Source organism: Lygodium microphyllum, chromosome 5, assembly GCF_053477565.2.
Source record: "Lygodium microphyllum isolate KBCC chromosome 5, Lygodium_microphyllum_v1.1.10, whole genome shotgun sequence".
In the NCBI taxonomy this organism is placed as follows: Eukaryota; Viridiplantae; Streptophyta; class Polypodiopsida; order Schizaeales; family Lygodiaceae; genus Lygodium; species Lygodium microphyllum.
In genome coordinates this window covers 134842421-134986599 of record NC_141139.1, presented here as the reverse complement: position 1 = coordinate 134986599, position 144179 = coordinate 134842421, and the positions used below count along the sequence as shown (strand labels likewise).

General features: G+C 42.4%; 1 protein-coding gene across 1 annotated transcript; it reads left to right on the top strand.

The window, feature by feature from the left end:
- Positions 1-79808: 79808 nt before the first annotated feature.
- Positions 79809-138224, top strand: LOC148036438 (ubiquitin-associated (UBA)/TS-N domain-containing protein). The gene is made up of 13 exons (XM_087678427.1): positions 79809-80017; positions 80183-80233; positions 80344-80482; positions 80595-80690; positions 125677-125753; positions 135157-135233; positions 135871-135931; positions 136094-136161; positions 136253-136334; positions 137127-137213; positions 137312-137389; positions 137473-137592; positions 137676-138224. The coding sequence occupies exons 1-13, from the start codon at positions 79901-79903 to the stop codon at positions 137847-137849; spliced, it is 1227 nt and encodes a 408-aa protein (XP_087534553.1). The 5' UTR covers positions 79809-79900; the 3' UTR covers positions 137850-138224.
- The last annotated feature ends 5955 nt before the right edge of the window (positions 138225-144179 follow it).

The following is a 144179-nucleotide window of genomic DNA, read 5'->3' as shown; positions in this document are numbered from 1 at the left end:
GATCCCTCACTCCCATACACTCACTCTCTCACACTCTCACACTCCCTCTCTCAAGAGCACACACAACCAAGGAGAAGAGAAGAAGAGAAGAAAAAAAGAGCTCTTGTTAGCCACACACCAAAGAATGAGCTTCCATTCACTTTTTGAACTTTATATACAAAACCCTAAATTCCCATGGGCACCCATCCCTTCCTTTTGCGTAATCGGCCATTGTGGCAAGGTCCTTTCTAGCCTTATTCCTCTAGCCTACACATGTCTAATACTTTACAATTGGCATAGGAGGGAGCTTGGCGCTCTTTTACACGAGCTTTTGGAGTTTTTTAAGGTGCCTTTCATTTAAAATTACGCCTTTGGCCCCAGCTTAGCTTTAGAGGCCGCCTACGTGTCTGCTCTTTTTCCATCCTCTTTCCCCTTTTTCATTCATTCTTCGGCCTTCTTGACTTGGGGTTAACATTATCCCCCTCCGAGATGGGTGCCAGTCCCATGGCACTCTTGGCTATTGTTGGGGTTTAAGAGGCTATTGGCAAAGTAATCGTGTGAGGGTAGGGCCATGTGTAAACTCGAGTTCTCATGGAAGCTTGGTAATAAGGTTTGTTGGAGAAGCCAAATGGATAGCAAGTGGATGAAGGGGGCCTCCGAAGTCGGTGGTTTGTCGCCATTGTGATGCTGCCTGGAGGGAAAAGGTGCAGTGCTCCACCTAAGGGGGTGTCAATCTTATTGTGTCGTGTATTGTGCTCATGCTAGTGGAATGGGGAGTTGGGTCTAACCACAAGCTAGCCTGGGTGATGTCCCACACTTGAGGACCCCATTCGTACAAAGGGCGGTGCAATGCAAGTAGCTTAGGGTGACAGGTCTAACCATAGGCGAGTGGTACCCCCTAGGTATGTCCTGTCCTTGATGGGCCCTAAGCGTGAAGTAGGGGAGCAAAAAGGGCTAGGGGTTAGGAGCGGGGCCAATCGACCAAAGCCACCGGGCATGCCTAACTTGAGGACCCCTAGGTGCAGTGATTGTGCTTTATGTGGTGCTAAGTGCTTTTGTAAGTGAGTTGTTTTGTCCATTCCGTGCATAATGTTCCTCTTGCTTTTCCTTGTATGCTTGTTCTTTTTCGTTTTCTTTTTCTTTTTCCTTTTTTTTTTTGAAATAGTATTACACTAGTAGAACTACAGCATGTGCCTAATTCTCCTCATCTAATTTAGGAGGAGAAGGGGGTCGGATGGATTTGCTCAAAAATTGATGGCTTTGCATGTATCCTTTGATATTCATGCGGACATGGAGGGAGGTGGTGGAGAGGAAAGGATGATTGCATCTAGTGAACTAGCTGTTGTTCATATCCTCTAGGAGAGCTAGGCAAAAAGAGGGGAGAAGGCTAGCCCTCATCATCAAACACGCCATGGCACAGCTATCAATGGCATTAGGGTCAAAAAAGAGGGAAGGCAGGCAACGTTCTTGTGGGGTCGGGTCTTGCTTGAGTAGTAACTTAAGTAACCTAAGATAATTACAGGCAGTTACAAAGGCTGGATCAGGGCATGAAGAGAAATCCGCAAGGAAATGTGTCATGGAATCATTTAGGCTTCCTGAGTCGAAGAGAAGGGCATGTTCAAAGAAAGCAGCATTGGAGTTGTAGATGATAGGAAAATCATAATGCCCATGGAGAGTGGCAACAAAATCGACACCTACCGTACGAGGGTACGCCATGAACGTGGGGTCATTCCCCTCGTAGGGCAAGGTGTTGCAAAAAGCCATCCCGGCAAGCATGCTGATGTCGCACACTCACCTAATAAAAGTGGTTTGCAGTCATATCCCTGTACAATATGTGGTACTTCAAACACCTTGTTTTGCCAAAACTCAGCTTCTTCATTTCCCCACGGAGTGGGGGTCCTCTCCCTTTCCTCTACCCACTTCTATCCCAGTCGGCTACCAGTCACGATCACCTCCTCCATCACCTTGAGCGGTAGGATCCTCCACAAGCTATTGAGCATGAGGAAGCTAAAGGTGAATGGGTCTTTTTCTCTTTCCCGCCACTCCCAAATCACCAGCTCTGCATGGAATCCAGCAGGGAAGTCATCGGGGCATGGTGGGAGGGGTGCGGATGGCTGCACGACCGGTTTGGCTCTTAGTTACTTCCTGGTTTCTTCAACTAACTTTCTCCATCTCTCCCTGAGTGCGGCTTGTCTCTCCACGGATGGATCAACCTATTTTTGTTCTTGGACATGCTGCAAGGGGGGTTGTGGGATCACCTCTTCTCTGAATCTCCCCATATCAAATTCAAGCTCAACCTCCTCCCCCTGCCGGTCTTCTTGCTATGCTTCTTCTTCAAAGCCCATTGCATCAATTTCCTGGGGGGTTAGGCCTGCCAGTAGCATGTATTTTCATTGCTCTTCTAGGCTTAGCGTAACCTTTGCAGGTTGGGGTGGCATCTGCAACCCTGCATGCAGAGCTCTGCGTGCAATGCTCAGTTTTTTCTGTACCACCTCCAATGACTCCTTTTCCTCTGGGCGGGTCGTGTCCAATAGTGTGTTAATGAAGGTCTTTTGCTAGACACTGAAGGCTATCTGGGTGGCTTCTGCTTGACTTTCTGTGAGGATTTTTTCTTTCTCCACCAAAGAGAGGCGCCTTGCAAGTGTCTTCACCCTTTTTTTGTTCTCCGTTGCCCATTCCTCTTCTCTCTTGTTCATTTCTTCTCCATGCTTTCTCCCTGCTTCTGTACCAGGGTTACAAGCTTCTGCTCTTGGGCTTTCAGTTCCCTGCTCATGTTCTCTTGCTCTTTCCTTCCCAAGTGTTATCATAGACTCGATCTCCTTTTGCTGTTGCTCCCTCTCTTGCTTTCTCTCCTCTTCTTTGGCATTCAATTCCTCCATCATTTGCTCAATGTTGGCAATTTTCGCCTCCAATTCCCCATGTTGCATCAGGAGGAGCTTATACTCTCTTTGCATTTGCACCAATTCCTGATTCTCATCCTTCATCCCCGCTGCTTGTAGCTCTCCTCCATGTCCTCCTTGGCCTTTAATTCATGTTTGAGATCAAAGATCTATTGTTGTTGCATGGCTATTGTGCAGGACTTTTTGAGCTGGAAAGCGACTACCAACTACTTTTTCGCCACCAACTCAGCCAGCCATCTTATTTTTCTCCTTAGCCTTCTCCAATTGGGAGAGCAACTCAGTGACGTACTATCGTAGTTGGTTAGTGGCGTCACTGTTGTGTGGATTGGAGTGGTCGAGGCTTCCACTTTCTGATGTTTCTGGTCCTATCTCGACTCAGCATCTACGAGTGACTGGTCTCTTTTGCCCCATGGCCATTGTCTCTGTGCTCTTTCCCTAGGCCATTTCTTTATTAATAAAAAATTTCATCCATGCCACGAAGTTGGAGACCTCTACGCTGGTGGGGATGCTAGGGGTAAGGGTGGTTGGTTCGGTGGGAGGCACCATGAGGGTGGGGATAGGATGGATAAGGGCCTTGCCTTTGCCTTCAAGGACAGCGGGCGGCGTGATTTCTAGTACCTGCGTGTTGGAACTAGGCCCTTCTTCCCTCAGCGGGCTCTAGGATCCCAAATCATCGGCCCTACTCTACTGCTCGATGCACTGGCGTGTGGCTTCGGCCAAGTCCTCCTCCTTCTTCCTTCTTAGTTCCTCTTCTTCCTCAGCAGCTCTTCTTTTCCTTTCTTCTTCAGTTTTCCTGTACTCTTCCTCCAGTTTCACTTATTCTTCCTGTTCTTTCCTTTTCCTCTTCTCGGCCTGCTGTTTTGACACCTTTTTAGCCTTGTTGACTTCTTCCTTTGCTTTTTCTTCTTCCTGTTTCTTCTTCTTCTCCCTCTCCTCGGCTTCCTTCAGGGATTCTCTTTTTGCCTTTTCCAAATCCTCTTTCTCCTTCTTGCAGCCTTCATCCGGCTTCTTTTTCTTTTGTGCCGTCTTCTTCTTAGGTTTCTTGGCCTGCTTTTTGCCCGATTGTTCTTCTTGTTCCTACCCTTTCTTATCACTCTCAGTCCTGTCGCTGGACCTCTCTTGGTCCTAGTGAGGGGGTGACCTATCAGGCATTTCTCCTTCTCCTTCTTCTGCATCTTGTGTCTCCTTCACTGCCTCCTAGATAAGCGCAGTCAAAATGCTTCCATAGGAAATAAACGAGGCCTTGGACGAGGCCTTCTTTCTTTCCGTGGCCTTGGAAGTTGGAGACTCCCTCCTGCTGGTGTACTTCCTAAAGCTAGTGCTTTAGCCGCCTGGTTGATGGTTTTGCGTACATATCCGTTCCAGTTAACTTCATGCAAGGTGTGAGCTGCTACATTCTCCAGCACAGGCATGTTGATTCGATGCTTTAAGGCATTGTAGCGTTGGGTGGAGAAGAGCACATGTACTAGCTTCGCTTGCAATCTGGCTTCCGCATCAAGAATGTCTTGGATGCTGATGCTGTCATTAGTTAGCACATCCTCCTTTTTCATTTTCAGCATGGCATACACATCCCTCTTCTGCTTCTTCTCCATCTTCCGCATCAAGAATGTCTTGGATGCTGATGCCGTCATTCGTTAGCACATCAGGAATGTCTTGGATGCTGATGCCGTCATTAGTTAGCACATCCTCCTTTTTCAATTTCAGCATGGCATACACATCCCTCTTCTGCTTCTTCTCTATCTTCGGCTCCAGTCCCAACGCCTTCTCCACCAAGGCTGGGTTTAAGTGAACCTATACCTATTTAGCATTTTCTCCCCTTCCTACTGTGACGGTGCCACACTCATTGTCAGGGTCGTATGTCCTAAGAAACGCCACACACTTCGTGTGGTCATGTTCTTGCGTAAATTTCTCGAGGTACTTGGTGAGGTTGCATTGCTCGATGACTCTCTTGGCCGCTTCCTCCTTGGCCACCACACCCTCTACGTTATGAATGGTTCGAAACTTGAGCTGGTTGTAGGCGCGGCTTTCAAGAGCGATGCAGTATTGCGCTCTTTCCTCCTCCGTGAACAGAAATCGGTGGGCGCGGTCTTGCTGCGACATCTTTTGTTCCTGTCATAATCCCAAGTTTCCATTAGTGCTTTCAAATTAACAATTCGCTGGAAAAGTCATAACTAAAAAGAAAGACTCTATATGTTTATTAAATGAAAGCATTAAAATCCCATCCAATGTAGAATCTTCCCTTCTCACTTTAACTTTTTGCCCTTTATTTCAAAGTTCTCTTGTCATTTTCCTACCCCGCTCGTTGTTTACGTGTTTATGCATTTTGCTTGATTTGCCTTGGTTTTAATTTGATTCACCTCACCTTCCTCCCCTCCCAGCTCGAGAAGAATCCTTCCTAGGATTGAAGGTTTTGGAGGTTGAGGACATTCTACAATGGATCTAGGAGTTACTGGCATAGGAACCAAGTGTAGAAATCAGGGTTGTACTCTAACTGAGCTTCGCGAGCTAGATCAAAAGATCGAGTGCCCATATGTGTGATGTAAGTGAGAACATCTATTAGAAAGTCACCGAAAGCGACATGGCTAGCAATATGTAGCTCCTCCTCAGTCAGTAGGTGATCGAGGTAAGGGTGTCCTTTGATGTGCTCTTCTAGGGGTCGGTCACGAAGAGTGGTTAACACTATATGAGGTTGGCACGACATAAGTGGGGTCGTACTCTGCTATTTTGATTGCGCGACGCTGCTCAACGTTTGTCATGACTTGGCACCCTTCTACTTTCCATTGCAACCTAAGAGTGTACCAGTGCCTCAAGAATGGGGATTCAGTCTCAGCAAGTTTGGATAATTCTGCAATTTCTTGGTCGGTGATGGCAGAAGTGGTTCACTGATCATATGACGTGATGAGGTGCTGTTTGAGGGCTTGCTCTTTAGAGATCTCACTGTTGAGCAATTCAGTAGAGCGGAGTTAGCTGCTTTTGCAAAGGCAAGTTCAAACGTCTCCCAAGAACAAGGCATCGTATGAACTTCGATTGCAAAAGGCTCGAGCAACAAGCCTAAGTCCAAGCGGTCTTAGCTCAGAGCTAGCTCTCTGAAAGTAGCATCTAGTCATCTAATGCAATCAACCACTTCATCCCCCGTATCTTTGGCTAGATCTGAGGCTAGTTTCAAAAATGATTTTCACTCATAGGAGGGTTTAAGACGTGCTGGTGGTTGGGGTTTGATAGCACTAGAGCCTTTGACAATGAATAGTTGTGGTTGCGGGTGTTCTTGAGGTTGCAGTTAGACCTCCTAGCTTAGGGCTAGGGAAGCAGTAGCCACTTCTGATGGACTGCTACCTTCAGAATGGATCATTGTAGTCAGATTGGCTCTAGCGGATGATGGCTCATGTGACGATATCTGTCGTTTGGGCCGATAGGCTTGTTCGACTCTCTTGGGCATGTGCATGGATGAGCTTGATGGATGTGGGTCTGGGAAGCACTGCAGCTTATGGTTTTGAGGTTCTCTGGGGCTTGGGGTGATCAAGCTTGAGGGTAGCGTACGAGTGGTTCCCTTGGCCGTGTGGGCTTTAGGGATCCATATCCAGGTATTCCCCTCATAGTAGCCTTGCACATGCAAGAGGGCTTTAGGAACCCACTTTTGCTTGATCGTGTGCTTTTGATCATGTGTCGATTTCTGTAACTGCGCCTTGGTTTCCTAGGTTTAGAGCTTCGAGTCTTATGAGGATGTGTGCATCGACTCCTAGGCGGCGATTGCGGTTGTTGAGGCCTCCATTGAAACCTAGGCTATTGGGCCTTAGCTTTTGCTGCCATGAGCAACGATTCTTGAGAGGTGGTGGGTGGTGGCCGAGCACTACCCTTCTCCTTAGATTTGGCTGCTAATATTTCTACCAATGGGCTGTGCGGACTGTGGTGAGGTCACACAGCCCTTGCTGAAAGCTGTAACAATGTGGGCTATGGCGAGGTGGATGCGCTGCGACTCATAATCAATGTTGCAACGAGTTTGCTTTTTGAAGGTTCGCCCTAGCAGCGACTACGTGCCTGCGTCTTTAGCGTCCAGCAACACATAGAAGATCATTGGTACAGTCTCAAACTTGATAGAAACGGCGGCCCTGCACTTGTCGAGAAGTGCATATGAGCAGCCCCCATATGGGCTTAATTTGGCATTAGTGGGTTGTAGTGGTGGTTTGCCAAGTTGGGTCCAATGATCGTGAGTCAAGACATTGAAGTCTGCTCCCTCGTCGATCAAGGCATTGAAGACGTATGTTCGCTTGGCAGTGACCGTGATGTGCAGGTATGTGGGCTCTACGGTTTCCTCGTCCTCATCATCGATTTCAGTGATGGTGGCTACTCGTACTTTGACAGGCGGTTCCAACATTGGTGGCTCATGCAAAGGATGCGTGGGAGGATAGTACTTCTTGACATGACTGCCATTGAAAAAGCCTATTCCCTCACCGTCTAGAGTTTCGAGCTCGATGTTGCCCATTCAACTAATTGCACAGAGTTTGAAAGGTCCAAGACCCCTAAACTTCATTTTTTGCTTATGCCCCTTAACTGAGTATAGGAGCACTAAGTCGCCCTGTTCGAAGTCACGTTGCTTGACGTGCTTGTCAAACCAGCTCTTGTGTCATGCCTTCTCACAGATGAGTGCATGAGTAGCTAGAAGGCGAGTCTCCGAGAGGCATTTGAGTTCAACTAGGCGTTGCGTCCATGCCTCCTTTCCTTCCCATCGCTCTTGAAGTGCGATTTGCAGGCTAGGCACGAAGAATTCTATAGGAGAATTGCTTTTCGTAAGTCAACCTAAAGGGGGTCTGGCTGACATCCGTTTTATAAGCTGTGCAGTAATCCCATAAGGCTGCCATCAGCTTGTTATCCCAGTCGTTGTGCGAGGCAGAGACTACCTTGGTTAGGACATTGACAAGAATCTTATTCGTGGATTCTGCCTAGCCATTTGATTGAGGGTAGTATGGAGAGGATTTCTGATGGATAATTAGGAAGGTGGATAGGAGATGCGCTATCACTTCATTGATGAAGTGTGTGACCTGGTCACTAACTAGTTCAATGGGGCAGCCGAATCGTGAGATCATCTGCTCCCACAAGAACTTGGCAGTCATTCAAGCATTGTTCTTTCGTGTTGCTCTCACCTCTGCCCACTTCATTAGGTAGTCTGTGGCCACAATGATGTATTTGGCCTGCGAATACTGTGCAGTGGGCCTAATGGGTCCTATGAAGTTGATTTCCCATTATTCAAAGGGTTGTCGTGCAATGATTGGGGTCAACTCCATTTGATCCTTGTGAATTGGGACCTTCATTTGCTGTGGCACTCGTCACAATGCTTAACAAGTCGTGTTGCATCACGAAACAGCGTTGGCCACCATAGTTGAGACTGCAGCACCTTGCGGGCTGTCATGTCTCCACTAAAGTGTCCACCAGAAATTCTGTTGTGTGCCTCTGAGAGCACGTCATGCATCTTATGCTCACACATGCATCTGCGCAGCAATCCATCTTGCCCTAGATGATACAACTGGCCTGCTATCAACTGGTAGGGCTGGATCTTGAGAATGATTCGCCTCAGTCTTGCCTTCTCTATCAATCGCTCAGACAGTCCATGCTCAAGCACTTGGACTATATCATCTGCCCAATATGGTGTTAGATTGGCCTTGAATAAATCTCTCTCATTGGAGAGGTTAAAGAGGCGGGCATCTAGCAATTCATCGATAATGCATTCTCCAGCAGTTTATCCTGTGGGGATGCGTGACATATGATCAGCCATGTAGTGTTGTTTTCCCTTCCGTACAATAACAGAGAAGTCAAACTCCAAAAGCAGAAGGAGCCACCGAGCTTTGCGTCCTGTAGCGCAAGGTTTATTCACTAGATATAGCAAGGCTTGATGGTCCACAAAAAAGGTAAAGGGTGTAGCCAATAGATAATGTGAGAACTTCTTCACAGCAAACACCATGGCCAAGCCCTCTCTTTTTTTTCATCGAGTAGTTCATTTTCATCTCAGTGAGTTGTCTGCTAGCAAAGGTCACTGGATAGTCTAGGTTGTGCTCACCAGGTTGGCACAATACTGCCCCCACAGCAAATTTAGAAGCATCGATATGCACGTGGAAGGTAATGGTCCAATCTGGGGCTTATAAAATTGGTGCTATGGTTAGAGCCTTCTTCAACTCTTCATATGCTCATTGGCATGCTTCAATTCATTCAAAGACAATCTGCAGCTTGTATAAAGGTCTGGCTATCAATGCGTAATTTAGCACAAATCACCGATAGTATCCTATATGGCCTAAGAAGCATTGGACTCCCTTGTAGTTGATTGGGGGTGGAAGGTCGACAATAACCCTGACTTTTGAGAAGTTAGTAGCAATGCCATTCTTCCACACCATGTGGCCTAGGATGCATCCATGCTTCACCCAAAACTGGCATTTCAAGGGGTTCAAGGAGAGACAATATAGGCGACACTGCTCAAAGACTGCTTGGAGTTTGTCTAAGTGTTCCATCCAGGTTGAGTGAACGCAGAGGTCATCAATAGAGGCTTCCAACTCTTTGCAAAGCATGTCTTTAAATATGGTACACATGAGGCGTTGGAAAGTGGCAGGGGCATTAGTCAACCCAAAAGGCATGACTATGTAAGCAAAGACGCCCCACTCAGTGGCGAAGGCAGTCTTATGCCTGTCGACAGGATGCACTTGCACCTAATTGTATCCTGAGAAACCATCTAGAAAATTGTTGGCCTCTTTGCCCGCCACTCTTTCAAGCATGTGCTCAATGTATAGCAATGGATAATTGTCCCTTTTAGTAGCAGTGTTCACCTTCTTGTTATTGATGCACACTCTAATTTTTCCATTTTTCTTCATCATGATGACTATGGGTGATACCCAGTCCTTGTGCTCAATTTTGTAAATGAATCCCGCTCTCATCAGCTTATCAATCTCTTCCTTGACAAGATGAGCATGCTTTGGATTCATTTGGTACGGTCGCTACTTCACCAGCATTGCGTCTAGTGTCATGGGTATATTATGAGTCACTACACTCGGATCTATCCCTTTAAGCTCTTCCAAGGACCAAGCAAATACATCTACGCACTCTCGCAAGAGAGCAATAAGACTCGTTTCTTCTTCCTCAATCAAGTCATCGGCAATGAAGGCTGGTCGGGGTGTCTCCCCTTCCTGGGCTAGGTTCACCTCCTTGACCTTGGTTGGTCCCTCGATTGGTTCGCTCGTTTGCCCTTGCCATTTGCACCCAACAAGATCACTACCCTATCTCCTTTCTTGAATTTCGTAAATCTTTTAGGGAGATCCTACAGTTTTCGTTGTTCGTATGTTCGTGTGTCCCTGGGTTGTTTCGCCCTTTCCTGCTTCAATCGTCTACGCCTCAGGTGGATGGGTAGGTCCCCGTTGGTGCGTCGGGTCTTGCACGGCCTAGGTATTTTTGGGTCGCTATCCGAACTTGCCTCTGAGTCAGAGTCGAACTTGCCGTCTTCACTAGAAGAGGTGGTCTCCCCTGGTGGTCGTAGTTCAGATGGTGATTTTGTCCTAAACATTGGTGTCACTCCCGGTTGGGCTCGGCCTGCTTGCTCAAGGTCTATGGCTCCTACGTGTTCTAGCCAAGCGCAATCACAATCCATGTGCATGACCCCTCACTCTATCCTAAATACACTTCTTTTCTGTGGCTTGGAGTCTGCCCGTATTTGTTCTATTTCATGTCCCTTAATGTCATATTCTACTGTGTCTATCTCACCCTCACTTTCATCAGTGAAGGATTGGCAGTCTTCGTACTTGTTATCAGAGTCCTCTACATCAGACTGCTCGTCATCTCCTAGGGCTTGGTATATCTCTTGTCGTTGATCAAGAGCTAGGGCCCAATTGTACGTAAAGTTTAAGTCATGCACCCTGGTCCATTGCCACTTGGATTCGCCTAAGAGATCCTAGAGTGATTTGAAGTTTGCTACTGGGTTATCAGCTAGTTTGTCCGTTAAGTATTCCAGAATCTCCTGGAGTTCCCTTTTGTTGTTTGGCACTTGGAAAGTGACAGGCATAGGACTCCCATGAAGGGTTCCTGCCATCATGCAAACTAGTATGGAGGGTGTGCCATCAGGCCTACCCCTCATCTTGATGGCTTGGTCATATGCCTCATGATCTAAGAACGGCAAGTTAACTGTACAAGGACATGCATCTAATCCCGCTCATCCTCTGGGCATGGGATATACTTGGTTAAGGGCCCATAAGACTTCTTGACTTGAACATCACCCTTGAGCATCGCGGAGATGGCACTCAAATTGACTGGTGAGGTCTTCCAAGTGTCCATCTCTACCCTCATAGCTTCCGTTTTGTTGCCTAGGAAGATCAAGCCATTACCTCAATCTTCGATAACTCTGGCATTGCGCATCCAAGGTCAGCCTAACAGAATATCGTAGTCCACCCCCTTCATGACTATAAAGTCGACAAAGAACTGGACACCTGCAATTTTCACTGGCCAGTTTTTAAGTACCCCGAGCGGTCTCGATAGGTGGGTTTCCCTAAGTCTGAAGTAATGCGTGGCTCAGCACACTAACCCCGGCTCCCATATCCACGATCCCCTTTCTCGTTGCGTCGTCTAAGGCTAGGACCGGTAATACTGCATGCATCTCGGTGCCTTCTTAGAAGGCATTAACATGCAAGGATTTTGGCACAGAGTGCAACGTTAGACTCGATATTTGTGTTTCTACATCATGATCATGCAGATCCGCAGCTTGTTCTCGTGACCCCTCAACCCACTGCTTGAGGTCTTGCCATAGGGTGGGATGCTGCTTAAGCATGTCTCCCAAGCTTAATGTCACAGGGGCGGTCACTAGCGTGGTAAGGAGGTTGTTGGCTACTCGTCTCCTCCTAAACTGGATTGTCCTGGCCAATGGCTGTGTGACTGATTTGCGGGCCTGGAGCATCAAGGCTTGGCTAAGCGATGCTGCTTGTAGTGCGGTTGCATCTCCTGACTTTGGTCGAGGGGGTGAGACTGGCGTGCTTATGCTGGGGAGATCATCGATCTCGTCCTCTAGGATGGGCTCAACGTCCTTAAGTGCTCTTGGGCCTCTTTCACCCAATCCTTTACTTTCTCTATGGCCTTGAGTTGGCGCTTCTCGTGTTAGAATATCAAGCTCATATTATTCTCCTGTTAGTATGTATGACCGACATTAGCCTTGTCCACCTGTATGAGCAAGTGTGGGACATTAAATAAGTCGGTGGTCTTAGACCCAGTGTGAATAGTCCTATGGACCTTAGTACTATTGTATACACTTAGGTTATGTGTGTGGTCATGAGATAATGAATGGAAGAAGAAGAGAGCATGCTTGCTCCTCACTCTGTCTCTACCTCTCTCAATCTCAACATGGTATCAGAGCACCCATGACTGGGCTCTATGGAAAGCATTTGTGAAGAAAGCTGGAAAATTGAAGCTTTAAAGCTCTTGAGAAGAAGGGCTAACTGCTCCTGCTCCTGTAGAGATATGCATCTACTCATTGTGAGATCTATGGTTGATATAAGTACTTGAGGCCTGTATGGAGCCTATGGGGAGCTCTATTGAGCATAAATAAAGTGCTCATTACCATCATTGTCACCAGTATAGGCTGCTGAGTACATCAGCAGATCTGTGTGAACTGCGCATGTCCAGAATGTGGACTCAGATGCTTGCAAATCATGATTGTGATCAGTCCACTGATTGGTAAAGAGATTGTGTGAACCCTCTGAAGGGTGATTGAAGGCCTGGAACCATTCTTGTTTGATATGAGCTCATCTGGGAGCTGAAATCACTGATTGCAAGTTTGGGATTTTTCACTCTTTGCTGTATACAAGGTACATACACCATGAATGCATGGTTAACATGAGTTTGGCGCTCTCAAACATGTCCAAAACAACCACTGGAGCATGTGTACATGCAAAGAAGACATATAAACTAGATGTTATGCATTGAAGCTGAAATTTCTTACTGAAAATACACAGATCTGGAAGTCTAAAGCAGGCTGAAAAACTGTCAAAATGTGTGGACAGCAAGCACTACTTGGTCCACTACTTGGCCTTGAAGGGTTATGTACTTCATGACATGGTATATTTCTTACAAATGCTTTGAGCACTGAGAAGGGAGCTGAATGCAAATGGTTGCATCTAGAATTAGATGTACTACAGTTGTCTTGGCTGTTTATAAACAGTGAATACTTTGTATGCCCTTACTTTTGAAGACATGATACTCTTGGGTATTGTCAGGGTTATGCATTTGGCTTCCATTTGTTGTGGCATATGGATATGATACCTTGAGGGTATTGTGGACTAAAATACATTGTCTTTGGCATGTTCTTGGCTGGCTGAAATTTGCAGGTAGAATACTTTGCACTTGTACTTGGAGTACATGATGTATTCAATGTTAGATTGACATGCTTGGAACCCCATATGCAAGGATAGATCTCTGAACTGCTGTAAGTGTTTTTGGGGCATGTACCCTCTATGTTGAGCTCAAAAAGGAGCTGTTGTTTACTGTCATTTTCAACCTACAGACTACTTTTCTATACATGAACAGGCTGATCAAATACATGCTGGTTTTGCATTGAATGCAATCCGTATATGCAAGCTACAATACTTAAGTGATTGCCAACTGTCAGGAGGTGATTGTACTACTATTTTCAGGCTAAAGAACCGATTTTCTGAGCACACAGAGTGTTGGAAACTGTCATAAAAAGTTGCAGGCTGAAACTGAACTGTTTGGAAGAATTTGGCTTGCAAGTAGTCATGCAAAGTCTAGAACATGGCAAATGCAGAAAGGACAGACAACATAACCCAGATAGTGGGGGAAAAGCTTGACAGTAACAATTATGCCATATGGAAGTTCCACATGGAGAACTTCTTAATAGGGAAAGGCTATTGGGAGTTGGCGACTGGAGTGGAAGCTGAACCTGAGCTCCCAGATCAACCTACGGCTGATCAGAGATGATTACACTGAGCTTGGATAGAAAGAGCTCGTAGAGTCTTGCACTAGCTCTCTTTATGTATCTCAGATGCCATGGTAATGCAGATAATGAATTGCAGCTCTCCTAAGGATGCATGGGACATTTTGGTCAATTATTATGGCACAACTACAAGTGCCAGGAAGATACAGTTGAAGCAGAAGTTCAACAACATGGAGAGGAAGAGCAAATCTATACAGGATTATGTCACGGAGGTTAAGACCATTGTGGATCAGTTGGCATCTGTTGGTTCACAGGTTGAAGATAAAGACATGGTTGCTATGACTTTGAATGGCTTGGGGCCTGAGTATAAGTCTTTTGACACTTCTGTGTCTGTGTGGGCTGAAATGCCTGATTTCAATGAGTTGGTTGCATTGCTTATCCATGAAGAGGTCAAGTTTGGCTTGGCTACAAGATCTAGCAGTTCTAAAAACAAGGATGCAATTTTCTATTCCAATCAACGCAGCCATGGAAACAGTGGTAGAGGCTATGGATCTAGCAGAGGAGGCCAGCAAAATGCATCCTATGGCAATAACAACCAACAGGTATCGAATGCAAGAGGTGGTGGAAACTTTAGAGGCATGGGGAGATCTAGCCCTAGAGGTAGAGACTCCTGGCAACAGCAGCGTCCATCTGACAATTCGAACAAGGATAAGGATTGTCATTACTACGGGAAGTATGGGCATATTCCCAAGGATTGCTGGAAGAAGCAGGGCAATCAGAAAGGCAAACAACATGGACATTTTGCTACATCTAGTCAGGCAGATGATACTTCAGGAGATAGATTGTTTGCCATGCAGTATGTAAAAGATAGAGTTGCTAAAAAATGCACTGATGATGTAGTTTGGTACATTGATTCAGGGGCATCGAACCACATGACTCCTCACGGTGATTGGTTCACTGATATGGTGGCTGAAAAACATGGCTATGTCTATACAGGTGATGACACACAGCATAGCATTGAGCATAAAGGCAAAGTGCCTCTTGTGGTTCATGATGGCAGAAAGAAAAATTTGCATGATGTATTGCATGTTCCTTCGATTACGAAGAACTTACTGTCTGTTGGAGCAAAACTTGCAGGTTAGATTCAATAAGCATGGTTGCTTTATTAAAGAGTTTGGCAATGGATGCAAGTTGATAGCTCGTGGCCACAGGAATGGCAGAATGTTTACTCTTGATGCTACCTTGCCAGAGCTGAATTCAACTATGTTTGCCCATGGTTTTGGCACTATCAGAGATTTGGAAATTTGGCACAAGAGAGTGGGGCATGTAAATTTGCAAAGGCTGCAAATTATGCAAAAAAAACAGCTTGTTACAGGTTTACCCAATTCCAATATTCAGATATTGGTCATGTATGCGATGCTTGCCAGTTTGATAAGCAGTCAAGGTTGCCATTTGTCAGGCATGTAAGGTAGAGTACACATCTGTTGCAGTTAGTGCACTCTTATGTTTGGGGGCTAGCCCATAGTGCATCCATGGGAGGCTCGAAGTATTATGTGACATTCATTGATGATTACAGTCGCTATACTTGGGTTTACATTCTCAGGACAAAGGATAAGGTGTTTGCTATTTTTCAGCAATTTAAAAAGCAGGTTGAAAAGGAATTTGACTGCTATATCTTTTGCTTGAGATCAGATAGCGCGGTGGGGAGTATGTGTCAAATGAGTTTGACAACTTTTTGGCTGAAAATGGCATACGTAGGCAGCTTATCTGCAGCTACACTCCTCAGCAAAATGGGATAGCTGAAAGAAAGAACAGGGCCTTGATGGAAGCTACTTGTGCCATGATGAATGAGAAGAAGATGCCACTCTATTATTGGGCTGAGGCTGTTATGACAGCCATGTATATCTTGAATCAGACTCCCACTGCAGGTATTCATGAGATGACACCGTTTGAGAAGCTGTATGGCTATAAGCCAGATGTAAGTCACATGAAAGTCTTTGGCTATCTTGCTTATGTGCATATTCCAGATGAAAAAAGGAAGAAGCTGGATACCAAAAGCACATAAGTGTGTTTTCATTGGATATTCGCAGGAGAAGAAGGCATACAAATGTTATGATTCCTCTACCAGGGAGACCTTGGTGAGTAGGGATGTTATTTTTTATGAGATGGGTTCTTGGTATGTATCACTGGCTACAGTGCCATCAGCATATATGCCTTCTACTCATGTATCTACAGTTGATATGCACAGCAGAGTACTGCTATGAAGGGACCTAGTAGTCAGACAGTATCCCCATGGACAGGGAGATTGAGGAGCTCACCGTCCACTAACACCAGTATGTCAGTGAGGGGGAGATATGATGTCCTGGACAGCAAAGGAAAAGAGAAAGTTACTGAGGATGTATCTGGGATGATGACACCTAGTAGAATGACTTCTAGATATGAGTCTGCTAACACTTTAGACAGTGAACTTGGTATTTCGACTGTTTATACACTTGGCACAAGGCAGAGCAGGTACATTCTGCCTCATGAGAGAGGGGAATTGAGCAGTGCACCATAGCCTAGACGCTCACAGAGGGTCAAATACCCTGTTGACAGGTTGACATATAGTGGCTACACTGCAAAGCATTATGCTTACATGACAAAAGTGATGGAGATCAAAGAACCAGGTACATATGCTGAAGCAGTGGAAGATGAGAACTGAAGCAGTGGAAGATGAGAACTAGTGTGCAGCCATGGATGAAGAAGTGAATGCCTTGGTTGAAATAAGACATGGGATCTTGTGCCACTGCCTGAAGAAAAAAAGACCATTGGCTGCAAATGGGTCTACAAAATCAAATGCAAGTCAGATGGCAGTGTGGAAAGGTACAAAGCCAGGCTGGTTGCTAAGGGGTATGCCCAACAATATGGACTTGATTATGAGGAAACATTCAGCCCTATTGCCAAGATGGCAACCATATGCACTGTGATTGCTTTGGCTGCTGCTAGAGGCTGGAAATTACAGTAGATGGATGTAAAGAATGCATTTCTTAATGGTGACTTAGCAGAGGATGTCTATATGGTTCAGCCAGAAGGGTATGTTCACCCTGATTTTCAGCATTATGTATGCAAGCTGAAAAAGGCACTGTATGGGCTGAAGTAGGCTCCGAGAGCTTGGCATACTAAGATCAGTAACTACTTGCAAAGGTTGGGATTTACTGTTGGCAGGGCTGATCACAGCCTATTTACAAAGAAGACTGGTGACAGTGGCTTGGTAGTGCTGGTCATATATGTTGATGATTTGATAATCACTAGTAATGATGACTTGGGCATACAGCATGTAATGAAGATGCTGAAATCTAAATTTGACATGAAAGATCTAGGTGAATTGAAGTACTTTTTGGGTATTGAGGTAATCAAGGCTGAAAATGGTTTATGGCTGATGCAGAAATATTATGCCATGGAAATGCTGAAAAAGTATGGCATAACTGAATGCAAACCATTGGATACACCCTTTGATCAAAATGTCAAGTTGGACATTAGCACTGGAGCTGAAATTCAGGATGTGACTATGTACAGGCAGATGGTTGGAACTCTAATCTACTTGACCATCACTAGGCCATATTTGAGTTATGCAGTTGGGCTCATAAGTCAGTTTATGCAGAAGCCCAGGAAGCCACATATGGATGATGTTAGGCGGATTATGAGATATGTTAAGTCCACTGTAGATTATGGGTTGTTCTATATGAGAGATAAGCCCTTGAAACTGGTTGGATACACAGATGCGGATTGGTCAGGATGCTCATATGATCGCAGATCTACGAGTGGTTATGCTTTTGGCTTTGGAAGTGGCATGATCAGTTGGAGCAGCACAAGAAGCAACCAACGGTTGCATTGTCTAGTACTGAGGCAGAGTATAGGGGTGCTGCATTGGCAGCATGTGAGATTTCATGGCTGCTCAAGCTTATGGCTGATTTAGATATTCAGGTGGATGCTCCAGTGACCTTATTATGTGACAATCTCAGTAGTGTACTCCTGGCAACGAATCTAGTATACCATGCCAGGACAAAACACATAGAGGTACACTACCATTTTATCAGAGAGATGGTTCTTGCAGGGAGATTAGATCTTATGCATGTGAAGACTGATGAACAAGTTGCAGATATCTTTACCAAGTCTTTGGGTAAAGATAAGTTTAGTAGTTTTAGACTGATACTTGGAGTTCATCAGATGATTTGAGCTTGAGGGGGAGTGTTAAAATATCAAGCTCATATTATTCTCTTTTAGTATGTATGACCGACATTAGCCTTGTCCAGCTGTATCAGCAAGTATGGGACATTAAATAAGTCGGTGGTCTTAGACCCAGTGTGAATGGTCCTACGGACCTTAGTACTATTGTATACACTTATGCTATGTGTGTGGTCATGAGATAATGAATGGAAGAAGAAGAGAGCATGCTTGCTCCTCACTCTATCTTTGCCTCTCTCAATCTCAACACTTCGGATGCAGGTATTCCCCTATCTTTGCACTTCCCTTTTCGGTCGTCTTGGGGGCTAAAGTTTATGTCTCTATGTCCGTGACGTTCTTTCCAATAGGCAGAGTCGTAGCACTCTCCGTTTTCAGTGCGATCTTAGCTTCCAACCTCTTCTTCCTCCGCCTGCAGCTCTTCTTCCCTATTAAGGCTGCATCAAGGTTGCTGGGTCCTGGTAGTGATATGCTAGCTTGCTTCATCTGGGCACGGGTCATGACCCGCAATGGGATAGGTGTGGCCTCCCCATCGAGGTTCTCGACACCAAATAGCCCCAATGGGACATAGGGTACATTGGCTAAACTTGAAGAAGGTTTCCGCTTTGGGCAATCAATGAAGAGATGGGTGATTTCGCACTCAACGCACCTTAGGTCAGCTTTGTCTCTGTTCTGCTGCTCCCTCTCGGGGAAACGTGATGAGACATGACCTGGGTGACCACAAGTCCAACAGATGATTGGATCCTGTGTCTACCCTCCTAGGCCTCTACCTCGTCCTCTCCCCAACGCCACCAATGGTACTAGTCGATAATCCATAAGGATTGTGTTTCCCTCGTCGTCGTGAGAGACATAAGGGTATAAGTAAGTCTCTTCCTCATTTGGCTCTTCCACGTAGTGGACTGGAGAGTCACTCGGTGGATGGGTCACATAGGGACTAGGTGGTCTAGGTATGCCTGTAGGGTTTATGTCCACCCTAGGGACAGGCAGTTTAATGTCGTTAGGGGTAGGAAGGGCCAATGGGGCTCCCCTTCTGAAGAGTGGCTACGGCTTGTTCGCTAGGTAAGGCTGGCCGTATGGTTGTGGGAGTACGGAAGTCTTCTCAGCAATCTGCAATGCACGATGTCGTGACCGAACCTGCAGCAGTTAGCGCAAGGTCTCAACCGAGGGTCTTGACACTCGGCTGGCAAATGGTTTCCACCACAGTACACACATTGGACGTGTGGGCGCATTGATCATCTCCACATGTCTTGCAGCTTGACTATCTCCATCTTGACATCAGCTAAGTCTTGGTTCTCGGTGGCTTTCCCCTTATCCTGGGATGATGGGGCTGGTCGTTCTCTAGAGGCTGATGCTCTCACTAAACTTCGCGAGTTGGTTTCTTCTGAGTTGGAACGCCTGGAGCTCTGCTCTTTCAGCGGATCATCAACTTTGATGGCTTCCTCAAAAACCCTAGCTAACACATCTCATTGCAAGCTCGAGTTGCCTGCCAAAGTGTTATACAGTTCCTCCTTTCAAATTCTGCTGATGAATACAGTTGAAACTGCTCTTTCAGTCGGTCATTCACCTATAGAGATTCTCTTGAAGAGACTCTGCATGTGGGTTATGTAATCGTGAATGTCCTTCTACTCTTTCTGCTTGACATTCATCAGTTGTACTAGCAGATTGTCGGAGTATCCAGGCTCGGAAAATCTCTTGATGAAGAGATTCTTGAGGTCATTGAATTTTGCTTGCTCTGCGGCATCTAAGCTTGTACACCAAGTCCTGCCCTTGTCATCTAAGCAGAGCCCAAACGCTTGAGAGCGTTGAGTCACATAACTGAGGCCATTGGCTTCACAGACTTGCTCGAACTGCTCTACAAAGCTATATGGATCGTCGTGGGGTTGGTACTTGTCGAGTTGCTTTGCGACTATTGGGATTTTAGACTGGCTCTTAGAGCCTTGGGTTGCTCTTAATCCTACCAGCAGTGATGTTGCCAATGCTGTAGCACTTTGCTCTACTGCGGTATTGTCTAGCAGTCGCTTCATGAGAAGCTCACTCAGCGTTAGGTCTCCTTCTAGGGCTCTCTCGTAATCCATTCAGTTTCTACCAGCTAAGTTCAGGACTCGCTGCACCTCCTCACACAACTCCGTGCTTTGCCTTTGGCTCCTGACCTACTGGTCTCTATTATATTCAGCTATGCTTTACAATGCTTTGTGGGGTAGCTTTCTCTCTTCTTCTAAATCTGCGATGATAGCATCTGCTGTCCGGCCACGGTGCTCATACCAGGCATGCGCATTGTAGCTACTGACCAGCTGGCTGAATAGCCTCTGGGAAGATGCCTAAGTCGAGTTCCTTGTTAGACCTGTGGTCTGAGCTTTCTTCTGCCATAGTCGAGTTCTCGTGCTCCACCAAGCTATTGATCAGGTTAAGTAGGTTTGTCAGATCCACTTCATTGGTGCCGCTTGCTTGGTCCTACTTCACGTGTTGATGGTTTGTCTCCGTCTATGGGTTCTCTCCTATTGGTGGGTTCCTTGAACGATTCATCTAAGTGAGTTCCTTGACTTATTAAATACAGTCCTCAATTTATCTCCACTCAGTACGTGTGTTCTTTCCAGTGCACTTGTGCTCAATCAGGCTTTTAGTTTTCCTTAAGTACACTTCAAGTGCGGAAATTCAAGGTGAGTGCGGCAAACAGTCTCTAAGCGTACGCACCCTCGCTTCATTTTGGGCCTGATAGGCTTTGTCGATCAATTCTTTGGCCGTCTTGACGGGATTTAGGGCTTTTCGGTTACGTTGCCTTGCCCGTTTTTGGGTCCAATCAGGGTTTTATGGCTCAACAGGTTGCCTCTAGGTCTCTAGGTCTCGCACAGCCCACTCAAGCTACTAAGTGGCTGCGCCTTACGATTTTGTATATTCCATGTGCCAGAATCAAGTTTTGAGCATTAGGAGGGCTTGCGACAATTTGTGTTGCTGAGCTCCAACCGGGTCAGTCAAATTTCTAAAAAGTTGAGGTAAATTCACACTTAGCCCAACTGGTCCCAATTGCAGGGGCCGATTGGGTGATTCGGATGGGCCGAACCACACTCGTTCGAGGACAGAACTTTTCGCAGGCCAAGGGTCGAGTCGGGTCTTGGGCCGAGGGCCGAACTAGTAAATGGGGCCGAGTGCGAGTGCCGAGTTGTCAAGGGGCCGAGTGCCGTCACTCGAACAGCCGAGTAGACTATGGGCCAAGGGCCGATTAGGGTTTCTGAGTCGAGCCAGTCGAATGACAGGGGGGCCGAGGATTGAGTCTGGGACTCGGCCCAAAAACGACCGCTCGGATGGGCCGAACACAGCGCAACGAATGCCGCATGATGACGGATTTGATCAAATCTCACGATTTAGGCAATCACTCCAAGCACAAACTTCCAGATCCTAACTAAGGTACCAAGGGAAGTGATTGGTATACCTAAGCTGAGCGGCAGGCTCTCCGATGACGAGATCGAATCGAATCTTTGCGGGCTCTCTCTCTCTCTCTCTCTCTCTCTCTCTCTCTCTCTCTCTCTCTCTCTCTCTCTCTCTCTCTCTCTCTCTCTCTCTCTCTCTCTCTCTCTCTCTCTCTCTCTCTCTCTCTCTCTCTCTCTCTCTCTCTCTCTCTCTCTCTCTCTCTCTCTCTCTAACCAATAGGAAATACATACTTCATTTCATCAAGAGGCGAGTACACCCTCTGAATAGCACTACTGTAGCCCCATATTATAGCAGTGCTTGATGAAAATCCAGGTCTTTGAATTCCCTTGCATTTGGAGCCAAAGGAGACTCTCAAAGTGTATCCCGATTTCTAGGATGATTAACACAAACAGTAAGAAATTGACTGCTTTCCTCCCATCCTTGCTTTTGACTCTTGCATAAGTAGAACCATCATCAAGCACCTTTGTTTCCATACGCACTTGTGTGTGGAAGAAGAAGAAGAAATCAGCAAGAAAACTTTTTGGCCTCCATCTCTCTTCTTGTGTTCTTGAGTAAGCTTCCTCTTGTGTATACAGTGTGTGTTTGACGTAGCAGCTCAAGCAAGTCCCCCCACCACACACGATTCTTGACATCTTCCACACTTTGTGAATTACCTTATAAATAATTGAAAGTTTTTTGGGCTGAATTTCACGTTTTTCACTATCTATGAACCTCCCATACTCATCTACCCATTGTGAGTTGAATGGCATCTAGAAGTGGGTAACTAGACATAGTCTAGTGATAAGCTTGTGTTTTCAAGTCTAGAAGGGATGACTTGAATTTGGTCTAGTGATCTACTTCTTCATGTTGAAGACCACTAAGTCATTTGTAAAACTTTCATTCCAAAGGTGAAGGGGGTAGCTTGTGACCTTCTCTCTCTCTCTCTCTCTCTCTCTCTCTCTCTCTCTCTCTCTCTCTCTCTCTCTCTCTCTCTCTCTCTCTCTCTCTCTCTCTCTCTCTCTCTCTCTCTCTCTCTCTCTCTCTCTCTCTCTCTCTCTGTGTGTGTGTGTGTGTGCAATGGTTGCAAATGAGCTCTCCCTTGGCCTCTTGGCTCTTAAACCCCCTCCCGGGTAAGGTTTTAATGCTCCCAATCACTCACTTACCGACATTAAGCATCCCAAGCAAGCTTTTTGCCATTTTTTGCATGATTTATGCCCTGTTTTGCAATAGTAAACCCTACCCTTTCCCGATTCAATTTCCTAATCCTATCCTACGCTAAATGCAACAAGAATCGAAAGCAACAAACTGAAATGATTTATCCATGTTTTCCGATCATCAAACTAACTAACTAACCCAAAATACTTACTTATTTCGAAGATCAAAACACCCAAACTTCCTACCTATCTCAAGCTTCATTTCGAGGATGAATCCCTTACTTCAATGCTCGATATGAGGCGTGCAAGCGCTCAAGCTTGAATCCGTTGGTCCCGGTAATGGAACCAAAATGTGGGAGCTTTCGCTCAACCACCAAGACCCATGGACCACTTATTATTTCAAGTGTTCCAAGCGAGCTCTAATGGCTATCTCTCACCTAGCCGACGCGCCATCGATCCTACGAGTGTAGTGAGCTTACCTTGATACCGATATGAGTTGTCTTCTCTCTCTCACACGCCGGTAGCTCCACGATCCTAAATGCTAGCTCAAGCATCCTCAAGCCTCCTCCATCTCCAAGCTCCATCCACCATAGTCGTGCGTGCAAGAGAAGAGAAGATGGTGAAGAGTTTCACCCTCTTGATCCCTCACTCCCACACACTCACTCTCTCACACTCTCACACTCCCTCTCTCAAGAGCACACACAAGTAAGGAGAAGAGAAGAAGAGAAGAGCACACACCCTCTTGATCCCTCACTCCCACACACTCACTCTCTCACACTCTCACACTCCCTCTCTCAAGAGCACACACAAGCAAGGAGAACAAAAGAAGAGAAGAAAAGAAGAGCTCTTGTTAGCCACACACCAAAGAATGAGCTTCCATTCACTTTTTGAACTTTATATACAAAACCCTAAATTCCCATGGGCACCCATCCCTTTCTTTTACATGACCGGCCATTGTGGCAAGGTCATTTCTCTATTTCCCCCTTCTAACCTTATGCCTCTAGCCTACATCTGTCTAATACTTTACAATTGGCACAAGAGGGAGTCTGGCGCTCTTTTACACTAGCTTTTGGAGTTTTTTGAGGCGCCTTTTATTTAAAATTACGTCTTTGGCCCCAGTTTAGCTTTAGAGGCCATCTGCGTGTCTTTGCTCTTTTTCCATCCTCTTTCTGCTTTTTCATTCATTCTTCGGCCTTCTTGACTTGGGGTTAACATACAATAATAGTGCATAATACATCAAAACAGTCCACAAGAAGCCCTATTTTGGATAGCAAAGATCAACTTTCAAACGTAGATTAGAGAGAGAACTCCATGAATGGTAGTAGCCTACATAAAACATTTTTCAGAACAATTCATAATAGTTCCCTATTTAAACCTAGATTATATCTACTTGCTCAATTGCATGTATGCCATATATGCTTTGTAGAAGCCTTGAAAAAGGCTTATGTATCCTATCGTCACAAAGAGTGGCACCCATTCAAGAGATTTCACTTTGGTTCAACCTCCTTTGTTGTGTGGAAACCAATGTAAAAAAAATGCAAAGTGGCTATCATGTTCTCATCTCCCATACGACTTTTACTTCCCCTCAAAAAGCATGCCCTATGGTCAAGTAAAATGACCCTTTTCTTCTCTAATTGGAGTCTCAATATTAATGTCTACCCATAAGGCTCGACATGTGAAAGACTTCATGATTATTTAGCATGCTAAACACTTGTCAAAGACTCCGAGTCATGTCTCAGCATTGGGCTTATCACCTTGTGAAGTTGGTGTTTCATAGGCATATAGTTAAAATATTTATGTAGATGATTTTTCCTAACGTTTTTCTTTACTAAACCTATGATTGCATAACAAAGGATGTGACAAATCCCTTGAGTCTTGATAAGCAACAACCCACAAAAGTTGTTGGTCCATCCAAATAGTTGAAGTCTCCCAAAAGTGAAGAACCTTTATCACCTAAGCTAAAATAGAAAATACAGCATTCACAATCTAGTGCAATTGCTCAATCCAAGAAAAAGGATCCACGAGGGACAAATAAGAAAACAACAAAAGATCAACAATCTCCTTTTGAGAGTATTGTCAAGAATCGACGTTCAAATTCCAAGGCCAAGATTACTTCCAATCAGCCCAAGGAGGATCCGAGTGCATAGTCATCTTTGACTGACAAAATTGGCCAATCCACTAATTAGAAGTTACTACTTCCAATTCTGAGATGGCACCACACAGTGTCATAGCCCTTAGTTACAACCAACATGTCACTGCTAATGAGGAACATGCCTATCATCCTTCTTCCTCACAAAATGATGTGAACTCTAGCACTAAGAGTACAATTAATCCATTGATTCATAAGTCCTATTCTTCTTGGCCAGAAGCTCCAAAGCATTTGAAGCCTAAGTTGATCAAGGGATCTATCAAGGAGGACTTAGATAAGATGGGATAACAAGAAGATCAATTGGTGGGGCTAAGAGCCCCAATGACTTGGATGACACACTAACATCACTTGCTCATGCATATGTTCATGCACTAACATTGGAGTGCCTACTGAAGACTGTAAGTAGCTCTAGGAAATACCATTCACATGGGTAGAGTAAGAATCCATATGCTTGTGTTATCCAACAATCATAGTAGACATCGTGAAGCCCATGTTCAAAGGTAAGCAAAAGGAGCTTCACTTGATTCTCTCATTCTACATTGGCCATTGTGAAACCAACAAGGAGAAACTAGAAGCATTAACATGGGAGGGAGAAGGACAAAGTCTGTTTAAATGATTGTTATTCTAGCCATTATTTACTAGTTGGAATTAGTTGTCGATTAATGATGATAATCGAGCAAGGATGGTCGCTTTGGACTTCGACCCATGATCCTACATGTGTAGCTTCTACTTCTCTAAGAGTTCTTGAAATTGTACAAGATTTTAAGCTATCTAGATCATCAACCTTTATTAGATAAACTCCTCATAAAGAAAGAACTACATGTTGCAAGTAGAATAGACCAAGAGAAAGTTGTAGTTAGTGTTATTGTATATGTCTTTTTACTACTCACAATGCCACCACTCCTTGAGGACTATCCTTCACTTTAGTACATTCCCAAATTCTTTCACTAGTTTGCTCCAACTCACATATTTTCTTTTCTTCTACTACTGTTGTGAAAGAATGATCATCAAATGACATGTAGTAGAGTGATGTACATAAAACTCCAACTAACAAAGACACAATAGCAAAAAATAAGTGTGCTTGAGATCCTACATCCTAAGTCCCAAGCTATTGATGTTTCTACTAAATCCACCTATCAATTAGTTGAAATTGAGTCAACTAAATCCCAAAATAGTTTAGAGGAGATTTCCTATACTCATATGTAGATCAGTGCCATAAACCCTGATCCAACTGCTTATATGAAATCTTTGCTAGTTTGTTAACCTTCGAGTAGTATGGTTGTTGATTTGGTAAAAGTAAACAATTTCTCTGAAGCAGAATGTCTACTTTGATTTGACACCATGTTCACAAAGACAATGAGGTGATTCAAGTCACTTTTAATTGGCATCCCACTTAGGAAGAGAGTGAACACCTCTTTCACAAAATCCTCTTGGTTCATGCCAAGAATGTTGAGACCCTCCCTCAAAAGCAATTATAGTCATGCCGACTTATCCCTTCTTATGCTTCTATGACCAAAACCAAAGACCAGTCTTAGTACTTGATCAATTTGAGTAGAATTGCCATTTCTCAAGCCCATTCTTATATAAGTTATTTTCTCATCAACTTGAGCTTACTCACAATGGTTGTTGCCTTATGACAATGGATGAGCATCGACATATAGTTAGTAAACTTCAATCTGATCTAACTTACTATAGGACCACTTCATTGCGCTCTATTATCCTTACTTGGAATTTTGACATGCCATCGCAACTACAATATCACTCACCACTGATTGATAAGATTATGATTGAAGGGCAATTACACATTGCCAGTCACTTTGCATGACCTTCCTTGCTTTGCAATCTAACTACTTATCTTTGTGAACCAATCACCAAACCAATTGACTTGAATGCTTTTGCTAAATTGGAATATAATCTGAACTTCTATAATTTTTGGATTCCTAGAACAATAAAACATTGAGTCTTGTATATAACTAACCCTAGTGAATTTGTACATAGTTATTCTTTTGCTCAAAAATTTGCACTAAAAGTCTCTCCAACTTTTACAACAATGCTAAATCTTATGTGAGGATAAGATTAGAGGTATGAGCCCTAAACTTTTGTTCTAGGTATGATGGCAAAACATAATAAAGTTGTCATCACTTCATCCTATCTTTTTCACTACATGGTACTCTCAAAGTTTCACTAAGTGAATGCAGGCACGTGAAAAATCCCATCTATTTGACGAAGCTAAGTCATCAAATCAATCTACCAAGTTCATCTAAAAGACCCCAACAAGAGAAAGACATCATAGAACATCAACAACAATGTTCCTGTTAAGATAAAGTTGTGGATAAGGATAAAAGTTTGGATAAGATAAGGACAAGTCAGTATGTGGACAAAAGGATCTCATAGATATCCACTTTGTAAATATATCAAATATTTAGAGATTAAGCTCACCTACCTCATTTAATGTACCATGTATATATACAACTACTAGCAATGAAATGTTCAACTGCAGCTCACTCCATTTTTATATTGCCTCTATCTCTTTCCCTTATTGTGCACAATATTCTCTTATCACAACAATTTCCTGGTTTTCACTACATGGTATCAAAACACCAGGTCCTATCTTTCTAGCTTATCATAATCTCCTCAAAATCACAAACCACTAGTCCTCCTTTACTCTCATTCTTCCAATGGCTCTCGTCAATGCTACTACCTCCTACAACTGACACATCAAGATCGACAAACTCAATGGAAGCAACTATCAAGTATGGAAGTTAAGGATGGAACTTTACCTATCTCAAGCAAACCTATGGAATATTATCAATGGCAAGGAAGACTACCCGAAACAAGAAGAAGCAAACAAGGAAGATTGGATGTAAAGAGATGCAGCTATAAGAATGGAAATACTTGTCCATTGTGGAGATCGACAAGTACAACTAGTAAGAACAATATCCACTGCAAAAGGTATTTGCAACAATACATATGATCACAGAGATATTGTTTATCAAACGACCATGTTTAGAAAACTATCTACTACCACTATGCATGAAGATTAGTTTGCCACTAAGTTCTTAGAACAGTGGCAATCTTTGCTAGATGAAACCATAATATCTGGTTTAGTCATCTCAGAAGAATTACAAGCTCGTTTCTCCTCTCTTCCTTGCCTCTGTCTTGAAGAGCCTTTATTACCACTCAAACCATAATATCTAGTTTAGTCATCTCAGAATAATTACAAGCCATGTTTTTCCTCTCTTCCTTGCCTCTATCTTGGAGAGCCTTTAGTCATATGGTTTAGTCATCTCAGAAGAATTACAAGCCATGTTTCTCCTCTCTTCCTTGCCTCTATCTTGGAGAGCCTTTATTACTACTCAAACCTCCACTGATAAACTCAAGCTTCAGCCACTGATTAATAGAATCAAGCAAGAGAAAGTCATGAGAGATACTCTTTCTACTTCTTCAAATCAAGAATCCAAGGCTGTAGCTATAACTGCTTACAACCCAAAACATCTTCACAAAAGAGCTCAACACTTTCAACAAAAGCCCAAGTTCTCTTCTCGGTCTAACTTCAAAGGGATTCTTGGTAATCCTCAACATAAGCCCAACTCTTACTAGTCTTCTCAATCCCTATCCTTAATAAGAAACCCTCATTATCATCTCATGTATAATGCTTGCAAAAGACAAGGTCATATTAAAAAGGATTGTCGTCAAAAAAATAGATTCAACAAATATCAATCAAAAGGTCAAGCTCACTTTGTTAGCATCGGCAATTATGACATAGAAGAGCAACTAGAAACAATCATCAGCCTAGCCACAAGTGTTTGGGCACCTTCATCAAAATCCAGAGAAGAATATACATGGTTTCTAGATTCTGGAGCTACTCATCATATGACTTTTCACAAGGAATGGTTAGTCGACTTCAAAGAGATCTCCACTCCACTCAATGTTGCCATGGGGGATAACAACATTCAACGAGCTCAAGGCTACAGCACAATTCAAGTGGAGCATTCCTCCAATCACATAATCAAGGTACATAAAGTCTATTATGTTTCCAATCTCAATAAAAATCTATTGAGTATCAATGAGCTCACTTCTCAATCCTCTCACTGCTCACTTCTACAAAGACCACTGCATCTTACAGCTACTCTCACCTTCTCTCAAACTTACCTGCCCCAAACTAGGTCGGCTTTATACACTTAGGTATTCACTTCTACAACCTTCTTCAAATGCTTCAACTAACTCCACTTCACTCACAAGTACACCATAGAATACTCCTATGGCACTCTAGGCTTGGTCATGCCTCTCAAAATGTTCTCCAACAACTTATTCACAAGAAACTTGTCCATGGAATTCCACCTTCCCTATCTCAACTTCCATTTTGTCAAGCTTGTGCTCTCAGTAAATCCACAAATCTTCCTTATCCCAAATCTTTGTAATGAAGCATTCAAACAGGAAAATAAATCTAACTAAAACTAAAATTGACATAAAATAACAAAAGAACTATTGCACCAAGACATTTTGCCATATATTAATGATGAGAGTTCCAGAAATACATGACAGCCATGGCTGATGCTTCATCTAGCAAGAAGAAAGCTAACAAGAAAAATAAACAGCCAATTTAGTGAATGAACCAAAAGATGTCTTCCCTTAGCATCTTGCCTTCTTTATCCTAACTCCTCATCTCCAAAGTTAAGGGTACATTTACATAGGCAAGGGCTGAATTTATAGGGGCTGGAAATTACAAGATATAGAATTAGCATGATTCCAAAGTACAAAAGTATCAATGTATTTTTTTAATTTAATGACAAACCATCCCATCCTAAGATGGTTTTGTCCTCAAAACCAAGGATAAATGGAACAAATCCAAACCAAAAATGATAGTAATCATGTCCATGTAGCTCTGATATGATAGGAAAACACTTTCCATATAAGAGAGACCTTGATGTATACCCAACTGTGAGTAAACTGGCTGCTGTCCAAACAAGGCTGATTTACAAAAACTGTCATAACTTTTGATAGAATGGTTTAAATGGCACATTTGAGGTAAAGAAATTAAGTATACAATCCCTAGGATCAATCCGTAACGTGAAAATCAATTTTTGATAAAGTCAATATAATTTTGTTGCCAACAGTAATATCTCACAACAAGCTATCCCTGCACAAACTATCATGTATCATCCTGCAATAACCAAGGAAAATCATTCACATAAGTGGATGATTGCCAAGAAGATTCCTCTATAGGTAAGCTCTTCCACTTAATGAGGTACTCAGTAAGAGTACGATTTTTTAGTACTTTTTCTCTCTTTCCAATAATACTTTCAGGTTCATATATGACAAGTCCTGCTTCATCCATTGGTGGCAACTCTTCCAATACCTGCACTTCAGGTCCAACATACTTCTTAAGTTGTAAAACATGAAATACATCATGTATTCTAGTGGAAGAAGCTTATAAGCAAGCTCTCCAACTTTGTCCACTACCAAATATAGTCCATAAAATCTGTGAGCAAACTTATTGTTCCCACCCTTCAATGAAGCGTAGTGTGTCTTGGGCACTTTAAGAAACACCCAATCTCCAACTTTGAAGTCCAAATGTCTTCTCTTCTCATTGGCATAGGCTTTCATTACTTCTTGTGCTTTCCTTATGCTGTCCTTGCATTGTCTCATGAGCGTCTCCATCCTTTCTAACTCTTCCTTTGCTTGGGGACTGACATCTTCATGAAACAAAACTGATGGGATTTGGACTTTGTACCCATAAAATGCTTCAAATGGGGACATACCTATGCTCATGTGATACGTGTTGTTATAGCAAAATTCAGCAAGGTGGATCCAACGATCCCATAAAGCTTGTGTGTCATGACAATAATGTCTAAGGTACACTTCCACCCAATGATTGATTCTCTCCGTTTTCCCATCGGTTTGGGAATGATAGGCCGTACTAGGAGTGAGAAAAGTACCCATAGAAGAGAATAGACTTCTCCAAAAGTTTCCGATGAATTTTGTATCTCTATCCGATACTATTCTCATTGACATACCATGCAGCTTGAACACACTTTCCATAAATTGCTCAGCCACTTGCCTTGTTGAATATTGTATTTTGGTTGGAATAAAGTGGGTTGATTTAGTCAATCTATCAACAACCACATAGATACTATTCCATCCATGACTAGTAGTAGGTAATCCCATTATAAAGTCCATGGAAATGTTGGTCCATTTTCCCGTAGGAATAGGTAAAGGCTGAAGGAGTCTGGCTGGTAATAGAGTGGAGTCCTTATTTTGTTGGCACTCTAAACACTTGGATACATGCTCCTTGACGTCCTTCCATAAACCCTTCCAATAAAAACTTTTATGGACCTTGTCAAAGGTCTTGAAAACACCCAAATGTCCAGCCATTGGTGATGAGTGCATCTCATGGAGCACTTTCAGCTTGAATTTACTGTTAGGAACCAAGTACACTTTACCTTTAAACCATAAGAATCCATTATGCACTTTGAAATTTGGAAATTCTTCATCATGTCCTTCTTGTAATTTCTGTAAAATCTGGACAATATGCTCATCTAGCACATATTCTTCTTGGATATCGTTTATCCAATCCTTATAAATTGTAGACACCATAGATAAACTGCATGCCCACATTCTAGATAACACATCAGCCACAACGTTATTCTTTCGAGCCATGTATGCTATTTCAAAATCATATGACTGCAAGGTAGACATCCATCTCTTTTGCTTGGGAGAAAGGTTGGGCTGTGAGAGAAAATACCTCAACACCCTATGATCGCTTTTGACTTTAAAATGTGTTTCATAGAGATAATGATGCCATTTCTTTATTGCATGTAGAATAGCAAGCATCTCTTGCTCGTACACATGCATCTCCCTCTCTTTATCATCAAATTTTCTGCTCTCAAATGCAATGACACCATGCTCTTGAACCAAAACAACCCCCAAACCTCTACCACTAGCATCCACGTAGATAGTAAAAGTCTTGGAAAAATTAGGGCAAACTAGTATTGGTGCTAAAACAAGTAATTGCTTCAGCTCATTAAAGCTCTTGTCAGCAATTTCGTCCCAAAAGAAGGCCTCTTTTTTAAGCCGATCAGTAAGAGGAGCTGCAACATGACCATAATTCTTCATAAACCTACGGTAAAAAGATGATAACCCAAGAAAACCTCTTAAAGAAGTAGCATTAGTTGGGGTAGGCCATTCTTTGACGCATTGCACCTTCTTAGGATCCACTTTGATTCCATCTTCTCCTACTACATGACCCAAGTATTCAACTTCCTTTGTCATGAATGAACACTTAGTTGCCTTGGCAAATAGTTTGTGCTTCCTCAATATATCGAAGATTTCTTTTACATGCTGTAAATGGTCCTCTTTGCTCTTGCTATAGATCAAAATGTCATCAAAGAACACCAAAACTATCCGAAATAGCAAGGGCTAAAGTATCTTATTCATAAGAGATTGGAATGTGGCTAGAGTATTGGATAAACCAAAAGGCATAACCATGAATTGATAGAGGCCTCTTTCAGTCCTAAAGACTGTTTTAAACTCACCCCCTTCCTTCATGCGTATTTGATGATACCCCGATCACAAGTCAATCTTGAAGAACACCTTAGCATCCTTCAATTCATCTAGGAGGTCATCTATTCTAGGTATTGGATACCTATTCTTGATAGTGTCCTTGTTAAGATCGTGGTAGTCGATACACATGCGAAAAGAGCCATCTTTCTTCTTTACAAGAAGGACCGGAGAGGCAAAAGGCGATTGGCTTGCCTTGATGAGACCCATTTCTAATAGCTCTTTCACTTGGCACTCTACCTCTTTCCTTTCCACCTTGGAGAGATGATATGGTGGTTTGTTAATAGGCTTGGTATTGGGCAGCAAGTCTATAGGATGATCCACTTCTCTTTTGGGAGGAAGAGAAGTAGGTGACTAAAAAATGTCATCATAATCCTTCGGCAACTTGCAAAGACATGGATCTATGTCATTGGTAGGAGGAGAGGGTTGATCCTCATCAATCTTCGAAAGAAGAATAGTGAACATACATGCCTTTGCATTTATCTCTTTTTTAATCTTCTTGGGGCTGATCACCTCTATTTTCTTCTTCTCAACACCATGTAGAATTACTTGATGTTCACACCATTGAAATTCCATTTCCAGCTTGTTAAGATCCATAGTAAATCTACCCAAATATTTCAGCCAATTGCAACCAAGTATAATGTCAATGGGACCCATTTCTAATGTGATCAAACTCACTGATGTAGTGCACAATGGAGATAGAGTAATAGGAACATTTGGGCAGCATTGATTACTGTTTTCAAAATCTCCATTTGCCACTTGGATTTTGAGGGAAGAAGGCATATCATGTGTGCTCAATTTCAACCCATTGAGTGATTTGGAATTAATAAAGCTATGTGTGCTGCCCGTATCAATGAGTATGTGAGTGGTCCTTCCATTGATTTGACCTTTGAGGCATAGGGTATTGTCCCCTCTTGAACCACTCCATGCGTCATTTGATATAGAACATAGCGAGGAATGTAAATCAGTCCAAGAATCATCCATGTAATGGCCGCCCGGATCAAAAGGAAAGCCATCCATTGGGTCATAAAACTCGTCATGGATACTCTCTTCATTTTCATGCATCTCTTCTTGTGTAGTAGAGCCTTCAAGCTATGCTAGACTTTTCTCAATAGGTTCAGCATCAGAATCATCTTCAAAAATTATACTAACCTTCAAATTCTTAGCCTTACACTTGGACTTATAGTCGGGTGACCATTTCTCCCCGCACTTGAAGCATAGTCCTTTGGCGTACATTTCTTTGAGCTTATCATTAGACACATGCTTGCCTTGTGTAGGGGCTAAAGTTTTGGCACTAATATTAGTCCTTTTTCCATCAAACTTATTTTCAGCATTAGATCTGAAATTACTGCCCTGATTTGTTCCATAAACAGTGGGAAAAGTTGGTATCTTGCTATAGGTATTGCTGTGAATATTTGTTGGCTTCCCACCATGTTGAAAATCAGCCCTTACATGCCCATAATGGCCTAATATCTTTGGGGACTGTGTAGGCTGAAAAAAATGCCCGTTTTTGGCTAGAAACTCTTGTATTTCTGCCCATAACGCTCAGCCAATTGAATGGCAACTTGCAAAGATGTAGGCTTCATGGCTCCAACTTCGAATGATAAAATAGACTGCAAACCAAATATATACTTGTTCAATCTGGCACTATCGGAGACTCCATGAACATACATTGAGAGGTTTAAAAACTAATTTGAATACTCTCTAACCAAGAGACCATGTTGCTCAAGGGCGTACCATTTCTTTTCCAAATGCTCTTTTTCAATGGGAGAGACGAAGACTTCAATCATAGCATTCTTTAGTGCTTCCAAGATAAGAAGTCATGCCCAATTCTTGTCATATATCTCCACCAAATATGTGCATATCCTTCTAAATGAAGGGCTGCAAACTTCACTTTGGCATTTTTGGGCCTTGGATAAAGGGAAAAGCACATCTCCAATTTGTCAAACCACTCCTCCAATTTCGTGGGTGAAGGATTCTCTCCTTTGAAATTCGAGATGACAATTTTCTCTTTATATTCTCTCTCATATTGAGGTGGCTGCCCATTGTGGTGCTGCTGCCCATTATGGTGTTGCTGTCCAAAAGAGTTACCAAATGAGCCTTGCCTAGGGAATTCATTATTCCAAGTTCCTTGTCCAAATGGGATTTGCTGTCCATACTGCATACCATAACCTTGTGGCTGGAAATAGTGTCCTTGAGGCTGAAAATGAGTGTTACCCATATTGGAAGGTTGTCCATGGTACCCTTGATGTTGTCCATGTATAGGAGTATTAAATGGTGGTTGCTGCCCATTGTTTTGTTGAGGCCAACCATGATTGGATAAAGGGTTTGGCTTATTGGGCTCAACTTGAGTATGAGGATTGTGTTGTTGCTATCCATAAGAGTTTGGGGCTGAATTCACATGCCCTTGTTCATGCCCACCAATATTTAGTTGAGGATAGAATTGTTTATAAAATGGATTGCAACCATGGATGTCCTCCTCATGCCTAGAGCTTGTTTGAACTCTATCGTGTGGATCTTGCCCATATGGCTGAGAATAGGCCTTTGATTGATGGGGCTGAGGCTGAAATGAATTGGGCTGTAAAATCTTTAGCCTTTGACGATTCCCCAATCTCAAATTGTCCTACCACCTTTGGAGTAGAGGGTTTGGGTTGCTCTTCAGCCAAAGGAGGGTTTGGAACATTGGGACCAGCTGTATGCAACATCTTTTCACTAAAGATAGCCAGTAAATTGTCAATACCCATCCTTATACCATCAAAGCCTGATTTCATCTCTTTAATATCATTCGAGAGTTGTTGTAGGCTATTAGAGTTCGTGGAAGCGTGGGACATCTCAACTCCATTCATTGGTTGATTGATAGGAGAATGAGTGGAACTTACATCAACCTCTTCATTCTCATAATGCCTATGGCATATAGCTACTTGAGGGGTTTCATGTTCATGTTCATGTTGGTATTCTCTCAACTCTTCATTGATGGTCTCCAAAATAGGATCCTTTTTCTTATTCCTTGCCATGAGTAACTTCCTGTTTTGTATATACAGCAGAAGAAAAACTCAAATATCTTGAGTACTGATGCTTCGAATAACAAGGTCTTTAGCTCTACTTGAAGCTTGAGAAGCCTCCTTTCTAACGAACTATCAAAAGTTGAAAGTAGTTGAGTGCCTAAAATTATGTAAACAGTTTACTGTAGCTGTCTGGAAATTCTTGCAACCTGTGAATGCTATCTGCCAAAGCTGAAAATACCCTCTGCAATAACCAAAATGGTTGAATAATCCATTGTAGACTGTAAGATCAATGGGACCCTGTTTGTATACTCTACCCCAAAATCTCAGTGTTGATCCAATGTCAAGAATACCAAGCTGAAAACTGAATTCTTGTTCCCGTGAGTGGCACCTGCACCTGAACTTTAAATGCGTGGGATCTGAGACTTGAGGGGTGTGCAAATTTCCCTCTCGAGCCGGTTTGTGCTCCCCTTCAGGGTCCTTGTCGGTAGGGGAGGGTCACCTCTCTTTCGTCCTACCAACTCGCACAGCATCCACTTTTCCTCGTTGATATATACATGGCAGTTCAATGCTAAGCTCTAAAGATCAACATGAAATGCATGGAATGAAAAGAATTTGATTGACCTTTTGATGATATGTAAGAACTTGAATGGAATAGGCAGAAATTGAAATGGGAATAGGTAAGGGATAACCTCAGCAGTGACTCATTGCTTAACAATTCTTATTCCACTTACCATTGGGTAAATTTTTGCTCATATCAATGAAACAAAAGAGCAAACAATTCAATATCAAGGTTAGGTAAATGAAATGAGAATTTGAGGCACTTGGAAGTGATTATTTCAATGAATGAGAGTGATTATGCAATGATCAATCACTGAAATAGCTCTATGGATTTCCTATGAAATACATTTGATAAAATGGATGGGATTCTTTATCATTTTAATCCCTCTTTCATCAATTGGACTTAGCTTAGCAATAGGATTTAAAGAGAGATTAAAAATGATTAGAGTACCTCTTAAGCTTGTAGGAGAAGAGTGTTGTTGTTGATGAAGGAACCTCTCACTAATAGAACTTGACTTCAACAAATAGAGCTTGACTTCAGCTTCTATTAATCGAAGAAATCCCCATTTTAGCTTTCCAATGCTAATATCTAGCTTCTTGATCAAGAATCTTCATGAAGAGTGATCCCATGATCCATTGGTCCCAAAATTTGAGCTGATTACTCTTCATTGTATGAAGTAGGCTTCAAAGAAACTTCAAAATTTAAAAGAGAATACAATAATTCCCTTCCTTCAATTGACATTGGCTGCCCCTTCCATGAATCCTTTAAGAATCCACTCCATTCTTCCACAATGGTGGAAAATCCAAGCAATGTTGGTACTATCCTTTGAGTAGAGGCTTCAGGAAATGGAATTGATCAAAAAAACCCATGATCTTGATAAGAAATCTGAGAAAATAAGCTTGCTATCCAAAACTGTCAATAACAGGGCCATGGGAGAGAGGAGAGTCCACAATAGGGAGAAATCATTCCATAGAGGCTTCAAGAAATGAAATTGACCAAAAGCCCCATGATCTTGATAAGAAATCTGAGAAAATAAGCTTGATGTCCAAAACTGTCAATGTCCACAATAGAGAGAAATCATACCGTAGCTTGAAGGAGATCACTTGCCATTGATACTTGAGCATTATTCATGAATGATTTGAGCTCCATAGCTCATCATTTGGACAAAATAGGCAAGAGGCTGCTGCTGGCGCAATTCACGCTGCTACTGTCCACGTGTTGGAGAGAGGAAGAAGAAGGCTAATGAAGCCAACTAACCATTCTGCTTGAAGCTCATGAGGTGGGGAAGAAGTCTATGAAGTCCCTTTGCATGATAGAAGTCACGGGCAAGAGATCTTGCTCAGCCATTGGCCATGGATTCTTGAGGGAAGCTTGAAGGAAAAGGGAAGAAACCCCTGTTCTTGAAAAGCAACTCAAGTTTGAACCAAACTAAGTCTTGTAACCTTCGCTTTGTCCAACTTACCCCAATTTTTGATCCAAAACTTGGTCACGAGTTACCAAATTGGTTGGAGCCCCGCCATTTTCCACTGGTTCATGCCAAGAACCTCCATCTTAGTCACGGTTTGTAAGAGTTCTCCTATGACTGAATTTTAACTGTGATTTTCACTTCCTAGTCACTGTAACTAAATCTATTGCATGAAAATGACTTCTAACAAGATCTAAGCTAATGCTTTGATACCAATATAATGAAGCATTCAACTAGGAAAAGAAATCTAACTTAAATTGAAATTGACATAAAATAACAAAGAACTATTGCACCAAGACATCTTGCCATGTATTAATGATGAGAGTTCTAGAAATACATGACAGCCATGGCTGATGCTTCATCTAGTAAGAAGGAAGCTAACAAGAAAATTGAATAGCCAATTTAGTGAATGAACCAAAAGATGTCTTCCCTTAGCCTCTTGCCTTCTTTATCCTAACTCCTCATCTCCAAAGTTAAGGGTACATTTACATAGGCAAGGGCTGAATTTACAAGGGCTAGAAATTACAAGATATGGAATTAGCATGATTCCAAATTACAAAAGTATCAAGGTTTTTTTTTTCTTTTATGACAATCTTACTCCATTATGACTCAACCACTTCAATTAGTACACTCCGACATTTGTGGTCCAATAAATCTTGTATCTCTCACTGGAGAAAAATACTTTATGGTGCTTATTGATTATTTTTCAAGATATACTTTTGTATATTTTCTCACGAGGAAGTCACGAGTCTTCTCCAAGTTCCAAGAATATAAGGCAACAGTTGAAAATAAGCATGAGTTACGACTCAAAGCTCTTCGTGCAGACAATGGAGGAGAATATACTTCAAATGAGTTCGAAGATTATTGCAAGGCTTTGGGCATTCAACATGAACCTACCATACCACAACATCCACAGCAAAATGGAGTTGCCGAACACAAGAATCGTACACTACTCAATGCTGCAAGAGCCATGCTATCACTAGCTCATCTGGGAAAATAATATTGGGAGGAAGCAATTACTACAACAACATATCTTCAAAAGAGGTCGTACTCAAACTCTCTACACAATAATACTCCTTACAGATTGTGGTTTGGTCACCCTCCTGACTTATCACATCTAAAAGTCTTTGGATGCACTACCTTTCTTGTCAACCAAGATCACAAATCCAAATTTTCTCCCAAAGCCACACAACTAATTTTTACAGGATATGGTGAGCCACATGGTCACAAGGCCTATTGATTCTATGATCCAACTGACAAGGTCTTTATTTATGGCTAAAGTGCCATCTTTCATGAAGTTAATCTTCTTTCATCCAACACAACACAATCTCAATCTCTCACACTTTATCCCATCACCCCCTATGTTAATGAATCTTCGACATTAGGCATGCCTCAAGTAGGGCCCACCATATCTTCTACAAAATCCCCTCCTTCTAGTTCTCTCCACTCTATCTCTTCACCATTATCATTATCCTTATCTCATTCTATAGGTCCAACATTAGTTGGTTCATATAAATAACCCTCACCTCCAAAATCCTCTATCCTTAATGCATCAAATCGTACCTTACCACGAATTTCAAAAGGTATAAATGAGCCACCCCATCAAGAAGCGCAAATCACACCATCTCACTTGGCCAGATCTATCTGAATCCTCATGCCACACAATAGCAACTTGTGCCTCCACCTCATGCCACGCAAGAGCAGATGGCACCTCCATTTAATGACAACAGCACACGTCTTCACTAAGTCACAATCTGCCAGCTGCTCCACTTAACGACACACAAACGCAGGCATCTTCACTGAGTCATAGGCCGCAGCAATTGGTGCAACATGGCAGCTCATTTAATCCCTCTCCAAGCCAACAACTTGCCAACATTGACAAAAACCATTTTCACACTTCACCTCAGACCCATCCCCTACCTTCTCCACAACTTGGAAGCTCCCTACATGGTACAAAAACACTATATAAATAGCAAGCCTCTTATCCTTCAATCATACAAAATCCATATCATCAAGAGAATTCTAATCATCTCAATGCCTCCACTCTACAATTACATCCATCCTCTTCCATTGTAGAACACAAACTTTGAAGGTCTACTCACATAGTAGCAATGTCTTCAACATCAAGCAATACTTCCCCTACGGCTCTCATTGTTACCACTCTACGGCCTCCATCTCCAACTTCTCCATCAATGCCCATTACTCTATTAAGTACTTCCGACTCCGACATTGAAGAGGTACAATCACAATCAACTCCTTGCTTCAAAAACTTACATGACCTTCATATTCAAGCTAACATTGCCCTTGGACAAGCTCAAGATTCACCTCCAATCACTATTCCCGAGCCCCCAATCTACCCTTCTATCACTCAAGCACTTCAAAGTCCTAAAGACTCTCAATGGCAAGCCGCAATGCTTGATGAATACAAAGCTCTTCTTCACAATAAAACTTGGAAATTGGTTCCTCTTTCTCTTGGAGAATCCGCAATAAGCTGCAAATGGGTACTTCGCAAAAAGCTCAAACTAGATGGCTCCATCGACAAGTACAAAGCTCGACTTGTAGCTCATGGTTTCAAAGAAATTGAAGGCCTCCATTACAGAAGTACATTCTCTCCCGTGATTTCTTTATCCTCCTTATGGGTATTACTCTCCGTAGCAGCTCATTTCAAATTAATTCTTCACCATATTGATGTCAAAATTGCATTCTTACATGGTCACTTAGAAGAAAAAATCTATATGTCTCAACCACCAAAATTTATTGATCCAAAATTTCCTACACATGTTTGTTTACTGCATAAAGCTATTTATGGTCTAAAACAGGCACCAAGGTAGTGGTACACTCATATTCATTCTCACTTACTACACCATGGCTTTCAGTGGCTAGAAATAGATCACAACATTTATACTCTTCTTCAGGGCAACACCATCATTATCTTAGGTCTCTATGTTAATGACATTCCTATTCTTACCAACTCTCCTCACGCAATGTCCAAAGCCAAATCTATCATATCTTCACAATTTGCTATAACATACTATGGTCCTATGCATTACTATCTTGGCATTGAAATTGAATAGTCACCCACATCCATCAAAATGCATCAACATACCTACATTATGTATATTCTCTCCCGTTATTCCATGCTAAAATGTAATCCCATGGTTACTCAACTTGCCCAAAATCTCCAATTGAATCCATCCTGATCCCATTCTCTTTCAATTGACCAAGCTCATGAAATGGAGACTATTCCTTATATGGAAGCACTTGGATATCCATCCAAATTTATCTTATGCAGGACACATTCTCTCCAAAGCCATGCATCAACCCACTTATGAACATTGGAAGCAGCTCAAACGGGTCTTACGATATCTAAAGGCAACATCAAATGTGGGGATTTTTTTACAAAAGACAGCAATGATTTTCTTTTACGAGCATATTCCGATGCAAATTGGGGTGGTGACCTCTTACTACCCGAAGATCTCTCACTGGTTTTATCATTACTTTAGCAGGAGGTCCCATCTCTTGGAGCACCAAACAGCAACACTTCGTAGCACTCTCTACTACTGAAGCTGAATATGCGGCATGCAGCATGGCTGCTCAGGAAATAATTTATTTGAAGAAAATCTTGGAAGACATCAGTTTTGGGTATCAGCCTCAACAAATTCCAATCTTCACAAACAATAAAGCATCAATCTCTGACATTCAAGGCCCAAAATTAAGTATTAAACTCCGCCATATTAATATGAGATATCATTTTGTACGTGAATTAGTTGAAAATTCCCATATCATCCTTCAATATGTACCATCATGTGATAATGCTATTGATTTCCTCACCAAATCAGTTCCTCACTTGAAGCACAAAATTGCCATGCAAATCCTTTGCATGATGTGACCGGGAGGGAAAAACATTCTAGCTGAATTGATGAATTGAATGTAATCTTTTATTTCTCTACAGATACCTGTGGAATCCTTTTGAGGGTGGATGTTAAGATAAATTTGTTGATAAGGATAAAAGTTTGGATAAGATAAGGACAAGTCAGTATGTGGACAAAAGGATCTCATAGATATCCACTTTATAAATATCTTAGATATTTAGAGATTAAGCTCACCTACCTCATTTAATGTACCATGTATATATACAACTACTAGCAATGAAATGTTCAACTACAGTTCACTCCATTTCTATATTGCTTCTATCTCTTTCCTTTAGTGTGCATAGTATCCTCTTATCAACAATTTCCCGATTTTCACTACAGTTCCAAATCCATTCAACCATTACATATCTCAATGACAATATTCAATGGTTATCCACTTCACACGAGTTGCAAATTTCTTTATCAACAAGTGCCCAAATCTTTATTGACAAATGCAGGTTCTTCTTTAACAACCAACGGTTGTAACAATGACAAGGCACTATGCTTCAAATACTTGGGCTTAGTATTCGATATTCACCATATGCACCTCAAGGCACCAATCATATGTGAGTCGAGTTTACTATCTACCTTTAAATCTCTCATGCTTTCATTTGAAATTTGTAAGGCTATAAGATAATTGTATGTTGTTCTTACTCTAAGAATGAGAAAATAAGGAAACAAAGAAAATGAAAAGAGAGTAGAAAGAAAGGGGGAAAAAAAAAAGAACAAAAAAGAAAGAGAGACATAAAGCAAAACAAAACAAGAAAAATAACTTCACCCACAGGTCCTCAAGTTGGATGTGTCCAGTGGCCTTGGTTGGCAAGATTTGTCTCTAGCCCCTTAGCCCTTTTCCCCCACATCCCCCATAGTTATCTAGGGCATATCAAGGTCAGGACATACCTAGGGAGTCTCAACTCACATAGGTTAGACTTGTCTCCCCAAGTCACTTATGCTTTTCATCCCTTCATTTGAGTCATCTATTGTTATCAATCCCTAGCAAGGTGGAAAAGGTTCTTTAGCATAAAGGTATTAGTTACATTAACCACTACACATGGGTGATCCAAAGAAGAGCCATGCACTTCAAGAGTTGCTTAGGTTGGACTCCATATTTTGTCTGTCCTACCTTTTGGATTTTTCTAAAATCTTCTTCAACAACCCATTTTCCTTCAGCAATAATACTTTTTCCAATCTTTATGAGTTCAAGGTTCCTTGCTTGATCAAGCATCATCAACAAAACAAACTTTAGTATGCACTAATGGTATATTTGCACCATAATCTAAGCATGGTTTTGGGTCCTTAAGTGTGGGACAACACTTTAGGTTTACATGGAGTTCAAGCCATCTCCCAAACCAACAACATCAAATATCATGTGCACAAATAAAAATACTAGCACAGTGAATGCACATGAGATTTTACTTTGCAAGTACAAAAGTTCATGGAGAATCAAGTCCATTACTTTTGCATCAATATCAACTCTTTCAAATTCATGCTCTAATAGGAATGACTAATTTTCAAGAGTACCAATTGCAACAACATCTACTTCTATTGGTTTTGTTATCAATAAGACTATCATCCTTGCCATCTACCACTATATCAAGCCATCATAATTAGTACCATCATCACCTTCGTTAAGAGTTTTTAATCAAAAGCATGCACTACTCCTCCATTGAGACAACCTTTCTTTAAAGCTACTTCATCAATCACCCCGACGTTTTGTATCTTTACTGTAACCTATATCATGCTACCTTCAACATGAGTGCCATGTGATTGGTACTCATTTAGGGGGGGGGGGGGGGGGGGGGGGGGGGGAGGGGTAATGTTAACACTAAATATTATTTGGGGGTAAAGGTGCCTCTGCCTAGCTGCCCTGTATTACTACACTGATAGTACCTGCCATTGCACACTATAGGTGGCGAGCACCCATCATCGTCACTTTCTTCATTATACTTTTAGTGATAGTTTGAATAAAGGAAGGCTCGGTCACACATCGTCACTGTTGGAGTTCCCATTTGTGTCTCTCTCTCTTCTTGCTCTTGCTCTCCGCCCCATAGCTCACTTCCAAGCAAGCTTCGATCCTTCTCACCTTTCAACCGGTATCAGAGCGAGGCTTCCCGACTTCCCAAGCTTGGTTCGTGACATTCTTAGCTCCCATTCAAATACCTACAGCATTGGGTCTCCTTCTCGGTAGCCATAGCCAACCTTCCCGAGCTCCCATCACTCCCCAGCTTCCCGAGCACCTTCCCGGCCTATTGAGGCACCCTCAGAGCATTGCTACAGAGGTATTGAAGTGTTCTTTTTAGTGTTTTTCTTCAGTTCTCAGGTTGCAATCAAACAAGGCAGCCATAGCTCAAACCCTTGGAGCTTGCTTTGGGCACTTGAGACTTGTTGTGGGCTTCCCTAGGCACCCCCTAGAGCCTCCAACCACTACCATTGAGGTCATATGGATGCACAGGAGCAGAAGAAGGGATCAGAAAAATTGTGCCATTTTTTGGGTGTTATAAACAGCACACTACATCAACTCACCTACTCCTCATTGATGGCTATGTCATGGTTCTTCAGGCTTGGCAATGCACTTGGCAATGGTCTCTAACTTCGGTTGAAGCCTCCTTGATCATTGGCATTGGTTTTGGGTCTAATCTGTACATTCCCAGGACTGTTTATAGCAATCCCACAGTCATGTTATGCAAAAGTAACATTGGCATCTAATGCTATGCTTGTTTGGGCACTTCTACTTAATCGGTTTGGTACCTATAATGAACGATTGTTTGGGGGATGCAAGACACATGTTATGCCATCATTTTGGACTGATTTTCTTGCTAAAAATACTCAGTTTTGAATAGTAAATCACTGCTGCACCACAGTGGGCTGAAGCCTATTATCTCATGTTTGGTTATGCCTATTGGTTTCGAGCTATATCTTTGGGATATGCAATGCAGTATTGACCTTCGAGGTACGACATCAAGCTTGTCTTTGGTTCCGGATCTTTATTTTCACTTGAACTCAGCTTTGGAATGCATTTGATACTCCGTCTTGGATGTACATATGGCATGTATGTTACCTATGTCTGACTGGTCTTGACATGCTTGGCCTATGCCACTACTACATGCTAATTACATTCTTTGGAGCCGATTGCTACTAGTGCCTTGTCTTGGCTTGCATCTGGCTTCTCAGAACTTACTTGATATATTTCTTGGCTTTGCCAAAGTTGTATTTGGGATACAGTTGATGTTTATGGATGCTCTACTTGGAAGCTACAAAGCCTATATGGTCATGATGTCTTGTCTTGGATCTTTCATCACTCTGCCTTTCTTGAGCTTCTTAGCTTGATCCATACGGCTTTTGTGCCAGTGGGAGCATCGTTGGATGTTTGACAAACATTGAGAAGGTGGTTTATGCTATTGAGCTTTAAGTCTTCTGAGACTAGGATCTTCTTCACTTGGATGTTGCATGGTTGATATGTCGTGGTCCGCATACATGTACTTGGGCTGATTTGGGCTTCACACTCCTTGAGCATACATCTCTTTGTGTCAAGTCTTGCCAGTGTTGTGTACACTTTGCCCTACTACACAGCGGGTGTTCCGGCTTACTAGCAGATTTTTTTGACATGCTTGGGTGTTTGTTCGATGTCCGTATGACTGTCATATGCTGATTTATGCCCGCTTGATGTTGGTTATGCTTTGACAGCCAGCGGTTGACTTGGTGCATTGATTTTGCCTACAGTTTTCTCTCATTGTACCTGACTGTAATTTATTATAGCAAGCAGTTATGTATAGACTGATGTGAAATTTTCATGCTTGATCATCCAAATTTTATGTACTTTTGATGATACTTGTGGGCAGCATCATTAGCTATCAGGTTTTGTGGTCATTTTGCCTTGGTTTTGGTGGTATTTTTGGCTGTTTACAGTAGAAAACAGCAAGCAATTTTCAACTGTCTGCATTGTTTTGGACTGCATTATGGATTCTTCTTCCAGTAACAGTGGTATCTTCAACATCTTAAGCTTGATGATACAAATTATGCCTATTGGAAGAGCCAAGTTTGGCAGGTATTGATGCAGAAATCGCAGATAAGGCCATTAAGGATGCATGGTGAGCAACCTGAAACTATGACTGATGACGAATGGGATGAGCTTGATGAGTTATGCAAGTCCACCCTCATATTGTCTCTCACTGAACAAGTGCATTACAATGTGGTTGAGGAAGCACAGAGTGCTTGGCAGCTTTGGGATAAAATTAAGAACCTCTATTGACAAGAAAAGTCCAACAAGTCAGATGTATTGGCTGAAGCAGCTTATGGACCTGCGCATGAAGGAGAATGTGACAATGTCTACTCATTTGAGCCAGTTTCATGCTATTCTCAAGAACTTGACTTTGCAGGGTATTACCTTTGATGATGAGGTTACTCCATTGTTTTTGCTTGGGACTCTAAGTGAGTCATGGAATGTATTCCGCATTGCCTTATGTGCTCCTACTACTATTTTGAACTTGCCTGATGTAGAGAGTGCTCTTCTGCAGGAAGAGATCAACCGTAAGAACTTGGATACCTCTCGTGTGTCGCATGCTTTGACTGTTAGAGGCAAAGATGGTAATGGAAAGAATGGCTTTGGGAATGGCCGTGGCAGAGACTCGCAGAAGTCTAGGTCTAAGTCGCGTGGTAAGTCATGCATCAAGTCTCGTGGGGAAATGGCTAATGTGGAATGTCATCATTGCGGCAAAAAGGGTCCATATATGCCCACAGTGTCATGAGTTGCGCAATGAGAAGCACAAAGAGAAGGGGAAAGACAAAGTACAGGAAAAGTCCTCTGATCACAGCATTATGCCTGCGAAATCCTGTGTGAAAATTGAGGAGATAAATGTCATGTAGACTGATGACTCCGATGAGGAGTTGCAGCTAGTTCTTGTGATACTACGTCGTTGACCGATGTTTACTCTATGTATGTACAGTGCTAGCTTTTGGATTTTGGTGGTTCACTTCATGTTACACCATGCCGTAAGTGGTTCCACTCCTACCGCACTGTCTCTGGTTCAATTCGCTTGGGTGATGACAAGTCACTTGCTATTATTGGCATTGGGGATGTACGGCTTCAGTTCTCTACTAGCAGTACTTTTCTGTTACAGGATGTACGTTATGTACATGCGGTTACACACAGTCTTATGTCTGCAAGGCAGCTTGATGATGCTAGGTTTCATGTTTCATTTGGGGATTCTGCCTGGAAGATCACTCGTAGCAGACTTGTGCTTGCTAGAGGTGCCAAAGCTGGCAGCCTCTATCCTCTTGTAGTTTATGGATCCTTTGTTGACCATATTTTGTCAGTGGGTTCCATCCGACATGTATCTCTTTGGCATGCCTATTTGAGCCATATTGTTAACCCTCACTCAAACGGACGAAGGTGGAAAATCTGGAAAAGCTAAAGCAGAAGACAAAGACAAAGGCCAAGGAAAAGAGAAACGGAAGACAAAGACGCACAAGGAGAAGAGTCTTAAATAAGGGAGAAAGGCGCACAAGGAAAAGCAAGTCAAAACTTTTGTAAAAGAGTGCAAGTGCATCATGGTTTAATTCAAGGAGCGCCGGGCTCTCACCCGTGCAATTTGTAAATGTAGATGGCCGGTGGAAAGGAAGCTAGGAAGATAGAAGGACAATGGGAAAAAGGGCCTAGGCTACGGTCGGCCATGTAAAAAGGGGAAAAGGGGATGACCGCCCAAAAGGGATTTAGGGTTTTGTATATAAAGTTGAAAAGTGAATGAGAAGCTCATTCTTGTGTGTGGCCAAAAGTAGCTCTCCTCTTCTTCTTGTTCTTGCTTGCTTGAGCTTGTGCTTGAGAGAGGGAGTGTGAGAGTGTGAGGGAGTGAGTGTGTGAGGGTGAGGGACCGTGGGGTGGAGAAGCTCTCCATCTTCTCGTCTCTTCTTCTCTTCTCTTCTCTTCTCTTGTCTTGCTCACGGCAATGGAGCTTGGAGCTTGGAGCGGGAGGATCAAGCTTGCTTGAAGCTTGCACTTGGATCATGGAGCTACCGAAGTGCGCGGGAGAGGAGGTAACTCGAACGGCACGGAGGTAAGCTCACTACACCCGTAGATATGGATGGCGCATCGGTTATGTGAGAGGTAGCCATTAGTGCTCGGCTTGAAACGCTTGAAACAATAAGCGGTCCGTGGGTCTTGGCAGTTGAGTGAAAGCTCCCACATTTTGGTTCCGTTGCCGGGACAACAGATTCAAGCCTTGAGTGCTTACGCGCTTCAAATCGAGCATCAAAGTAAGGGGTTTCCCCCAAACTAGTGCTTGAGATAGGTAGGAAGTGAGGGGGTTGAAGATGGTATTCAATCTCCTTGGCAAGTAGGTTTTTTGATTTTTTGAGATTTATGTTATGAGATGGAATAGTGTAGGTATTTACTTTGTGATTTGGATGCATTTAGGATAGGAAAAAACAAAGAACAAGAAACAAACAGTAGGGTTCTCTGTTGCTGTATAACAGGCTAAAACAGGGAAATAGGGGCACAGATCCTTGGAGTGCCGTTCGATTCGAGCACCACAGTGGTTCCAAGCATGTCTGGCATTCCCTTGTAGTGTCTTGCACCTATCTGGAAGGCGCTGGACGATTTGGTATAGTAGACGTCAGTCTAGAGGCATTGCGTGCAACTCGCGGGCCGTCGGCCGCGTAGTCGGACCAAGCCGTCCAAGTCCCAGAATCGAACCAGTCTATACTCAGACACTCAAAATCGGACCACTTGGACCAACCTATCCGATTTTGGAAATCGGACCACTCAGACCACTCGAACTCGGACACTCGGACCAACCCTGTCCGACTCGGACACTCGGACCACCCAGAATTGGACCAGTCCGAAATCGAACCAGTCAGAATCGGAACCAGTCCAAAATCAGACCACCCTGTCCAATCCGACTCCCAGAATCGGACGTGACTAAAATCGGACCACTGGGCCGATCGGACCAACCCAAAATCGGACGTCCGATTCTGATAATCGGACTCCTGAAAATCGGACATCTGAGAATCTGACAAAAAAAAAAACTGTCAAAATCGGACAGGTATCTAGAACACAAATTTTGACACATCTAAACCCCGAGATTGACCCCAAAGGCTACGTAGAGCTAAAGGCACATCACAGATCTATCACTGGGCTAAAATTTAGAGCACGTAGTTCAAAATTTGGCTATAAACGGTCCTCCAAATTGCATATGGCATTTACCGTAACGATCCTGCGGGCCGGGGGGGACTGCCCCCCCGAACCCCCGCAGAGGGGGCTCTGCCCCCTCCGCACCTCCCCCAAGTAAGTTGGAGGGAAAACGCGCACCGTGACAGGTCCTCCAAATTGGACCCTAGTGAAGTAATGGCTCTACACGAGCATGGGTTCTCACTTGCAAAAGAGCAGCCAAAAGCCCATACTCGAACAGAGAGAAACAAAGACCCTAGAACATCAATGGGCCAATCTAGCCATCAAGGGCAAAAAGGCCACACCATGAGAACACAAAGACATTGTGTTCAGACCATGTCTAGTCAGAGTGAAATGCAACATCAGCAAGCTACAAATGCCAAGATGACGAGACATGACACTCTTGACGAGAGATGTACCTTGAGCAACACTGCACAGACGACCCAAGACATTGGTGGAGAATCCACGTCTGGTCGTGTAGTTGGGGACTCAAGGGCATCTGTCAAAAGGCTTAAATTTACAAGCCAGAACCCAGAAGATGAAGACATAGTACCACTTGCTTATCTTAGGGTCAAACTCACCGCGAAAAGAGAGCATACTATCGATGCTCTGATTGATGAAGGAGCAGATTTTAACATCTTGACCTATGAATCATGGACCCTACTAGGCCAATCAGAGCTCACACCGACTAGTGCAACTCTTAGCCCTTATGGGGGACACCCACAAGCACTCATAGGGAAGTGCAAAATCCTTGCGACAATTGAAACAGAAAGCTTGCCTATCCTATTTCATGTACCTCCAAATAGTGCTAGCTGCAGGAAAGAAACCCTCCTAGGAAGATCCTTCAAAAGGGTGACCAAGTGTGAGGCCGACTATGTAGCACAGAGGGTACACCTAACACTACCGGGTGTGAGGATAGTCACAACCTTTAGCAAGGGTGACCTCATCAAACCTCAAGGGAAAGGCAAGGAAGGTGCTGACATAATAGTCAAGCCTACTAACGAGAGCAAGGACTTGTTAGAAAAACTGATGCAAGCACAGGTCGAACAGCGAGAACCAGTGAGTGAGGCCAGACTTGAAAAAAGAAGGTCAAGAGACAATGCCAAGGACGGGCTTTGGACTTACAAATATCGTAGAAGACCCCAAAAGAAGCCCAAGCCTTATAGACGCAGGTATCAATGGAGGGTCAGCACAAGGCCGCGATGGATATCCAAAGCGTTGCTACGTGCTCAAGGGTACTATGCAAGTAACCGATGGATTTGGGTATCAAAATCCCCTGCTAAACCGCCTCTATCAGTTGAAGACCAAAGTGCATCAAAAGCAATGAAGCACAGGAGGAAATCTAAGATAAACTCTAGGTCTCGAGGCAAGAAACCAGACATGATTGTTCGAAAGAAAGAGCCTCAGCCTAACATGCTAAATAGACAGATGTCATATGTGGCCATTGAGCATGCACAAAAATCATTAGTGCCCAAAGAGCCTTTGATTTCCCAAGGAGAGAACAAGCATCATAGGCACAACATTGCTCAAGGCAAGGCTGATCGCTCAACAAAGCAAATGGCACAATCGTCTAATAGCCTCGAGCAAATCATTTAGCCAGTGCCAAGCCCACCTAAGAGTCCTAGATCTCCTACATCCTCTTTTTCCAAACGGACACAGGAAGCACAACGGTCGTCAATGGCGGCTGCTCACTCCTAGTCTCTATCTCCATTGAGGCTTCCAAACATCCAAGAGGGGAAACATGACACTGGCCACAGCCCTCGGCCCAAGGATATGCCTGTGCAACCCAATGTGACCAAATCAACTCATGCTCGATCTATACAGATGAATGCTCAAAGGCCAACAAAAGACACAACCACTTCTGATCGCCCTAGGGACTTGACACCGCAATCCACCAAGGGTAGCCAGCCCACTAAACTAGTTGCTACTACTTCCAATCAGGGATCCCAACAGTCACAGCCCTTGGCCGTGACAATGCCCCTTGTGGAACATGTCCTTAGAAGTTTACCTGTGGAGGAGGTGTCACAACCAACTTCCTCGACAACTCCAGCGCTTCCAAAGTGCCTAAAGCCTAGGCTGGAGGAGTTACACACAAGGGAGTTGGCCGAAGAGCTAGGCTCTCCGAAAAGGAAGGCAGTTGTGCTCTCACAACCTAGTGAGGCTATTCAGCAGGCCATAGTCATGTCCCATAAGGACACGCTAGAGAAGGGAAATGCTGAGGCCCGACCAAGCACATCAACGGTCGATATAGCCCAAGGTCCTGAGATGTTAGATGCACCTGCGTTGACCAAGAAAAAGAGGAGAAAGCAGAGAAAACAACAACAGTTGCAGGTGGTTGTGGACCCCAAGAGCATTGAGACGAAGAGCGCCGGAGAGCCGATGAATAAAGCATCGAGTCCATCCACCAATGAACCCATTAATGCCTCTCCTAATAGTGGTGAACCCTCAGACACATCCGTGTGCTCTGAAAAACCAAAGCAACAGTTGCCATCAACAGTTGCTTGCAATACTCTATCCACTGACAATAGAACTCACATTGATCAATCAAGAGTGGATACAATGCTATCACAACAAGGTGACAAGGTCCTACCAGTCACACCCGAGGAGAACCATAACGCAATAACGAAGCCTCAAGAGAAAAAAGGAAATCCCAAGAGCATGAGCAATCCTAGCGTTGACCAATCTTGCTCATACAGACCTGAACCCCCAGCTATGCTAAAGCCTAGGCAAACTCCTAGAACCTTGCATGAAATAGTAACCGAGCAAGCCCTCGTTGAACATAGAAGTGTCGCAGAATGCTTAACTGAGTTAGATGCTAAGCTCAAAGTGGTCGCACGTGTCTACGTCCTTGCGGACATGGGCACAATCCCCAAGGAGCAGCTTGGAGATTACTTGCCCCTCCCTTTATCTTGGGAAGAGCAGGAACATCTTAACGAGCACTATGACAGGCTCCTACATGAATGCATGCGACTCATCTCTAACAAGGAAGTCGACGAACTGCGCTTAACTGTCACGTTCAATGAAGTGCTCTCCCGACCGAATCTCGTAGACATAGAGCAACTAAAGCGACTAACAAAGGGCCGAAGTCAATTTGAATAGCGTTGGTGTGAGAACCGCATTGCAATGGCCGAACTAGGGGCTCAGATCATGACAGCCTCTGAGGAGCAATTGGCCAAATGGCGGTCTCAAAGAGACCCAACCTATGTGGCACCAACTTCCCTTCGAGTGCTAACTGGCATTCAGGGTACGGACTTAGTTGGAACTAGCCTAGAGAGCCCTTTGATTGATAAGGTTCTCACTGAGGAGGAGTTACACATTGCTAGTAAACTCGGACAAGGTTCCATGGTGCTCGATGTGGCAAAATATCTATCGGTATTGAGTAAGCTGCCACGAGTGCTGGATGCGTGTGCCACGCTCCAGTACAACCCTGAGTTCTACAATTAGTTCTTATCCTCATGAAGTGACATGGATTCATAAATATGTATATAAATAAACACTGATTTTTGTGTCATCGTGTATAAATAATATCAACACACACAAGCAATGATAGTCAAGCGCAGGGAGAAGAGTTGGGTCTGACAAGCTAAGCTTCTCAAGTCCTCCTCTCATCACGCATTTAAAAGACGTGTGACCATCCCCACCTCCAAGTAAAGGGCATGCAACCCACATTACCGCCATAGGAAGCCTTGATCAACAACTCTGATGGTGTAGACAGGGTGTAGTCCCTTTCCATACACCTTCTTCCCTTTCCGATCTATCCTTCCGAGGAGGAGCCCTTCCTAAATCCATGACCGCCAGCCAACGTAACTCGGTGTGAACCAAGATCTGCTAATGGCAGGAGGCTAAATATACATCACGGGGGCCATCCCTCTACAACAACACTGCATGTCCCACCCCTCCCCTTCTCGTCCTATGCGCTTGATAATCTTCACTATAACCCCTTACATATGAATGGTCTTATCATGTAAAAAATCTCAATCCTTGATTCGCATCTTACAGGCCCCCCGCGAGGAAAACATGGAGAACCCAGGACAGCTAGCTTGCAAGGACACTCTCTGCAGCCGACAGGAATATGCAGCACACGCCCCTCCGCCGGTGCGCTATGTGCCCACTCTTAAAAGGTACGCCAAGAAACACAGCCCCAAGTGACATCGCCCCGGACGAAGGCCGAAGAATCCACGGGCCAGAGGAGCGGACGCTCAGGGAGGCACACAAAATGTGGCAACGCCAGTTGCACAGACCCCCAATGCACGCTCGGGCACCAGGTGCTCACGAAGTGACAAGGCGGCCAGGGATAGGGCAAAATTTAATGAATTGTTTAAAGACATTCTGGAAATGGTAGCGGCCCGGGACTACACCATTCATGTCCCAGCCGACATGTTCCTTGCCCAGCCTCACGGGAGCCCCGCACTAGCACCGCCCCGGTTGCCTAGTCAACCGGACTCACCTTGCCTCGTACCTATCGACTAAATCCCTATGATGTACAAGTAGCTCGACAAGTTAGCATGCCAAAACATTTTGTTTTTTGATGAGTAAAGGGGCAAGATCCCCACTTGTACACCTTCACGTTACTTCTCGTTAATACATGCGACCTTAACAGGCAATGAAATAGACATCCCAATAGACATCATAGAATTCTAAAAAATTATGTCTTATCATGATTGCATTTGTTTGATGCACTTAACACAAGCGAGCATATACTCTCACGAAGTGACAAGTGGATGCAGGATAATACAGGTCCTTGTGCGAGAATGTTCAATGCCCGATCACCGCAAGACCATTGACCCCACAAAGAGCCGCGACAAAGCCACGCTGCCGAAAGCAAAAATCACCCTTGCTGACCACCCACATCGCATGGCCCAACACACATTCATCGGCCACGCTCCCTTTCTGGGTCAAGCTCTATAGTTGGCTCACGGCAGTCGTTACCTCAATTGTGCCAACATCGCGTGTGTCGCAAGGAGGTTTGCAATATCTCAAGTGTATCTCCCTATCTCAACAACTGCTTCTCTAACAACGAGACTAGGGCACAATCATCACTGTAATATCCATTTCTTGAGCCTTCGAGCTTGACATTTTCCAAACCACTGAAAAGCTGATAGCCTCAACATATTGCAATGGTTGTACTCATGCAAGTCAAAAAAAAAAAGAGAAAAAAAAGAGGAGAATGAATGAATGAATGAATGAAAAAAGCACAAGAAAAAGTAACAAAAATAAAAACAAAAAAATAAAGAAAAAAAGAGAGAAAAAAAAGAAAAGAAAAGAAACAAACCAAAAGAACCACCCACAATCACAGTACAGCACCTAGGGTTCCTCAAATTAGGTACGTCCAGTGACCTTGATCGACTGGCTCCGTCCCTAGTTCCCTAGCCCTTTAGCATCACCCACAATTGTTCAGGGCACATCAAGGGCAGGACATACCTAGGGAGCTTGTCTCGCCTATGGTTAGACCTGTCACCCTGACCCACTTGCACAATTCTCTCTGGCACTCTGCCTTAATACCATTGCAATCAATTGTGGTAAGCACCGCACGATCGGCCATGAAATGTACACCGTCCTCATCAAGCAAGTCCCAAAGCTTCCAGCTACCGAAAGTGCGGTGTCCCTGTATTCAATTATGCTCCATCGTGCAGTCACAATGCAAAGGATGTCTCATGTACCTTCACGTGAACTTCTTCTCAACATGGACAACTTTGCTACATCAACACATTGTTATGAGAAACTAACCCGCGGTCTTCTAACTATGTAATATCTAAAAATGCACGAGCACTCACATAACTGCACCAAAGTATATACACAGTTTAGGTCCTCAAGTGCAGGATAATACTCTCGGCTTGCTTAGAGTTCGACCTGTCTCCCAAACTAATCAAAATATGTCTTGTGCACAATAGAGAAGACTAGCACTACCCTTAGGGAGAGACCACATGAGAGGTTTTCAATTGCAGGTGTTGAAGACTCCAACGAAAGTGTCGTTCGCTCTTCATCAACACCCAACTCTGAATGCTTATCCCTTACCATCCAATAAGCCCGCAAAGAATCGTCATGTGTGGAATCCCCAACAAACTAACACTTGTGCTAGCCATCAATGCAATCCCCTGTCAAGATTGTGGGAGAGAAGGAAGGAGTCTCACTTGTAGCTTTCTTGCTTGCACAATGGGGGAATACACACAGAGGTGGAGGCTGAAAACTGTTTTTCTCTTCTTAGTTGTGTAAGCCAAAAGAACTCTCATACAAAGAAATAGAAGAACCCTATATATGGGTCTCAAACCAAACTCAACTAACTAAGGTGGCATACTAACTGAGCCACGAACTAGAGTAGATAAGGATAGCTATCATGTAGCTATTATTCATGGGCGGTGTACCAACCGCGTCTGCAACTGACAAGTCGGTGACATAAATACACAACTGTCACCCTGGCGTATCACGAGTGGAGCTCGATATCTCAACACTCCCCCTCGAGCTCAATCCCAATTCCTACACACCAAGCAGGTCTCTGAACTTGCGCAGCTTCTCTGCACCCAATGCCTTCGTGAATATGTCAGCTACCTGATCCTCTGTGCTGACATAAACTAGATCAATAAGACCTAGTAAAACCCTCTCTCGCACATAGTGATAATGCACCTCAATGTGCTTTGTTCTAGCATGATAGACTGGGTTATTTGCCAAGTGTATACTACTCATGTTGTCACAATAAATGACAACTGGCCCATCTGTAGACTGATGCATATCATAAAGTAGCTTATGCAACCAAGCTACCTCACATGCAGCCATTGATGCATCCCTGTACTCAGCCTCTGTGCTCGACAAGGCAACTGTAGGTTGTTTCTTGCTGCTCCAAGTGACTACATCACTACCAAAAGAGAACACATATCCACTGGTAGATCGTCTATCAGAAATGCTACCAGCCCAATCAGCATCAGTGTATCCATGCAACTGTATCTGAACCCCAGTGTCATAAAATAGTCCATACTGCAATGTGGACTTCACATACCTGAGTATGCATCTAGCCGCATCCAAATGCGGTTTCCTTGGAGCCTGCATAAACTGACTTACCAATCCAACAGCATAGCTCAAATCTGGCCTGGTAATAGTCATATAAATCAAACTTCCTACTATGCATCTGTACATAGTAGGGTCTTCCAGAAGCTCACCTACATCTGTACTCAGCTTCACATTCTGCTCCAAAGGAACTGAAATAGGCTTACAGCCTGTCATCCCATATTTGGACAGCATGTCCAATCCATACTGCCTCTGCAAGAGTTGTATCCCACTTGGTGATCTAATCACCTCAATGCCCAAGAAATAACGCAGCTCTCCCAAATCCTTCATCTCAAACTTCTGCTTCAATAGCATTTTCGCATGAAGGATATCTTCATCACTGTCACCTGTCATAATCAAATCATCAACATAAATGACAAGTAGCATAATACCTTTCTCTGTTTTTCTCACATAAAGTGAGAAATCTGCCTTGGAAATCTGAAAGCCAATAGTGACAAGATACTGTCCTATCTTGTCAGACCATGCTCTAGGTGCTTGCTTCAAGCCATACAATGCTTTCTTCAACCTGCAAACAAACTCAGGATGAACAACATGCACATAACCTGGTGGCTGCTCCATATAGACCTCTTCTTGCAAATCACCATACAAGAAGGCATTCTTTACATCCATCTGATGTAAAGACCATCCCCGATGCAGCCATAGCAATGACTGCTCTTACGGTTGCCATCCTTGCAACCGGACTAAATGTTTCTTCATAGTCAATGCCATATGTTTGTGCATATCCCTTGACTACTAATCTTGCCTTGTATCTGTTCACAGAGCCATCTGCATTGTGCTTCACCTTATAAACCCACTTACAGCCAATTGCATTCTTACCTTTAGGCAAAGGTACCAATTCCCATGTAGCATTTGCTTCCAAGGCATCCATTTCTTCATCCATGGCTTTCTCCCATTTTTCTTTTCCCATGGCTTGCTCAAAAGAAGTGGGTTCTGGTTCCTGTATCACTTTGACCATATATGCATAGTGAATGGCTGTAAATCCGTCATATTTCAGCCTATCCACAGGATACCTAGCTCTCGTAGACCTGCGCAAAGTAGGTTCACTCCCAGGTGCTCTCAAAACATCCTTGGTCTTCCTTACTCCAGGTGTAACAATAGAAGGAATACCCAACTCATCATCAATGCTCTGTTCTGAGCCACTGGATTCACCATCCACATAAGAGTGACCTGCATTCACATCAAACATGGGCTGATCAACCTTCTCTTTTCCTTTTCGTGATACCTGCATACCACTATCTGCATTGCTTTGAGAAGATTCTCTTGATCTCAATCTGCCTGTCCATGGCGAAGAATGTGAACCACTGCTAGAGGACGCTCCAGGTCCACTAATATTTTGTGACTGCTGCTGTGAATTCTGTGCAGCATTACCATTTTGTGCGTCTACATCATCAATCACATTTACTGGTTTATACCAGCTACTCATCTCATCAAAAACAACATCTCTCCTCACTGTAAACTTACGAGTAGAAGGGTTATAGCATCTATACCCTTTTTGCTGCAGAGAGTAACCAATAAAGATGCACTTCTCAGCTTTTGGATCCAACTTGGATCTCAACTCATCTGGCACATGTACATAGGCAATGCAACCAAAAAATTTTAAATGAGAAATATCTGGTTTCCTACCAGTATACCTCTCCTCTGGAGTCATTCCATGTATTGCTGCAGTGGGAGTCCTGTTCATTATGTAGACTGCTGTAGCAACTGCCTCAGCCCAATAAAAATCTGGCAGGTCTTTTTCATTGAGCATGGCACGAGATACCTCTCCAATATGCCTGTTTTTTCTTTCTGCAATTCCATTTTGCTGTGGTGTATGACTGCATGAATATTGCTGCTTTGTGCCATGCTCCTGCAGGAACCTTGCAAACTCGTTTGAGAGGTACTCTCCCCCTCCATCTAACCTTAGGCATTTTATTTGCAAACCTGTTTCTTTTTCAACCATAGCTTTAAGAGTTTTGAAATGCCCAAAAACTTCACTTTTCTTTTTCATAAAATACACCCAAACTTTTCTGCTATAGTCATCAATAAAATTGACAAAATAATGATAGCCTCCAAGAGATGCAGCTTTAGTAGTCCACACATCAGAGTGGATTAATTCCAATGGCTTCTTACTCTCTTGAACATGTCTAGGAAATGGTTTCCTTGCCTGTTTTCCAAACTGACAGGCTTCACATACCTTATGCATTTCTGCAACCTTGAATTTAGGCAAACCTGCAACAATATTTTGGGCCTGCATTGATTTAAGTCGCTGTACATTAACATGACCAATGCGTTTATGCCAGATATCAATATCTGCAACTACACCGGTCCCATATGCAAACATTGCTGCACTCAATTCAGACATGTCTGCATCCAATGTAAACATTCTGCCCTTCTTCTTTCCTTTTGCTATCAAGCGACCTTTATTTTTCATATCCTCAACAAAGCATCCATGAGGATTAAATCTGACCTGCAAGCCCTGCTCAACCATTTGTCCAACAGAAACCAGATTCTTGGTGATATTCGGGACATGAAATACATCGGACAGGTATTTCTTTTTCCCATCCTGCATAGACAAAGGAATTTTTCCAATCTGCACAATAGGATGTGCAGTATCATCACCAATCTCCACAAATCCTGGTTTTTCCATTTTCCTTGCATCCTCCATCCATTCTGCATGACCTGTCATGTGGTTTGATGCACTTGAGTCAACATACCATACATCATTGCTTTCTTCTGCACTTGTCACAGAATGGTTCATGTGTTGCACCATGAACAAATGCTCATTTCTGTCATCACCCTGTCTACTAGAAGATGCATAATTCCCTTGTTGTAGTTTTCCATTCATGATGTCATTCTGCTTTTTATAGTAGTCTTTAGCCATATGACCCATTTTACCACAGTAGTAGCATTCAACATTACTGTTTGCATTTTGACCTCTTTGCCATCCACCACGACCTCTTTGGCTCCCCCTGCCTCTAGAGTTACCACGTCCTCCTCCATAGGACTGGTTTTCTTGAGTTTGCTGCATATTCTGATTTCTACCACGGCCTCCATATCGGCCTCCTCTACCTCTGCCTCTACCTCTTCCAGCATTTGAGTAGAAGACAGCTTCTTTTGAAGTTCCTCCTGAAGAAGATGCACCACCATTTCTCTGCTCCTCAGAAATTAGAAGAGCAATCAACTCCTCAAAATCAGAAAATCTTTCACGAACTGAAATGGATGTCCGAAACTGTGCATAATCCTTTCCTAGACCATTCAAGGTCACAGAAACTAAATCATCATCTTCCACTGGCGACCCAATGGAAGCAAGTGCATCTGCAATCTTCTTCACCTTCATGTGGTAGTCATTGATACTCATACTTTCTCTTTGCACATTATGCAACTCTTGCTTGAGCTGCATTTTCCTGGCTTGCGTATTTGTGCTATACATTTTTGACAAAGTATCCCATGCCTCCTTTGGCGTACTTGCATCCTGAATATGCACAATCATAGAGTCTGAAATACTGATAGACAGCCAGTACATAACTTTCCTAGCTCTCTCATGCCATGCTTTGAATGCCTGCATTTGCTGTTGATTGGGAACATCAGGAAGAACTGGTTCTTCTTCATTTCCTGCAACAAATTCCCAATATCCTTTTCCCATAAGGAAATTCGTCATTCTAAACTTCCATGCTTGGAAGTTGTTCTGGTCAAGCTTTTCAGTGATAATTTGTGAGAGAGAATCAGCCGCCATTACAGAACACTGCAAAAAATTCTGTCACTGCAAAGAACACAGCTTCAGCCTCACAAAGGCAAATCTGCAAAACTGACGAAAGTGGTATTTGACCACACAGTCACTTCCTAGTGACGATTTTGCATCAACATGCAACAGGGATGATTCTGTAACTCCCAATGTCTCTGCGCACAAGCATACGATGCAATTTCTACAGTAACTTTTCACCGACCTGTAGAACAGTGGCTGCACAGCATAAAACTGGGCCTTTTCCTGAGTGCGTGCAGAAAACTTCCGCCTCCAAAACAGGCCCCGAAATGGCCTCAAATCAAAAAAACAAGGTCGTCTCAACCTGAGACAATGCACTCTTGCTTCACCGCGAAGGGCATCTCAACCTGAGACAATGCATTCCTGCACTTTCCGGCTGTGCTACCTGCAGAGATCTGCTCCCAAAATAGAAAATGAAAGCAACACTGCTCCTCTTACCAAAACACCGCGAGCTTGGCTTGCTTTCTTGAGCTCCTTACCACGAACAAGGCTCTAATACCATGTCAAGATTGTGGGAGAGAAGGAAGGAGTCTCACTTGTAGCTTTCTTGCTTGCACAATGGGGGAATACACACAGAGGTGGAGGCTGAAAATAGTTTTTCTCTTCTTAGTTGTGTAAGCCAAAAGAACTCTCATACAAAGAAATAGAAGAACCCTATATATGGGTCTCAAACCAAACTCAACTAACTAAGGTGGCATACTAACTGAGCCACAAACTAGAGTAGATAAGGATAGCTATTATGTAGCTATTATTCATGGGCGGTGTACCAACCGCGTCTGCAACTGACAAGTCGGTGACATAAATACACAACAGTCACCCTGGCGTATCACGAGTGGAGCTCGATATCTCAACATCCCCAACACAAAATAGCCCTACCACCAACTCCAACAACCTTCCACCAGCCACCTTGGCTACCAACAGGCCCCCAGGACCTTCTGCCACACTACCACCAACACTCCTCCACAGAAACCACAGGTGTCCTTGTCACCTACGTCTTCGGTGCACGCTACAGCATGCTATCTACGACAGTGAGCCATGGGGCTGGCACTCGTCTAGGAGGGGGGTAATGTTAATCCTCACTCAAACGGACGAAGGTGGAAAATCTGGAAAAGCTAAAGCGGAAGACAAAGACAAAGGCCAAGGAAAAGAGAAACGGAAGACAAAGACGCACAAGGAAAAGAGTCTTAAATAAGGGAGAAAAGTGTACAAGGAAAAGCGCAAGTCAAAACTTTTGTAAAAGAGCGCAAGTGCATCATGGTTTAATTCAAGGAGCGCTAGGCTCTCACCCGTGCAATTTGTAAATGTAGATGGGCGGTGAAAAGGAAGCTAGGAAGATAGAAGGACAATGGGAAAAAGGGCCTAGGCTACGGCCGACCATGTAAAAAGGGGAAAAGGGGATGACCGCCCAAAAGGGATTTAGGGTTTTGTATACAAAGTTGAAAAGTGAATGAGAAGCTCATTCTTGTGTGTGGCCAAAAGTAGCTCTCCTCTTCTTCTTCTTCTTCTTCTTCTTCTTGCTTGCTTGAGCTTGTGCTTGAGAGAGGGAGTGTGAGAGTGTGAGGGAGTGAGTGTGTGAGGGTGAGGGACCGTGGGGTGGAGAAGCTCTCCATCTTCTCCTCTCTTCTTCTCTTCTCTTCTCTTCTCTTCTCTTGCTCGCGGCAATGGAGCTTGGAGCTTGGAGCGGGAGGATCAAGCTTGCTTGAAGCTTGCACTTGAATCGTGGAGCTACCGGAGTGCGCGGGAGAGGAGGTAACTCAAACGGCACGGAGGTAATCTCACTACACCCGTAGATATGGATGGCGCGTCGGTTATGTGAGAGGTAGCCATTAGTGCTCGGCTTGGAACGCTTGAAACAATAAGCAGTCCGTGGGTCTTGGCGGTTGAGTGAAAGCTCCCACACATATGTCCTTGAAGGGAATGAAAATGCTTTCTAGTTTGTAGTACTTACCGCCCCTTGACTATGCATGTTTTGATTCATGTGAGCATTGTCTTTATGGCAGACAGACTAGAAATACACATAAGAAGTCTGGTAGGACACGCATGAGTGAGCCCCTAGCATTGATACATTCGAATGTCTGTGAGCCCATGCCTTGTCAGTCTATGGGTGGTGCAAAGTATTCTCTAACATTCATTGATGATTTTTCACGTAAAGTCTGGCCTTACCCCATTAAGCTTAAGTCCAATGTCTTGGCTGTATTTCAAAGATAGCTTGCATTTGTTGAAAACCAAATTGGGTATAGGCTGGAATGCCTTAGGACTGACAATGGGGGAGAATATGTGTCACATTCTTTTGAGTAATTATGTGACGAGAGGGATATTAAGCACCAATTGACTGCCCCCTATACCCCACCCTAGAATGGTTTGGCTGAGTAGATGAATAGAGCCATCCAGGAGCATGTACGTAGTATGCTTAGCCATGTAGTCTTACCACAGAGCTTTTGGGCTGAGGTAATCAATACAGTTGTGCATGTCATAAATAGATCACCTTCTAGTGGTTTGAATTTCTAGGTTGCAGACTAGGAAACCTTTGTCTTATACGCATTTACGTGTCTTTGGATGTGAGGCATTCTGCCATGTGTCCAAAGACAAGCATACTAAGTTGGATCTTAAGAGTGTCAAATGCATTTTCCTTGGCTATGGGGATGCATGCGAGATGGGTTACCGCCTCTAGGATCCGCAAGCGCGGAAAGTCATCCGCAGCCATGATGTAGTCTTCCACAAAGACAGGATGCATAGGTAGCCTAAGAAGGTGGTAGAGATACACAGGGTTATATTCCAAGAGGAGCCCCATGCTCCAATATAGCCTGCACAACCAGATGGTTAGCCTATCACAGTAGTTGGTACACATGGCCAAGATGTTGGACAAGCAGCAGAGCCTACTGCAGTGAGACGGTCTACTAGAGATAGACATCCCCCTGATAGATTTGAGCCCTCGATACATTATGTCTTGCTTATAGATGCAAGAGAGCCTCTCACCTATGATGAGGATATGCGTAGGGGTGGCAGTCACTCCTGGGAGAGGGATAGACTCCTTGCACAAGAATATGACTTGGGATTTGGTTGCCTTGCGTCAGGGCAATAAGACTTTGCCATGCAAATGGATGTACAAGCTGAAAAGTACCCCTAGAAAAACCAAGCTGGCTTATAAGGCAAGACTTGTCGCTAAGGGTTTTAAACAGGATGGAGTTGACTTTGATGAAGTCTTTTCTCGTATGGTCAAGATGACCACCCTATGCTTGGTTTTGGCTTTAGTCGCGCAGCTTGACTTGGACATGTATCAAATGGATGTCCAGACTGCATTCTTGCATGGGGATTTGCATGATGAGATATACATGGAGTAGCCTAAGGGCTTTGCAGAACCTGGTAGGAAGCACCTAGTGTACACATTGAAAAAAAGTCTTTATGGCTTGAATTAGGCACCTAGGGAGTGGTATCATAAGTTTTATGCCTTTATGCAGTCATAAGGCTACAACAGGAGTGCTATGGATCCGTGTCTTTAAACGAAGAAAGCCCGTGATGGCTCCTTGCCTATTTTGGTACTTTATGTGGATGATATGCTGATAGCAGGGAAAGCTCATGATGAGCTAGATGCTCTTAAATCTCAATTGAAGAAGAGCTTTGAGATGAAGGATTTGGAACATGCCTCTCACATTCTTGGTATGTGCATTAAGCATGACAGGCATCAGGGACACCTCTACCTCTCACAGAGGGAGTACATTCATAAAGTCCTTGAGCATTTCCACATGTAGGACATAAAGCCTATTGGCTGTCCATTACCTTCTTATGTGAAGCTTTCACAAGCCGATTCTCCGTAAACAGATGAGCAGAGGGCCGAGATGGCCAAGATCCCTTATGCATCAGTCATGGGGAGTTTGATGTATGCCATGATAGCCACTCGTCCAGATATTGCCTTTACAGTTGGTGTTGTGGCACGCTATATGGCTACACCTAGCAAAAAGCATTGGGATGCCGTAAAGGGTATCATGAGATACCTGAAGGGCATAACAAATATGTGTATTTGCTATGGCAGCTAGGATACAGGAGTTGTGGGCTACACAGACTTCGATTATGCAGGACATGCAAATAGTAGGAAGTCCACTTCCGACTATGTATTTACCTATGCTGGAGGTGTTGTTTCTTGGATGTCCAAGGTTCAGAAGTGTATGCCTCTCTCTACCACTGAGGCAGAGTATGTTGTGGCCATTGAGGCTTGCAAGGAGGCCATATGGTTGGGCCGTTTGGTTCATGACCTTGGGATTGATACTATACCTATGTTGCATTCAGATTCTATGAGTGCTATTCAACTAGCCAAGAATCCGGACTTCCATGCGAAGACGAAACACATTGAGGTGAGGTATCACTTCATATATGGGGTCATGGAGGACAAGTCTGTTGACCTTGTCAAGATCTCCACTGACGAAAATCCTACAAATTTGCTTACGAAAAGCCTCACTACTGAGAGCTTTGCCTTCCTTGGGAGATTGATGGGCATTGGATGAGATGACTTTTTTCCTCATCTTGTTGTACATGTGTACATTGTACTGTCTTTTCTTTTTCTTTTCACTCCTCATTGGGGCAGATTCACCTTTAAGTGGAAGGTTGTTGGGGGTAAAGGCGCCTCTGCCTAGCCGCCCATGTATTACTACACTAATAGTACCCACCACTACACACTGCAGGTGGCGGGCGCCCATCATCGTCACTTTATTATTTATTCTTTTAGTGACAGTTTGAATAAAGGAAGGCCCAATCACACATTGTGACTGTTGGAGTTCCCATTTCTCTCTCTCTCTCTCTCTCTCTCTCTCTCTCTCTCTCTCTCTCTCTCTCTCTCTCTCTCTCTCTCTCTCTCTCTGCTCTTGCTCTCTGCCATAGCTCACTTCCAAGCAAGCTTTGATCCTTCTCACCTTTCAAATATGGAAGGCCATAGTTAAAGGCAAAGTCAAAGATAGTCAAATTGTAAGTACTAATAATTATTTTTGGAAGGATGTAAATTTTGAAAGCTTCAACATATTATTTTTGGACACTTATGTTATCTATTGTATTTCATGGACATCTCATCATTATGGATGTACTACTTTGTGAGAGAGCCAAGATCACTCCCATGCACATTGTATTTATTACTCAGAGTTATATTAGTCGCAGCCAAAGTGGTTGTGCAAGTTGAACACGTGTATCTATAATCACAATAGAATAGGATAGATCTAATTAGGCTTAGGACAAAGCATGTTATACGCAAGATCGACCTAGATCCCACAAAGTGTGTAGGCAACCCAAAAGAGGGTGCAAACCCTAATTCATAAGGATGTAGTTTCCAAAATACAAAAGGGATGCAAACCCTAAAACACAAGTGGGGTGCAAACCCTAAAACACAAACAGGGTGCCACCTTAGAGAACTAACCTAATTCTAACCCTAATCTTGGTCTACATAAGGGTGTGAGGTCTCAATTGTTTTCACCCTTTTGGTGGATTCATACTACGAAAGCTTCGTCAGTGCAACTATTGAAGCTTTCCATTCATTTCTTCTACTCTATCATCTTTCTCCAATGTTGAGAGTGAGGGAGAGAGAGTGAGTGAGATGTTTGTTGAATGAGAGACTAAGGAAAAGTAAAACTCTACATCATATTCTTGCTTTTATTCTTATTCTTCCCATCCATCATAAGAGGTTTGAGATTAGAGTTGTGTGTGAGGTTGTGAGAGAGTGAGGGATTTGATGTGATGAAGCCCTTGTCCATATTATCTCTCCTTATTCTTCTCCATCTTATTCTCTCATTATTGGTATACTTGGTGGTGAATATGAAGGAGCAATGACATTAAGTTGTGTTGTTTGGTTTGTATAACTATCATTGAGAGTTTAAGCTTTTGTCCTACAATGCAGGAAGGTAAGTTGGTATTTTACTACACCTTGAAGCCAGTCTTGTTATGGAATCATGTTTATCATGGTATTTTATCAAATTTATTAAATGATCATGGTATTTTACTAGAATTTATTGTGGATTTTGTTGATTTGCTACATAATCTGTGACTTATCATGTGAATGTATGCTCACGATACTGGTCACATCATGCCTAGTACATAGATGAAAGGATATCAATGTGTGCAATGTTACAGTGAGTAGATAATTAGATGGAGTAAGCATAATTACTATTTTTTGAGTGCACAATTTTGTACGTGGAATTTATGCACTGCATGGAAAAATATTACCGAGGACATTATATTTTGTATATGCCTATTAGCACAAGGACTTTATGTGCACATGTGCAATATACATATTATTTTTCATGTATTTATAAAAGAAAACAATATACTATTTTTGTAAAGCTATTAAAATAGAGTGTGGTTTGATTTATTTGCACCAAATGCAAGTCGTGCAATATGAGGTAAAGCAAGGAATACAAAAATGATACTTTTGATGTATTTTAGGTACAAAAGCTTACTTTAATATTATAAACACATGCATGGGGGAGGTGCTCACCCATACATAGGGGGAGATTGTACCCAATCTTGTGTTGTGCAAGTTCTTGGTATTTTCTTCTCTTATGCTATTTATTCACTTTCTATTTTATTCTCAATTATGCTCTATTCTACGATGAATGCAAACAATAGTGATATTAGAGCAAGCTGATTGGTTAGCACATCAATATCAAGAGAGTAGCCATCCATCCATACTTTGGAATCATCTCATTAAGACATGCCTCAGTAACCACTGGTCGAAATCTTTATACAATGATTGTACTCCTAAAAACTCATGGACTTCAAGGGTGGTTGTTAATCGCTAATGCTTAAGCTTAAAAAAGACTTGTAAAAGTCTTCTTAAAGGTTACTATCTCTCTCTTGTTTCTCCAAAAACCATGTCAGGCTACAAAAACCACCCATACTAATGGTTTATTATTCTAGAAGTTGTTTTCATCAAGAGTGAAAGAGAGGAAAATAAGATACTATTGATCTGACCACACAACTGAGTTGGTCCTTAAACCACCGTCCTTAAACCACACGGTTGAGTTGGTCCTTAAACCACCGTCTGCCACTTCCAAAAACGTCACCAACTTTGCCATGATAGCCAACAGATGGTCTTTTGTCAATGGCCATTTCCAAACTTTCCCATTGCATCATTTTATCAGTCAAAAGCTTTTTAAAGCTTAAGCTTAAGCTTAAAGCTTTATAAATATTTCCTTTTGGGCAATGCCAAACAATTTTTCAATAAGGATTTTTTTTGGGAGGGGGGGCTATTTACAAAGACCCCTTTCACACACATTACCTATTTCAAAGGGCCAAGACCCTATTCCTCTATGGGGGAAATCTTAATTGTACTCTATCAACATTGTAAGCTCATGTTTCTGTATGGAAGTTTACTTGGTTATTTCACTGAACATACATGGTTTTTATTTTGCGGATTCTACAAGAGTCTATTCACACACAAAGTATCTCATCTATCATGTGGGATCTTTTAAGACATGTTAATACACAACCGATTTTTCTTTGAAGTTATTTCTTGCACCATAAATTATTTTCATCATGTCAGGTCCTTTTAACATCGACAAAGTAAACATGGAAAATATGGAATCCCCATTATTGGAAATCACCTTGCAACAACAAATCAATCTTCTTCAACATAGCTAAAATATGGTTGCAGTTTAAGCATGGATACTTCAAGAGTATGAACATCAACCAAATCCTATGGCTCAAGACAAAGATGATTGAATTGCTCGAATCCTAAAGGATGTATTTGATGCTCAACAAACCAAAAACAACCAGAAAATAAGCTATGAGTCTTTTGAATTTTCTAAATTTGACAAGAAAAATGATGGAAACATGATTTTGTCTTAGTTGGAGCCAGTTTGATGATTATTTCAATGAAGCAGCTTTTCCCAAGAAGGATAAAATAGAGTGTGCAACCAATTGTTTGACAGGTAAAGCTTTGCTTTGGTGGAATGCCCTATGCTATAACACCGATTGTCCAAGAACATGGATTACTTTTCAAGAAAAAGTTAAAGAATATCTCCTTCCACCTTAGATTTATCCTAAAGCAAGGTGTATTTGGTCCAATTTATATTGGCAAGAAGGCGATAATGTTTCTATTTATACTGAAATATTTTGGCACAGGTTTTTGCTATTGCACATGCTTGAGAAATTTTTCGAAAGTGCACTACAATACAAACATGAAGATAGACTTTAATCCAACATTCAAGCTAAATTGAGCTCTCTTAAAACCTAATTCTCCTTACGAAGCTATTTCTTATGCACATGATGTCGAGAAAGAATTTTAATCTATTGCCTAGATGCTTCTACCCAATAATCTCATCTACCTTGTTCCTTCAAAAGCAACTATAACTTGAAAATACATTTTGTTCCTTACCATCCTAATTCTTTTTCTTCTAACATGTCTTTCAATTTCTAACTATGAAGCAGTAATGTGCAAAGGTATCCATACAACAATTTGAGCAATAAGGTAAAGCCTCAAACTCCAAATCTTACTATTCAAAATAAAAAACCCAAATTTATTTGTCATCATTGTGGCAATTTTAGACATTTTCGAGTGGATTAATGGGTTCCACTACCCTCCAACAACAAGCAAAATACCATTCAATTGCACAACAACGAAGGAGAACCTGATGACGATCCTGATTGAACTATCGACACATTATAGCAATAAGTAACTATTAATGAAAAATTAGGTACACCTATTTCTTTACATGATTTATTGAAGACAAAAGGTTTTATACATAAATTGGATGTGACTATTTTGCATGATGATGGTAGTTATCATGCCTTTGTTTTAGAAAAGTTGGTTAGGATGTTGCAACTAGAAAGTGGTTTTTCATTGTACAAGGTTAAATCGGCATTTTAAGGAATTAGGTACAATGGTATGAAGGAAATTAAGGAGTCATAAATTTCTATGGACAAATATAAAGAGAAACATGATTTTTTAGTTGCGCCTCTTCAATCATCAGATATTATTCTTGGTACACCTTTTAAACATCAATTTAATCCTGATATTGATTACCATACTTACACAACATTTGAATTTCAAGGACAATTGATTTGTTTGACAAGTGATCTTGAGATTTAATTGTTTCCATTGATTAGTCATACAAAGCTAAATGAGCATTTAGGAAATAACACCAAGCATGTAAGATTTTTTTGACTAAAGTTGAAAAGTTTAACTCTTCATCGTTATCACCCACACAAAAAATATATTTGAATTCATACAAACATTATTTTACAAATGATTATCCACTTGAATTGCCACCATCATGAGGAGAATTAGAACACAAAATTGAATTGTTTCTTAATGTTCCTCCACTGCACAAAGCTCCATATAGACACAATCTTTTATATTAAAAAGAAATTCAATTACAATTTACTAAGTTACTAGAAAAATGTTTAATTTACTTAGTTCTTCTCCTTTTAGTACATTTGTTTTACTGGTTGAAAATAATAATAAAACATATAGAATGTGCATTGATTATTGAGCTTTAAATAAAGTCATTATAAAAAATCGCTATCCAATTCCTAGAGTTGATGATTTCCTTGATAAACTTAAAGGCACTAAATTTTTTAACAAAATAGATCTCAAATTAGGATATTATCAAATTCACATGGATTCCATTGATATATTTTAGCTGCATTTAGAACACAGATTGATGCCTTTTGGTCTTACTAATGCATGAGCTACGTTTGTCCTAATGATGAATACTTATTTTTTGGATTATCAAGGTTTTGTCATTGTTTTCTTTGATGATATACTTATCTTCAATAAATCTGAAGAGAGAGGGAGAGTAACAAAAAAAACATCTTCATATTGTATTTGATTTATTACACAAAAATCATTTGTATGCTAAACTTGATGGAAGTTTTTTTTTCCAACATCAAATTGAATATTTGGGTCTTATAGTTTCTGCCGAGGGTATTACTCTTGATCCTAAGAAATGTTAAACCATTAAAGATTGGCCTAATCCCTAGAGTGTGTATGAAGATCGATCTTTCTTAAGTTTAATTGGATTTTATAGATTTTTTTTTTTTTTTTTTGTGATTGCTTTACCTTTGACCGTGTTGCTACGCATTTTTTATTTTTTATTTTTTGGGCCCTAGTTAACAAAAATCTTTTGATACATTGAAATACTTTTTGACCCAGACACCTATTTTTTAATTGCCTTTCTTTTTAGTTGTCAATCAACTTATACTAGTTGTTGAGGCATATGTGTTATTTTAATGCAAAATGACCATTTTACTACCTATGAAAGTCATAAATTTAAACCTTCAAAACATAACTATAGTATGTATGATAAAGAATTATTAGCTATAGTTTATGTTTTAGATATTTAGAAACATTATCTCATGGGGTTTGAAGTACTTATAAGACAAATCAACATGCTACAAAACATTTACTAAATCAATCTTTAATTTCAAATCCACACATTAAATAGGCCTCCTTCATTCAAAAATGTCACCCTATGATTCAATATCGGGTAGGCCGTGTCAATATTGTTGCAGATACATTAAGTCATAGGCCACATGAACATATTACATCACATCATTTGCTTGGATTTGATAAAATCAAAAGTGTGTATCTAAATCATATTTCTACTATTGAGATTCAAACTTTTGATATAATGATTCCAACTTATGTTACTAATCCTGATTTTTCTTTTATTTGGTAAAAATTTCAAAACATTAATATCACTATATTAAATAATTATTTTTTTGTAAATATATTTTTATATTATTAATGGAAGCTACGCATTATTGTGCGTTTTAGACATATTGCTATGCTTGAGATACATCAACGTGCATATATGGGACATAAAGGTATCTACCATAGTTGCATACAAAGAGTATTTCCAGTAGCATGTTATGAAGCATGACCTCACAAAGTTTATATCTAAATACATTGTATGTCAACGAGTTAAGCATCACCATGGAAAAATGTATGGTTTGCTCACTACAAGATATAGACCTTATACCGACGTTTAAAGCGACGAAAATACAAACAACAAAATTTGGTCACGTCATCGCAAAAAGCGTCGTTATTGACGATGCCATAGAAACATCGCTATTGGCGTCGCTATTAGCGTCGCAAATACGACGCAAATAGACGCTAATAGCGACGCCAATAGCGATGCAACCAGTAAATTTGCGACGCTAATAGCGATGCGAGCAGTAAATTTGCGACGCCAATAGCGACGGTAATAGGGATTAAAAAAATTTGTGGCAGGGCAGCACATATAGCACTGTGTGCTGTATGAGAGCCATACAAAATAGTTTCACTACTGTATACAAAGCACTTGCAAACAAAAAGAATGTATACTGAAATCATAAAACTGATACATGAAATAAATACATGATCGCATAAAAAGCGATTGGTACAATCGTGACAGGATATCACTAATACATAGAAAATGTCTATATAGATCAGGCGACTAAAAAATAAAGGTGTGTGAGCTCCAAGGATCCAAGGGCGAGCTACAAATCCTCGTCCCTCGAAAGCTCGTCTTGCCGCAAAGGAGCATCGAACGGATTCTGCAGAAAAAGAAACAACACATCAATCCACCATACAATAATGCATTCAAATATCTCATGGTAACTACGGACAAGAAAGATGAGTGACTTACAGGGCCGCCGCATCTGTACAATCGGTCGATCAATGCATTGAGACCGTGCCTCTCTGCATATCGAGTCTCAAGGCCTTGCGGATCACGATTTGTAATGGAGTGCTGCAAAGAAAACAAAATGCTAGCTGTTAGAAACATGATTTTCATTACAAAGAATATTTCAAAAAAACAAACAAGCAAAACAAAAGAGAAACTTACAAAGTCCTCCAAATATGTCCTGTGGCCGCCACTCCCAATATGATGGACCACTCCGGCCTCGAGTCGTGCCCTCGCCGCCTCGCACTGCTGACTCCAACGTCCCGGAGAATCTGTAGCCTCCTCCCTCAGTCGGCGCCAGTCGTCTGCATCTAACCACTCGGGCTTTGCAGCCCCACTCTTGATTGCCTTGCGTGCGTCGGATCGTCTATGTGACATGTATAAACGCATGCAATCCATCATCCAGCCTGTAGAGAATCTATCTACTGCGGCTGGCATCGGAAACTCCTCGTGCAAGGATGCTACTATGTAGTCCTTGCTCCCCTTCGGTATATTCTTCCAATGATCCATGATGTTGTGCCAAAAAACTTGTTGGCACAACTCTCTCATGCGAGCCATCACCCTCCTCCCCTCATCATTCATGATGATGGCTCCTGACCTACTATCAACCAGATATCCATAACCCCTAGGAGTCTGCCTAAGATGGGTCCTCTCCCATCTCCGTCCACGCTCCTAGGCATATCCAAGAGACCCCTCTACATCCGGTGTACCGACGGGGGTAACCTCTCTTAAAATGGCACCCAAAGGGGTGGCACCAAAAGGGGTGCCACCTGCTGACGGCTACGCAAAAGCCGGAGTAATTGGAGTAGACGTCCCCACAGGTGTGACAAATCCTGGAGGTGACGCAGCTCCAGCTGAACGACGAGACGGAGACACCACATCCATGTCTCCACAACAGCATCCCCCTGATCCCGATGTAGTCCCTCCCTCTGGCCCAAGTCGTGAGCATCGAGATCGTCTGCTCGAAGCTGAAGCATCCGATCGCGCTGAAGCAGATCTAGCAGAGCGCCCTGACGAAGAACGAGACAGCTCCTGGTCTACCATCTCTCTGAATCTCGCGAGCTGGTCTGGAGACATGTGTGCGAAGATGTCCTGTAACTCCTCATCGCTCATCCCTCGACTCATCCTGAAAATGTCACCTGCACAGATAAAAAATAGTGTTAGAAACATCAATTTAAATTATACAAAGCACAGTAATATAAATCATTTTTAAAAAATACCTCTTAAAATGCATATCTTATGTACCTTTATAAGAGATCTAAACAACGAATTGAGTAAGTGGATGCTCCAAGTATGAAGTATCCTATGGTCCCATGTTAATCTCCTGACACAACTTCGCATACACTGGAAGGTCTATAGACATGTCACCACAAAAGAATAAGTCTGCCTCGTTTTCAAAAAATTCTTGGACTCCTGTATTTCCATCATTGTTAGCCGATGCGGGCTCCAAGCTTTCGACGGCCTCCACCCCTTGTAATATCGACCCCTCTATTTGCATATTATCTTCATCTATGCTCGGAACATCGCTTTGATCATATACTCTCGCACTTCGGGGAGTTGAAGGTATAACATACCACCATCGAGGTTGTCGGGGGTTTGGATAGAAGATTACCTGTTCACAAACACGTACAAAGCGAGTTCAAACCATTGTGACATAAACCATGTTGTATTACAATTAGCAAGCAAATGACTCCATACACCTGTTCACAATGGGCCGGCAACACAAAGGTATTGCGCAAATCCGTCCATTTTTTTCGGAATCTATTTCGAGAAATCCCGATGAACCTCGTCGAACTATTGCTCCAACTCCTCCAAGTACCACTTTGAACCACTACACATCGAATAGTATCATGGAGAAGCTACGGTAATCCACCGTAATAATACTTTGCAAGTTCCCAAAATACTCCATCTCATCCACAACCGTGTTCGGATTCGTTGCTCGTCGTCGGCTCTCTTGCTCAAACCTTGCCATGACACCACAGTCCATTGTGGAGCACATTTTGTCAATACGCTCCACGCGAAAATATCGTCCGCGCGACCACGCTGCACTATAAATTTTGTATTGTACATTGAAACACTCAAATTAGATGTCGCATATAAAATTTAGATACGACAGATTCTAAACCCCTCATCACCTTTGGACTACATCCCCTCGAGAATTCCCACTCCTCCATTGAGACCTCTGTCCCTTCGCTGGATGCTGCGGTCAAGGCTCCATGCAACCATCGTGTTGACATAAACCGTGGCATCTCCTCCATGCCTTCGGGATATCGAATCGGTCGATGACGCGTACTACGTCGGAATTCAGCTCGTGCTTCCTCTCGATCTTGCCTTGCAATCTGGTACTTCGCGAGCCACGTCTCCATGGAGGCATGGTGCAACATACAAAAGTGATTCACCTTCTCTTCCATTGAGGCATCCATTATTTTTTCTACCCCATTTCCAACCACCACATCTCCAGTCAGTCTATTATCGTCCTTCAGCGTCCATAGCATTTCATTGTCTGGTTCCACCGTTGGTAGCCATTATGAGATATGCACTAATGCCTTTGACACCAACCAACCTTCGGCCATGCTACCTTCTGGCCGAGCTCGTTGTCGCACAAAGCCTTTTAGGGTTTTCATGAAGCACTCCAGGAAGAACATCCATCACGTATGGATAGGTCCAGCAATCTCCACTTCGTCCACAAGATGCACAAGAAGGTGGACTTGTATCGTGAGCATGCTAGTGGGCAGGTATTTCTCAAAGAGACAGACCGTCTCCACTGCTCCCCGTCTCACGGATTCAATAGAGGACGTCTTAATCTGTTTCTGTGAGATCCATTGCACCAAAGTCGACAACTTGTAAATGGCCCCGCGAATTTCTGGAGTAAGGCATCCTGCGATCGGGATCGGTAGGACAAACTGCCACAAATAAGAAAGCATTATGAATAATGGCCACTTTTCAAATTGCAAAATGTCCACGCTAATTACAATCCATTCGTAGCACAAACCTGATATATCTTATGCAATCATGGGATTTTAGCCCCGACAATTGGTCATCCTTAGAAAATGCGGACCTGAGAGAACGCATCATACCCATCGGAGTGCGGATAGACTTGATTACTTGCTTCACAATGCACTCTTCTTTAGTGGACAAAACCCAAGGAGCGTGAGGAAGTTGCACGTGACCATCAGCACTTGACTGTGGCCAAAGCGCCTCCATCTTACCTACCTCACACAAAGCTTGGGAAGGTAGAGTCAATGTGGCTCCATGCGTGAGAATCTGCTGATATTCGTTGAACTCCATCCGTGGACCTATTCTGCACATGCCACGTTGTCAAGCTTGCCATGCCGGACGTACGAAACATGTGGTTTATGCGGGGGATGAGCGGAAAGTGTCTGAGAACTTTTTGAGGGATGGTTTGCCCTTGCAAGTCCTGTCAATACTTGTGAGCACCACACTTTGGACATGTCTCCATAGTCTCGTATTCATCTCGAAACAGTATGCAATCGTTGATACATGCATGGATGTTATTGTAGTCCATGCCAAGCTTCCGTAAAACATGTCGTGCATCATCACGAGACTCAGGCATGGTATTTGCAGGTGGTAATATATGATATTTCAATAACCTAAAAAAAATCATAAAACACCTTGAAAAAGCACAAATGTTTGCAATAATAGTGTCAAAAAAAAATAAATCAATGAAGCCTATGTGCAAGGTACCTGAATAACTCGGTCACACTTGTATCGCTCCACCCGTATTTTGCTTGCACACTTAAGAGTGCAAGCAATGTCTTCAACCGAGATACTCGACACCCATCATATAATGGTATGGATGCTTCCTCTCTAACCGGATCAGATGTCTCGACATCCATGGGAATCAATGCATCGATCATTGCCTCCATCTCAGGCTTCAAGATTGTAGGTAGGTCTTGAAGGTTGTCTGTCTCCTCTGGCATTGACGGTATAGATTGGCCTTGCGAGTGGTGGATTGGCTCCTGCAATCCATTCATCGCACGTCCACGAACTCTTCTAATTGGCCGCAAAGGGTGCACTCCCCCTTGGGACGAGACATCACCCCCCTGGATAGAAAATTTGCCAACAAGACCCAATCTTATTGTGTATGGTTTTCAATTAGCTTGCGAGTACAATGCATGATTAATATTAACTTCAAATTACCGTTTGCTGAAAATCCGCAATCGCCTGATCAATGATCTCAGATTGAAACTCGCCAAATCGTCGTACGTGTTCTATAGACAATCGACATTTTCGTCTAATTGCCAACTTGTATTGAGAGCAAGGACATGGGACACGCTGATTAAGATACGCCTCACGATCTTGAACAATAAGACCTTCTTCGTTTTCCATCTTATCTACATTACAGCAAACGAGGCTCAAATGGATAGCTTTATGGAGATGTATGTCAAGTTGCAAGTTGACCATAAGCTCTTGCTTGAGAGGTTTTAGCCTCTGCAAGAGCTTGAGAAGCAAATTTTATAAAACATTGAGGTTGATATTGATGCATCCATGGTGTTGAAATCTAAACTTCAAGATATAAGAAATGCTTTACTGATTAATGAAGTTCTTCATGAGGTGAATATAGAGTTGAAGGGGATGGAACACGATTCTTCTTTGGGATTTAATGGTGATAAGTCAATTATTGAGGTGTCTTCTTGTACAACCATTATACCTTACATACCTAGCTACGGTCTCTAGGTTATGTACTTTGAGTATCTTAGAGGGGCTCTACTAGGATTACTTATACAACTGCACTAGAGGGCTTTGAGTATAAGTAATCCATTTATGAGCATCATTGAGAATCTCTTAGTCTAATAATAAACCAGTCTCAACAAAAAGCATCTTAGAAATGTGGTTTTTTTATCCTAGGATCGCGTATTAAAATTAATGCCATCTATGAAATTTATCAACTATAGTAATAAAATTTGTTTCAATCAATTCTACTCATAGTCATAACATTTGAAGAAAATATCCTATGCTCAATTTAAGGGATTCTTCTTCTATAACAATACTTTTGGGTTCATTTTGATGAAGTACCGTAATGACCATTAGCTAGGGTATCATTTTCTTTTAGTCCTTCCGTTGACTAGTTGGCATGATTTCTAATTTGTTATGCCTATAAAGTTAATAAAAAGCAATGAATTATGCAGATCACAATTAGATCCCCTACTTGGACATTATGAAGGATATGACCAATTTTAAGCCATCTTAAAGAGTCACCAATGTACGTGGCCCATGGCAAAGCACATTGCATACCATTATCGATAAGTCTATTATCGTGCATCTTAAATCTCCTAATTAAACTTTATAAAGTGTATGACTAATTTTTAGCCCTCTCAAGGAGTCGATGTAATGGTACCCATAAAAAAAGCAAAGTGGATACCATTACCATAATCATGGATATGCTATCGTTCCAATATATGTTATCTTTCTCTTTCTCTCCCTCTCTCTCCCTCTCCCTCTCTTTCTCTCGCATTTCCTCTCCCTCTCACAATATATCTTAACACTCTCCAAAAGCAAAAGGGAGAGGGAGAGAGAGAATGCACTCTCCCTCCCTCTCCCTCTTCCTCTCTTTCTCTTTCTCTCCCTCTCTCATTTCCTCCCTCTCCCTCTCCCTCTCCCTCTCTTTCTCTTTCTCTCCCTCTCCCTCTCCCTCTCTTTCTCTCTTTCTCTCTCATTTCCTCTCCTAAACAAGCAAAAAAGAAAGTGATTTAAACCTTTAATAAGAAAAAGGGAGAGGGAGAGAGAGAATGCACTCTCCCTCCCTCTCCCTCTCCCTCTCTTTCTCTTTCTCTCCCTCTCCCTCTCTCGTTTCCTCTCCTAAACAAGCAAAAAAGAAAGTGATTTAAACATTAAACAAGTAAAAGGGAGAAGGAGAGAGAGAATGCACTCTCCCTCCCTCTCCCTCTCCCTCTCTTTCTCTTTCTCTCCCCCTCCCCCTCCCTTTCCCTCTCCCTCTCCCTCTCCCTCTCTTTCTCTTTATCTCCCTCTCCCTCTCTTTCTCTCTTTCTCTCTCATTTCCTCTTCTAAACAAGCAAAAAAGAAAGTGATTTAAACCTTAAACAAGCAAAAGGGAGAGGGAGAGAGAGAATGCACTCTCCCTCCCTCTCCCTCTCCCTCTCTTTCTCTTTCTCTCCCTCTCTCTCCCTCTCCCTCTCTTTCTCTCTCATTTCCTCTCCTAAACAAGCAAAAGAGAAAGTGATTTAAACCTTAAACAAGCAAGAGAAAGAGAGAGGGGGACTCACCGATGAGATATGGCGAGTGTGGGCCGGCTCCTCTTTGCGATGAAGGCTCCTCCTCTCCTTCGCAAACAACGACAGCGGCGGCGGCGGCAAGTCTTCTTTCTCTCCTTCTCTCACGACGGTCGCTCTCTCCCTTGCTCTTGTTCTCAAAATACAAAACGTGCAAATGCGAAATAAAGCCGCGCTCGATTTCGGCCCGCTTTTTTCCCTGTGGAGCGTCGCTATTTGCGTCGCAGATAGCGACGCCGCTACCCGCCGTCGCTAATCGCTGTCGTTACCAGCTCAAATCCTTGTAGTGGCTCATGCCTTTGTCCATTCCTAATGGCCTATGGAAGCAAATCTCTATGGACTTTATCATTGGTCTTCCTACTATATCTTCTTATCATGATATGAGCTGGACCATGGTTGATAGATTTAGTAAATATGCCTACTTTCTTCCATGTAAAAAGGCCCTATCGGCCTCACAAGATGCTAAGTTATTCATTAATACCATATTTTCTCAACATGGATTTCCTAAGGTTATCCTATCTGATTGAGATGGCCAAATTTGCAATCATTTTTTATTTGCTCTCTTTAAAAATTTAGGTACTAATATGGATTTTACTTCAGCTTTTCATTTTGAGAAACAAATTGGAGTGACTAATAGTGCAATTTTTTATATTCCTAGATATTACGCAATTGATTGACCTAGTAATTGGGACTAACATTTGCATATTCTTCAATTTGCTTACAACAATACCCAACTTTTTGCAACTGGTAGAGTTCTATTCGAAGTCGTTTGCAAAAAGAAATTAAATGTTTTCATGACTACTATTATCGGTGATATCCTAACTATTGACTCTTTAGCTACTACTGACCGTAGAAAAATCTTAGAAGAAGTCACCACAAAAAATTAAAGAAGCTAAATTGAGTTATATAGCCTAAGCCAACAAAAGACACAACGCTATTAAATTTCAAGAAAATGATCTAGTTTGGTTAAGAATTGAAAAGAGGATACTTCAATCCATTGAAAACCATCCAAAAATTATGTTAGTACCCAAATATTATGGCCCATATAGAATTGTCCCTAAGATTAATGAGAATGTATTTAAACAGGGCATTCCTCCTCATTGGCAAATACATAATTCTTTTTTATATCAATTTGTTGAAACCATTCAAGGGAACACCTCTAGTTACTCATGTAGTTAAAGATCCACCTTCGTTGAAAGCTGATACTAAAATCTTAGTTCTTGAAGTAATACTTGACCATGACCACACTACTACTAGAATAGAAAGTCAATATCATAGATATTTATTCAAGTATAGAAATCATTATGTAAAAGAATCACAATGGATATAAAAAACAACACTAACTCCACAATATCGCAATCTAATTAATGTCTACCGCTCATAATCACATTAAAGATCCCCGGGCACAAATCGCCATAAGAGGTAGCGTTCCATGTAAAATCTATGAAATTATTATAGTGCAGATTTGTGATTGATAGGAGGCATACGTGAATTTACTTGGCTCTCCTTGCAAATTTTCCTTTGAGTTATCAACTGGGGATAGTTACTTTTTAACACCCAAGAACTATTATGGATTCATGTTTATCATCACGATATTTTTACCAGGATTATGGATTCATGCTTATCATGGTATTTTATTAGAATTTATTATAGATTTTATTTATTTATTACATGATCCGTGACTTATCGTACAAACATATGCCCACAATATTGGTCATTCGCAGATAGATGAAACAATACTAATGTGCATTGTGTTGTGGTGAGTAGATAATTAGATGGAGTAAGATAAATTATTATTTTAGAGTACTAATTTTGTGTGCGAAATTTATGCGCTCTTTAGTGTGAAAATATGTTTATAGAAGTATTATATTTTGTATGTGTTTATTACTGCAAGGACCTTATGTGCATACATGTGCAATATATTTATTAATTTTGATGTATTTATTAGAGAAAACAAAATATTATTTTTGTAAAGCTACTAGAATAGAGCGTGTTTTGATTTATTTGCACCAAAAGCAATTAGTGTAAAGCGAGGAAAACTAAGGAACACAAAAAGGATGCTTTAAATGTATTTTGGGCACAAAAGCTTACTTCAGTATTATAAATACATGCATGGGGGAGGTGCTCACCCATACATGGGGAGAGATTGTATCCAATCTCGTATTGCGCAAGTTCTTAGTGTTTTCTTCTCTCATGCTATTTGTTCACTTTTTATTTTATTCTCAATTATGCTCTATTCTATGGTAAAAAGAAGTAACAAGTCTTATGTTTTTGCTTTCTTGGGACGGCGAGAAGGATGTATGGTTTTACTTTCTTGGGACGGCGAGAAGGATGTATGGTTGATTAGAGCGGAGTGTCAAGAAGATAAAATGAGAGATTATTACCAAAGTGAGTTGTGGCTTTTGAAAGAACAGAAGTTCGTCTAATGTATCGATTACCATGCGTTTAGCCCAACACTTTGCCAATATCTATTCTGATATATGAGAAAGTAGCTACGAAGACAGACAAATGCTTCGCCTTTGGACACTTGCAAGGCACGACTATCCATCCACATGTTTATTGGAGCAAAAGAGTCCAATGATCATTAGGATGCAAGGTGCTTTAGGCGATCGAGATAGCTACAAGCTTGGTTGCAAGTTTTGTAAGGTCTGGGACTCGTGGTCTTTGGAGACCATGGAGGTCTTAAAGTTTTGCTCTTTTTTTAACATTTACCTTTACTTTTTCTTGGGTTGGGGACTTTTTGTGTTCCTCCAACGTCTTCCTTAATAAAAGTACTCGTCTCGTGTAGGCACTCTTGTAAGGGGTTGCTCTCCTCTTAGCTTGCCTTGCCATGGCTGCTCTGTCGATGACCTGCGGCATATGCCAAGCTCAGTTACGGAGCGTCCAGGAAGTTCAAGAGCACGCGGAGATCACAGGCCATACTGACTTTGCAGAGTCCACCGAAGCAGTAAGACATCTCTTGATTCCCGCTCACCTAAGTGTTTACCCTTTGCTCAGTCGGATCGCGCAGATTGATTGCTTGCATTGCAACTTATGTACCAAATCTCTGATTTGTTTCATTTGCTGCCTTTTATTCTACTTCTAATTTTTGTGAATGGTCGATCTGGAACAGGTTGTGAACCTTGTCTGCAGAACATGTGGAAAGCCCTGCCGGACTAAGACAGTTACGTCGTTGCCATTGAGCTGAACTTGAAAAATGCAACGCTTGTTGTACTTAGACCATAGTGTTTGCCATCTTTATCAATAAAGGAATCTCCTTTGTTTCCATGGCAGGAATGTGATCTTCACACAAAGAGGACAGGGCATGGGGAGTACGATGACAAAACTGCTGAAGCAGCGAAGCCGATTTCACTGGAAATGAAGCCAGATGATGGTGCCAGTAATAGCTCAACGAATTCTGCAGAAGCCACAGGTATGCACGCATGTTATGTCAATTAGTCCAGGTTTCTACTGCACAAGCATGCCTCTTCATTTTTAGGAATGCAGTGGTTGCAGTTCCATATCCTTGTTCCTTGGATATGCAGATTTAAAAGTTGCTGAGGTTAACAAGGAAATGCTTCAGGAGATGGAGGTCATGGGATTTCCTCAGACACGTGCAATTCGGGCTCTTCACTTTTCAGGTTTACTTATGTTGCAAGGATTCAATTCTTACTCTTCCATACAAGCCAAAAACAAACATTATGTGCAGTTTTGAAATTTGCTACCTTAAATAGTTGTGTTTTATTTATCATAGTGATAATTGTTGGATATTAGAGGCTGGTGATTTCAAATATGTGCTCAAGTTGCTTCTTGTGATCATCTCAACAATTTTGACTTTCACAAGGTTTGCACTCAACTGAAATGTTTCAAGCCGTAGAATCATTGAACCCAATTAATCTTCCCTCCATATTCTTCAAATTCAATTGAAACACTGCAAAGATTGGGTTTCCTAGGAAACATCTAAACCAATGAAACATCACTGGACATTCACAACACTTGAACTGAGCAAGTCATAGAGAGAATACACAGTAGCTATGGACATGCAATGGAGTGGTTGAACTGAGCGAGTCACAGAGAATAGAAAGTGGCTAGCTGCTATGGACATGCAATGGAGTGGTCCTCATTGTGGATGTCTAGAGCAACACGTGCAGTAGATCTGTAAACGAGCTTCGGTGAGGCTTCAAGCATTGATGTATGAGGTATGGTTGGGATGATTGAGCAGCTTGAAGAGCTAGTAATGAACATGGGTCAACATGAGGAGATTCCTATCCTCTTTGTGACATGATAGAATGAAATATGCTTCTCATTTCCATCATGCATGCAATTGCATGGTGCACTTGGAGTTTCAAGGTTGGTTGTAAGAGAACGATACAGTGGTTAGTGAACAATGGTTGTGTATCTTGAAGTAGACCTGATACTGCCACAAGACCTACAATAATGGATTGGTTGTTTTGGCCTCAAGTAATTGACAATCTATGACTACGCATTGCCTTGTTAAACTCTAAACCTAGTGTATCAGGGTATAACCTGATATGTAATAGTGGTGGGCAAAGAGATGGAAGGTGTATAGGATTGTATGATGCACAATGCACTACCAAATTATTACTGGATCAGGAATCAGGGATTCTATTGAAGATGTAACTTATTCATTAAAACAATGTAATTGGAAAGAGGATTCCAAGATGACACATTTGACTATAAATATGAGCATACTCACTATGGTGACATGGCATCTGATTTATTTAATCAAGGAAGTAACTTCCTAGATTTTACATATAGAAAAAAAATGCTTTTGTACTTTTAAAATTAAAGAGTCAAAGTTTCCAAAGAGTTTTCAAAACTGATTTATTGTTTTAGCTTTTGTTGGCAAGGACAAGACACACATAGGTTTGGCATGGCAATGGCTATTTGAAGCAATTGTGGTGATTGATTTTCTAGTGATGTTGGCTGGCTGCTGAGTTGGGAAGTTGGATTCGTAGTCATGTGACTGATCTTGTGATGATTTGGCTGTCATATGGAATGTGGCAGTGGCTAGTTACATGCTCATTATTGCAAGTCACGTGGCAAGAGAATCGGATTGCACTCTCTTGGCTGATCTGACACACACTGCTGGTTTTACATGTTTGTGCTTGCATTTCAGGGCTGATGTAGAGGGATCAAGGATAGCTTGTGTAGAATGCTAATATATGCTGTTGGTATCAAAAGTTTCCAAGTTATGTGATGTATTTAATGATTTTTGAAAAAGATCAAAGAAATGCTGCAAGGGCTGCAAAGATTTTGGGCCAATATGTTGTTGGTGTTTAGGTGATGAATTGATCAATCTTATGAGATTTTTGATTTCGTGTTTGTAAAGAAATGCTTGAATAGAGATAGAGAACTCAATATGTGACAAACATAGTGAAAGCAATAGAATTTAAGAAGAAGGGGACACAGAGTGATGAATGAATGAATGACTAATCAGATTTATGCTGGTATGATACGATGGGTCTCAATCTCTGTGTCTCGGGTGGATTGAGGATGAGGTGAGCTAGGTGGCAACTGAGTCTCAGTCCAGACTGCTAAAAATGCAGGTCCAGTTGAGTGGAAGATGTTAGCAGTGTGTGTCAGCTCATGTATGAGTCTGAGCATGTATTATGGGTGGGCACATTATGTAGATATTTTAGGCATTTTTATTGTGTAGCATTTTATGCTTTATGGTATTTATTGCTGCGACTTGACATATTTTATGGCATTATTCATGCCTATATATTCTGGGCTTCTCCTCATCAGGCAATTACTTCACCACCTGGAGGTCCCGTGGAGAGAGGAGCCAGTGTCGGTGCCGGTGCCTACGCAACCAGTGACTCACTGTTTTATGTGACAGTCTCGTGTCTGATATATGGATTCCATTTCCCGAGCATACATCTGAGTCCTCATTTGTACTTTTCTTTTCTCTTTTGTCTTGTGTTTCAGCAGTTTATTTCAGCACATGTTTATACTTCCATTGCTGCACCACTTTTGACATGGTATCAAATTTCAGGATTTGTGCTCCTACTGTGTTTTCTTGCTGATTTGAAGACTGTTTTCACCCTTGTTGATCAGGTGATTGCTGCTTCATATAGGTGACCTGTTTTACTTGTGTTTTGGAGGTCCCGTGGAGAGAGGAGGAGGAGCCGGTGCCGGTGCCGGTGCTGGTGCCCACGCAACCAGTGACTCACTGTTACATGTGACAGTCTCGTGTCTGATATATGGATTCCATTTCCCGAGCATACATCTGAGTTCTCATTTGTACTTTTCTTTTCTCTTTTGTCTTGTGATTCGGCAGTTTATTTCAGCACATGTTTATACTTCCATTGCTGCACCACTTTTGACATGGTATCAGATTTCAGGATTTGTGCTCCTGTTGTGTTTTCTTGTTGATTTGAAGACTGTTTTCACCCTTGTTAATCAGGTGACTGCTGCTCTATACAGGCGACTTGTTTTACTTGTGGACTGATTTCTTGATTTTTTGCAACAAATTTTGTCTTCTTTTGGTCAGATTTTGGGTTATACTGTATGTGAACTCTTGTTTTTTGTAGTCTGTGCTCGTGTTTTGGCTGTGTTTCCTCTCCAAATACCTTTTTTTCTCTACTTCTATTCTAAATCCTCTGCAGATGGCTCCTCCATGTACATTCAGTGATAACAAGCTCCACGGACCTGATTATCACACGTGGAGTGCGGTGATGAAGGCCTGGTTCATCCAGAAGTGGTTATGGTACGTGGTTTGCGGAGCTATTGCATGTCCTCAACGGCCTTCTTCTGTTCTAGTTGATTTTGATGAAGACAACTATGAGGAAGCATTGCTTACATGGGATTCGGATGATGCCCATGCTTACTCGACCTTCCTTCGGTGTATTTCCAAAGTCGTCCTCTCGGCGGTCACCTCCTGCAGGACAGCTTCAAAAGTATGGTCGAAGTTGCAGTTGATGTACGAGGCTCCTTCCACCATGAGGGTTGTTACTCTCTATGGCCAACTCTAGCAATTGAAGTTTGAAACCAAAGATACGATTCAATCATTTCTCCTCCTAGTTACCGAGATCCAGGACCAGCTTCAGACTATACAATCCGCCCTATGAGAGGCACATCTTGTTGGTATGATACTTTACAAGCTTCCTGAAGAGTTTGATGGAGTGGTGAATGCTTTACGAGTGCGGACATCTACGACTCTTGTCAGTTTTCTTCATATGTTCTCTATGTTGCTTGACCATGTGGCAACTTTGTGGCTAGCGGGGCAGCTTCCGTCACATTATGGAGGTTCAGATGAGGCTCTTGTAGCTTCAGAGAGGGGTTTGAAGACGAAGAAGTTGAAGGCTTGGTAAGAAGGGCCATTTGCAGAAGGATTGCAAAGAGTTAGTGACTTCCAGGAAGAAAAAAAAGCAACAGAGAAAGTGGGATGCAGACTGCTCCAATGAGTCATCATCTGCCTTGGATTCCGACTCCGATCCCCCGGCCAAGGCGAAGTCCAAGGCGCGGAAGGGATCCTCTTATTCGGATTGTGGGAAGGGCTTGGTGGCCCCTTATAAAGAAATTGTAAAGAAATACTCTGGCACATAAACACAAATAACAATCGTACGACAAAGCACAGATTGATAAAAGAATACAGTTAGGGTTAGGGTAACTCAGAGACAATGAACACATAAAATAATTGAAGTGATATAACTGCTGAATATACAATGCTCATGCAGCAAACACACTATGCAGTGAATGAATATTGAACCTCGAACTCCTGTATCTCAAGGATCAGGGCAGGGGTAATGAGCTGGAGAGAGTGTTGTACTCTAAATGGATCCTGAATGTAGGAAGGCAGCCTTCGGATGTCGAATACCAGCAAACGCAGCAGTGAGAAGCTGGATCTGATGCAGACGACAGTGAGGAGAGAGAGACTAAAAACGTAAGTAGCAAGAGAGAGAGTCTAATAAACGTAGGCAGGATAGTCTGCAGGAGAGAGAAATGCTAAAAACTGCCAACAAACATAGGCTGGACAACTTGGCGACAGCCTATAGAAGTTGGGCGTTAGTTGGAGGAGAGAGAAAACTGCCAAATGTAGGCTGCAGATGATGTGGCAGGCGGTATGGTAGCAGGTCTGTGCAGGAACAACAATCGCCTGTGGTTAGGATCAGCTCCAAACTGTGAGGAGAGGGTTGGAAACCAAGCGCCAACTGATGTAGATAGCTATGGACAGCTTTGGCTGAGATGACCTCTATGAACGGGGTGTGGGCAGCAAGCTGAAACACTTGGAATCTACAAAAACGAGATTGTTGATTGAATGGAGGGAAGCATACATATTTATAGAAAGTTTGGGCCCTCCCAAGTGGGTTTGTGCTTATGGGACACAAAAACTCTCTAGGATCGCGTTTCTTTTAGATAAACAATGTTTCTTCATTAATTAAGCAAGTTTGAGGCTGTTTAAGTAAAGCTAATTCATTTTTAGCTCAACACCCCTTCCTCTGCTGCTTTCTAGTGGTGGTGACGAGGTCATCCCTCAGGACTCTCCAGTGTCAGAGAGGAAGTGTGAGAGGGTGGTGAGATGGGGCAGCTGCACCTCAGGACTCTCCAGTGTCAGAGAGGAAGTGTGAGAGGGTGGTGAGATGGGGCAGATGCACAGGATCCAGAGAGGGACATCCTTGATGCATCGACCGAAGTTTGGCAGGTTCAAATCTTGGAGCTAGGGTTGACATCTAGGCTCATGATGGGCTGGTTACTCGAGACAGAACGGGTGGCTTTCGTCTGGAGCTCACATGAGGGGACACTTTGGTGGTATGGCCAAAGGAGAGGGATTCATGGTCATTTATGCGTTGTGGCATTGGTGATAGGATGGTCATGTGTGCTACATCAGTGGCATTGTTGACAGGCATTGAGAGCTGCTACGATCTTCTCTATCTTCAGGAGCTAGTACGATCGATATCGACATCACGTTCTCTCCGAGGCACCTTGGTGGTGATGGCTTGATTACCCACTACCTAGGTATCCATGGTTCTACTCGGTGGTTCTCTATTGTATGGACTATGATGAGTCCTTTATCATTATATTAGATCACCCATGATTTGAGAGAGGGTGTTAGTAGAGTATGTCAGCTCATGTGTGAGTCTAAGCATGTATTATGGGTGGGCACATTATGTAGATATTTTAGGCATTTTTATTGTGTAGCATTTTATGCTTTATGGCATTTATTATTGCCAGTCGGCCAACATTAAATGCTGGCCGACCTAACATATTTTATGGCATTATTCATGCCTATATATTTTGGGCTCCTCCTCAGTCAGTCAGTTCACCACCTGGAGGTCTTGTGGAGAGAGGAGCCGATGCTGGTGCTGGTGCCCACGTAGCTAGTGACTCATTGTTGTATGCGACAGTCTCGTGTATGATATATGGATTCCTTTTCCTAAGCATACATTTGAGTTCTCATCTGTACTTTTCTTTTCTCTTTTGTCTTGTGTTTCAGCAGTTTATTTCAGCACATGTTTATGCTTCCATTGCTGCACCACTTCTGACAGAAGACAACATCAGTTTTCAGATGATCAAATCAGCAGTTGGAGATTGGCAGCCTCGCTGCCATGAAAATGCAGATGGCAGCAAGGTGTAGATGGCCTTTTGGCAGTAAACGCGGGGCTGGAAACAGTGGGTGACAGTGGGAGGACTGTTATGGGCAGCTAAGCAGCCTTGAATAGCAGCAAACACAGCTGCAAACAATGGTGACAGCTGCTGGATCGTAAATGTGTAGTAGGCTAGTCAAAATCTGGCTGATTGGTGTTTCTATAGGTGCCATTTTATAGATCTCCAAACCAAGGAAGAAGTGAAGGATCTCAAAGTCTGCCATGCCAAACTCTTGTTACAAGATCTCACAAGTCCGATCAACCTCTTGTGTGTCACTCCCTATGATAATCAAGTCGTCCGCATACAAGATGACTAAAATACACCTATCACCCTCAACCTTGTAATAAAGGTTGGGATCATAATTAGATCGATGGAAGCCACTTTGAAAGAAGAATCGATCAATCCTCTAGTACCAAGCTCTCGAAGCTTGATTCAGGCCATAGGAAGTCCTCCATAATCTATGGACATGATCCTCCTTCCCCTACATAGGAAAACTAGGAGGATGTGAAACATAAATCTCCTCCTTAATAATGTCATTCAACAAGGTAGACTTTACGTCTGTTTGAAATGGTGAAGGGTTGTGAGAGGTGAAATAGCCAAAATAGTATATATATGGGCAGTAGGTGCGAAAGTATTTATATAATCCAAACTTGCATGCTTTGCAAAACCCTTGGCAACAAGCCTAGCTTTATGCTTGTTCAAGGAGCCATTAGCTAAATACTTGATCTTAAAGGCCCACTTCACACCAATCACTTGTGAGAGTGTGCAATGGAAAGAGGAAAGTGAATACGGAGAAGAGACAAAGAGAGAACGTAGGAGAGAGAAGGAACAATGTGACTATAATGACTGAAGGTATAAGGTTGCAACAGTCAATCCCACACGTAGCTCTATGCATTAGTGTGGGCATCAGACGGTAGGAGGGGGGATGAGAAAATGAGGAGGGCTAGTTGATCATGAAGGATCAATGATGGACAATGGATAATAAAAGTGGGAGGATAGGCCACCTATGTATAGGCGAAAAAGAGGGAAAATCCTAAATGTGGTTAAACCCTTTAAAAATTAGCCAAAAGTGCACAAAAATAAATGCACTAATATGCCCTCTATCTAAAGTGTCTAAAATACATAAAATGATAGACAAACATGTCAGAGCTCCTAATGCCCTCATTTGACTCAGACTAAGGCTCATAGGCTGGAGATGACCTCGTAAGGCACACACGATTGCCAACACCCCCTCTCAGATCTTGGATGTGGCGGAAGGCCAAAAGAGATGCAGATCCGAGGGTGGCAAGAAGAGTGCTAGTGTCGATGTAGTTCGTCAATGAACAAAGCTAGCCAAGAAACAAGATTCTCTCTCCATAGAAATGTTCGATCAGACAGAAGGCCACCAAAGGGCAATGGAAATTGAGAGGCCTTAAATGGATCACTCCAAAAAACTCAAGTTGTGGATGGCTAAGCCAAGCCTCTAACCCAACTATGAGACAATTGTTAGGAACTTGCATAATGGAAGGGAAATGGAGTATACATAGCCCCCTCTCTTGCCAACTTGTCATAAAAGTGGCTTGTAGAAGAATCCCCAACAAAGACGTCTGCTGGCTTGGTGAAGACAAGAGTCATAAATCTAGGAAGGCCATGTGGCATGAACTGAGAGGAGAGAGAAGCCCAAGTCAGGAACATATAGAGGGCCTTAGAAACAAAGCTCGATGAATGGTCAGACAATAGAGGCAAGGTTTGTATTGTAGGTTTGTACCGTACGTACCCGTACAACACCTTACAAAGCTCGATGAATGGTCAGACAATAGAGGCAATTGTAGGTTTGTACCGTATGTACCCGTACAACACCTGACAAATTCATACGATATTTTTGGTGCATTTTTGCCACCCATCATGCGGATAAAAACCGGTTATGTGGTGATGATATCTTTTGATGGCCAGAGAACTTGTAACAAATCGCCTTGAGGAGTCATAGGACTCGATGCACCACCGGCAATGAGCTAAGGCTGCTCAGAGGAAGAGAGTCAAAGAAGGCTTCTCCACTTGATAAATGTGTAGAAACATTGTTTCAGTTGAAATAGCAGGTGACAAAGTAGAGGTAGAGTCATAGTTGCCTTTGTACAATGTACGGATGGGCTTGTATTGTACGGTTCGTACTGTACGTGACCATATGGCACCATACAAATTCGTACGATATTTTTGGGGCATTTTTATCAGCCATCATGCAGACAAAAATTGGTTATGCAGCACGATTTCGATGCATTTTCACGGGGGCCGGTGCAGCATTTGACCAAAAGAGATGGGTTGTGGACTTGGGGCTCATTTGCACACTCTAGTCTCTCTCAAGTCTCGCTCTCTCCTCAAGGCTCATCTCTACCACCCTCTTGTCTTCAAGAATGATCTCCTCTTCCCCCCATCCCCTCCCTCTTGAAGCATCATCTTCCCACCCCATCCCTCTTGGGTCTTCAAGCCTCTAAAGCTCTCTCTCTCTCTCTCCTCTTTCTCCCATCCCCGTCCTCTTCAAGCATCATCATGGTTGCCGATTAGAGTGATGAGTCTTGACTCTCTTCTCTCTATCGAGCCTTGCCTTCACACCTTGGAAGTTGGCATCATGACACGAGAGAAGTATGAGGCCTTCAACTTGCATGCCATCCATGTGGAGGACACAAAGAAGTCCGCAAGTATTGCGGGAAGCACTACACAAGTGGTGCCACCCGACTTCTTCAACATTTTTCCAAGACGAGGGGCAAGTTGCCGCATGCAAGGTGATCCCTTGACACATTGTGGAGAAGATTCTCTCCAAGATGAGAGAGGGATCCACTAGAGGAGGAATGTGGCGCATCGATGACAACACCCACACCTATGTCTACTTGTGAGGAAACCTAAAATGTGCTGACTCCACATTTGCTTACGGTTGTGGCATTGGCAAAAGTGGCAATCCTCAACATACTCGTTTCATGTCCACTCGGCACCTTTTTTTTGTGGGCCGTAGACATTGGTAAGAGGGGAAGCAAAATGACATGATAATTTTTACTTCACGTTCCCCTGAAGCTTTCCTTATCATCATTTTGAATTTGTGCCATGTATGATGTGGTTATAGGTGGGCCCGTCAAACGTGGTGCAAGTCGTTACCGACTACATCCAATTTTGTCGGTGCATGGGCCATTTGCTTGAGGCCGAGTATCCTTCAATAGTGTGGACTGCATGTGCAAGTCATTGTTTGGAATTGCTTATGGAGGACATTGGGAAGCTCAAATGGGTGAAGAGGGTGGTGCATAAGGCTATATTAGCTGTCATCTTCTTTGCGGTGAAGGTGAAGGTGCTTGCGATATATTGTGAGCATAGTATGCTTGAGTTGAAGAAGCCTTCTTCAACTCGCTTTGCTTATATATGGTTGCTATTGGAGTGCCATTATGAGGCGCGTGATGTTCACTCTATGGAATGAGTGGGATGAGCATGAGACAGAGGAGGCAAAAGCCATGCAGCGCTTGTGGCTCGATGAGCAATTCTGGCAAAGAGTTTGTGGGATCGCAATTGTCGTGACTCTCTTTTATAGGGTGTTATGTATGAGTGATTGCGAGGGCTCCACCATGGGCCTTCTCAAAACGGGCTGGAAACAAGCTGCCCTGCCTTGTTTGACTCCAAGCGCAATGTTTGTAGCACGTGGGAATGACTCCTGGCAAGCTTTGTCACGGATAACACACTTCTCTTCAAGATCTTTAGTTCCCACATGTGGCTCTAATACCCTACCATGTGAGAGTGCGCAATGGAAAGAGGAAAGTGAACATGGAGAGGAGACAAAGAGAGAATGTAGGAGAGAGAGGGGGACAATGTGACTGCAATGGCTGAAGGTACAAGGTTGCAATGGTCAACCCCAACACGTAGCTCTACGCATCAGTGTGGGCGCCAAATGGTAGTTGGGGGAATGAGAAAATGAGGAGGGCTGGGTGATCATGGGCAATGGAAAGAGGAAAGTGAATATTGAGAGGAGACAAAGAGAGAATGTAGGAGAGAGAAGGAACAATGTGACTGCAATGGCTGAAGGTACAAGGTTGCAATGGTCAACCCCGACACGTAGCTCTACGCGTTAGTATGGGCGCCAAATGGTAGTTGGGGGAATGAGAAAATGAGGAGGGCCGGTTGATCATGAAGGATCAATGATGGATAATGGATAATGAAAGTGAGAGGATAGGCCACCTATATATAGGCAAAAAAGAGGGAAAATCTTAAATGTGGTCAAACCCCCAAAAAAATATCCAAAAGTGCACAAAATGAAATGCACAAATGTGCCCTCCATCTAAAGTGTCTGAAACACATAAAATGACAGACAAAGACAATGTCAGAGCCCCTAATGTCCTCATCTAACTTGGATTGAAGCTCACAAGCAGGAGATGACCACACAAGACACACACCATTGCTAACATCACCTTTTCGCTTCCGTGGATGCGGAAAGCTCCCAAGTTTGATTATGTGCGATGGTATCAAGCTCCTCTTCCATAGCATGATGCCATATATCTTGTGCAAGAACCTCATCAACTGTAGCAGGCTCGTGATCATGCTTTACACAAAGTGAACTATCTCATTGGGCCTATAGCTTGGCTGATCTATGTGGGTCGGAAGGGATCGCAAGAAAGTGAGTAACATTTGCATTCTCTATGAGCCATTCATACCACTAATGAATGATGATGTTAGAAGTGGATGCAACAATGGAACTATAGAATAATGCTGAATAAACTGTTGAACACAAGACAGAAGAGAGAAAAGAGAAAACATAAAAACACTGCAAAGTAGAACTTAGAGATATGCTTGAGAAATGGAATCCATATACTAAACATGAGACAGTCGTGTATAATAGTGAGTCACTAGCTGCATTTGCATTGGCATTGGCTCCCTCTCTCCAACAGGGCATGCACTGGAATTTACAAGCGATGAATGATAGACTGCAGAGGAGAGAGGCACAATATAAAGGCAAGAAATATGTCAATAATGTGATAAGGTCGGCCAATATTTAATGTCGGTCAGTCCAACAATAAATGTTTAAATCACCATCATAATGATAAACTAAAAACTACCTAAATAACACTAAAATGCCCAACCCACTTCAACACATGCCTTGACTCACTCACAAGTTGACTAGATTGCTAACGTTCTCTCTCAGATCTTGGGTGATTTGATACAATACAATGATGCAATGATAATGACTCATCATAGTTCATACAACAAAGACCACCAAAATACAACCATGGATACCCAGGCAATGGGTGATCAAGCTACCACCAAGGTGCCTCAAAGAGAATTTGATGTCAATGTCAATCATGCGAGCTCTCGAAAATAGAGAAGAATCATTATAGGGCTCTGTGTCTGTTAACAATGCCTTGCAATAGCATACATGATCATCTTGTCAAAAAGGCCTCGGAATATATGTGACTATGGATTCCTTGCCTTTAATCAAGACCATCAAAGTGTCCCCTCATGCAAGCTTGGACAAGGAGCCAATCTTGCTCTTTGTCAAGTAATAGCCCATCACAATTTAATCCTGGTGCCTTTTCAAAATCTACTAGACTTCAGTTGATGCATTAGGGAAGTCCCTCTCTGGAACTTGTGCACTTGTATACCTATGTAGATGAGGCTCACCTATCCCACCTCACCACTCTCTCACTCCCTTTGGCATTGGAGAGTGGTGAGGAATGACCGTATCACTTGCACTAGAAAGCACTAGAAGGAGGGGCTGCCAAGCCCTTCCCTTGGTTTGAAGAAGATGATCCCTTTCATGCCTTGGTGTGGGCCTTGGTTGGAGGATTTGAGTCGGAGTTGGAGAGGAGGAGGGTGACTTGGCAGAGGAGTCCATACCTTACTTCTTCTTCTTCTTGGAAGCCACTAACTCTTTGCAATCCTTGTGCAAATGTTCCTTCTTACCACAATGATAACACTGGGCCTTCAACTTCTTCTTGTCACCTCTCTTTGAAGCTGCAAATGCCTCATTGGAGCCACCATACTGGGATGGAAACCTTCCTTGTAATTGAAAAGATGCCTCATACTCAAGCAACATCAAAGATATATGTGTAAAGCTTATTGGTGTTGATGACATCTGGGCTTGCAAAGCCCTGGCTACTCCATCAAGCTCTAGAGGGAGCTTGTAGAGACAATCCCCACAAGATGAGCCTCGAGAAGGGTGGATTGCATGTAACGAAGTTGATCTTGTACCTATGCAACACGAAGCAAGAAGGACTGGATAGTATCCTTCAACTCAAACTTCATGTGCTGGAGCTGTCCATAAAGGGCAACTGGCCGCATGGTCAAGGCAGCCTTGTACAATATCTGAAGCTTCACCCATATCACTAAAGCCGTCTTGTAGGAGGTGACCTGCCAGAAGAACCTTTTTAGAGATGCAACAATGAAGAAGAGCAGAATATACACAGGCATCATCAGAATCCCATGTAAGCATAGCTTCCTCGTGGTTGTCCTCATTGAAATCAGCTAGAAGAGAAGTGGGGTGCCGAGGATGCTCAATAGCTCTAGAAACAATGTACCATATTGCTTTTGCTCAAACCATGCTTTCATAACAGCACTCCATGTTAAGTAATCAGGGCTGTGAAGTTTATCAGGAGAATGGTAGGGAGTCGTCATTTGGAGAGGATAGGAAGAGAAGATGAGGGATAGAGAGAGAGAGTACAGCCAAACACAGCACAAATTGCACACTTCTGAGTTCACATGTAGTGTTGAGGATAATTGATCACGAAAGCTGCAAAAATCGGAAATAATCAGCCAATCAAAGATGGATAGAGGCTGAAAACCCTGTTGCCCAGCCTACAGGAGCCCAAGAGGTTGAAATTGCAAATGCTGCAGGTTAAAATGCAGACAAAGAAGTTTTCAATACTGTTGCCAGCATTAAAATAATGCAGAAAATCAGTGAACGCAGCTGGTAACAGCATTACATGCAGGCAACACACCGTGGAAGGTGATCGCAGTAGCAAAACACAGAGATTTGAAGGCTGAAAAGTCCCAGAAAATGGTTGCCCAGTTGCTGCAGTAGACACAGATGATCAGTAATTAGTAGAAGATAGGAACGCAAATGTAGATCTTGAAATCTGGTACCATTTCAGAAGTGGATGGAGCATAGAAGAATGTTGAAATAAATTGCTAAACACAAGGCATAAGAGAGAATAAAGAGAAAACCCAATAACATTGCAAAGGAGAACTTAAAGACATGCTTGGGAAATGGAATCCATATACCAAAGGCGAGACAATTACGTACAACTGAAACCATCATTTCTTCTTGGAAAGGGTGGCAATTCCTTGATTAAGCACTCAATTACATCATTCAGCAAAATAAACATAAATTGTGAAACCGACCTTCCTTCCATGGATGGGTGGTAATTCCTTGATTACAACCTAGTTACAACAACAACATTTATTACAAAACTGAGAAAAGTAAATCAACTTACAACCTTGGACAATGGACACTCTGTTGGCCCCAAACTTGGTGCCACTTTCAGTATTTCTTTAACTTAATCGAAGAAGTTGATGTACAATGGGATTTTTCTAATCCCTTTTGATATTCCAACTCCCCTTGCTGTCCTAAATGACAAGCAAGTCTTCAATTTTATTTGCCCATTGATTCGGGCAGTCAATTGGCTTTCACCTGCTTTGATGGAGATGGAAAATGCTCCAAATTCATTGATTTGCTAGTCCCTCCACTTGAATTTGATTGAAAACAGCTTCAGCCCTATTGAATCCAAGTCATGGAGTTTCCAATTTTTGGCACGCTTCCCAAAGCTGTTGCTAAGCCTTAAATTTTGTTGCAGATAGGGTTTATAGTAGGGAAATCTGAAATTTCTCAGCCTTTGGTGATCTCAATGCTGTAATCTTCGAAGCAAGGCTGTAGAAAGACTGAGAAATGAGAGAGAAGGTTGAGGAGAGAATTCACACGTTCTTTATGAAGAACTGAAGAAAATCAATCATTTACTGCTGTTGCCTTGTCTCAACAGCCTAAGGTGCTGTCACCTACTGTCGATTTGTCTTCTCCTACCCTTGGCTACCTCAAATGGTCTTCAATTGTTGTAGATCAGACCAACAACATATCCTCCCTCTCTCTTGCAGGTTGAATGTATTAAAAATATCCCTCTCTAATCTCTAAAGACGTTTTGCAAGCTTTTATGGGTATTTTTGAAAGTGGCAATCTTGCCAAATGGTTTTTTCAGCATTATCCATAACTAAATATTAATTTTCAGTCTTTAAATATTGAAAATTAATCTGATAATTATTTCAGTGCATAGAAAAATAATATGAGTGGCCAATAATTAAATTGGCTAGAAAACTTTCATTCCTAAGTGTCTTCGTGCCATCTTTAACTATCAGATTGACGTTAGATACCATTAAATGACATTTCTCTAGTGTCATAATTGACACTTATGGCCAAATGAATGAACTAGGCCAACAATTGGCACCAGATACCACCAAGTATCTTAGCGGCATAACTTATAGCAACTTTTGCCTTTGATATCTTGTGATTTTCTGGAGTTCGAGGCTCGTAAATTTACTCTAATCCTAGTTACATCTCACATGGGTAACATTTACTTAATCATGTGATTAAAAATTAATCCACATGTTAAGTGAGGTTTTAAAAATACATGTCCTCATGACAAATTGACATGTACACATTACCTTAACAATCTTGGATATTGGCCCCAAAAGTGGTGCTCCTTTCAGTACTTTTTAAACTTTAATTGCTCATGGGTTGAGTACAAGTTGAGATTTTGCAATCTCCCTTGTTGCTCCAAAAGAGCCTTGCTGTGCATACAAATGGAACCACCAATTGGCCTAATGTTGTCCCAATTCACAATTTATGGCCTGGTATTTGAAATCCTTGTCAATTGCACGAAGTGGAGGTATTGACTTCAGTATACAATACCTTCTCCTATTGGCACGGGTCCCAGGGTGGCTGCTAGACCCTAATTTCTACAGAAATTTAGAGTTTACATCAGAGATCTCTCTGCTGTCCACCAAATTTGATTGAGATTTGCTCAAAATGGATGAGAAATGCTGAGATATTCTGAGAACCGATTAGAGAAGGTGAAAGAAAGCCAAGATGAGAGAGAGAACTGATTTTCTTCGCGAGCAACCCTAAATTCTACTTGTTGCCTACTCTAGTCTGCATTTAATGTGGTTAGTTATTACCAAGCATCTCCAAAATGTTGTCACTTGATCAGCAATGCTGTTGCCAGCCCTTGGAAGGTGACTCCTTGCTGTCCCTTGCCTACTGAGACCTCTAGATGGCTGTCTCTTGCAGCAAATTGTTGTTCTCTGATCAGAAAATGAACCAACATCTCTCTCTCTTCCTCTCCCAAGCTGTAAATCGGCTGAATGACTGAGACCCAGTCCCCAAAGACGATTTCTCAGTTTGCATGGGCATTTTTGCCATACCAAGTGGTAGCCTTCTAAACCCATTTTTTAGCATTATCGAGCCATTTAATTAATTTTCAAAATTAAATAATCCTAAAAATTAATATTAGCTCTTTTGACCTTGCCCAAAATTAAATGTGTCCATCCATAATAAAATTGGCCAGGCCATTTGCAACCTAGAGTATTCTTCAACCTTTGTTGATCCTTACATTGGCATTAATCAATTAATGTTAATTCCTAGTTTCACCATTGATACTTATTTACCAAATAACTGTCCTAGGGTCAAAATTGACACCAATTGACCCTCAAAGGCCAGCTGGCATAACTTATCACAACTTTTGCCTTTGACATCCATTGCATCCTTGGGGTCCTTGGCCTGTTACCATGAAATAACTGCCATGTGCATCATGTGTTGAACAATCTTGCCCCAAAGGCTAGCTGGCATAACTTATCACAACTTTTGCCTTTGACATCCATTGCATCCTTGGGGTCCTTGGCCTGTTACCATGAAATAACTGCCATGTGTATCACGTGTTGAACAACCTTGCACATTTTGATTAATAACTTAATTGAATGTTATTAGCAAGATTAAAGTATCTCAAAATTTTATGTTCTCGTGACAACAACAGTGAGTTGCTGGCTTCGTGGACATTGGTACCAGTTCCCTCTCTCCAAGAGGGCATGCACTGGAATATGTAAGTGATGAATAATAGAAGGTGGAGGAGGGAGCCATAAATATAAAGGCAAAAAATAAGTTTATGATGTGATTAGGTTGGCCAACAATAAATATCCAAATCACCATGATAATGACAAAGAAAAAATACCTAAATAACACTAAAATACTGGGCCCATTGGAAATATGCTCAGACTCACTCATGAGCCGGCTAGATTGCTAAATAGATGATAGATTTATCTTGTTGCAAGGGAGATTGAAAGGTCTCCCATACATGTAATGCATCTATTTGGGAAAGGGACTTCTTCTCATTGGGTAAAGGTATAGCTCTCATAAGAAGAAAATAACTCCCTTTCAGATGGCTCAAGTTCTCTAGAAGACACTTGAGAGACTGGGAAGGAGTAGAAACTCTTAACGAGAAGAAATAGAAGGATCCATCAAGAGGGGAAGAGGAGCAGAAGGGGATGGAGGGGGGGATGGAGTCGAAGACGAAGAAGGGGTGCCAATAGGTAACCCAGAAGGAAGGGGTGGAGCTGATGGTTAGGGGGGTTTAGTCGATGGAACAAAGAACGGGCATGGCACCTATCTCTTGGGCTAGCCATAAGCAAGAGAGTGTGGTGGCTTTCATGGCCGAGGCAGACTATCGGACTCTCTTCGATGGCTCTACGGAGGCCGTCTATTTAAGGAACTTGTTAGTCGCATTACAGTTTCCTTGCGAGTCGCCTACAATTATCTACTCTGCGACAACTAAAGTGACGTTGCCCTTGGCAATCCTATCATCACCCCTTGGACATGGCACATGGCGGTTCATTATTATTTCACTAGAGAGTAGTTTGAGCTAGGCACCATTCACCTAGAGTTTGTACCGTCAAGTGATAATGTTGCAAATATTTTGACCAGGTGGTCAATTGGCTGATTTTATAGTATTTTTGGTACACCCTTCTCTACTTCTTCCAATCGACTGGGAGAGGGTGCTTCCCTCTTACTTCTCCTTTCAGTTTGAGAGGGGACAGTTTCTTTCTTTGGATAGTGTCAGTGATGATGTTTACAGCTTTTTACTTTGAGAAATTTATTTATTGTGTATTGTATATTATGGACATTTGTAACTTTATCCACACTATCAGGATGACATGATTATAAAAGGATGCTTGGGCAAGTGAACTATTCCCTTGCGAGGACACTATCCAAGTGACACCGTTGCATTGTATTCTGTATGAGCATGAATTTTTGCATCCTCTACATTTCCTCATGCATTGGCATTTTGTTCGTGCGAATATGTATTTGTGTGCATTTATTCCTTTTCCGTTACCCTTGGAGTAGTTGACTCTAAATCCACCGTAATCGTGACATTGCACATGGTAGTTTTTGTAGGTCCTAATTTTTCTATGCTTGCGTGGTAGCTTTGCTTGTCTTGCTTGCTTACTCGTCTTGCCTTTCTCGCCACATATTTTCCACATGATTGGCAGACATGTGTACGCTTAGGAATCCCTAGGTACTTATCTTAGTAGTGTGTGGGATTTTATTGCTTGTTGTACTTTGGGGCTATCCATTCTTATTTTCTTGTACTTTGGGGCATAATGATTCAATGGTACGAAAACATATTTGAAATCATTACTTAATGCTAAATCTTTTGAAGTAATCATACCAAAAGTCCTTTTTAAAAAAAGTCCATTTCTGATTCCATTCATCTTTCTAAGACTTAGTAGATCCCTGGGCAGTTAACACACACCCTTGGTCCGATGCCCTAGCCTCTCTGGGGTGATCAGTTGGGCTCCCTTGGTAAGATAAGCATTGTCTTTGTAGTCTTGGCAGGTCATTGGGCAGCTGACGTGCACTATGAGCTCGGTCCTGGCTGTCTTGGGATGGAACGCCTTGGGGTAAAAGAAAGTATTATTAAGGGCTTATTTCTCATGGCTCAGTTTTGGGTCTAAGAGGGGATGTTGAACTAAAAATACATTAGCTTGACTTAAAGAGCCCTAAAAGATACTTAATTAATGAAGAAAACCTCTTATTATAAAAAGAAACACGATCTTAGAGAGTTACTGTGTCCTGCTTGTAAAACTCTAATTTGGGTGTCCCAAACTTTTTGCAAATAGTCACACAATCCACCACTCTCCCTTAATTTCAATTTTGTAGATTTCAGGCGGTATCTTTAAAGTCTACATCTCGTTTGCGGAGGACATTGTGGTTAGAGCTTCCACTAGCCACCTGCTACCATCTGGTGACTGATTTCAGTCTTTCATGTTTGAAGAAAATTGCTAGGGTTTGCACTAAGAACACAGAGTGTACGACCACGACAGAAACACAAAGAGATAGACGCAGACACAGAGAGCAAAACTCAAACCCTAAATGCAAATCTCAAAACTCAAACACAAAAACTTAAACACAAACAAAAGACGGGAGAGAAAGAACACAACTTTGAAGTGAATGAATGCTGTAAATGAATGTAAGAGTGTACAGTGTGCTCAAAGGTAGAGCAATGTCGGAGAGTGACGTCCACCGGAGATGGATCCTGAGTCTGTGACCACCAGTTGGAGTGAGAAAGTGGATGAACTGCAAAACGATGGTACCAGAGGCTACTGGAGAACCAAATGCAGCAGTAGAGGATGTAGAGGGAAGAGGGCAGCCCCAGAAAGCTGCAAACGCAGCAGACAGAGTGTTGCTTGATGGAGGAGAGCATCAACCACAGTAGTCGCGTGGCAGTGGAGGACCAAAATGCAGGGTACTGAAGGTCGCCTGATGGAGGAGGAAGACTGTCTATTGTCGCCAACAGCCAGAAGCTACAAATGCAGAGAGTAGATGAGGGTGGAGGTGCTGGCAATGAGGAACAGAGCCAAATGCAGCAGGAGAGATGGCGCCAGACAGTGGGCGACGGCTGTGTTAGATATGCTCAATGCCCCATCCTCATAAGGTGCCACCAATGATCCATGGTGCTCAAAGTTGTAAGGCCCCCATTATGAGGAGAAGCCAGGGAGAAGATCTCAGCAAGTTTATTTCACATATGAAGGGACTTATGACACAACTGGCCTCCGTTCAAGCACCCATTCATGATGAAGATGCCATTGCCATCCTTCTAAAGTCTATGAAGAAGGTATTTCCAACCCTTGTGACTATCCTAACTAATATCCCAAACCCAACTTTGGCAAGTACCATCCAGTCATGCTTGGCTCTCTTCTTTTCCTCTCTCTCTCCCTCTCTTCCTTTTTCTTTTCTTCTTTCTTTGTAATTCTCTCTTGGTTACTTCCTTAGTGAAATTTCCTCCTTCCTTGATCCTACCTTTATTACAACATATGAGCATCAATGACTACCACATGAAGGTGAAGAAGATTGCAGATGCACTTGCTTCCATTGGTCGGTCACGCCGACCTAACCGCCTTCGCGGGCTATAAAAGCTAAACCCCTTCACAGCCATCGATTATCTATCTTTCACCCAGTCAGAGTTGTTCCAGCTAGCCTTAAGCTCTTCACCTATCTTCTGTCTAGATCGCCATCTAAGCTTTATTGTGGAAGCGCACGGGTGGACAGAGCCATCTCTGTATCAGTTGTTTGGAGCTAAAGAAATTTTCTAATTTTCCTCTTATCTGTTGTGTACTCTCTATCTCTATCTCTTTCTCAGATTCTGTTTGTTGCGTCGTGTAATTTTTACATGGTATCAGAGCCTAGGGGGCTCTAGGGATCGAAGAGTGCGCAAGAGGCAAAGGCTTCAACATCAAAGAGGAATAACGTCGTCTTCCGGAAGCGGTTCTGGCGCATCAGTAAGTGGTGGAGGAGGTGGTGTTGCTGTATTAGCTATTCAAACACTGAGGATTCATCCACCAACCTTCAGCGAAGGAAAGTTATATGGTACAAACTATACATTGTGGAAGTTCAAAATTACAACTATCCTTGACTCTTATGAGCTTTTGAAAACTGTGTTGGGGACTGATGTAGAATCACAGCCTAACCCCGACCCATCAAATCCTAGTGTGATGATTCCTCTGAATGCAGATCTTCTACGAGCTTGGAAACGAAGAAATGCAGATGCATTGTGTGCCTTAGTTACAAGTTGTTCTGATAGTGTCTTGACTTTGATTCAGCATACAACCAAAGCATCAGAATCTTGGAATGTACTGAGGAGTCAGTATGAAACGGAAACCAAACAAGGATTCAAAACTTGGAGAATTAACTAGCACAGCATACAACCAAAGCATCAGAATCTTGGAATGTACTGAGGAGTCAGTATGAAACGGAAACCAAACAAGGATTCAAAACTTGGAGAATCAACTAGCAGCGGAGAAGTTTGTTGAAGGAGAGACAGCTGAAGCATTCATAAATCGGATTAAAAATCTGCGCGACTAGATGGCTGGTGTTGGAATACAAAAGACTAGCGAGGAGCTAGCTCGGAGGTGTCTTCGAATTTGTCCACAAAAGTTTGATGGACTAGTAACTGCCCTTAATACTCAGGTGAGACCTCAAGCTTTGAGTTTAGAGGAGTTTTGTGCATTATTGTTGGAGGAGGAGTTCAGGGTGAAAGCTCGAGAAGAAAGCAACAATGGAGATGTTGCATTCTCTGCCAATGCAAAAGGCAAAGGTGGTTCCTCCACAAAAAATAATGGTGACAAAAAGAAGAAGGGCGGTAAGAAGAAGTTTCAAGGAGAGTGCTTCTATTGCAAGAAGAAAGGACATGCAATCGCAGATTGTCGTGTCAAGAAGGCAGATGAAAAGAATGGTACCCTTAAAAGTAAAGGGAAAGAGACAACCAATACAGCTGAAGCAGAGTTGGAGTTATTCATGGCGACCATTGGGAGGTGTGCTCCTCGGCGCAAGAAGAATGTACCATTGAGGGGCCTCTCGTCACATGATCAACAAGGAAGGTCTATACAGTTCTATGCAGCTTCTACAAGAATCCATCATTGTGACGGTTGGAAATGATGCAAAATGCCCTGCTGCGGGCATAGGTACTATTTCATTTGTTGCTGCAAATGGTGATGTCAAAAAGCTTTCAAATGTGTTGTATGTTCCCGAAATTAGGAGAAATCTGTTATCAATTGTTGCCATAACTGATCTTGGTCATGAAGTGAGGTTCAAGAAGACAGGTGCAGAAATTCTTGATAGTGATGGCAAAGTTGTTGCCAAAGAAGAAAGAAAGAATAACCTATATGAGCTAAGTGCTCTTACAGCCACCGTTGGAGTGGGCACAAGTAAGCTTTGGCATGAAAGGTTTGGACACATTGGATTTGCAGTGTTGAAGGAGATGCACAAGCAAGGTATGGTTGTGTCAGAGTGCAGCGATGCGGAAGCGTGGGACCAAGATTGAGAGAGAGAGAACGCAGAGAAAACAGAGAGAAAGAGATAGTGGAAGATGAAGATCTACTGTATAAAGTGTGCTGTATACAAAGATATGCAGATATGTACACGGGCGCAGTGCGCGGGACTGCGTGTCTCCACCTCGACGATGCAACCTGCTGTTCACCTTGAAGTCCGCTGCAGTCTGCACGATCTCCAGCCTGAAATCTGCAAACAGAGATGTAATCTGCACGAATCTCCAGCCTGACACCTGCGATCAGAAGTGAGAGAGACTGTGCTGGACATTGGCTATAAATAGCCAGGAAATATGTGCCCAGAATAGACAGGTCGGCTGCATTAAATGCAGCCGACTGGTGCAGTACAGTCGGATTGCCACGTGGCAGTCCGGCTGATATGGCCAGGATTTGACAGACATCGCTAACACCCCCTCTTAGAGCCTGGATGGGGCAGAAGCGTGAGGGATCTGGCATGTCTCCGAAGTAGAGCCTAGGGAAGTGCCTTCGTCAACAAATCTGCAAGATTGTCCTCCGTCTTGCAGTACTCCAGAGCGATGGTCTCATCCAGAAGCTTCTCTCTGATGAAGTGGTACTGGATCTCTATGTGCTTCGTCCAAGTATGGAAAACAGGATTCCGAGCCAAGGCAATGCAACTCTCATTGTCGCATTGCAGCAAAGTAGGACGCGTCTGGGGGCAGCCAAGCTCCTCCAACAATCTCCGAAGCCACACAGCCTTACATGTGGTGGAAGACGCGGCTCGATACTCTGCCTCAGTAGACGAAAGGGCTATGATGGGCTGCTTCTTACTACTCCATGAGATAACACCAGCACCCAAGGTAAAACAGTAACTTATAGTAGACCGCTTGTGGTCCACATCACCAGCCCAATCCGAGTCGCTCCAACCTGCAAGTACAAGATCTGAATCACCTGTGCCTGCTGGATAATGAATCCCTAAATCAGATGTGCCCCTCGAATACCGAAGTATCCTCTGGGCAGCCTGCCAATGCACCGTCTGAGGTTCACTCATGAACCCTACCAAGAAACCAACAACAAAACAAAGATCAACACGAGTGTTGAGGAGCCAAATCAATGATCCAATCAACTGACGGTAGCGGGAAGCATCCGCCATGGGAGAATCTGAATGTGAAGTGGCCTTCCAGTTCGGATCCATAGGAGTAGAAATGGTCCGACAATCCTCCATCGCAAAAGAAACCAAGAGCTCTTGTACATATCTCTGCTGAGAAATGAAAATCCCCCTCTGAGACTGATAAATCTCATGGCCCAAGAAGAAGTGGAGTAGACCCAAGTCCGTCATCTCGAACGTCTGATGTAAAGCTGCCTTCGTCTCTTTGACCTTCTGTGCATGATCACCTGTGACAATCAAATCGTCAACATACAACACAAAAAGCACACAGCCAGGCTCGGAAGTGTGTACATAAAGCTGCGGATCGGCCTTGGAACGCCGATATCCCAACTGTGACTGAAGGAACGAGTCAATCTTCTCATTCCATGCACGCAGAGCCTGCTTGAGGCCATACAAGGCCTTCTTTAACCTGTAGACTTGCCCATCTGAAGATCCAAAGCAAGGAGGCTGCTCGATATAGATCTCCTCCTTCAAATCACCATTAAGGAAGGCCGACTTCACATCCAACTGGTAGACAGGCCATCTCCTATGGCCAGCCAAGGCAAGAACAACTTGAATAGTCGCCATACGAGCAGTGGGGGCAAAAGTGTCATGACAATCAATCCCTGGGCGCTGTGCAAAACCTTTAGCAACAAGGCGAGCCTTGTGCTTGTCCAAAGAACCATCGCTAAGGTACTTGGTCTTGAAGAGCCATTTGACGCCAATCACCTTCTTATTCGGGGGGCAAGGCACGAGATACCAAGTGCCATTCCTCTCAATAGCCTCCAACTCGGCTTCCATAGCTTTCTTCCATGGTGCGGATTGTAAAGCCTCCTTCACGGAGGTGGGCTCTCGATCCTGCATAACATGGGTTATCAAACAATAGTTAGAGCAAACAAGCTCCATAGAATGTGCCTGGTGCCTCCGTGACCGCCGCGGACCATCCTACGGTCCCCACTCAGGGACCCCCTCGATCCCTGAATCCTAAAATCCTAAAATAAGAAACATCGAGCTTAGTCCCAAAGTAAGCCTCAAAAGGTGTCATTCCATCAACGGCCGAAGTGGGGGATCGGTTAAGGATGTGGACTGCAGTAGCCACAGCCTCGGCCCACAGAAACTGAGGTGTCTGTCAGTGCTCCATCATGGTGCGCGCCATCTTGATCACACTTCGGTTCTTCCGTTCAAGAATGCCATTTTCTTGAGGAGTGTTGGTGTTAGCAAACTCCTGGTGAATACCTTTATCTGCACAAAAACTAGCAAACTCATTAGAAACAAATTCACCACCCCTGTCGGATCGCAAGGTCTTCAATCGCCGGTCCGATCGGTTCTCCTCAAAGAGAAGCCAATCCTTGAAGTGGGAGAAAGCCTCCGACTTCAACGCCAAGAAATAGGCCCAAGTCATCCTGCTATAGTCATCTACGATCAACATGAAGTACGAGCTCCCTTTCAAGGACTCGTTCCTCATAGGGCCACAAAGATCCGTAGATACAAGCTCCATCGGGGAAGTAGACCGCCGCGAAGCTTTGTTGGGAATCGCATCCCTATGCTGTTTCCCGCGAATGCAGGAGACGCATGGCTGTTGGCTCACCACTATGTCCGGCAACCCTCGAACAAGCTGTCCACGTGACGCCCTCCGAAGAGAATCATAGTTGAGGTGACCAAACCGAGCATGCCATAGCTTTGATTGTGTCTGAGAGGTAAGAAGAAGAGTAGGAAGTGCGGTAGAAGACGTGAATTTGTAGATGCCGTTCTCCTCATATCCTGATGAGAGAACCTTCCTTGACCCACGATCAAGGACTCGCACCGAATCACTGTCAAACTCCACCAAAAGTCCAAGTGAACAAATCTTATGAACCGAAAGTAGATGATACCCCAAACCTGGCACATGCAAGACCTCTGAGGTATGGGTACCACCACGTCCATCTGGAATAAGCTGCATCTCACCCCGTTCTGCAATAGACACCGAAGAGCTATCTCCAATGAGAATCTGCCCATGCGAAGGTCGCAACTGGGCAACACCAACTGATGAAGGAGTCATGTGCCGGGAGGCACCACTGTCAACGATCCACTCTTGAGCCTGGGGAGCTGTCATCGTAGCATCAGAAGCATTTGGTGTAGAGTCCTCAATGACAGCTAGATGAAGAAACGCAGCTGATGAGGGTGCAGCCACCGCTCCAGAATCCTTCGAGTCCTTCTTGTCTTTGTCGGGGCAATCCTTCTTCCAATGGCCGGTCTTTCCACAAATATGGCATGTGGATTCTTTGTCCTTGTCCTTATTTGACTTGTTGTGCTCCTTTTTCTTCTTTTGCTCCTTCCCCTTCTTTTGAGAGGCTCGACCTGTCAAGGCTTCCGACTTGGAAGCATGCTGTCCCTTCAGTTGTTCCTCTTGGTCCAAGACCATAGGAACTAGCTCTTCCCACCGAAGAGTAGACTCTCGCCCCGAAGCAATAAGGGCGGAGTAAAAAGCACCTAATCGTGGCGGTAACTGGGACAAAAGTGTGATCGCCATGTCTTCGGAGGAAATCGGCTTCCCCGCATTCTGAACCTGCATTTGAAGCTGTCTAAGCTTGTTGATGTGCTCCCGCAGCGAAGAAGACTTGTTCATGGATAAGGTCCGCATCTGCAGCTGCGCATCGGAACAAGGCTGAAGCGAGCGTGGGCGCGCGGGAAAGGAGTCCAGTTGATGAATTTGTTGCTGTTTGCTGCTGTTTGAAGAGGAGGAAGACTGAGTTTTCAGCTTTCAAGTGCAGATCTTGCTTTTTCATCGCATTTGGCGGGTGAAGAAGATTCGGGACGCGGAAGAAAGAGCCCTAGCAGGCTACGTTTTCACAATTAGAGGGGGTTGCTTTTGCGTTTGTGAAGGCATTACAGGTGAAGAGATCTACAGAGATTGACTTGGAGTTCCAGACGATCATGGACCGGAAGGTGCCTGTCTTACCGGCTCTTCTTGCAGATCAAAAGCTCGATGGCGACAATTACCGCATCTGGCGCGTGATGATGTTGGCCATCCTTGAGTCCTACGATTTGGCGGAGCTTGTATAGGAGGAGATCGATCGGCCCTCGGTGAGAGATGAGTCCAAACTCTCTTCCGATGCTCGTGCGGAGTTGGCCAAGGCACAGTCTCACTGGGACAAACTGAATGCCTAGATTCGTTCTTTTCTCTTTCTGTCTTGTACTACAGGCGTGATAGCCCACATCGAGCACTTGACGGTGGCTCGGGAGATATGGCTAGAGCTTGATCAGATGTATAACCGGATGAGCTGGAAACGCAGCCTTGTGTCTCGATGGAATCTCCTCTTCAGGTTGGTTCTTCACTCAATCAGCCCTTCTTCACTGCTCTGATACCATGTCAGAGTGCAATGATGCGGAAGCGTGGGACCAAGATTGAGAGAGAGAGAACGCAGAGAAAAGAGAGAGAGAGAGACAGTGTACACGGGCGCAGTGCGCGGGACTGCGTGTCTCCACCTCGACGATGCAACCTGCTGTTCACCTCGAAGTCCGCTGTAGTCTGTACGATCTCCAACTTGAAATCTGCAAACAGAGATGTAATCTGCACGAATCTCTAGCCTGACACCTGCGATCAGAAGTGAGAGAGACTGTGCTGGACATCGGCTATAAATAGCTAGGAAATATGCGCCCAGAATAGACAGGTCAACTGCATTAAATGCAGCCGACTGGTGCAGTACAGTCGGACTGCCACATGGCAGTCCGACTGGTCAGTCCGACCAGTCCGATTGGTACGGCCAGGATCTGACAGACATCGCTAACAGGTTGCTTCACCTACCTGCAATGACTGAATTGAAGGAACCATGTGAAGCTTGTATGATGGGCAAGCAACAGAGAAATGCATTTCCACAAGAAAGCAAGAATAGAGCACAGGCTTCTCTAGAGTTGGTGCATGCTGACTTGTGCGGAAAGATGCCTACACGGACCTTGGGGGGATTTTCTTATTTTATGTTGATTGTTGACGACTACAGTAGGAAGATGTGGGTGTACTTCTTTCGTGATAAGGCTCAAGCTTTTGGTAAGTTTTTAAAATGGCTAACACTTGTTGAGAATGAAACATGAAAAAATGTGAAGAATTTTAGAACAGATGTAGTGGTGAGTTCAACTCAAAGGAGTTTGAAGACTTTTGCAAGAGCAAAGGGATCAAGAGTCAATTGACGACGCCTCACACCTCACACACCTCAGCAGAACGGTGTTGTGGAACGCAGGAATCGCACCATTGTGGAGATGGCAAGATGTATGCTAAAGGGCAAGGGATTGCCTAACCATTTTTGGGCTGAAGCTGTTAATATTGCAGTCTACATTTTAAATCGGAGCTAAAATCGGAGCTACACAAAGGCTCTCAAGGGAAAAATACCTCATGAGGCTTACATTGGTAAGAAACCATTTGTCTCACACTTCAGAATTTTTGGATGTGAATGTTATGCACATATTCCAGATGAGAAGAGAAACAAGTTACAACCAAAAAGCAGAAAATGTATCTTCTTGGGTTATAGTGATGAGCAGAAGGCTTACAAATTATATGACCAAGAGGCAAAGAAGATCATCGCGAGCCGTAATGTGGTGTTCAAGGAGCAACTACATACAGTGGAGGAGGAGAAGGCAAGTTCTTCCACTTTATCATCAAGCGAAGAAGTAGTCCACTATGAACCTGTCCCGAGAGCTATCCCTATCCTTAAGGAGGAGGAAGCATCATCTTCAGATGATGAGGAAAAAGTTCACCAACTTGACATCACCCCACCGGAAAAGCCATTGCCGCGTTGGGTGAAGCAGCTCTATGACCACAATAATCCTATGCCCACATCTGTTGAGGAGAAGGCAGACGGACCAAGGAGGTCTCAGAGAATAGAGGAGCAAAGGAGGGCTTCTGCTCACATAGTCAATATGGCCTTGATGGCTGAGATTATGAGAGAAGTAAAGGATCCAACTGACTTAGAAAAAGCACTTGCAGATCCAGCATGGAAGTCAGCTATACAAGCCAAGTATGACAGCATAATGAAGAATGACACTTGGGAGCCAGTGGATCGGCCAGCAAAGCGGAAGGTTATTGGTACCAAGTGGATTTGGAAGGTAAAGTACAAGGCTGATGGTACTTTAGAAAAGTACAAAGCTAGATTGGTTGCACAGGGTTTTTCACAGGTTGAAGGGTTTGATTTTCAAGAGTCATTTGTCTCGACTGCTAGAATGACCACTATTCGCACAGTACTTGCAGTGGCCGACCACAAGCAATGGCCAGTTTACCAAATTGATTATAAGTCAACGTTCTTAAACGGTGACCTCAAGAAGGAGGTGTACGTGGCTCAGCCACCAGGGTTTGAGGCCCCTCATTCTGAGAACAAAGTGTGTAAGCTGAAGAAGGTATTGTATGGGCTGAAACAAGCCCCCAGAGCATGGTACCGACAGATAGATAAGTTTTTTTAAAGCTTAAACTTCAAAAGATGTGTCTCAGATACTAACTTGTATGTTTACAGGGATGGTGAAAAGTCTATAGTGGTTGTCCTATATGTGGACAACCTTTTTATTGCAGGTGACTATGAAGATATGATCAACCAAACTCGAAAGGCTTTGAGTTCTGAGTTTGAAATGACAGACTTGGGTTTGCTGCACTATTATTTGGGAATTGAAGTCTGGCAAGAGCCAGGAAAGATCTTCATCTCTCAGAAGAAGTATATATGGGAGATCTTGAAGCCATTTGGCATGACCGAGTGCAAGGAGACAGCTACACCTATGGAGGTGAATGCAGAGTTATCCGTTGAGGATACATCAGCACTGACAGACATTGGGAGGTACAGGAGGATGGTCGGTAGTTTGATCTACTTGTGTAATACCAGACCAGATATCAGTTTTGCTGTTGGTGTTTTGAGCAGGTTCTCAAACAAACCTCATGAGAGTCATTGGAAGGTTGGGATGCAGGTGCTCAGATACTTGAAGGAAACTCTTGACTATGGTATCACATACAGTTCCAGAACTTCTCTTGTGGGGAATTATAACTCAGATTGGGCAGGAGACAGTGATTTCAGGAAGTCAGTTTCTGGTTATTGTTTCTCTTTGGGTTCAGGAATTTTCTCTTGGATTAGTAAGAAGCAGCCAAAGGCATTTTCTTCTACTGAAGCAGAGTACAAGGCAGCTTGTTTTGCTGCATATGAAGCAGTATGGTTGAGAAGGATCCTATGGCATATGGGAGTGGAGGATGAAGAACCAACTGTACTGAGATGTGACAATCAGAGTTGCATTGCCATTGCTAAAAATCCAGTGTTTCATACACGCACCAAACATATAGAGATCTAGTATCACTATGTGCGTGATTTGATGGAGAATGGGATAGTGGAATTGGTCTACTGTCCAACAGAGGAGAATGGAGCAGATATCTTCACCAATGCACTCATGAAGGATCTGCTTCAAGTTCATCTTCAGAGACTCAGCATTGGGCCGAGGAGATAGTTCACCTATGGGTGGACATTAAGGGGGGGGGGGGGATGTTAGATATGCTCGATGCCCCACCTTCATAAGGTGCCACCAATGATCCATGGTGCTCAAAGTTGTAAGGCCCCCATTATGAGGAGAAGCCAAATGTGAGCCCGGACATTGGTTGAGTCTTGACTTCTATATCAGATAAGGTCTATGTGATCGGATGGCAAAAAGGTGACCATTTGTGGGTCTAATCTTTGGGTTGGATTGAGTAGTTAAGTTGGTAGCAACTTGAGGCACATTGGATCGAGTTGCGGGGTAAGGGAGTTAAAAGGGGCCCCTATTTCGGGGTCCAGGGGCAGTGCCCCAGGCCCGACGGTAAAGGGAATATTCCCTGGCCGACTAGTGGAGGCTCATATGGTAGGTCGGTCACGCCGACCTAACCGCCTTCGCGGGCTATAAAAGCTAAACCCCTTCACAGTCATCGATTATCTATCTTTCACCCAGTCATAGTTGTTCCAGCTAGCCTTAAGCTCTTCACCTATCTTCTGTCTAGATCGCCATCTAAGCTTCATTGTGAAAGTGCATGGGTGGACAGAGCCATCTCTGTATCAGTTGTTTGGAGCTAAAGAAATTTTCTAATTCTCCTCTTATCTGTTGTGTACTCCCTATCTCTATCTCTTTCTTAGATTCTGTTCGCTGCGCCGTGTAATTTTTACAAGCTGGAAGAAGGCGCCAAGGCATTGCGAGGTTGGAGGGAGAGGTGGTAGTAGTCGTGAAGGTTGGAGAGCCACGTGGAGGTAGATTGATGGCTGAAATCTGCACTGGAGAGTGTGAAACTTGTACAGACAGAATGAAGGCTGAATGGGGGCAGCCTGTCTATTTATAGATGTAGAAGGGTGGCGCAAAAATTAGGGTTTTTGGAAGACCACTGAAACTCTCTCTGACCGCTCCCCTTTTTAGGGTTTTTCATTAATTAAGTGTGTTTTGGGGATGTGTAAGAATGCTAATCAGCTGAAAAGCGTGTTTTAGCTCAACACCATACGTGTTTGTAGCTGTCGCTAGGTCCTAGAAGTTGTTGCCTACAGTCTATTGTTGTCGCCTTGATCTTCTCTCTTCTTTGAATGCTACATTGGCAATTTTTGGTTGCTCACTTGACATTCTCTCACCTCTGTCTACTTTGTTTGCATCTACCAGTTGTGCAGATTTTCTCTCTCCTCATATGCTTGCATTTTTTTGTCTTTTTCTCTTTTGTAGTGCCTTCTGCATGAGATCTATCCTTCCTTGGCTGTGTTTGCTTGTGTTTGTTACTTGGAGGCTGCCTTTGTTGCCATTCGAGATCTGTTCACAGTATGCACACTCGATAGCTCATAACCTCTACCTTGATCCCAAAGATACGAGAGTTCGAGGTTCAATATTCACTACATAGTGTATTCATTGTGTTCATAGTTCACTGTCTCTAAGTCACCCTAACCCTAACCCTAATTGTATTCTGTGTTTATCAGTCAATGCTTTGTTGTACGATTGGTTTTGTGCTTTTTGTGTTTGGAGCATTTCCTCACATCCATCCCCTCAAGTTTCTTCTAGGGGTGTTGAGCCATCAGACAGGGAGCCTTTCTTTTTGATTGAGGGGGATTTACCTTCACCCAGTGAGGGAAAGTCTTTATCCTAGTCAGGTGCATTATAGGTACCAGTGGCTACTCGGTCTTCTTCATAGCAGGATAAGCCTATCACTGTTCCATGATGGTATTGGCGGCTTATGTAAGACTCGGGTGTTTTCCACTTTCTTGCTACCCCTTTACGCCTGCGCAGATCAGCTAGATTGTAGGCTGAGCGGGATAGTTTAGCCCTCATGTCACAAATTCTTCAGGATCGCGAACTTACTATAGTTGATGAGGCTCTTGTGTAGGATATTTGTTGTTGTGCTATGTAGAAGGAGCTTGATTCTATCGAGCAAAATGAGTCTTGGGAGTTGGTTTTGTGTTTAAGGAAGTGGAAGGTGCTAGGTGTGAAGTGGATCTATAAGATCGAGGATCTTACAGATGGATCCTTGGACAAGCATAAGGGATCAATTGCTTGCTACTAAGGGATTTTCCTAGAGAGCAGGATTGGATTATTCAAAGACATTCACACCTATGGCTTGGATGTCTACTATTCGAGCTATCTTGGGTCTTGCAACTCATCACCAAACCATTGGCTTGCTTTCTGGATGGATGTTAAGTTTGCCTTTTTGAATGGCATCTTGGAGGAGGAGATTTATGTCTCATATCCTCCTAATTTTCTTGCGTAGGAAAGAAGAACCATGTTTATAGGTTGCGAAAGGCCCTCTGTGGCTTAAAGCTTGCTCCTCGAGCTTGGTACCAGAGGACTGATCTATTCTTCTTATAGAGTGGCTTCCATCGATTAGATCATGAACCCAAGCTTTATTATAAGGTTGAGGGTGACAGGTGTGTGCTTGTCAACTTGATGTGGATGACTTGATTATCACAAGGAGTGACTTACAGGAGGTTGATTGGACTTGTGAGATCTCGAGACGGGTTCGACATGACGGATCTAGAAATCCAACACTTCTTCCTCTTGAAGATCTATCAGGTGGCATAGGGCATCTTCATATCCTAGCACAAATACATCTTTGAGTTACTTTCGGAGTTTGGTATGGCCATCCTTGTCTTGTATCAAGTTTGGCTCTTGGCATCAAAGGAAGGCTCTCCAACAAGCTAGCATTACTCTGGCCGATTTCTTGCCCCATGGACTCACAGTCTAAGCTTTTGACGATTGGTGATCCCCTTCGAGATGCTACTTGGTATAGGTGCGTTTTGGGTTGTTGTTCTAGCTTATTCACACTCAGTCAGATATTTCCTTTGTGGTAGCATTGTTGTTTTCTTTTATGAAGACTCCTAGTCAGGCTCATTGGAGAGCCGCTTTGCGTGTTTGTGTTATTTGCAAGGGACTTGACCCTATTGGATCATATATGGAGAGAGGGCTACTCTTTCTGGATGGAGTGACTCAGATTGGGCTAGTGATGTGGATTCAAGATGATCCACTACAGATTATGCTTTCTTCCTTGGATTGCGAGCTATCTTGTGGAGTAGTAAGGAGCAGCCTACCGTTGCATTTTCTTCTACAGAGGCTAAATACGGTGCCCTTTGCTCCATAGCTATGGAGGTAGTTTGGCTGCGTCGGATGTTGGCAGAGATTGGCTTTTCGCAGATAGGTCCCATGCAACTGCTTGTGGATTGTTGGGAATAAAGGCCTCGTGCCTTTTAAATGTGCTCGGGTGTGAACACACCCTTAGCACTTGTACTTACACATATATATCTATCTAAAAACCTAAAGGTACACACTCGTCATTGTACCTGAAAACATGCTCACTCTCTACTCTGCTCTCTCTCACTCTCTGTCTCTCTCACTGCACGCAGGACAGTCTGTCTCGATCTTCGTGCCTAATCGGTCCCTACAAATTGGTATTAGAGCGTAAGGTGCTACAGACGATCGTCAGGCTCCAGCGAGGAGAGAGTGGCGGACTGGCGACCAGCTGACGGGCGTCTCTAGTAGACGTGACGTGCAGGCAGTGGATAGCGGGAGTAGCAGTCGAGTGCAGCAGGCGTGGACCAGGCGTGCGACTGCAGCGCTGACGAACACTAGGCGACCAGGCGACGACCACACCACAATAGGTAGCTGATGGATAGGTCCCGCGGATAGCGCGTGAGTCGACCAGGCGATGACCACGCCACAGCAAGCAGTCGACGGACAGGTTGTGTGTAGCGGGACAGTTGAACGGGGTCAACAGATCCCATTACACCTTTTTTAAAAATCGTTTTTTTTAGAAAAACAAAAAATTCAACTTCTACCCCCTTTCTTGACGTGGTTTCGCGCGCTAGGCACAAAAGACCAGATTTGTGCAATTTTGGCCCAGAATTTTGGGGCTTCTTCAGACTGAGTACTGTTCATGCAAAATTGAGGCATCTGTGTCGGAATTGCAGACATTGTGTGCATTTGAATTGGGGATTTTGCCAAAATTGTTGAAATTTTGCTCATCTGAGTGAAATTTCTCAACATTGGATCCATAAAATTTGGGGCTTTTCCTTGATTTGAGGAATGTGATGCAAGACAAACAAATTTGTCTTAGAAATTAAAGGAATTTGTGACATTTTGTCCCCGAGATTTGGGGCTTTTAATGTACATGCGCAAATTGGGCTGAAATTTACCCAATTTCTCGACATTGATGCACATTGGACCCCGTGCAATTTGGGGCTTTTGAAGTTTGGGCAAAATTTGTGTAGCATTTGGTCATTTTATGTACATGTAGGTTGAATTCCGCGCAATTTGGACATCAACACTTGGTAAAATTTGGGGGCTTTGCCGAAATTGCTCTATTTTGGTTAAACTGGCCTGTCCTATGCATGACAGAGGAAATGCATATGTGTGCTTGATGCTTTGAGCACAAATTTTTGGGGCTTTTGACCATTCGTGTCAAATTTTATGCCCGTGTATACATGTACAACAGAAATTGCAGCTGAAATTTTGGGATTCCTCATGTAATGTGATGTATATGCCCTTGCAACAGCTGTAATAAGTTGGATAATGCTGTAGCACATGGTTTGATGCTTCTGAAAATTTAATTACAGATCTGAAATCTGTGCTTCTGCATGGTCATTTATTGCTGAATTGGTACTTGTTTGTACCTTGGTCACTTGGGTGACAGTTTGGGCCTGCATTTGCTAGTTTTTTGGTCACATTTGGGCTGAAAATCATGGCTGGCAGCAATGACATCAGTAATCTGATGCACATAAAGAAGCTTGAAGGCGCACACAATTTTGTAGTTTGGCAAAAGCAGTGCTAAAATATCATGTTACAAAAGAAGCAGGCAAAGCCGATCAAAACCAAAGTGGCAAAGCCCGCGGACATGGATTAGGATGATTGGGATGAGTTAAATGAGCTTGCACACTCAACCATAGAGCTATCGATTTCTGATGCCTTCCTCTTCAACATTGAAGGTTTGGATTCTGCATATGCTATATGGACTAGACTGGAAGAACTGTATGCACAAAAGAGTGCTGTAAGCAAAGTGTATTGGCTGAAAAAGCTTATGGTTTTGCGTGTGAAAGAGGGTACAGCAATGTCTACTCACTTGATGAGTTTAACTCTATTTTCAGCCAACTCGTTGCCTTGAAGTTCATGATTGATGAGGAATTTAAGGCTACTTTCTTACTTTGCACTCTACTAGAGAGTTGGGATACATTCAGGACTGCTATGAGCAATTCTAATGTAATCCTTTTGTATGCTGATGTAGAGAGTGCTCTACTTATGGAAGAGATGTATTGGCAGAACAATGCATCCAATAAGTCTTGCAGTGCTTTGCATTCTAGGGGCAGATTGTAACCGGCCTGTTCACAGAAAAGGGCGGTAGTGTACAACCAAAATATATAAATGCTTTCACCCAATTTAACAGTCATCCACTTTACCTGAACTTAAAGACACAGAATCAAGAAGACATACAGGAAGCTAGAATGCTCCTGTTGTGACATAGACACCCTGTTGGCCCCTAAGGCGCCCCTTGCGGTATTTCTTTATTTTTAAAAAGAGAGAAAGTACAATGGGCTGTCTTTCACCTATTATGGGTGAAATTTGGCAGCATAACAGTACAATTACTGACCCAAAACAAGCTGACCAGGAGGGAAAACTCTACCCAAGTCTGAAACTTGTGGTTGGAGTGCAGATTGACCATTTCAGTCTGCTGTAATTACTGGTTCAGACCTGTTCTAAAACCTGTTTTCAACTCATACTGTTCCTTGTACTGTTCAGCCCACTGTAATTACTGGTTCAGACCTGTTCTGAAACCTGTTTTCAGCTCATACTGATCCCTGTACCGTTCTGCATCATCTGTGCCAAGTGCCCCTTGATTCTGACATCAATTGGGCTCTGAAATAACCTCTGAACAGTCCAGAATCAGTACTGATTTAGTGCTGTTTCAGACACTTGCTTGGTGAGGTTACCATCCTCACCTGTTCCTGCTTGGACAGCATACAACTGCTCTTGTTCCTGGAGAAAGGAGGCTCTTGCCTCATGCAAAAACAGCATATTCCCACACAGCTGTACCTGAATTAGAAGAAAGGCCCTTGATTCTGCAGCATAACCATACTGTTAGGGAGAGAGAGAGAGTAGGAAGCAAGCTCAGCCCTCTGTGCATCATAAACAGGATAGACCAGCTCTCAAGAGCTCTCCATCTGCAACAACCCTTCTCCCCCTTCACAAAATGAGCCCCTTACCATCAAAAAATTGCACGCGAGCCCTCTTTTGAAGAGGTAAGTGCACACATTTGTGCCAAGTGGCAGCACTGGAAGATATTTCCCGTTCTAGCCTTCCGGTCTAAAATTCTCCATGCTCGGTGCAGAATTTGATCTCGGCACAGACCAGAGGATTAATCCTCGTGCAAAAACGAAGATAATGATGTGAACAGATTCTGAGGTCCAAAAATAGTAACTCCCTAAATTTTAGGAGTTGCTTCCATTGCATTCCACTAGTCTTCTGATCATCTTTGCAGACTATGGCTACATCCAGATTTGCAATGTAGCTCAACTGAAAGTGAATTTCCACTGATGATTCCACATGGACTAATCTCTTGCAGATTTGTCCATCTTCACTTTGAACTAGTCTCTTCCAGGCTAGTTCTTCAACACACTTGTCCATATACTCTTTCACAAGTCTCTTCCAGGCTTGTCAATCTACAGTGCCATCAGTCTCTTCGAGACTTGTACTGGACCTTAACTGTCCAGTCTTGACTCACTAGACATTCCTGTCAGTTTCACATACTGGCCATGCAACTCAGGCGTTTAGATTTCAAGAGGGATCCTTCCAAAAAGAAAAACAAAATAAAATATATAATAAAGAAATTAGCAAAAAGATAATAGTTGTCACAGTCTTGTGACACAGATTACAGCAAAAGGGCAAATATGATGGCAAGAGGCGCAGTAAATCACGTGGCAAAGATGTTGAATACCATCATTGTGGCAAGAAGGGTCACTTTAAACGTGATTGCTACAAATGGAAGAAAGAGAAAGGAAAAGGCAAGAAGACAGATGATAGCAAGGAAGAGAAGAAGAACAGTCAGCCTAAGAAGAGTAGTGTAAAAATTGAAGTGGTGAATGTAGTCACTCATGATAGTAACAATGGGAGTGATGTACTCTTTGTCTCTTCACACTTTGGTGCACATTCTTTACATGCAGATACAGATGATGACATGCATACCTGGATTCTTGATTCAGGTGTGTTGAGAATAGCAAATGATGCTTAACATGAATGCCCGTAGAGACTGGATGTGTGCCCAAAAGAGGCTTGCCCATAAGTGGCTTTGTATGAGAGAGAGACAATGATGTATGCTTTAGGAAGAGATGTCCAAAATCCCATATGCACAGTGAGGTACAGTGGTACTATCCAAAAAGCTATAAAGGCATGTACTTGTCACTCATTTAAAAAAAAAAATATAACTATCAGGTTGAGTCACTCAAGATTGTGTTTATGAGTCCAAGCTAATCTATCTTGAAATCTAATTCACTTTAGTTACAATTCCTCATTCTGATAATGTATCGTGTGTTTGACTTGCGTCCACCATAGCTGATCTAGCTCTAGATCCGTGTTTTTTAACATGGTATCAGAGCCATGGCGAGCTAGTTCTAGCGTCACTAGTGAGTCGTACTCTAGCATAAATGGATAATAGGAATTGAACCCACCTTAAGGCCCTCTGCCATATCCATACCTTAAAGCCTATCCTTCTCGACTAGTGCAATCACTTCCATCTTGAACTCAACAACTGATGTAACCAGCTTTAGCTATCCATCTGTGTGCTTTATTCTCTTCCATTGAATCATATCATATCTGCATATAGATAGAAGAACCGTGAAGGAGGACACATCAAATTCTTTAATAGCAGTTTTTTATGGTGGTCGTTTTCAGAGAGCCAAATCCCATGTTTCTAGTGCTTAGGTTGATTGGAGTCCTCTATCCTTGCTGGATAGAAAAAGAGTTTTGTCGGCAGTAGGGGCTTTGTAAAGCAGCGCGGGGCAGTAGGTGTGTTAGTGACTGCAAAGCAGCAGAAGAGAAGGCTGAAAGAGCGGCGTGTTAGTGACTACAGAGCAGCAGAAGAGGAGGCTGGAAGAGCTTCTATGTCGAATGCAGAAGAGGAGGCTAGAAGAGCTGCTATGTCGAATGTTGATATACAGGAAGAGACAGAGAAGAAGTGATAGAGGTTGAAGCTCTAAAGCCTGGTGATCCTGCCAGGGGTTGCTTTTGCATAGGTCGACTCCAGCAAATCAGCGTCGTTTTGTTGCCGAAATCAGTACCGAACGACCATTTGTATTGGGAAAAGCCTTTTTTAATTTAATTTCCTTATCACTAAGGTTAAAAGCTAGGCTTATCAATAGAGTCCATTTACACCTAGCCTCCTCACAAACCACTTCACAAGTCTATTTCACACTCATCTCACACTGCATCATCAAATTGCCTTCACATTTAACTAACTTTCACACTATATGTGTCTCAACTTGGCTTGAACTAAAAGAACGGATTATTAATACGCTTGATAATTAGTTATCAAAAATCCTAAGAGGTTACTTGTGATTAGAGTTTCTATTGAACTCCTATTCTTGTAAGGGACTAGACGCTGCCCGAGTATACTCGTGGTAAGACCTTCTCGCATGAAATGATTTGCTTGCACAAGTGCTCAAAAGGAAAGTCAATGCCAAATGAAAACCCAAAAACCATGTATTCCGAAATTCATCTCATGTGTGAGAGTTTGTCAAACAAAGCTCATGTATCCATCAGTGTACTCACGTGTAAAAGCATGAAGCAAAACGACCGTGTTAAGAAGATTGAAGCAAAAAGAGAAGTACCACACATCGGAAAAAGGGATAAGAAGCACAACAAAAGCCAAGGAGCACGAAGAAAAAGAAGTAAAAAAAGACGAAGAAGATCAAAGGTTGCCAATGAAGCAACAAAACAAAAAGGATGAAGAAAATATTTTCCGCTGCTACAAACCAATAAAATGTTTTTGCAAAAAATTTCCTATAGAGGATCTCAAATTCCCTGAATGGATCCGTTTCCCATAGTGGATTTAAAACCCTTACCAAGAATGTAAAGTTTCAAACCTTAACTTGACTAGGGTGCCAAAGAGCTAGTCTCGTGGTCTATGTCTGCATGTAGGGGGGGCAAAAGCCAGCAAGGGTAGAGACTCATCATTTGAGGGGGGGTGTTGAGAATAGCAAATGATGCTTAATATGAATGCCCGTAGAGGTTGGATGTGTGTCCAAAAGAGGCTTGTCCATAAGTGGCTTTGTATGAGAGAGAGACAATGATATATGCTTTAGGAAGAGATGTCCATAATCCCATATGCATAGTGAGGTACAATGGTACTATCCAAAAAGCTATAAAGGCATGTACTTGACATTCATTTAAAAAAAAAAAAGTAACTATCAGGTTGAGTCACTCAAGATTGTGTTTATGAGTCCAAGCTAATCTATCTTGGAACCTAATTCACTTTAGTTACAATTTCTCATTCTGATAATGTATCGTGTGTTTGACTTGCGTCCACCATAGCTGATCTAGCTCTAGATCCGTGTTTTTTAACAATGTGCTTCCTTTCATGTCACTTCTCATCGTGAGTGTTTTTCCGCCTATACAGGGAGTCGACATGGTGTTGTCCATCTTGGGGACAACTGTGCATGTGAGATTGCAGGTATTGGTAGTGTGCAGTTACAGTTTCAGCATGGCTCTGTCTTTACACTTCAGCATGTATGGCATGTATCTTAGCTCAAGAAGAGCTTGATTAGCACAGGGCAGCTAGATGATGATGGTTTTCATACCACCTTTGGTGATGGAAAATGGAAGATCTGTAAGGGATCTAGGGTAATTGCCAGAGGTTGCAAGAGTGATACTTTGTATCCACTTCATGTATGTAGTGTGTGTGACCATGTTGTTGCCATGACCGAGTAGCCAAGCGTTTCTTTGTGGCATGGCCGGTTGGGACACATGTGTCAAACATGAATGAAAGTGCTTTTTCGTTTGGGTTACTTGCCTTGTCTTTGTTATGCTGATTTTGAGTATTGTGATCATTGTATTTATGGCAAACATGCACAGATGTCTCACAAAAAGTCTCTTTCTTTGAAATCTTCTCCTTTAGAGTTAGTACATTCGGATGTATGTGAAATGCTAGGATTATCTTTAGGGGGAAAGAAATATTTTGTCACCTTTGTGGGTGATGCTACACGGAAAGTATGCGTTTACCCTATTGGTAGCAAGGATGAAGTGCTTGACAAGTTTGAAAAATTCTTGGCATTGGCTGAAAATCAAACAGATAAGACACTTAAGTGTCTTCACTCTGACAATGGTGGGGAATATGTGTCCAAGGCCTTTCAGGCGTTTTATGACAGCATAGGGATAAAGAGGGAGCTCACTGCCCTTCATAATCCGCCCCAAAATGAAGTTGCAGAGCGTATGAATCGGACCATACAGGATAAGGTCCGTATGATGCTGTCTCGTGCTGCATTACCGCATGGTTTTTGGGCAGAGATTGTTATGATAGCTGTTCACTTGATTAATCGGTTACCAAACAAGTCTTTTGGGGGGGGAGGGGGGAGTTCCCCAAGAAGCGTGGTCGGGCAAGCCACCTTCATACGCTCATCTGAAAGTGTTTGACTGGGAGGTTTTTGTGCACATTCGTAAAGAAAAACACAGTAAACTTGAGCCAAAGTCTTGTAAATGCATTTTCCTAGGATATGGTGACGAGGGTGAAATGGGGTATAGCTTGTGGAATCTCGAGAAACGGAATGTAGTACGTAGCAACGACGTTATCTTCCGGGAAGATTGGATGCACAAACAGCCCGAAAAGATTGAGGAGGTCCGTAGGGTTGTATTTCGGGAAGAAATACCTTTTGGACAACAAAATGTGCCCGCAAGGCCTTTCAGGCGTTTTGTGACAACAAAGGGATAAAGAGGGAGCTCACTGCCTCTCATAATCCGCCCCAAAATGGAGTTGTAGAGCGTATGAATCGGACTATACAGGATAAGGTCCGTACGATGCTGTCTCATGCTGCATTACCCCTTTGGCTTTTGGGCAGAGGTTGTTATGACAGCTGTTCACTTGATTAATCGGTCACCGAATAGGTCTTTGGGAAGGGGGGGATCCCTCAGGAATCGTGGTCGGGCAAGCCACCTTCATATGCTCACCTGAAAGTGTTTGGCTGCGAGGCTTTTGTGCACATTCGTAAAGAAGAACGCAACAAACTTGAACTAAAGTCCTGTAAATGCATTTTTCTAGGATATGGTGACGAGGGTGAAATGGGGTATAGATTGTGGGATTTTGAGAAAAGGAAAATAGTACGCAGCAATGATGTTATCTTCCGGGAAGATCACATGCATAAACAGCCCGAAAAGACTGAGGAGGTCCGTAGGGTTGTATTCCGGGAAGAAATACCTTTTGGACAATAAAATGTGCCCGCTGTACAGCTGAGACCAGCCTTCCTTCTTGGAATGGGTGGTGATAACCTGATTTAAGAGTTAATTACAGCATTAAATAAATGCACATAAAATGAAATACACACTTTACCATAACGTCCTTGGACAGTAGACACGTTGTTGGCCCCAAAATTGGCGCCCCTTGCGGTATTTCTTTAGCTTTCATTCAATTGGAAGGAGTACAACTCGAGATTCTTCAATCTCCTCCTGCTAACTAATTGCTCTCGCTGTCATAAACGACCAGCAAGCCTTTTGGGTCATTTGCCCCTTGATTCACCTAGGACTTCTTCTCCAATTTAACCCTTGGCTGGCCAAATGCTGCCCCAAATCAATTTGGGATGGGTTGGCTCCTGAAATCCCTTGATAATCTTCAATTATCAGCTGCTGATTTCAGTCCCTTGAGCCTTCAATCTCTGACACGGATCCCAAGGTGTTTGCTAAACCCTAATTTCTGCTGTAAATTAGGGTTTACTGCAGAAATTACAGATCAGCCCACCAAAAATGGCTGAGATCTCCGAATGGCTAAGAATTGCTGAGAATGGCTGAGCATAGGCTGAAGGAGATGAGAGAATGCTGTAGAGAGAGAAAATTTTGAGATTTGTCGCGAAGAACTGATCAAAATCAGCTGCTGCCCTGCTGTACTAGCCCCAAACGGATGCACCAACAACAATAGGAGCATCAGAGACTGTGATCTTTAGGAGAAAGTGCATCAACTGCAATTGCCAGCTTCCCAAGGTCAAGAATATGCAATCTCCATCACCAAAATGGTCTCCAATGGCTGGGAAATGGCCCCAGAAGCTGGCAGCAACAATCCAACACCTCTTCCTAACAGCTCCAAAATGAAAAAAACGAGATTTCCCTCTCCCTTCAGCCTTATTTAGCCTTTCCCCCACTTGCATGGGAAAGTTTTGCCAAGTGGCAGCTTTCTTAATCCATTTTCAGCAATTTTCAGCCATTTAATTAATTTTTGGAATTAATTAATTCTGAAAATTAATTCAGCCCTTAATCCATGCCCAGAAAATTGACCTTGCCCATCCAAAAATTAATTGGCTAGGCCATTTGCAACCCAAAGTGGTCCTATGCATTAATTGGCCCTTGGACAATTATTAATCCATTAATTAATGCCTAGTCCCTAGTGTCACCACTGACACTTAATGGCCAATTAATGGTCTTAGGGGCAAACTGACACGAAAATTCACCTAGAATCTAATAAATGTAACTTGTTACGACTTTTGCCTTTGACGCCCATCTTTTTCACAGGGTCCTTCGGCCTTCAACTGTGAAAAAGTAGCTTGCATCTCACATGTGCATCTTTTAATTGCACATTTGATTAATCCTTTAATCAAATGTCAATTAAACATAAGCAAAGCGTCAAATTTTCACGTCCTCGTGATAACAGCAGTAAATACCTGCTGTAAATGAACATGCAAATGCAGGAAATGATGCTGGAAATGATCAGCTAGCTATTGCCCATGAAAATGAGCCATTACATCTGGAGGAACAGCCAGGACAACAAGCTGTTAATACTGATTTGCAGGCTGAATTGCCATGACAACATATTGAAAATGGAAATTTGCAAGAACAACCAGCAAACAATGACCATTGGGTTAGGAGATCGTCTAGGGATACTAGACAACTTGACAGGTTTGTTCCTGGTGCAATTAATGTGGCTGATTATGTCATGTTGACAGACTCTGGTGAACCGTCTTGCTTCAAGGAAGCAATGGACAGACAGGACAGTAAGAAATGGTTAAAAGGCATGCTATCAGAGATGGAATCTCTTGAAAAGATGGCACTTGGGACTTGGTGCAGTTGCCTAAAGGGTAGAAAACCCTTCCATGCAAATGGGTTTATAAGATGAAGGCCACTTTTGGTTTCTCACCAAAGTATAAAGCAAGATTGGTTGCAAAGGGGTACAAGCAGGAGCATGGAATTGACTTTGATGAGATTTTCTCTCCTGTAGTCAAGATGACTACATTGAGAACCATTTTGGGATTGATTGCAGTTGAGGATTTGGAGCTCATACAGATGGATATAAAGACTGCGTTTTTATATGGTGATTTGCATGAAGACATATATATGCAGCAGCCTGAAGGGTTTGTTGAATAACGGAAGGAAAAAATGGTATGTAAACTCAAAAGGAGCTTGTATGGGTTGAAACAAGCACCAAGAGAATGGTATCATAAGTTTGATACATTCATGCAGTCCCAAGGCTTTCATAGAAGTCAGGTGGATCACTACTTGTACACCAAGAAGGCAGCAGATGGCAGTCTGATTATCTTGGTTTTGTATGTTGATGACATGCTGATTGCTGGCAGGGATACTCATGCCTTGGATTCATTGAAGCAGAGTCTTCATGGTAGCTTTGATATGAAGGATCTTTGTGATGCAAATCACATTCTTGGTATGCGAACACTCAGAGATAGATCGAAAGGCTTACTCTATCTATCTAAGCAGGAGTATATCTCCAAAGTTTTGCAGTGTTTCAATATGGAGGGGGGGAAAACAATTGGGGTTCCATTGTCTCCATATGTGAAACTTAGTGCAGAGGACAACCCTACATTTGATGATGAGAAGGCTGAAATGGCCAAAATACCATATGCTTGAGTTGTTGGCAGTCTGATGTATGCTATGGTTGCTATACGTCGTGATATTGCCTTTGCAGTGGGAGTGGCTAGCAGATACATGGCAACCCCTGGCAAGAAGCATTGGGATGTAGTGAAAGGTATTATGAGATACCTCAAAGGCACAAAGGAGTTGTGCATCTGCTTTGGAAAGCAGAAGGCATATGTTGTTGGCTTTACAGATGGAGACTATACTGGTCATGCAGACTGCAGGAAGTCCACTTTTGGGTATGTGTTTACTTTCACAAGAGGCGCAGTCTCTTGGATCTCCAGGCTACAAAAGTATGTGGTTGCCACTGAGGCATGCAAGGAGGCTTTATGGCTTTCACGTCTGGTGGGAGAGCTTGGCATCATAGAGTTACCTGTTCTCCATTGTGATAGTCAGAGTGCTATCATGCTAGCACGGAATCTTGTCTTTCATGCAAAGACAAAGCACATACATGTGAAGTACCACTTCATTAGAGATGTACTTCACAGCAAAAGCATTGAGCTTGTCAAAGTGCATACAAATGATAACCCTGTAGACCTTCTCACGAAGGGTCTTCCAGCAGAGCGGTTTTCTCATTGCCGACAGATGATGGGAGTTGGATAGATATATGTATTTCAGCTTTGTACATACCTAGACTTAGCTGATTTTTTTCTCCTCTTAAGGCACATTGCCTTTAGGTGGGAGGTTGTTGGGAATAAAGGCCTCGTGCCTTTTATATGTGCTCGGGTGTGAACACACCCTTAGCTCTTGTACTTACACATATTTATCTATCTAAAAACCTAAAGGTACACACTGGTCATTGTACTTGAAAACGTGCTCACTCTCTACTCTGCTCTCTCTCACTCTCTCTGTCTCTCTCACTGCACGTAGGACAGTTTGTCTCGATCTTCGTGCCTAATCGGTCCCTACATGGATAACTAGAGCGCCTTAGCTCTAGCAAAGGTCCATGTGTTTTAGGCTTTCATGAAGCACATAGAGATTTAGTATCATTTTGTACGGGAGCGGATCGTGGATTTTGAGTTAGTAGTGGTCTATTGTCCTATGGTGGACAATGTGGTGGATCTCTTTATGAATGCTTTGCCCAAGGCTTCTATGCTTCATCACATGAGATTGTTGGCTCTAGAGACTCTCCCAGAATGTGAGAGGGGGTGTTAGCTTGCCTTATTTTGTCAATTTGTCATCTCTTTGTTGTGAGCCCTAGTCAGAGTTTGACATGGACATTTGGAGCTCTGATTGTGTCTTTCTTCTTGGTTTTGGTGTGTTTGTCCACAATATCCTAGTATCCAAGGTGTAAAGTCCAACGATGAATCTTGTGAGAGATGTTACATAAACAAGCATGGAGTACTTTTCATAGGACTCCTTAATTGCCCTAGTCTTAGGGCATGCTCACACGACCTTTAACTATCCTAATTTTAAGGATGCCTTCATGCCTATTGATCAATTGGTTAGTGGTTGATGGCCAATGCTGCAGGTGCACATTCAAGATGTCCAAGGATTGAACATCTTGGCATCACATTGCAACACTTTGGGTTAGGTTTGATATTGGGTGTTCTTGCAAGCCTTTACAAAGGAAGTTAACATACACAAGGATTTTACAATAGTGATTCTTCACAGACCTAACACTCCTTTGTTCTAAAGCAAAACATACAATGCTAGTTAACACTACCACCTAACCTAGCACAGTTTATTTAGTAATAATACTAAAAAATATCACCAATAGTTTACAATAGATATATTTCATTACTTGGACATAGAAAATGTGGTACTTAATCCAGTTGTCATCAAGGAAGTTCAAAGTGCTACAATACTAAGGTGATTCATTTTTTCAGCTCTAGGGATCACTACCAAGGCTTTGTAATTGCATTTTCCAAAAGGCAATGATTGGCTTATTAAAGTAGTGCATAGGGTAATTGTTTGTGAATGCCATTAAATATGCATCTATCAGGATTTTTTGCTAAACTTGCATTTCATCACATGCTAATAATAAGTTTATTTTTTGCTTTTTCCAGGCTGTTCATCAGTAGAGGCTGCTATTAACTGGATAGTTGATCATGATAATGATCCAGATATAGATGAGTTGCCAATGGTATTTTGTTTTTCTTGACTCGTTTGTATTTTAAGTGTTTCTTGCAAATGTTGTTTATATTTTTGTGTGCTAGATTTGTGGACTGGCTATTGTAATTGTGTATTATAGGCAGTTCTTTGCAATTATGGTTTTTGAAGCTAAGATCTGCCTATTTTGCAAGTGAATCTTTTCTAGTTGTTTGTTTGAACAAGAGCAAATAATTTTACTTGTTTAGAAATTTTTGTGCCTTGCACGCACATTACCTATTGAAGATTGGCAGCAAATGGAAAAAATGTGATTGCAACATAGTATGTGCGTATATTGTATATGGCACTCTCTGCCTGTCCCATACTTTCTAGATTACGGGATGGTCCTTAAGTGGTCCAAACATTAGTTAATCTTTTCTTCAAGTTTCACTTTCTTCTTTGTCATGTATTTTAATTCCTAGACAATTGTGTTAGAATTGAATTTTCTATTCTCATCCTCGCACATAATTAATGGAAAGTTGCTAGCTTATGAAGATATTGTGCTTGCAGCATATATTGCAACATAGTATGTGCGTATATTGTATATGGCACTCTCTGCCTGTCCCATGCTTTCTAGATTATGGGATGGGTCGTTAGTGGTCCAAACATTCGTTACTCTTTTCTTCAAGTTTATCACTTTCTTCTTTGTCATGTATTTTAATTCCTAGACAATTGTGTGTTAGAATTGAATTTTCTATTCTCATCCTCGCACATAATTAATGGAAAGGTGCTAGCTTATGAAGATATTGTGCTTGCAACATAGTATGTGCGTATATTGTATATGGCACTCTCTGCCTGTCCCATACTTTCTAGATTACGGGATGGGTCGTTAGTGGTCCAAACATTAGTTACTCTTTTCTTTGAGTTTGTCCCTTTCTTCTTTGTCATGTATTTTAATTCCTAGACAAGTGTGTTAGAATTGAATTTTCTATTTTCTTCCTCGCACATAATTAATGGAAAGTTGCTAGCTTATGAAGATACCGTGCGTGCAACATATAATGTGCGTATATTGAATTTGGCACTCTCTGCCTATTCCATACTTCTTAAATTATGGGATGGGTCGTTAGTGGTCCAAACATTAGTTAAAAGCTCTTTTTAAGTTTGTCACTGGCTGGTTTGTCATGTATTTTAGATCCTAGATAGTTGTCTATTGGTTGCTGTTTGTTCTTGGTTCAAAGTCCTTGAAGTCATGAAAGTTCATGTGGAACCTTCAGTCAATTGCAGGGCAAAAGTAAGAGCTTATACAGCCAAATGACCCCAAAAGAACCTTCATACATAATTACTCTATTACAAAGGGGATAAAAAATTGGGAGGAGGCTAGAACCTAAAGGAGAAAGTGATGTTTTGGCTCTTCAACCTAGTTGATGAAATGACTGAAAGGAGAAATTCAAGACTTATAATTTGCAACTATGCTAATTTATTAGGTTTTTACTCAAGGGTTCAAAAAAATTGGAATCTGTCATGGGGACATGTATTTTTAATGCTTAGCTTTGGCATCATTAAGTTGTGCACATGTGAGGTGCCATGCGAAGTGCAAGTCAATGAAGTCGCGTTTACGGTCTAAGTACCCCAAGTAGTGGGTGAGATTGGCAAGAGTTGTATACAGTTAATGTTGGACATGTATTTGAGGGTACTTGGTATCAATTTGGGTCTAGGCCATTAAATATCTTGTGGTGACATTGGGGGATTAGATATTAATTAATAAATTAATTGTAGTCCAAGGCCATTAAAAACTGGGGCAATTAAATGTCCCATGGGGGTTAGCATGTTAAATGTGCTGGGCATTAGCCAGTTCTTGGGCAGGGACAAAGGATTTAGAAATTAAAAATTGAAAATTAATTATAACAGTGGAAATTAAATTAGAAAGCTACCATGTGGCAAAACAGGCTGCCGCTTGTCAAAATTACCCATGCAAACTGGATGAGGACTGTTTGGGAGCTCGCTGAGGGTCATTCTATCCATTTTGAAGCTGGTGGAGGCTGAGGGATACAGAGTAGGGGCTGTAGACTGCAGGCGTCAGCAGGAAGAGGCCATTTACAGTCAAGAGGGAGCAAACCAGCATCAGGAGACTGCTCCTGAGGTGGCAGGTTGTTGGCGACAGCATCTAGAGAGGTTTGGGCTTCTGGCGACCTGATCTGGGCAGTGAAAACCAGCAGGTGACTGCTGGTACAGGTTCTCAGCAGGAGCAGATTTAGAAACTTTTTGGGGATGATGATCAGCAATTTCTCTCTCACCAGCTGTCTTTCTCATGTCCCATCAATCTCTCAACAGTTCTCAGCCATTTCCAGCTTCAGGCGAAGAGCAAATGAAGCAATTACTGCTGAAACCCTAATTTACAGCAGCAAATCAGGGTTTACGCTGCTACCTTGGAATTTTGTGTCTAATTATTGAAGACTTTTTCTACTAGCAAGGACCAAGATATACAAGTCCTTGTGGCAAAGTCACATAGGTTTTATGCTCTACAAAGGTTTGGGAGGCCATAACTTATGAACAAGATAGTGTACCATCATAGAGCTGGATTTTATTGTGTAGAGACACAAGATTAATACCTATGAATATGAAGATTATCTGAGGTGTTCACTTTGTCTATTGTCCTTTATTGCAAGTTACCTTTTAGGTGGAAATCTTGGATCTTAGGGATTCTCTACATCTTCTTCCTCCTCTTCTTCTTGCCTTGGTCACTTGGTCAACATCATGGAGGCAACTCTTGAGTTCGAGTACGAGCATATCCTTATGGTTCTCGGCACCACACAAAGTCTGCCATTCCTCCTCTGCATTGAATGTTTTCATCATCTTTGTACTAGGGCGCTTGGGCAAGTGAACAATTTCCCCGTGAGGGACACTGTCCAAGTGGCACCTGTTGCATGATCATTCTTCAGCATGTAGCATTCCATGTCCACCTCACTCTTCTCTTGTTCCCCTTTTTGGGCCTGAGAGGGGATGTTGAGAAACCCTTCACCCGCAATTTGCTATTCTGCGTTTTGCATTTAGGGTTTGCAGCCCCAAAAAGGGGCGCCACCCTAGACTGATTGTGCCTATTTATAGACCACTCTCTCACTCATTCTTTATGGTTGATTCATTCAGTCCGTCACCTCTTCTCTCTAGCCTCTCCACTGCCCTCGCACCCCTTTAGGAGGACATTGTGGTTCGTGGTTCGTGGCTGTCTTCATCATCTTCCTTGTGCTACGGCAGCCTTGTTCCTTTGTATCATATTCACTCCATGATTTAGAACTTCATCATTCCATTCATCAGAGCTTCTTCTCTCTTCTCCATGGGTGCCGAGTTCATCCGAGTTCCTCCCCGCAAACCCTATTGTCTCACTGGTACGTGACTGAATGTGCCTATTTATAGGCCACTCTCTCACTCATTCTTCACGGTTGATTCATTCAGTGCGTTACCTCTCCTCCCCGCAAACCCTACTGTCTCACTGGTACGTGACTGAATGTGCCTATTTATAGGCCACTCTCTCACTCATGCTTCACGGCTGATTCATTCAGTGCGTCACCTCTTCTCTCCAGCCTCTCCACTGCTGTCACACCCCTTCAGGAGGACATCGTGGTTTGTGGTTCGTGGTTGACCTCTTCCACCTCTTCCTTCTTTAGAACTTCATCATTCCATTCATCAGAGTTTCTTCTCTTTTCTCTTCTCTTCTCCATGTTTGCCGAGTTTATTCCGTGTTCCTCCCTGCAAACCCTATTGTCTTGTTGGTACGCCATCTTTTGGCACTAGTATCAGATCACATGGTGTGCATGCTTCTCGAGATTAGATGAGCTGATGGCACGAACTGCTTGACAAGTCAGGTGTGACTTGAGGGGATCCCCCCCTCATTTTTTTTTCCAGAAATTCCTTAAATCACACTTATCCCCTTTTCTTTGACGGGGTTGCATGCGTGAAAGCACAGGTTACAGATCTGTGCAAATCTAGCCTGGAAATTCGGGGCTTTTCCTAGATTTGAAGCTGTTCATGCTTGACAGTGACATTTGTGTTGGAAATTGCAGACATTGTGCGTATTGACCTCGATTAAATCGGTGATTTTGCTAATTTTGTCGGAATTTTGTTCATTCGAGTAAAAATTCCTGTCATTGGACTTGGAAAAATTGGGGCTTTTCATGTATTGATGAAATTTTGCTCGGCTGGGTCAGATTGGCTGACATTTATGCATTGTTGGACCTGAAATTTTGGGATTTTGAGCAGATTTCGGTAAATTTCTGCAGTATTTGCCTGTGTGGTGGCTGATTTATGTAAAAACAGCAGAGATTTATTCCTGGTTGGGCAAGAACAGGAGTGTATTTGCTGGTTCAGCTTGTGCTCTTGCAGTCAGTGCATTTACTCTTGTGTTCGTGATGAAAATGACTGCAACTTCTTTCTGTTATTACATTAAGAGTTTGATGGAAATCAAACGGTTTGATGGTCAAGGCTTTGACCTTTGGAAAGACCGTATACAAGGCATATTGTTCTTAAAGGATTGTGAGGATGCTTTGCAGGAAGATAAACCCGCACAAATGTCTGATGCAGATTGGGGCAGAGTCAACAAAAAGGCTGTGGCTTATATAAAGATGGGTGTCACTGATGACATTTTGACTGACATTAAGGGCTTAGATACTGGTTATGCAGTATGGGAGAAGTTGAAAACTACCTATGAGATTACCACACCTGTTAATCAAGTGCATTTAATACGCAAGTTGGTGAATATGCAACTGGATGAGTCCAAGCCTGCAGTTGAGCACTTGAGTGCATTTACAGACATTTTAAATCAGCTCAAGGATGCCAATTTGGATTTTGATGATAAGTTGAGGACGATCTTTCTGATCATGACACTGCCTGATTCTTGGGAGACCTTGGTGGTTTCTCTCAGTAATAACCCCAATCTCTCATATGATGGTGTGAGGGGTTCAATCTTGAATGAAGAAATTAGACATATGTCTAGTGGAGAAGGCAACAACTCAGCTTACAATGTTAGAGGCAGGGCTGAAAAGAAAAATGCAAATGCTGGATAGAGAAGCAAAAGCAAGAGTAAATGAAAGGAAAAGAGTGATATTACTTGCTATCGACGTGGTCGGAAGGGCCACAAGAAGCCTGATTGCAGATACTATTAGAAGGAACAGGAGAGACAGATGCGTCTGAGGCAGCCAAAGGCAAGGAAAAGGTCAATGTGGCCTCCAGTGTAGTCATAGAGGAGCTCTCGGATACAGAGGCTGATGTATTATGTGTAGTTGATTATGATGCCCTTGTATGTCACATGCAGGATATGCAGATTACCAAGGCTGATGTGATTGATGCACTTTTGTCAGTTGATGATTTGTGTCACTCAGACTTGGATTGTAGACTCTGGTGCCTCTTTACATGTAACTCCTTGCTTGGAGTGTTTCACTATATTCAATGCAGGTAGTTATGGAAAAGTATACCTTGGAAATAACCATGCTTGCAGCATTGATGTGATTGGCACTGTACACTTGTCTTTAGATAATGGGCAAGAGCTTCTGTCGAAAGATGTCAGATATGTGCCTAGCATCAAGAAGAGTTCACTATTTGTTGGTTAGCTTGACTTGCATGGTTACACTATACTGTTTGGTGGTGGTTTGTGGAAATTGAAAAAGGGTCCCATGCTGATTGCAAAAGGAACCAAGAAGGGCACTTTGTATTGTTTGCACTGTAAAGCTTTGAATGGCAAGTTTCTTGCAGTTGCTGAAATTGGTTGTGATTTGGAATTGTGGCATAAGAGATTAGGCCATATGAGTCAGAAAGGACTTGATGTCCTTCCCTCTTTGAAGAGGGTTGATGGAAAAGAATCTAAACTTGACTTTTGTAATGACTGTCAGTTTGGAAAGCAAATGAAATTTCCTTTTACTTTGGTGTCTCTCGTAAGTCCAATGCCTTGGACTTAGTGCATTCTGATGTATGTAGTATCCCCGTGAAATCGTTGGGTGGTGCTGCGTATTTTGTTTCTTTTATTGATGATTGTTCCAAAAAGATTTGGGTTTATCTGCTGAAAAAGAAAAGTGAAGTGTTTGCTGTTTTTAAAACTTTTCATGCATTTGTGACCACTAAGACAGGTAGAAAGCTGAAATGCTTGAGAACTAATAATGGGGGTGAGTTCACATCTACTGAGTTTAAGTCTTTTTGTGACTTGCATGGAATCAAGAGGGAGCTTATAGCTCCTTACAGCCCTTCTTCAAATGGGGTGGTTGAAAGATACAATAGGACTTTATGTGAAAGAGTGTAGTGCATGCTGTCCACTGCTAATCTCCCTCATGAATTTTGGGGAGAGGTACTTAAAACCGTGATTCACATTTGCAACCGCTCTCCAAACAAGTCCTAGGAAGCTTACAGCTCCTTACAGCCCTTCTTCAAATGGAGTGGTTGAAAGATACAATAGGACTTTGTGAAAGAGTGCGGTGCATGCTGTCCACTGCTAATCTCCCTCATGAATTTTAGGGAGAGACACTTAAAACTGCGGTTCACATTTGCAACCGCTCTCCAAACAGGTCCTTAAATAATGGCATCCCTGAGAAGGTTTGGTCTGGCAAATCAGCCTCATATGACCATTTACGGATATTCGGTTGTGATTGCTTTTGTGCATGTTAGAGATGAGCTGAGGAGCAAACTTGACCCAAAATCTACCAAAGGTATTTTTTATGGGTTATGTTGATGATGGTGAATTTGGCTATGGAGTGGTTACCTCAGTCCAAGAAAATTGTTCGTAGCTGTAATGTTGTGTTTAATGAGGCAAAGTTGCTGAAAAGTACTTTAGCCTTTGATGAAGACATAAAAAAGGTCAAATTTCAGAATTTGCAGCCACCTATTACTTTAGATGATGAGCCTCATGGTGCTGTACCACAGGCTGAAACTGATGATCAGCCGGTTATTTTTGAGCTAGATGATGATGGACAACAAATAGAAGCACAAGGAGGTCACGGACAGCAAGATAGACTTGCTGATTATGAAAATGCAGGTGTTGGTAATGAAAATGAAGGTGCTGTACAGCATGAACAGCATGTCCAAGAGGTCTTCTCACTTGTTGTGAAGATGACCACTCTATGTGTGCTTTTTGCTCTCACTGCTGTATTGGACTTAGAGTTGACCAAATGGATTTGAAAACAACTTTTTTGCATGGTGACATTGATGAGGAAATCTACATGAAACAGCTGGAGGGCTTTGTAGTTCCTGGAAAAGAGCAGTTGGTGTATAAACTAAAACACAGCTTGTATGGGCTGAAGCAAGCACCACGACAATGGTACAAAAAGTTTGACACTTTTATGCTCTCTCATGGGTTTACATGCAGCCATGCAGATCATTGTTTGTATATGAAAAAGGATACAGATGGCAGCCCCATCATACTTGTTTTGTATGTGGATGATATGTTGCTAGCTGGGAAAAGAAAGACTAGCTTGGATGCTCTCAAAGATCAACTGAAATCAGCGTTCTCCATGAAAGATTTGGGGAGTGCATAGCATACATTGGGCATGAGGATTCGCATGGATAGAACACAAAAATTGTGCATAGCATATATTGGGCATGAGGATTCGCAGGGATAGACTGCAGAAATTGCTGTTCTTATCTCAAGAAAAGTACATTGAAAAGGTACTGGACAGATTTAACATGGCTGAAGCTAAGCCTTTTGGGGTTCCCTTACCTCCATACCTTAAGCTTAGTGAATCCAACAGCCCAAAAGATGATGTGGAAGCCAATGCTATGAAGGGAGTCCCTTATGCATCCGCTTGTGGCTCTCTTATGTATGCTATGGTTGCTACTCGTCCAAACATTGCTCATGCAATGGGAGTTGTCAGCAAGTTTATGTCAAATCCTAGCAAACCACATTGGAAAGTTGTCAAGTGTATTCTTCGATACCTAAAAGGGTATACAAAGAAAGTATATTTGCTATGGGCTTATGCATCCGCTTGTGGCTCTCTTATGTATGCTATGGTTGCTACTCGTCCAAACATTGCTCATGCAATGGGAGTTGTCAGCAAGTTTATGTCAAATCCTAGCAAACCACATTGGGAAGTTGTCAAGTGTATTCTTCGATACCTAAAAGGGTATACAAAGAAAGTATATTTGCTATGGGCAGGGTGCACTTAGTTTGCAGGGTTATTGTGATGTAGATATGGCAGGTGACTTGGACACTCGCAGGTCCACTAGCGGGTATGTCTTTAGAGCTGCTGGTGGGGCCATTTCTTGGTGTTCCAGGTTGCAGAACATAGTAGTATTGAGTACTACTGAAGCTGAATGCATATCAACTACTGAAGCTTCTAAGGAAGCTATATGGTTGAGTAGACTTGCAGAGGATCTCGGCATGTCTATGAGTACTCCGGTGTTGGGATGTGATAGCTAGAGTGTTGTGTATTTGGCTAAGAATGCCATGTATCATTCACACACAAAGCATATAGATGTGCGATATCACTTTATTAGATAGATTTTGGAAGATGGTCTAATCACATTGATCAAGATCAAAACATAGGACAACCATGTAGATGTTCTCACTAAAAGTTTAAGCAAGGTTCAGTATGAGCATTGCATACGACTAGTGGGAGTTGGTTAGAGGCTCACTTCGGACCTTTAAGTGGGAGGTTGTTGGGTGTAAAGGCCCTTTTATTCACCTCCGTCGTGTATTATTTAATTGTACATGTGAATGCACCCTTACGTGCCCCAAGTATAAATACATTTTATTCTTTGTGTACCAACACATTGTTGGTACACCCAAATCGTATTGTACTCTCTCTCTCTCTCTCACTTACCTGCTCACTCCTCTAGTTGCTGCACACTCTCAACAAGTAGCTCTTTTTGTCTTTTCCCTAAGGCATGTGCCCAAAAGACACGGTCTCTTTGTTTGTCTCTATTTGAGAGAGAGAGAGAGAGAGAGAGAGAGAGAGAGAGAGAGAGAGTGCGCGCGCGCCCGCGCGTGCACGTGCGTGTGTGTGTTTCAAGTGGTTGGGCTATCAATGTTCCCAAAAGATTGGGTCTTTGGACATCCTAAGTTTGTGGATCTTGAGCAGGCTGATATGAAAGTGCTCTTTTATTTGTTACACTTTTGGGGGTTGTTGGCATAGGTGGACCATGAGGAATGCATTAATCTTTGATTCTTGAAAGGACTTCTTCATTGGCAGCTTGAGTTGGTAGATATTCTCCCTTGACAGGATTTACTTTCTTGGCATGCTGCAGTTTCTTCTGCCCCCCTCTAGTCAGTCTACTTCCTTTGTACTTTGATTGCAATGTCTTAGAGAGGATCTGTTGAGTTGGTTGGATCTGCTCTATGCTCAATGGCCTAGAGCCATAATGAATCTTGTAATCTTGTACCTTTTTCGTGATTAATACAATTACATATTATGGAGAGAGAGAGAGAGAGAGAGTGTGTGTGTGTGTGTGTGTCTTCAACCTTATGTAAATTTACATGGTCTCAGGTTCCAGCAAATACAGATGCTGTTCCACAGCATAAATTAACTCCTGAGGAAGCAAAGGCTAAGATGCTGGAGTTGCGGTAATGCCCTTTGGATTTGTGCTAGAAATATGTTTTAGTCGTGCACCAAAGTTAAGTTTGTGGATCTGTGAAGGTCTTGGTGTCCGTTCTTTTCATGGGATTGTAAAGTTTGTAGAGTGAATTTGCTGTGAGTGGTTGTTGCACACTTTTCTTGGTTAAAGTTGGCCTTATCGTTGCTAAATGACTGTTGTTGTTTTACCACAATTCTTCTGTAATGGGCTCCTAACTTAGGAGACTTCTTGATCACTCCTACCAGATAGCATACTACTGTCTGCCTTAAGCATCGTAAGCATTCACTTCAATAGGCAATGTGCACACTCATATGACTATGACTTATTGTCCTTACCATCAGCTCAATTCCTCCAAACCTTTCAGGCAGCAACATGGTCAGCATTTTCCATTTTGTCCTACCTATCGCTTTGACACAACTTTCCCTGTTTCATATTTTCTAGAACCATTCTGCATGCCATTACACCCACATATTAAAGCTGAAATTCTCTGCACTGATAGAAACACGTGATATGATTGACAAGCACATTCCTAGATAGAAATGTCCTCCCTTCAGGGTCAGTATGGAAGGATATATTGTGACTCCATGAAAACTTTCCAAGATTAACCAGGGGCATTGTATATGTAGTGAACGGGCACGGAAGAAGAAAGAAGAAGAGGAGAGGCTCATGGAGAGGGAGCGAGAGAAGGTAAACAGCCCTTAGCACTTACTGTTTCTACTTTGAAGGACAGGAAGTGAACAGTGACAGATGGGCTGTGTGCTCTCTTTTTGTTCTGTCTGGTAATTGAGAGTATTAGCTGACCTATTTCAGCCTCTCTTAAATTACACAATTGTTTTTTGAAACATTTAGGAGCGTGTTCGTGTTGGAAAGGAATTACTTGAGGCAAAACGCATTGAGGAAGAGAATGAACGAAAACGGTAAGATTTGTATGGTATGCACATTATATTGTAGGGTTCAGGATTATAAATTGTTGATGGCCTCTAAAGGGATGTAATTATCATTTTGCAGATTGATTCTTCTCAGAAAATTAGAGAAAGAAGAAGAGCAGCGGGCAAGGGAAAAAATCAGGCAGAAGCTTGAGGAAGACAAGGTCTAGTTTTATAAAGAAAAATAGTAAAGATTTGTTGAACTGACATTAATTAACTTGCTGCATTTATGTTCTTCAGGTTTAGCTTGAAGTTTATGGATTATGAGACCTTTCCAGAAATTATTGAGGGAGTTTTCAGGGTTAACCTAAGACATTTTTTCTGGGTTGAAGCCCATTTGGATACGAATGGTCATGTTCTGCAAACTTGGTTTGAATTTGTGAAGTGGTATCTTATTTTTCAAATATAAAGGGGCTTACTGAGCAATTGTGAATAGGGTTTCAGTTTTGGTGAGATTTACCTTTTTCTGTGGTTATTGTGAGAAGGATCGGATAAGAGAGAATATATCGCAGCATGACTCAGGTGTTTGAAGATGTCTCATCTGTATACATCTCGTGTTGTTACTCATGGGGGTTTGGACACCAGATGCTTCAGGCTACTCTGGAAATCAGTGGCTGTGCATTAGGATCTTAAGTGGTTTGGAAATTTCAGTCCATAGTGGTTCCATTTGTTCACTCTTAGCAGACAGAAAAATAATGTGTGCTAGGGGAAGAATTCTAAGGTATGTTGATCTGTTCACTGTAGTAGGTCAGAAATTGATGAGTATGTTAGTATCATCCGTTTAACCTCCTAATGTTGCATTAGCAAAGGCTGAGCCCCTTCCAGGTTACAGGATCTGTGATATGTTTTGCCTACTGCAGAGATGAATGGCTGTATAGCTCACCTTGTAACTTATGAACACCTCTGAGTTTTGTTTATCTATAGGTTTCACCTGAGGTGTCTTGTCTGCTCTGCAGGCAGAAAGGAGGAGGAAATTGGGGTTGCCTCCCGAAGCACCAGCTCAAGCTCAAGTTCAAGCTCCTGCTCCGGTTGAGGAGAAGAAGGTTAGCTGTATTTTGTGGGTTATTCAGAAGTTCCTTGCCAAGGTATGACACATGCATGCTTTTTAAATGTGGTCCTCGTGTTTTCCTTGATATGGAAGAGTTTTCTGCCTGTGAGACCTGCAACTAAGGCAGAGCAAATGCGTGAATGTCTGCGGAGTCTCAAACAGAGCCACAAGGTGTGATTTGGTTTTCCAAGTGGATTCATGTAAGGCATACAGTCTATGTAGAAAGAATGAACCCCAAATTGTCTTGAATGTAGGATGATGAAGCAAAAGTGAAGAGGGCTTTTCAAACGCTGTTGACGTATGCTGGGAATGTCGTGCGATCTCCTGATGAAGAAAAATTCAGGAAAATACGCCTGAGCAATGCAACCTTCCAGGTATTTCAGGTTTCATTGTATGCAGTCGTAAGGACAAGGTGCAATGTCAAATTAATCAATGTTTTTACTTGGTGATGTTTTAGGAAAGAGTAGGGAGCTTGAAAGGAGGAATTCAGTTCCTTGAACTTTGTGGCTTTGAAAAAGAGGGAGATGAGTTTTTGCTACTTCCACGCCAGAAAGTGGACACAACCATACTGAATACTGCAGGTGCCGAACTCAATTCGGCTATTGCCAACCCTTATTTTGGCATCTTGTAGCCTGCTCCTTACATGGATTGAACCACTTCATCTCAAGTGCCAGATCCAATTTGAAAAACCAAATTGTGGTCCTAGATTTTCTAGGAGTTCCTTAAATAATGTATATGTTTGGCTTGACATATTAGAGCAGCTCCAATGACCCAGCTGATTGTTATTCATCTTTCCATGAACCAAGGCTCTTAGGATTGAAGTTTAGGAACGTTCACATGGATCTGCCAAATGTGCTGGGGATCTGATTCATCCGAGGCACTTCCAGGAGGTAGCTTCGAAGCTGTAATTATCGTAGGCACAAGCATTAAAATCTGGGGTGAGTCTGTAGAGATCTAATCGTGACAAGGAAGTGATATAAAAGGGATTTGTCACTTTGACTATCAACTGATTGGTCTAAATGGCAGCATTGTCCCCTCCCCTGCATTTCTCCCCTTTTCAAGCAGTTCATGCGAGCCCCTTCCCCCTTCCCTCCCCAAACACGACTAAAAGGCAAAGATTATAGTCCAAACCCAAGCCCCAAAACGAGCGTGTAACCATGCTATGGTTCTACCCGTGATTGATATGGCGACAACTATCAAGCAAGAAATACTGCTTGCAGCTTCTCATCGTTTATTGCAAATCGTGTTTGGTCTTGCCCAGGAGGTTTTGTAATGGTCGTCCGAAGATCACAATCATGTGGAACTGGCTTGTGGGTTTTGATTGGCTGTGTTGACCCACTAGTGCTTTTGCTTTCCTTAGTAGTCCTTTGTTTTCCTGAAGTTAGTGGTGCAATCATCCCACACCTTGCCAGTATTCCGTTGGTGAGCCTACAATCAGTTCCGAGTGAGCACATGCCCTACTTTTTTGGCCCAAATAATACATTCGTGTGGCATAATAATACTAGTATGTAATACAATCAGTTCCGAGTGAGAACCAGAAGATAATTGAATTGTAAGGGGCTTTACAAAGAACTGCATTTGAGTGTCATATTAATACTAGTATGTAAAAATAAGGTTATAATTTGCGATCATATCTACATGTGAAGATCTCCTGACATAAGCTTTGGCTTTAGTTGTCTACAAGTATAGTTAGGCTATCATACTTTCCTAGGCCCCCTTTGATGTACAGCCTTTACGAAGTCATCATTGCCCTTTCACATCATGCTCATTGTTAGGGTTATATCTTCATACCTTGATTGTGTACTGGCTACTTGGTAGCTCACTTTGGAGTAGTATTTGGATCATCCTATTCATAGTGGAGTTACTTTACTTTGTCCTTGTTCTCTTTTGTATGCCCAATTATGTTTACTTCATTATCTACATGTTTGTGTGGTGGTGTTTGTGAGCTTTCTTACAAAGTCCTTGCACCACACAATGAACATGAATGGTGATGAGATTCTTGATAATTGGGTTTCCATGCCATCATCATGTCTAGGGCCACATTGAGGAAAATCACTATTAGAAGGGAAGCTTTTGGAGTTCAAGAACCATAGAGAGCAAGGCGACCTAATACTATGAGTTTGTTGTTTTACTTTGATCCACCTTGCGAGTGTTGCATGTGGATGGTTCCATATTTTAGGAATTGTATGTATTTGCGTCTTCAAAGTAGAATAATTCGTATATTTTACATATGTCAATGGAAGGAGTGTTTGGTAACTCCTTGTACTTCTTTTTTTCAAGTCTTGAATGGTCTAATTTGCGACAAAGATTGTGTCAACTTTGAAATCAAAACGAAAAACTTGTGCCTTTAGAAGGTTATCTAGTTTTTTTCATTAAGTAAATAGCTGACCTTCATCAAATTGTCCTAATTTCTTACTTTATATCAATGGCAAAATCCTCTCTTTAGAGTCTTAAATCATTGGTGTAAAGTAATAAATGTTGTATGGTTTTATGTTCTCATTTCCCTTGTGATTTGAGGCATTCACACTCAACATAGATTCCATTAGTAGCTCCTTTCCAATACATTATATGTACGAGTTGTTTCGGTTGACATTGTTGCCCAGGCTCGCTAATGGTGCTTTGTGTAGTTAGCATCATTGTGAACCTCCCGGGTCCAGATAGTTGCGCTTTGCACGGTCGACATTATTGTAGAGCTCATGCAGTGCAATGCTCATGAGAGACTCTCGCTTTGCATTTTTATGAGCAAAGGGGAGCGACTATGCTATCACTTGCATGCTTTCCTTTGTTCACAAAAAATCAAATAAATGATGTGCCTTATATGTGATGTAGTTTTTAAAGTTAATTGAAACTAAAGGGTCAAACTATTGAATGTAGGTTTTGTGTGAGCCAAATAGTTCAATATCTTACAATATTCAAGCAACACATCCTTTAGTCCCACAATATTGGCTCCTAATTGGCAATGAAGTTTTGTGTAGTAGAAATGTTCATTGGGGAGGTACCTATGCTTCAATAGCTTTACATTTTTGTGTATCATGGATTCTTTCTTTAATTGGCAAGACTTGAAGGGGACACATTTCTAGACATACCACAGACACATTCATCATTCTCCTTGGGAAATGTGCCAATTTCTTGAACTTCAAATGCATTTGCTTTTGTTTCATAGATGGATTTGGTCTTTCATGGACAATACAACTTTCTCTCACTCTCTCATGCTTCTAGCATGCTTATAGTCCCTACACATTGGGCAGAGTAATCTAACCACAAAGAGAGAGAGAGAGAGAGAGAGAGAGAGAGAGAGAGAGAGAGAGAGAGAGGAGGTGCCACTATGGAAAATGTAGAGGCAAATCATTTTTGTTTGAAGGTAGCACTTGCCTCTCTCTCTCTCTCTCTCTCTCTCTCTCTCTCTCTCTCTCTAAAGTGCACTTTTTCCATATGTATGACGGGAATTTCAAGGGGAGGGGACTTGTGAAGCATGTGTTTTTTTTTTGGGTGTGTGTGATACATAAGACACATCACATTATGAGAGAGGGAGAGAGAGAGAATGTGACTACATGTAAGTGCTTCAAAAGTTAGCCAATGTGAGGAGAAGGCTATCTTAAGAAAGAGAATTTTGAAAACTATGCTTTGAGTTGGGTTCCAAAGTTATTGAGAGCAGATGGTATTATGGTTTGTGAATGTGTTAAAATCTGTGGGTTAGTTGAGGTATGTGAAGAAATTAGAAATTTCTATATTATGTGTGCATATCTTTCTTGTCTTAGCTCCTATCTTTCTCATCTTAGCTCCATGTAAATATTCCACAATGTTTGGTGTGGGCGATAGGATTCTCTCTAGGCCTAGATATATGCATGTTACGTTATGCTTAGGCAATCCATAATGTGGATGCCTCCATTTGTCTATGTAGGTAGTTACAGTTGTGATTGTGGTACCCAAGTATGTTTATGTTACAAAGTGCATAATTATGTTATGAATTTGGTATCTAAAAGATGTGGGTATATATTTTATTTGCACATGTATGTCAATGTTGCAACAGTGTGGTCATACAATGTGTGGTATATGCGTAGGTGTATGTACATGTGTATTAAGGGTTTTATTTGTGTGTCTTTGTGTCTCTCATTGGGTATAGGAAGTGAGATAGAGCTAGTAACATTGTTAACTATGTGAAGCTTTTTTAAAATCCTTGAAGGTTCTAATTAAGTTAAAATAATGGATAATTGATGTGCATGTAAAGAACTCATGCCATATCGAAATGCAAACCATAATATACAATCCTTAATGCTTTCATTGATGTAGCACACTAAACATATATGAAAAATGAAAAATTCAAGTTGGCTATGTTGGGCAAGTGTATGATACTTTTAGAATTCCTTAGTAAGGGGTTGTGTAGGGCAAAGGGTTGTGTTAGCAGTGTGTTGAAAGAGATGTTTCTTGCGATGCTTTTTGCACAAGTTTTGCACCGTGTATACTCGAATATAAAATAGCTGAGCAATTGGCCACAACTTCTACATTGGTGATTGTGCATTCTTGCATAGAAAGAGATTTATACAATAAGAGCATAGTATAGATAGATTAAGAGCTAGCTAGATTCAATAAGGGTCACAATAGGTCTAGAAGATAACATGTTCAATGGAAAGTTTAGACCTACTTCTAAATAATATGGTGAAGCCTCAATAGTCATTTCAATGAATGTTAGCTTTTATGATAAAGTCCTCGCAATCACTCCAATAAGCAATAATTTTAAACCTATTGTAGAAAATCCAAATTTAAATCTTATAGATGATGAAAGAGATGGAGAAAACCAAATTCAGTTGTCATGGATTTTGATGAAATAGATGGAGGATAAGTGATGGAGACAATCTCATTTCTCCATGCCTAAAAAGATTGCTAACATACTTTGGTGAAATATGAGGAGAATAAGTGATGGATGACACTCTCATTCATCTGAGCTAAAAGGAGCTACGTGAAGTATGTAGGCTCTTGATTCAATCTCCTTGTTAGCCATGGCATGAGTCGGTCAATTGCTTAGATCTTACAAAGTATCTTCCTTGTTCATCTCTTGGATGGAAGTATAGTAACATATGTAGATGATCAACCAATGATGGATCTGATGTAGCAATGTTTTACATTATGAGATAAAGAACTCGCATGATGTAACAAACTAGTAGGGTTAACTTGGAAAAGCTAGGAAAATATTGAGACAAGGAACTTGCTTGAAGCTAGAAATCAACATGCTTAACTTGTATGTGTACTACACTTGGAAATACCAAGAGAGGGAAGCTTGGGGAGAGATGATTAAACCCTAGAAACATTTTGTAATATACACATGTTGGTCTAAGAGAATGTAGTCCAAGAAGGCAATTACATGTGGTGAGTTGAAGCAAGTTAGTTATTATAATTAAAATTAGAAGAAAACACACGTGATGAGGAAAAGATGGAGATTGTGACGACGATAAGGGTGGGGATGATGCCAATGATGAGGAAGGAGGGAGGGAGACCAATAGATGCTAATGATGAGCCTAGCATTGTGGAGAGAGAGTGTGTGTATTAATGTCATTTTAGACACCTCAAAGGTATATATAACAATGAGACTCAAATCAAAGTTCTTAGTTATAATCCACTTGAAGAGCCATTGACATACAAATAAATTGAATGCTAAGGCAACATTAGTACAAAAAAAAACCAATCATCAAAATTATCAAAGCTACTAATATACAATGATCCAAAAGTAACTTAGTGCTTAGGCTTTTTGAACTCTTGTATAATGAATTTTCAACCTCAATAAACTACCCATTTGCCTTTGTTCTAGTTGCTTCATCTTGACAATTTCGCATAGTCATGCTTTGAGTTGTGCTTGTATGAGTTCATTCATGATCCATGGTTTGCTTACCTTGAAATATTTTGATTGTCTTAATTCTTAAACTTTTTCTTATTTCCAAATTGCAAAGTTGCTTGATTCTTTTCTTGATGACTCCTCTTTTTTCTTCTAATATTGGCCTTAATTTGGTCTCTAAAGTAGAAACTCAAGCATTTTGGTACTTTATTAGCAAGTGTATCTTGTGTTTCTTCATGCCATCCCTCAAGGAGGCCTTCTATATGTGCATAGAGTGTAATCTTGTTTTGTAACATAGCTTTATTAACTACTAAAAAGATGGTGTATATCATACCTTATTGATTAGTTTCCTTCCTTGTTTTGATTTCCTTATATACTTTTGATGTATCTCCTTTCTTGTTTCAATTTCCTTTTGTGCTTCATGTTGTACTTAGGTCATTATTTCATCTTCAATCTTTTTATTGGTTGTAGCCACTTTTATTATTAGCTTTCCCTCAAGTGTTGCCAAATGCATAAGCACTTTGGCAACTAAGTCTTTCCAATATGCATTCTTTGCTTCAAATAGATGAATGAAATGAAACGATTGATTAATATTTGCAAAAGGGTAGAGTGACCTATGTGTCAATGAGTTACAACTATTGTGATGCTACAATTGTCTACAAAAAGAATCCTAAATTTTGTGTGTGTGTGTGTGTGTGTGTGTGTGTGTGTGTGTGTGTGTGTGTGTGTGTGTGTGTGTGTGTGTGTGTGTGTGTGTGTGTGTGTGTGTACCATTCAAAAACAAAAATAGAAGGTTTGGGAACTTCTTTGTGTTCTCCACGTAGGATTGGGGATTGCTTTAAAGAATCACTAAATCATATTATCAAATAAATAGGTGGTTCCATCCATCACCTCATTTCCCCCTCAAACTTGCTTTGCATATGAACTTGATATTCAGAACGAAATTGAAATTCTAATTTTACTTTGCATATTAACTTGATCTTCAAAATGAAATCGAAAACCTCATCATGCTTGAAATTCGAGACAAACTCGATTGTTGAATTAAATTTGAGACAAATTGAATCGTAGAATTAGATTTCCATATATTTCTCATTATCAAAAGGAACTCTTGAACTTCTTTAGATCCTTATCAAG

Bases quoted from the DNA above. Each gene is read 5' to 3' on its own strand.
- LOC148036438 (XM_087678427.1), top strand. From the start codon at position 79,901: ATGGCTGCTCTGTCGATGACCTGCGGCATATGCCAAGCTCAGTTACGG. The intron at 136,162-136,252 runs GTAAGATTTGTA...ATCATTTTGCAG, and splicing joins GAAGAGAATGAACGAAAACG to ATTGATTCTTCTCAGAAAAT. The intron at 137,214-137,311 runs GTTAGCTGTATT...TTGATATGGAAG, and splicing joins CTCCGGTTGAGGAGAAGAAG to AGTTTTCTGCCTGTGAGACC.